The sequence below is a fragment of the Castor canadensis genome, chromosome 5 (genome assembly GCF_047511655.1).
Source record: "Castor canadensis chromosome 5, mCasCan1.hap1v2, whole genome shotgun sequence".
NCBI classification, from domain to species: domain Eukaryota; kingdom Metazoa; phylum Chordata; class Mammalia; order Rodentia; family Castoridae; genus Castor; species Castor canadensis.
This window is the reverse complement of record NC_133390.1, coordinates 128,118,533-128,262,711: the sequence shown is the minus strand read 5'-3', so window position 1 is coordinate 128,262,711 and position 144,179 is coordinate 128,118,533. Positions and strand designations below refer to the sequence as shown.

At 38.9% G+C, this 144,179-nt stretch overlaps 1 protein-coding gene across 2 annotated transcripts; it reads right to left on the bottom strand.

The window, feature by feature from the left end:
• Window positions 1-58,118: 58,118 nt before the first annotated feature.
• On the bottom strand, window positions 58,119-128,343 carry Pdcd6ip (programmed cell death 6 interacting protein). Of its 2 annotated transcripts, none has more exons than XM_020167181.2 (18): window positions 128,015-128,343; window positions 119,318-119,372; window positions 117,510-117,579; window positions 107,845-107,972; window positions 105,619-105,772; window positions 103,975-104,075; window positions 101,313-101,444; window positions 95,447-95,669; window positions 93,756-93,879; window positions 91,542-91,719; window positions 75,781-75,892; window positions 74,790-74,959; window positions 72,325-72,573; window positions 71,354-71,488; window positions 70,424-70,518; window positions 64,492-64,618; window positions 63,085-63,272; window positions 58,119-61,642 (listed from the first exon to the last, which is right to left on the bottom strand). In XM_020167181.2, exons 1-18 carry the CDS (start codon window positions 128,221-128,223, stop codon window positions 61,468-61,470), a joined length of 2,625 nt encoding a protein of 874 aa, XP_020022770.1. In that variant the 5' UTR covers window positions 128,224-128,343; the 3' UTR covers window positions 58,119-61,467. The 2 variants fall into 2 exon arrangements, with proteins under 2 accessions (XP_020022770.1, XP_020022771.1); XM_020167182.2 differs by having other exon boundaries at window positions 101,313-101,429.
• Between the last annotated feature and the right edge of the window lie 15,836 nt (window positions 128,344-144,179).

The window sequence follows — 144,179 nt, the reverse complement described above, 5'->3', positions numbered from 1 at the left end:
TTTTGATTGTCAACCTTATTGACTTGAGAAACACCTAAGAGATTAGTACAGAACACCTTTGGTTGTGTCTGTGAGGGTTTCAAGAGATTGTTGCAGGAGGGTTCAGACAGAGACTGAGAGGGCACCAAAGCTTTTGGGAAGCAAATTTATTAAGCAAGCCAGCAGCAACTCAGCAGACTCGAGTCCAAAGGCTGAGCCCCGAGAAAAAAAGGGGCTTTCCTTATATGCCATTTAGAGCAGGTTACAGAAATAGGAGGTGCAGTTTGTCCTATACATAATCACAGGTCATTTCATTGGTCATGTAACCTCTGAGGCGAGGTGACCCTTGGTCTCCAGGTAACATTCCCCAACTCCGGTTTTTCTTTGTATCACTGTAGGACTCACTAATCTCTCTTCCCCCTCCCTGCCTTCCTGTCACAAGATGAAAATTCTGGTTTAATACAAGGAGGATTCAAAATTTGAATAGACTGTTGAGAGGAAATGAAACCAGGGGAGCTTGGAGGAAGCAAGTTCCTGAGGGCATGTCTGTGGGTCTACGGGCCTTGTCCTTTCCTATTAATGCTCCTCTCCTCTTCCTAGCCATCAGGGGGTAAACAGCCTCCTCCACCCCCACCCCCACCATGATGTTCTGCCTTACTGAAGGCTCGAAATCAATGGAGCCAAATGACCATGGACTGAACTCTCTGAAACCACGAACCAAAATAAATCGTTTCTCTTTTTAGGTTGTTTCTGCCAAGTATTTTGTCACAGCAATGATAAAACTGGTTAACACAGAAAATTGGTACCAGAGAAGCTGTGACTAACCTGATAATGTGGTTCCTAAGCCCTAAACTAGTTTGTAGGAGGAATTTGGAAGAGTTTTGAGAAGTGGGCTAGAAAAAGCCTAGGATGCTGTAAGCAGAGCCGGATGGGTGATTGTGGTGGGAGCCCAGAAGTCAGAATGCCAATAGAAATACAAAGTAAATACTGGCCTCATAAGGTTTCAGTGGAAATAAAGACTTCATTGAGAGTTGGGCTAGAGACCATTCATGTTACATTCTGGCAAAGAATTTATCTACATTTTGCCCATGTCCTAAGACTTTGAATGAGGCTGAATTTAAGAATAATGGACTAATTAATTTGGTGGAGGAAATTTTAACACAGTGTAAAGGGGACCAGCTTTCCAATAACATATACACTGAGGATTCCAAATCCAGAAAGAAAGCCAGCTACCTGGTGCCCAGGGCTTGCTCAGTTTGTCTTCTCCAGCTCTGTTCATTGTGAGCTGAGCCTGTCATGCAGCAGTATGGGCTCTGCATTTCTTTGGGTTTAGAATCCTGGACAAGTTGTCTTCATCAAGCAATAGTTGCTCGTTTCATCTGTTTCCTGTTCCCTGGTTGATAGTCACACCTGCATTCATCTGTTATTTTGCACATTTGTTCATTTCTCTCACACACCTAAAATAAAACTCGGAGTTCTCATTATAGCTTATAAGGATGCTGGCCACTTTTCCGGTTCATTTCTCAGCATTCTCTTCTCAGCTCATGCTTGGCCTCCTGACTGCTCCTTATGCACATCAATGTCCTTAGTCTTCACGGCCTTGTCATTTGCTAAGATGATTTGTCTGCTCCACATGGTCTCTCATCCTCCAGCAACCCAAGCCTGGGCATGCTTGCCTGGCAGGTAGCTCAGCAAGTTTCAGAGGGAAAGAAAGGAAACACACCACACCTAACCTAACCTGACGCTGGAACTTGGCCATAGCTGCTACGTCATTGACCGCAGCCAGTCACCTAGGACCAATGTAGGTATAAGAAATAGGTAAACGCTCTCCAGCTCTTGATGGGGGACCTTGAAAGCCACACAGCAAAGAAGTGACTACAAGGAAGGAGAGGAACTGTGACCATTTTTTAAATCTGTCATATTGGCATAGGCCTAAAAGGAAGGCCATGAGAAATCTCCCAGGGGTGGGAAATGCCCTCTTTTCTTTATAGTCCTTCTTACCTTTTTTGGAATTTGAACCCATAAAACAGCAAGTAAATAAATAATTTTAACTAAATATTTAGACCTTTTTTTTAATTTTTTTTTAATATCTAGTAAGGAAGGAGATAGAAACTTCTAGCTAAAGAACACACAGGGCATCTGAACATGGTAGTGCACACTGCAATCTCAACACTTGAGAGTCTGAGGCAGAAGGATTGAGTTTGTGGCCAGCCTAGTGAGACCCTGTCTCAAAAACAAAATCCAAAAAGAAAAGAAATAGAGAAATAAAGAAGTAATAAAAGAAGGTAAAGGGAAGGAAGGAAGGAAGGAAGGAAGGAAGGGGAGGAAGACAAGGGGATTCATAATCTCTGTACAAGTTAAGATAGATAACCACATGTCAGGTGGGTCTGCATATCTAACTAATTTGTTAGCTTCTTTGTATTTTGGTTCTTTCTAAAATCCTGTCTTTAAAGTATGGAAAATTCAGTGTGACATGTTATAGACATGAACTCCTCAGTCATACCTACCTATGTGAGTTTGAGTCCTAGTTAGGCTGTTTCCTGTCTATAATTTCAGGCAACCCATTTTCCCTATTTAGGTCTCAGTTTCCTCCTCTGTAAAATACAGATGACAAATAGAAACTTGCATTTTCTTTCCATAAGCCATTGCCTACATTACTATAAAAATAAACTCTTTCAGATCAGATAACTTACTCGTGCTCTCACAGGAAACCCTGCTAGTCAACCCTTGAAAAGTCATGAAAATCTCCTTATTGCTTATGGTTTTCAAAACCCAGATCTACTTACAATAAACAATGCCAAAGCTAATCACTATCGCTCAGAAAGCAAACCTACCCCCTGATCCCTTCAAAGCCCCGTCAAAAGATACTGGGCATTTCTCACACATATAAACGAATCTGGCCTCCAGGAGCCCAGAGGCTGGCACCAGTCCCAAGAGAAGTAACCTCTTTCCAAATAAAGTACGGGGTTTGGAGAAAATTAGACTCTGATTCAGAATTTAGATGGCTAATGAGAAAATGATATGGTGCTGTCTGCTCCAGGAGGTGCTCCTGTGGACCCCAAAGAAATGAAGCTCAGGTCTAGAATATGCCTTCTGGGATTTGGACAGATAAGTGGGATGGATCAAGTGGATTATCAAGGCTTTAGCTAGGCTGATTGCATCCTTTCCAGCTTAATCACAAAGGCACTTCACTGGAAGGGTAGGACTCTACCCTGGCTGGGAGCTTCGAGACAAAAAGCTTATGGCTTCCAACTGATGGAGTCAATACAGCCCAGGAAGCTGAGATGTGGGGAGGCTGCTTTAGAGACCACTGGGTGGCTAAAGACTAAAGACATTTGCTTTCCAAAGACAAGCTCACACTGTCTCACACATACAGATTTATTACCCAAACACTGTCTGAAAAACAAAATTTTATGTCCAACAAAGAAAGAGCATTTTAGATTAAGGATTTACAAGAACCAAAAAACAACAGAGAGACACAGTGCTTTGCAGCAGAGCAGTGCAGAATCTGACAAATGATTATTGCTTCCTTCCTTGAGGGCAGTCATCAGAGCCAGGAGAACTGGAAGCCTCCCCTAGGGAAGGTACAGGATTGGCATGTGTCTGAGGAAGGTGGAAGTGCTCTTGCAGACTTCCAGCTGTTCTGTTTCCCTAGCTAGCTTGCTCCTGACTTGCCTCATACCTGTACCCAGCATCAAAAGCTAATGCTGGAGAATGATCTCGTCAATCTAAGGGCCAGACAGTAAATATGCTAGGCTTCACAGGCTGTACGGTCTCAACTCTTCCTCTGCAGCCATAGACAAGATGTAAATTTGTAAGTGTAGCTGGGTTTTGATAAAACTTTATTCATGGTCACAGAATTTGAATTTCATTTCAAATAATATTTCATGTTTTATGAAATATTCTTCTTCTTCTGATTTCTGCCCAAACATTTAAAAAATAAAGCCAATTCTTAGTTGCCATGCCACACAAAACAAGGATGGCAGGCAGAATTTGGCCCCAACATTATAGTTTGCCAACTCCTCGATTCATACATTGTGAAAAGCAAATGACCGACACTAAGGTTGAAATACTTACCTTTCCTGGGATAACTTGCATGCAGAGGCATGGAGGGCATCCACCTGAGCAGTTTTCTAGAGCCCAGCACTATACTAGGCACTGGAGTCACACCACATAGCAGAAAAGACCTGGCCCTTGGACTCCTGGAGCTGAGGGCTTAGAAGGGAACTCCTCTGACTACATCATGTGCAGGCATCTGAGGAGAAAAGGCTATCTCAGAAGGACCAGGAGACACCCCCAATGAGCCCACAGGGGACTTTTGACAAGCCCCAAGGCTAAGCCAGCCACAGCACTGCCCTGCCTTGCCACGCAGGGTCCTCTGACTCCAAAATTCTCTGAGGAAGCCCTGACTGCCTTGTTCCTGAATTGCCAGGCTTGAACTCAGGATACAAAGGAAAGATGGAGGTTTTCTCTTTTGTTTGTAGGTTGCAGTACAGGGGTGAGAGGACAAACCAAGGGAAATAATTGACTGATATCAAAGCTCAAATCACAGAGTTGTGATGGGATTAACATCTGTTCCCAGGCTAATTTACCGATAACAGTTCAGAACTTTACATTTTCTGGGCAACAAGACTCATTTACATGGAGCATTGAAAAATTCCGTTGTTCTGTCTCCCCAGCCTGTGAAGGGCGCAGAACACAATCTGCACTTGCTTATTTTGTATCTAAGCAACTGTCAGATTCCATATCTACTAATAAGAAAGGGTATAATTATACCCTGATACTTTAATTAGTAGCAGATGTCTGTGTTTGTGAATAAAATGTAAGAAGCTCAATCATATGCAAACTTCAGGTGCCTGATGTTCAGGCCTCTAATTCTTCCTGTTGGTCAGCACAGACACAGAGGCCTAGTCTGCAGCCTTGGCGGCAGTGAGGCAGCAAGCCCAGGGGGCCAAATGTGCATGGAATTTTCATATCTTTGCATAGCACTGTGTCGTATGTGCATGCACTCTCTAACAATGTTCCAGGAAAGATGGGAACATCCTTATTTTTAATTCACTTAATTTTTAATTCACCTTCTACCCACAAAATCTACTCAAGCAATTTACCCTAACAGAGAAGGGAGAAGGGAGAACCTGAAGAATTAGGGCAGCCCACCATAAACTGTGGTTTGACGGCAATGTGGACCAGAATCTTCCTGGCAGTGTTTTTGAGCTTATCTATTGCAGAAAGTGTATTTCCTCAGGCAAAAAAAGAAAGAAAAGAAAAAGAAAGCTTCAAGTTAACTAGCTTGGTTTCTTTTCTCCTCTCCGAATACCAGGCAGGTTCCTATAAATAAATAAAAAATAAAATTTCTTATCACATCTGAAAGCACTACATCTGGTATTGAAGCCTTTAGGGGAAGGACAAACATGATCAAACATGTCTTTGGAATCCCTAATACTGCTGCTTACTCATTGCCACCTGGTAAAATATAAGAGACCCTAGGGGCTTAACATATCATCGGAATTCAAAAAAAGGGAGGGAGAATAAGGGAAGGAGGAAAAGAAGAAGGAAGGGAGGAAGAGAGGGAGGAAAGAGGAGGAAGGGAGGGGGAGAAAGAAGGAAGGAGATGCTTCTGTCATCCTTCTATGTCTATAGTCACCACTCACAACTAGGCTGGTGGTCTGGCCCATAAACTGGCCCATAAGCTAGATGAGTAAGCTGGTAACTGATCAACATACTGATAGAAATTATGTCCCCTACTCCTCCTGTGGAGACAGAAATCATCTCCATCTCCACCACAGTGCCTGGTACAGAATGGGCACTCTTGTAAGGGTCACTGAAATAAACCAAATGAATCTCTCTGGGCCTTCAACAAGAGAGGAACACGACATTCTCTGACTCCCATTCTGTAGTTCTACCACCCTATTACCAGTAGGCGTGCAGATTTCCACAGGGTTTAGCTATCCAGTCAAATCTAAATTTTGGTTAAAAGAGAATAGCCTGAACAAGCCCAGAGTCCAAACTTAAACACTGAAATCTCTAAGACTACTGTGTCTTCACCGACCTGTCATGACTCCAAGTTATTTCAGAGAGTACCCCCACCAAATACTCAGGAAACAGTACATTTTCTTGAATGAATGTCCACAAAATTCCCCAACTTTTAGCTCCACTGACCAAATGAGAGGATTTCCCTGGAACAAAACACCATGATATAAAAGAGGTAGGCTCTATAAGGTGACCTCACAATTTGGGAAATTTCACAAAAACTTCTTTAGCCTTTTCTTAGAAGCCAATTCCCTCCAGTCCACAAATGGACTCCAGCCTCTTCAATGTGGCTATCCTGGGGCTCAACCCCAGAAGGTAGTCCCAGGGAGCTTATGGAAGATGCAGAAGAGAGTACCTTAGGAGCCAAAATAATCCTGCTCGTTCGTTTCCTGGTCTGAATGCAGCCTAACAGCTGTATACAGGATGAGTGCACACCGGACATGTGTCCTCAAGTCTTTCAGAGATAAGAGGTGCTACCAGTGAGCCTCTGAGCAGCATATGTGCTCTCATTCCCGCAGGCCTCTTTGACTAACGGTGCTGCAGACTGGCTGCACCACCTCCCCTGACCACAGGGAGCAGGACAAAGTGGACTGGGAACTTTTTACCCACACTAAATTCCCCCCAGCTTCACCATTTCCAGCTGCTGTCATCCCTCCCCTGTGGGGAGCTTATGTGTGTTTAACATAGCCAGAGGCAAAAAAAGGAAGCAATTACAACTACCCAAATTTCTCCTTCCACAAAGCATCTTTCTCATACTGTCTTCTTCGGTTTCTTAACTATCATTCCAACAATCTACTTTCACGATCCTACTGGGCTCCGCCACCTCCCACCCCACGCCTTTATCATTTTGTCTTGCCCCTCAACAGTGGCAGAGACTTGGGTGCTTTCTGCTGATACCTGTCCAGCCACTGCCATCTAGCGTTTTCACGCTGTCACATCTGCCTGACTCTCAGGCAGAGAGGCTGAGAGGCTGTCTTTGAGCTGTTTTATTCATTGCCCTGGATATTAATACTAGGAATGGGTTTGGCCCTGCCCACCCTTGCGGGGAAACAGACATTTCTGTTTCTTATCCTGGGGACACAAACCATGGATCTTCTTGCTGCTATATCTGTCCCAGGCCTCTTTCTCAAATGAGCCCCTGTCAGCTAGTTTCTTGAGCTTTTTCTTTAGGAAAGAACCTTGTAGAGCAGTGCTTCTCAAATTCTCACATGCACTGTAATCACGAGAGAGTTGTGTCAAAATGGAGATTTAGATGCAGCAGTCTAGGGTGCCCAGAGTCTGCATTTCTAACAAGTTCAGACCACACTGAGCAAAACTGCCTAGGACTCATCAGGCATTAGTGAGCAGCTCAGATCTAACCAGCACTAGGGTCCCCACCTAGTCCACAGGACACGCCTGTCACTGCCCACTGAAGTTCAGCAAGCCTGCCCAGAGATGGCTAAATGCTTGAGATTGGGGCTTAAAATATGACTCTACCACTTAGAGGATGACCCTGGGAAAGAGTCTGAGCCTCTCTGTCCTCAGTTTTCTCCTATTTGCAATGGAGACAAAAATACGACCCAAGGAAATAAAACAAATTAGTTGACTGGCTGGTACTGGGTCGCTCACTGCTATCATTCCCTGATAGGAAAGGACTAAGTCTCTCTGGTCACTGCCCTGTCCTGTGACTTTATTCTATGAGTGATGATAAATATTAAGACAGTAAGGGGCTTCCCAAGGCCAAAAGAGCAGACCCTTATGCTAAGAAGAGCTGGGAGGTGACAAGGAGGAGGAGAGGGACAGGCATGGGACCCAGTACAACCTCCTCCCATCCAAGTATTAACCAGGCCCAACCCTGCTTAGCTTCCGAGATCAGATGAGATCAGGCACGTTCAGGGTGGTATGGCATAGACCAGCACAGCTCCCTAAGAACTGCACAGTCTCTGGGACCTGTGTATTTGCTGTCAGGGACTTTCAAGAGAACCTGACCACAGGCTTCCCTGGTCAGCTGTCATCGGGCTGTACACATGCACAGGCAAACCCATGTGATGCCAATGGCTTTTGTTTCTTTGTCACCACCCTTGCTCCCACCCGTGGACGGAAGCAGCAGGTCATCGGTCCTGGCTCTGGGGCCTTTGCCCCTCTACACAGCACAATGTCCTGTCTTCTAGGACAGAGGTGGGCAGAGGGCAATCCTGTCCAAAAAGCTGACACAGTGAGAACTGGAAGGACAAAGTTACTTTGTTTATTCAAGATGATGATCTTACCACATAAAGTCCCACATAAAGGAGTAAAAATTGTAAATTTTTTCAAAGTTTAGTCCTAATTCCAATTTTCTCCATCTGATAGCTAACAAGTGTTTTCTGCCTGCTAAATCCCTTTGTTATCTGGGAAGCAGCCAGAAGTTAAAGCTTTAGAAGCACTGAGAGGCAAATTGTTCAAACCAACCCTTCCCAAGGCCTTTTCTAGTCTGTTTTCCTACATCTGAATGGCAGTTTTAGAAATAGTGACTTTATTTTTTAAAAATTTAAAGGCAAAATAAACTTTGAAGGACCAGGAGCCTTTTACAACAAATCTCCAGAAAAGCCTTAAAAGGAAATGGCTTTGGGGTTTCAGAGGGAAACTGAGGGCAGTCTCTGTTAGAACAGGTATCAGAATTTCAGCTGAGGTGAGCTCAGAAAAGGCTGACCTTGCCTCACTTCAGGAAAATGACAGGGGGACAGTCAGTCTCCTGCTGAAGAGGAGGAGGAGGTCCATATAGCTGGTGTGGAAAGAACAAGTACAGGTAATGAAAAGAGATGAGGTCCTAGAGGCCAGATCATTCAGCTGGGGGGCCAGCTGCCTCAGGACCTTTGCACTTGCTATGTTCCCTGATCCAAAAGTTCTCCCTCAGAAATCCATACAGCTCATTCCTTCATTTTCTTAGTCTTCACTCAGAAGTCTTCTCAAGTGAGATATTCTCTGACCACCCACCAACATTTCACATTTTTCTTCTAGGATGTCCTACTTTCTATACATTTCATTGGTTTAATTTATTTATTGTCTCTTTCCCCTACTTGAATAAAAGTCCATGAGGATAAGGACTATCACAAAAGACATTGTGGACATAATGTATGCCAACAATGTATGTAATTTATTGTATATGCACAATAAGTTTGTATGGCTTGAATGAATGAGTGAGCCCAGGTTTATGATAACGCCTAAACCCTCAAATTATATCAAGTAGTCATGGAGCTACTGATTGTGCTGGGTGCCGTGAGGAATTCAAAGAGTGTCAAACAATGTATGCCCCTGTTCCAAAATGCACACAGTCCTATTTGGAAAACAAATCAAAATGGAAAGGTAAAGAATAACAAAGGATTTAAGCCTGTATCAGTCCATCAGGATCCTTTGGTATTTCTAAGACAAAATCCTTCTGGTGCAGGAAATTGGGCTTCCTGGTTGATGGCTTTAGTAATTTGGTACTTATTAGAGTCCTCTACTCAGAGGAAATGGCAGACACCTTCCAATGGGTACCCAAGGTGGTCAGTCTCACATCTGAGGCAGGACTGCCACATAGACCACATGGTCAGAATGGAGGAAGCTCAGTGGATGACCAGTTGGAGAAGAATTCTAGATCTTTACAAAGAAAGACCATAAGTAAGTATGCCTAACTCTACCATATGGACCCTAGAGAATATTATTACCAAGGGAGTCAATAGCAGCAGAGGTCATCAGGGTTACCTAAAGCAGGACAGGTCAGAGAGGAAGCCAGTCTGAGACAGCAGCTCAACTTACCAGACCCACATGAACACTGCCAGGGAGAGGCCTAGAGGGGTTTCCCAGAGAGGTCCGCTGAGGACATCACTAAACTCCAGGACACCTTGCTCTGAAAACCCCCTTCAAAGATACCCTAGCCCAGAGTGTCTTGAGGAAGCATCTGGAGAATTCCAGCCCACTGGGAACACCAAGGTCAGGCTCACTTCCATGTCCCAGGAAGCATCACTGGCCTTGGCCTTGCTGGTAAAGCCGACCTGACTTTTCACCACAGCCTCCCTCTAGTACCATCTGTGGTCCTCAGGCAACTTGCCCTCACCAGCAGGCTGGGGGAACAGGGGAGGCAGTACTGGGCGTGGCTCTGTCTACCCAGTTGGAAGTCTCCAGATGTGAGCAGGTGTGGTTCAGGGGAGAGGGGAAGACACCTATCTATAGAAATGTACAATCACTAAAATAGCAAAGTGGTGAATCACTGACAAATGCCAACCACAGGATAGTGACAGCGATATCCTCACATGCAAAGAGTAGAAAATGCGGGGGAAGGAAAATACTCTCAAATTCATCTCCTTCAACAAAACAGAGTTGGAAGACAAAGGGCGTGTAAGAGCAAGAAACTGTCTGAGCAGTGATGTTAACTTGAGCACCATGTCAGCCTCCTCATTTCCCAGCAGCCTTTCAACACCCCCTCCTGGAACAAGGGGTCCTGCTGTCCGAGCGGGGGATTCCTGAGATGCATTCAGCAGGCATTTTGGAGCACTACAAGGTGCTAGGCTTGGTGTTACAAGGAATCAAGAAAGCATCTGACACCCAGGAGTTCAGTCTTTGCAAGGGACTCTGAGGGCTGATTTCCAAACTACTGCTCTCAATGTCATTCCAGGACCATTTTCATTTTAAACCTAAGAAGAACTGCCATGTAAAAAACAATCCTGCTAATTCAGTGACCAAGGACAGCAGCCTCTCTGGCCCCTTGTGACAGTCTGTATGTCCTGCACACAACAGCACAACAGTGAGGAAAGAAGAGTGTCTCTCTAAACTCTGACGACAGAGAAGCTCCTGCACCCTGCAGGCTGCAACTCCCACCTCCACTGCCCCTCCCCCGGGACCGAGGCCAACAAAGGCACAGCAGTGGCCACACTAGACCTGACAGAGCAGAGGGATCTCCTCTCAAGAGACAGGTCTTGAGGTCACCACTCTTCTTGGGGACTGCTTTGCCATCCTACTGACTCTCATTACTTGATAAGTTAAATAAATCTGTAGCCCATCATCCTACATTTGTCTGGGAATGATATTTTTAACGATTTAAAAATTACATTTGATGCATTGACATTGATGATTATTATTTCCTTTTGGTCTATTTCCCCTTTTATTAGTATGGAATGTCCTTCTTTATCTCATTTGATCAATGTAGGTTTGAAGTCTACTTTGTCAGAGATAAGTATTGCTACTCCTGCTTGTTTTCGGGGGCCATTGGCTTGGTAAATCTTCTTCCAGCCTTTCATCCTAAGCATAGGCTTATTTCTGTCGGTGAGATGAGTCTCCTGTAAGCAACAAATTGTTGGATCTTCTTTTTTAATCCATTTTGTCAAACGGTGTCTTTTGATGGGTGAATTAAGTCCATTAACATTAAGTGTTAGTACTGATAGGTATGTGGTGATTCCTGCCATTTAGTTATCTTAGTTGTTTGAAGGTTTGATTGTGTGTACCTAACTTGATGTTACTCTCTACTGTCTTGCTTTTTCTTATCCTGTGGTTTGGTGCTGCCTGCCTGAGTGAGGTTAGCCTGGCCCAAAAGACCAAAAATCGTATGTTCTCCCTCATATGTGGACATTAGATCAAGGGCAAACACAACAAGGGGATTGGACTATGAGCACATGATAAAAGCGAGAGCACACAAGGGAGGGGTGAGGATAGGTAAGACACCTAAAAAACTAGCTAGCATTTGCTGCCCTTAATGCAGAGAAACTAAAGCAGATACCTTAAAGCAACTGAGGCCAATAGGAAAAGGGGAACAGGTACTAGAGTAAAGGTTAGATCAAAAAGAATTAACCTAGAAGGTAACACCCATGCACAGGAAATCAATGTGAGTCAATGCTCTGTATAGCTATCCTTATCTCAACCAGCAAAACCCCTTGTTCCTTCCTATTATTGCTTATACTCTCTCTACAACAAAATTAGAGATAAGGGCAAAATAGTTTCTGCTGGGTATTGAGGGGGGGGAGCGGGAGGGGGTGGAGTGGGTGGTAAGGGAGGGGGTGGGGGCAGGGGGGAGAAATGAACCAAGCCTTGTATGCACATATGAATAATAAAAGAAAAATGAAAAAAAAAATTACATTTGACAAACCTAATAGCATCAACCGCAGTTTGGGTTTTAAATCCTTTTACTCAAAGGTATGCAGCTGAGATGTCTGGATGGGTCTTGGGAAGAGTCACTTGGTTGCAGCCCTTAGTATAGTTTGGAAGTCAGTCTGCAGACACTACCACACTCCTGTTTATGGTCCTTTTTTTATTCCTTCAAACCCTGCAAACATCTCAATTCATCCTCTTTGACAAAGGAAAATTATTGTTAAGGTCCTGCCCTCTTTTCACTGAAGAGAAAAGAAAAATAATATTGTTTCCTGCTTGGAGATTTATCAGGAAAGCCTAGGAGACAAAATTAAATCTGAGAGCAATCAAAACTTTGAACAAAGAGATGAGCCAGATTGCAGGGCTTGGGCCCCAAGAGCCCTGATGGATCTGTGAGGAGAAATGATGGATGTGGAAGACTTCAGACCCATGGGACCTGCCCAGTCACCCAGCTTTCAGGAGGGGTGCCCAACTGCCTCCCCTCCCAAGGCTTTCTCTGCCGATTCCTTGATCCTGGGGTGCTTTTCTGGTGGAGCCTCCACAGTTATGTCAGTGACGAGAACTAAAGAACTGTGAACGTGTGTCTGTTTTAAATAAGCTGAGGATGGTCTTCATGTTGAGAAGAAGAGCAATTAGCAGCTAAGTATTGTGCCCGTCCCCTGTCATTTTCCTTAACTCTGTAAGGAATAAGTGAGGCAGATTTGGGATATTATTTTTTTTCATTTTAAATCTCAAGTAGCTGAAGCCCAAAATGTCACAAATACAAAAATAACATCTCTTTACAGTTTGCAGCTTAAAAGCACTTCCCGGGGAGAGCTATACGTTCTGTTTCTCTACATTTGCTTGACTCATGTCATTCTTTCCCCTCCAGGTCCTGTTGATTAAGTCACTGATTTCTTTCTTAGCCCTCTGTTTTTGCCAGCAACCTGGTCTTCTGCAGTACTTTTCCTTTCTCGGCTTCCCTCTTGCCTCCTCCACCCTGCCCATCAGAGTCTCCAGCAGCCCCATCTCAGGCATAGCCTCTAGCCCAGGACTGCCTAGCCTCTTATATACTTGATGCAGTCTCCCTAAATGATATGGGATCTTCCTTTCTGCTTTCAGACCTGCCTCATCAATCCCTGTGTTCATGCTCCGTGTTTCAATAGTTGGAGCTGGGACTCAGGAGGCTGAAGACCTGGGCCCAGCTACAATGCCATGATTTATCAAGCTAGTGAATAGGAGCAAAGCACTGGCTGCCTCCTCTTGGGAACGGGAGAGAAGGCAGCGACAGCATGGAGGGCAATTGTGGGACCAATGCATGGCTGATGGTAAACACATCAAAGGGGCCACAGAGCACTAAACAGACGCTAACTCCTGTTTCTTCATTCAAGTGCCTGGCCATGATGTCTCCCACTCCGTCAACAGGACAGATGTACCCAGAGTAAGGAAAAGGGCCCTGGCCTGGCACAGAGAGCCTAAGGCCTGGCCTCTTAGCAATTATGTGGCTTTGATCTAGGGTTGAGTCTCCCAGGAACATGGTGTCCTCATCCATGAAGTACAAGTTGACAGGAGGAGAAAATAAATGTTTTGGGTAGCAATAAATTTTATAAAGGCAGTATTGTTTCTTAATTTGGAGAAAAGGCGCTGTCCTTGGCTTGTGTTCAAAACTTTTCCCATGACCTCCTGTTCTTCCTTACAGGAAAATTTGACTCTCAATTTCACCTAAGAAAGCTCATTTATTCATCCAATCATTCAATCCATTAAAAAAGAAAAAAACTCTGACTGCCTGCAGTATGTCAAGACCCTCTGCCAGGAAGTGGGCATCAAAATTAAGTAAGACGGAACTGGCAGAGTGGCTCAAGTGGAAGAGTGCCTGCCTAGGAAGTGTGAGGTACTGAGTTCAAACCCCAGTGCCGCCGATAAAAAAGTTCAGTAGGACGGTCCTTGCTGTTTAGATCACAAGTTAGCAAGAAAGACAAACATCGGGAGAGATGTGCTACGATGAAGCAAAACAAGGAGCTTCAATAACACAGAAGGGCAGCCACATCTCAGGGGAGACCAGGGCTCCCTGAGCCCACTCCCTTGGCAGCTGGAGGCAGGAAGGCATGGTCTTGGACCACTTACCTTCTCTCTCACAGGGCCCCTCACATGAAAAATGAGGTTCGTGAGTCTACCATGTCCTGTTCCCCAAAATCCTGTGATTACCAAATAATAAGAATTAAAGTGGGTCTAAACTTGAGGAGATCTAAAGGCTCCAGTCAAACTGAGAAACTACACAGAATTTCCTCTCTCCCCTCTCTTCTCAGAGAGAGAGAGAGAGAGAGAGAGAGAGATTGAGAGAGAACCCCCTCAGCACTCACTGTAAGGGGAGATGACACATAATTCATAACCAGGCAGCCTTTCATCTACCCCCACCTCCCACTCATTGGTCATAGCTAAAAGATACTGCAGGGGTCTTCTGGATGCAGCTAGAATAAATTCGAGTTGTAGCTAAGCCTGGCTCGAAGCTGCTGGAGTTAATATGGAGAATATCACAGTTTCTGGAGGCAGTTGAGGACATTGAGCTATTTATAGACTTTTCAATATGCAGAGCTGTTGCTTTCTGATTTCCATTAGCCCCTCAGAAGTTTGCCCCATCAGATTAATTTCCCAGTTCTCTGAGGAACGCTGACCTTTATTAACCCCCTTAGGCCATTTTCTTTTGGGGTTCAATTTTCTGTATGTGAAAAATTCTCAACACTCTCATGGGCCTGTTCAATTTACCTGTACTTCTTAAGCCAGAAAAGTAAGGGGCAAAAATTTCCAAGTTCTAAGAATACCAAACACCTGTCAGAGAAAAGAAAACTCACCGTGAAGTGGGGGTACAATTAAAAGAAACAATCCCTGGCTCATGTATAAGCATGGTATCTTACACACATACAAAAATGGTAATATGCATAACCCTGTAAGAGTTTACTTAAAGTGTAAAAAAAGACTTCATAGACTTTGTAGATGACCTGAGTTCTAGTCCCGGCTCTGCCACCAGCTATCTGCCTGACCTTGGGCACAGCTTTCTATCTCTTTGGACATAAGTTGCCTCTTGTACAAAATAAGAGAGTCGAACCAAGTTGTTTTCAGAAATTTGAGTACCAAAATTCTTTCTTCAACTAATATTGCAGAAGAGATGCTCCACATAGAAAAGAGACGTTCCAGCAGTGGCACTGTGCCCAGGTAAGACCCTCGGGACTCGGGAGATTCCTTAGTCCCAGCAGAGTCCCTACAGCCTCACAGCTCTGGTTAGGAAACCTATTTGAAAATGTATCTATGGGCTCCTTCATCCCTTCCGCCAGACAGATAACTTCCCAGTGGACTTGAGGAGAGATAGCAATTTATCCCTTCCTGAAACAGATATGAAAGATCGACCACATGCTCTAAACTGCACCAGGAATTAACCAGTAAGCAAGACAAAGCCAGTAAATCCAAAAGCTACTCATCAGCCTCTAGCTTACACAAGTTTCCCACACTGAACACGATTGACAGCCCTCTTCTTGGGTCACAATCCATTGTTCCTCCTACCTCTTGGACCTCTCTACTGCCCTGTTGCAACCGTATCTTCCTCTTGTTGATCTAAGACCCCATCCTAGTATAGCAAGTGCTCTCTTCCTTTTCCTCTGTACTAAAGGTCTTAACTCAGGCTTTCCAGGACCCTAGAGAAAGGGCTTCATTGAACTGAGTGTGAGAAAAGCTACATCCAAATTTTCATTTACCCCTTTCATGAAATTTAGCAATTTCTTCAATTATGAATGCAAGCAGCAAACGATAGCAGTATTAGCAGGATCTGTGGATTTGTCCCCAATAAAAATCCCTAGTGTCTTCATCCCACACACAATAGTGATTACAGAAGTCTCAAAATATACTTTCACCACTACTTTGAAAGTAGTCATTATTAGAATTGCCACTGGATATTGTTTAATGAACTAAGAAAGAAGTGTATATGTTTTTATATCACAAAAATACTTCTAATGTTTGGTAACCTTATTTTATGCATTTGGTTTCCACTGCTATCTTATGCATTTTATTTTACACATTTAAAACCATTGGTATCCCTAGTCTGTCAAAGGATCCAAGGCAGAAAGAGGCAGGGGAGGAAGGGAGGGAGGGAAGAAGGGAGGCAGGGAAGAAGGGAGGGAGGGAAGAAGGGAGGGAGGGAGGAAGGGAGGGAGGGAAGAAGGGAGGGAGGAAGGGAGGGAGGGAGGAAGCTTAGACCTCTCTTCTGAACTTCAAGCCTGTATTCCAACTGCTTACTCAGGAGCAATCTTTGAATAGCCCAAAGTTACCCCAAAATCAACATGTACAAGGTCATGATAGCTCCTCTGTAAACTCCTCAACCTGCCAGAGAGTGTCTTGTATGATCCAGCACTGCCTACCTCCCCTGGCTTGTGCTACACAGGCCCTGTAGCCTCTTCTTTCAGCCTTTTGTGCCCTAAATTCTCCCTTCCTCTTGGGGATGGTCACAGCTACCTCATTGCTCTCTCCCCTCACCTTCTGTCTTCGCCTTTAATATTCACTCTGCCTATCTCAGCTCTCAGCAAAACCTTTGCTAGCTTCCTGTGTCAAATTGCCCATTACAGAGACTCATGGTGTCAAGGATCCCTTCTTTATAGAACTTACCTTTGATGCAATTTTACTTTTGTTTTGGTAATTATTTCATAATGTTGGACTCCCTGCTTGACTATAAATTCCCTGAGGGCAGGAACTAGGTCTATTTTTATCACCATTATATTCCCAGCTTCTCAACACAATGCCTAGCACACAACTGGCATTCACTAAACATTTGTTAGATTACTTAATTAACTAATTGAAAGTCCTTGGAATCTTCAGTCTATAGAAAAATATCTATTAAGCCAACATTCAAAACAACAATCATTTCCTTCCAACTATTATAGGTGCTATCAAGAAAAGAATAGTGTGCCCTAAGAATTTATGACCAACAACCTCATCTAGTCAGTCAGGTAAGTCAACCAAGGTTTTGAAGATGAGAAGCGAATGTCCAGTGAATGAAGGAAGCACATTTTAGGCAGAGGGATCAGCATGTGTGTAGTCTGTGCTTTAGGAGAAGTTTGGTGTAGCCAAGGAGCTGAAGGAAGCCCTTTAGGGCTGGGAATGCTGACATCAGGCAGGCAGGTTGCACACAGGATGCTAGAGAGGAAGTCAGGATCAAATCAACAGAACTTCAGAACCCAAGATAAGGGTTTGAGACTCTGATAGATTGGACAGATAGCTGAAATTCTTCTCCTCCCTGTGCAACGTGACTTTGTGGTTTCTCCTATCAACATGGAGTCCACTTCCCCATCCTTGGAATATAAGTTGGCCTTGTCTCTCTCTTGGGCCAAATAATGCAGAGGATGTGGCATGCTTATTCTGAACCTGAGCCTCAATGTAGCTTATAGACTCTACTGTCTCTTATTCTTGCCCAGACAAAATCCTGGCACATGAGAGACCACAATGGAGCAAAGCCCAGTCACCCACACTAAATCCCTCCTCCCAAAGAGGACTAGTGGAGGAGTCTCCCAATACAGCCATGAGGGCCTGTCATTGGGCAACTTCAACTCCATGACTGCCCTGCTTAATACCTCACAGTCCCATATGTGGCATACTAGGCTCATCCAATCCTCCTGTTACTCCAGACTCACTTATCCTGACTCTGTCCTTCCACCTGCTGCCACACCAGGAAAGGACCATGTCTATGAACATGGGAAACATCTTAAGAGTGCCTGGGAGCAAATATTAGCCTTTCCACTTGGGAGCCTATCTCCCTGGGAAAGTCACTTACCATTCCCTGGTTTCCTCATTCCTAAAGTTTGCTCATTCCTGGGGACAAAGGACAATAGACTTGAATGCCATGAGAATTAACTGAAATTTTAGCACTCGTGCTTAGCACTTAGTGTGTTAACCACTCATTAGATTATTGCTAAGATTATTGTTTCCTTTACTATGGAGGTCAAAGCCCAACAAACCTCATCTACTCATGAAAATTGGATAAGTCACTCACCATCCCTGAACCTCAGTTTCTGAACTGTGAAATGGGACAATAATGGTCCTCAACTCTGATCTATTGTGAGAACTCAAAGAGACAAGGCAGAGAAAACAGAATATTTCCTGGCAGATGGTAAATGAGTAATACATTTTAGCCAAGAGTGGTGTAGTGATGCAGTAATTGTCAAAATATGCCATGCTATTTAGCATTTCTCTGGCTTTTTTGTCTGAGATGCCCATGTCCATCTGCCCATCCCCATTCGTGTTAGGAAGTCTGCTCATGGCCTCTTCCCTAGAAGCATCCCTGCTATCCACATCAGCCCAACCACCCTCTTGAATTCACCTGCCATCAAGGATATGTCTCTATCTTTCTGTCACTGCCCATGGTGATGGTTAATCTTGATTGTCAACTTGTTTGGAATGAGAGACGCTTAGGAGATTAGACACACTTCCAGGTGTGTCTGTCAGGGCATTTCCAGAGACAAACTGGCATAGCCGCTGAGGGAGAAAGATCCACTCTGAATGTGGTAGGGGCACCACTCAGTAGGCTGGGGGCCCAGAAGGAGTAAAAGTGGAAGAAGAGGAAGCCAGCAAGGGTGTGCAAGCTCTATTCTTCCTGCACAAATGCATTTATTGCCATTGTCACTGCCCATGGGCAGCCGGCTCCAGCTTCTTCAGTCTTTCGACAGAGACATACCAGCAACTCTCCAAGAAGTTTCCAAGCCTTCAGCCTAGGACTAGGGCCACACTATTGGTCCCCTTCCCCTGAGGCTTCCAGCTTTTGGCCTGAGCAACTACCACATTCTCTGTCTCTCCAGTGTGCAGATGGCCATTGCTGGACTACCCAACACTCAACCGTGCAAACCAATTCAATAACTTCCTTTTACAATTGATTGTATGTACCCTATCAGTTCTGCCCCCTGGAGAACCCTCACTAATGCACCCATGTCTTTCATATTGACAGTAACTACTTACATGTCTGATGGCTACAAGTATCCTGGGCACCTCTGAGCCCCCAGCACCTAAGACAGGTCTAGGACACAGCCAGGCTAGGTAAATGTAATGTTGAACCAACCCAGCAAGTGAACATTCTTGATTCATAGTGAGACTACAGCTGCAGGGTACACAGCTCTTCAGACACATGTGTCCCTGAGAAAGGCGGGGAACCCTGTGCCCTCATCTTCTCCCCTCTGACCCACCTACCCTCCTTCCTCCAGCCTGTGTCTTCACCCAAAGATCAAGGAAAGAACTCTGAAGAAGGAGAGGATCTAAGATGAGACAATTCCTCCAGACCTTTTCTGCTAAGTGGCCTGTGTTCACAGATGTCCTGAGGCTCTAGCCTAGTCCTTAATGAGTTGGCAAGAAAAGATTTCTCATCTCAGTTTACTGCTCCAGCCTGAATTAAAAAACGCTAAATGGCATCTCTCTGCTCCTAGAGGAAGTGAGGGTCACGCTGGGCCTGCCTTGTGAAATAGCTGGCCAGAAGGCTGGGTCTCGTGTAGACCTGCATGTGCCTTCCTCTCACTTGCTCTCATGGTCACAGACCAAGTCTCTCCAAACAGGCCCTGTCCCTGTTCTAATGGGCTCCAGCCCAGCACCACAACCATCTTTTTGCACCTTACCCAAAGTTGCCTGCAAATGCTCACAGGGCTCTCCTCAGCCATTAACACAAAGTTGTTCATGGCCACACAGACCACAGGAGGCAGGCCAGAGGTGACTGTCTCAGACACAACTGCTGTGTGACTGCTGTATGAGGGAGGGAGAGACAGGCCAGGCAAGAGAGGCAGAGAGACATTCTCTATTTCCCTTAAAAAAAAAAAAAAAAACCCACAAAATGGGAACCGCTCACTTGCTCGGTAGTTTGTTTTGTTTTTCTTTAAGGTACTGAGTACCTACTAGGTGCCAAGGGCTATACAAGGTGCTTGGTTCACAGTGGTGCAGTCCCTGTTGTCTCTTATGGAATTTACAAGCTAGTTTTACTGCCAAATTTGAATCTAGGAACAGCAGACATGAAAACTTAATTAGGCTCTACAATAGCTGCTACAAACTAGGACTGGGGATGGTAGTTTTGTTTTATGTTGTTTTTTGTTTTACTTATTTTTGAATAAGCATGCATTAATAATAGTAAAGGATTTCATTGTGATAATTCTATTCATGTGCGCAGTGCACTCTGAACAAGTTTATCTCTCCATTATATTCCTATCCCCCTTCCTCCTACCATTTTCACTGTGATGGGTTTCACTATGCTGTCCTCATATGCATGTGTGCAGCATACTTCCATCTTCTTCACCCCTCAGTATTTTTCCTTCCCCCCCCACTGATCCCCATACTAGACAGTCCCCCTCTCCCGTTCATGTTCCATCATCATCATCGTCATTTTAGGTCTAGGTTCCACAAATGAGCAAAAACATGATATTTGGTTTTTTGTACTCCAGAGCTGGTGGAGTGGCTCAAATGATAGAGTGCCTCCTTAGCAAGTGTGAGGCCCTGCGTTCAAACCCCAGTACTGCAAAAAAAAAAAAGAAAGAAAGAAAATGGAAACTATGTTATTTGCAGGAAAGTGGATGGAACTTGAGATCATCATGTTTTGGCAGTACTGGGGTTTGAACTCAAGGTCTCATGTTTGCTAGGCAGCACTCTATCGCCTGAACCACTCCACCAGCCCTGTTTTGTGTTAGGAATTTTGAGATAGGGTCTCACAAACTATTTGCCCTGACTGGCTTCAAACTGTGATCCTCCTGATCTCCACCTCCTGAGCAGCTAGGATTACAGGCGTGAGCCACCAGCACCCAGCATAATCTCATTTTCCTTTATAGCATATTCTATGGCATACCATTTATCATTATATATATTATATACCACATTTTCTTCATTCATTCATTAGCTGTTGGGCACCTCAGCTGATTTCACAGTGTGGCTACTGTGAGCAGAGCAACAATAAACATTGGCATGTGGAGTGTTTGACTTACACAAGGCCCAGGCTAGCCTAGAACTAGGGGTCTATGGAGAACTTCCTCCTTGTGAATTCAACAATAGAATGTATCTGATACAGAAATACCTAGCAAAGAGGGCGAAAGGGAAAAGGAGAGATAGGGTTAAGGGCATCTCCCAGTGTATAGCATATGCAAGGTCCTTGTATTGAGAGACAGCAGAGCCTAACATTCTGAGACTGGACAGGTAGAAAAGGCCAGATAGTTCCTGGAGAGCAGCTCTCAATGCATGATGACAACAAATATGAAGGTGGATACAGGATGTCAGTCACTGCCATCATTGCCATGGCACCTCTGCATTCCAGCATGGGCCTCTGACACTGTCCCACACAGGCTGAGGGATATGACTTCAGGCAAGGTCAGCAGGGCCTTGATGTGAGTCCCAGCACATTTTCCTGGCACCTCTGTGAACCAGCACTTACCAGCTGGCCCTCCAAGCATAAGGAGCGGGTCATCTGAATGCAGGGGTGCACCAAAACGCACCTGATGACAACTCCAGGGGAGCAGAGCCCTGGATTCAGGACCAAGCTGAAGGACCAGGAGAGGATGCCAGGTGACCTAAAAATCTTAAGTCTGCTGGATGAGCCAGGTGCTGTACACCGGGTAGCATCTCCATAAATTTCGTCTTTGCAAGTAGCAGCAGTATGAGCAAAAAAATCCCAAAAATTTGAAAAAAAAAAATCAACCATGAATATGAATGAAGTCTCATCCCCTTTAAGAAGGGATGATAGAAGACTTTATTCATTCATTCACTCATTCTTTCAACTAATATTTATTGGATATTTACAATATTGGAGTCAGTAGCTTATCAGCATCATAGAATCAAAATTAAACCATACAAGAAAATGTGCAACTACTAACACATAGAACAACAGGGATGAATTTCGCATACATTGTGAGTGAAAAAAGGCAGATATAAAGGAGGACATACTGTCTGATTCCATTTATAAGAAAGTCAGGCAGCAGACGTGCATAGTCCATGGAAATGGAGGGCAGAGGTGGAGGGAGTCATGAATTATAGGGAGACTGCCAGGGGATGGAAATGTTCTGTATCTCTGATATGGGTGGTGATTCCACAGGTGTATCTGGGGTAAAACTGAACTAAGATTAGCACACTTCATATATATTTTGTTACTCAATAAAAAAGAAAAAATAACTTTATTCTATTTTCTAGCTGATGTATAAAATTATACATATTTATGGAATACCCTGTGATTTTTTTGATGCATGGACATATTTTGAATGTTCAAACTAGGGTAAGCATAACTACCTCCTCAAACATTTATCATTTCTTTAATCATACTCAAAATCCTTTCTTCTAGCTTTTTTTTTTTTTTGGTGGGATTTGGGTTTGAACTTAGGGCTTCACACATGCAAAGCAGGTGCTCTAGTGCTTGAGCCACATCTCAGTTCATTTTACTCTTGTTATTTGGAGATGAGGTCTCACAAACTTTTTGCTGGCACTGGCCTCAAACAACATCCTCCTGATATCAGCCTCCCAAGTAGCTAGGATTATAAGCATGAGCCCAGCAGCTCAGTAGATTATCAAGATCTATCATCACCCTACTGTGCAATAGAGCACCAGAACTTTTCTCCTAACTAACTTACTACCCAATAATCAACCTTTCCCCATCCTTCTCTCCCCTCTCCTCTTCCTCACCTCAAGACCACCATTCTACTCTGAGCTTCTATGATATCAACTTTGAAAAAAATAGCTTTAAGTTGAACTCAGATTTACACCTCAAATCTGATCACATCCTGCCCATCTTGAAGACATCTGGTCATTCCTTGTCTTCAGACTGAAACCCACCCTCATACCCACAGTCTTTGACTCTTCAGCTTCATTCTCCTCCATTCCACTCCTTGTGCTTCAACCACCCCAACTACCTACCTCAAAGCAAAGATCACACAATATTAGAAAATCTATTATCATAATTACAAAAATTATCTCCACAAATGTTTAAAAAGCAGTTAGTGAAACTACATATATTCTCGGCGATAATTTCATTGAATAAACACAAGACAATTTTATAGACCTTAACAAATATTAGTTATCTCCAGGATGCCTCCTTTCCTTCCATACTAATTGAATGCCTGAATACTAGGAAGGTTCTTGGCTGCCTAGGATAAAAACTGTATGGTCAGCCAGGAGTCAGCTGTATTGTCATGGCATCACGTGTCTGTAATCTCAGCTACTTGGGAGGTGAAGCAGGAGGATCACTAGTTTGAGACCATCCTGTGTTACACAGCAAGATACCATGCCAAAAAAAAAAAATCTACATTCTCCCAGCTAAGTTCTAGACAGTGGGATATAAGCAGAGCTACTATGTGTAACTCCTGATGTGCACTTCAAGGAAGGGAGAATGTCCATCTTACCCCTTCCCTCCTTCCTGCTAACAGGAAAGTGGTCACAGCTCCCAGTGCTGGAACATCCAGCATGGACCACAAGTGGAAACAGCATTGAGGCACAAAAATCAACTCTAACTTAAGCAGAATTTGACCCCCCACAGATAGGAAGCTCAGGGAACAGAGCCTAAAATGTGACATAGTCTGAGTGGAACTGAGAAGGCAACAGGTGGCAGAGAGGCAGATGCAGTGCTTTATCTCATCTAAGCTCACATCTTTAAACATTCTAACATCTCTGAAATGAGTTTGCATCTTACAATTGCCATGGGCCATTGTTTTTATTTTAACATTTTGGGGTAAGATGTATGTAAAGAATACTGACATCTTACAAAAAATAAGGTATTGAGGGCTGGTAATCTGGTGACTTGCTATACCATACAAAACTTTTCTTTCTTTGTTTTGTTTTGCAGCACTGGGGTTTGAACACAGGGCCTATACCTTCAGCTACTCCACCAGCCCTTTTTTGTGATGGGTTTTTTCAAGATAGGGTATCGCAAACTATTTGCCCAGGCTGGCTTCCAACCATGCTCCTCCTGATCTGTGCTTCCTGAGTAGCTAGTATTACAGGCATGAGCCACCAGTGCTCAGCCTCTATTCCATACAAAACTCTTGGTTAAACCATCACTGGTGTTATCTTGAAGACAAACAATCTGCTAAGGGAGGCTGATGAATTAGGGGAAATTCCAAATTATGTTGGGCATCAGCTCCTCTTTTTATTTTCTTTTCACACAATACTACAAGATAGATACACTCATCCTAAGGTCAACCAGTCAGAAAGAGAGATGGTGCACACCTGCAATCCACAGCACTTGGAAGGTTGAGGCAGGAGGACAACAAATTTGAGGCCAGCCTAGGATACCTAGTGAGAGGGAGAAAAAGGGAGAAAGAGAGAAAAAAGAAAGAGAGAGAGAGAGAGAGAAGGAATCTACATAGAAAAGAGAGAAAAAAAAGGCAGAAATTGACAGAGGAAAAAGAATTCTTTTAAGAAAGGTATCTTCTAATGCTCACCATCTCTGGCCATAAAGGAAATGCAAATCAAAACCACACTAAGATTCCACGCCTGTTAGAATAGCCATCATCCAAAACACCACTAACAACAAGTGCTGGCGAGGATGTGGGAAAAAAGGAACCCTAATCCACTGCTGGTGGGAATGCAAGCTGGTGAAACCACTCTGGAAAAAAAATTTGGAGGCTTCTTAAAAATCTAAACATAGACCTGCCATATGATCCAGCAATACCACTCTTGGGGATATACCCAAAGGAATGCAACACAGGTTACTCCAGAGGCACCTGCACACCCATGTTTATTGCAGCACTATTCACAATAGCTAAGTTATGGAAACAGCCAAGATGCCCCACTATTGATGCATGGATCAAGAAAATGTGGTACTTGTACACAATGGAATTTTACTCAGCCATGAAGAAAAATGAAATCTTATCATTTGCAGGTAAATGGATGGAACTGGAGAACATCATTCTGAGCTAGGTTAGCCAGGCTCAGAAGACCAAAAATCGTATGTTCTCCCTCATATGTGGACTTTAGATCTAGGGCAAATGCAGCAATGTGGTTGGACTGGGATCACATGACAAGGGGAGAGCACATACAGGAGATAAAGGAATAGGTAGAAAACCCAAAGCATGAAAGCGTTTGACGTCCCCACTCCAGAGGAACAATTCAGAAACCTTAAAACAACAGGTTATCACTAGCAGGGGATCAGAAACCAATGTAAAGATCAGTTAGAGTTGAATCAACATGGGTTGTAACACACGGGTACATGAGAGCAATAGTAGGAATCTTTCTGTACAGCTATCCTTAACTAGCAAAAATGCTTTGTCTTTCTTATTACGCTTATGTCTTTTCTTCAACAAAATCAGTCACAGGGGCAGAACGGGACCTGCCTGAAACTGAGGAGGGGAAGGGGGAAGGGTGAGGGAGGGGGGCAGGGTGGAGAAATGACCCAATGTATGCACATGTGAATAAATGAACAAAAATAAATAAATAAATAAATAAATAAATTTTATGGGAAGAAAAACTAAATCAAAATAAGTATTTTTGTGGATTATATAAGCAAAGCAATCAGATAAAGAAAATAATTTTTTATGAAAAAAAAAGATTTCTTCTGCCTGTGGCCAACAATCTAATCTGATGAAGAGTCCAATACTTTTATGGTCATGAAGAGGAAAAGATGAGGAAGAAAGTTCCCATGGAGTCATCCAAGGACTTTGTAGAAACGAAAAATGCATTTCTTCCAGAGATCAGAAACAGGAGATCCAAAGGGCTAACAATGAAATGTGTTCTAGAGCCAGAAAGGGGGATCTTTGCCATGATCACCCAGTGTCATCCCAGTGTCCACAGAATTTACTACTTTCTTTCCTCAACATGGAGTTTCAGTTGTACTTACCCATTGTGAATCACTGTACATTGACCATGTTGTAACTAAACAACTTTCCTTTAAAGATTATCAGTCCAAGAAAAGTTTATCTTGACCTGAAAGAGAGAATTGGCCTTCAGCCAGGACCCAAATGGAAAGGTTAATGGTGGGTACTTCCTTAACATCATAGATATATTGATCTTAATTTTTTAAACCAGCTTCATATTTAATAGGAAAGCACAAGAAATACTCTAATTAAAGTCAAGAACACGCTTAACATGATTCTGGAAATACTAACCAGGGCAGTCAACAATACACAGATAGCTAAAGCACAAAAAAATTAAAACTATTGACAAAGTCATCAGTATTTGTGGTTGATATGGTTGTTAGCCAAAAAAAGTACAAGAGAATCAAATAAAACTCTACTGTAAACAATAAAAAAATTTTATAGGTTGGATGAGTATAAATCAATATACAGAATTTAATAGACAATTAAAAGATAACATGAAAGAAAAGTGTCTTATTTTTAATAACCAAAAATGATAAAAATAAATACAAGTAAACCGAAGACATTTGTAAAGTCTATGTAATGAAAACTTTAATTACCCCCTGAAAATTCATTCCAAAAAAACCCTTTATGAATGGTACCATGCTCTGAAACAGGAAAATCCTTCGTATGGAAAAATAAACAAAGTTTTTCAAGAAACATCTCAGTTTAAAAAGCAATTTGATATTTAGGACAATTATACAGCTCAAAATGGAGACCAGAATTCTGAGCTTTCTGGAAGACAGAAACACACACACACACACACAGGTTGATGGAGTTCATACACATACATGAAATAGAATGATGAAACTTCTTGCAGTTACTTTAAGTGGGGCAGGGAGGGGCTTGTGGGGGGAGGGGAGGAGATGGTGGGGGTGATCTAACCAATGTACAATGTAAGGCTATTCAGAATTGTCACAATGAATCCCCTCTATACAATAAATATATCCCAATAAAAATGGAAAAAAATATGACTTGTGTCTCAATAAAACTGTTATTTAAAAAAAAAAAAAGCAGCAGAAGGGACAATAAAAAGGTTTTGAGCCCAGACCTCAAAAATCGTTTTCATGTTTTCATTTGTTTGCTTTGACCTATGTCCCACCATATGAAAAGCCCAAGCTAGCCTTCTGGAGGATGGGACACACATGACCGAGTCACCCCCACACTCCAGTCGACACTGAAAGACCCAGAAACAGATTGCCTAGCTGAGCAACAGCAAACCACAAATCCATGAGCATTTCCTAGTCAAGCAAACTCCAGCACAGGTTACATGTATTGGTTTCAGTTTTGGCTTTTTGCAAGTCACTAAGTTTTCGAATGTTTTGTCTTAGAGCAAAAACAAATTGGAATAACTACTTATTAATCATTACAGTGCCTCCACATTGGTGAGCAAATATTCCCTACCCAACCCTCCATCACCAGCAATTCACGCCATAATCCAGCAACAAAAATGTTACTGCCAGATCCAACAGGACATACTCTGCTTATAGCCTAGTCTGCTCAGATTGATCAATGTCTATGACATACCAGTTATGAAACTTTTAATCACCTCTGATCAAAGGGAAACGGCTGAGCCTATTACAGTGAATCAAAATATCATATGGTTATTAAAGTAACTGTATGACTTGTCAGTCCATAAAATCATGCCTACAAAATAATATTAAAAGGAAAATAATGGATTACTAATAATTGATAATCACTTATTTTAATAATATTAAATGCCTAATGTGCCCACTGACAAAGATGAGAAATGAAACTATAATACCAAAAGCTTGGTGGAGTTTTTTTCTCGGTAACTTTATTGTATTTCATTGTATAATAAGAGAAAAACAACTGTAATGTTTCCATGTAGAATTTTTCTTCTTGAAATTGAAAAAGCTCACTATAAAACTGATGTTGAGTATAGTACATTACAAGAAAAAATGTTCAGTTTCCTGTAGATAATATGTCCTAAATGCCTTGTTGGTCACTTTTCTGTTGCTTTGACAAAATGCCTGAGAAAGTCAACTGAGGAAGGAAAGATTTATTTGGCTCACAGTTTCAGAGGTTTTGGTCCATTGTCACATGGTCCCATTGATGTGAACTTGTGTTGAGGCAGAGCACAATGGCAGGGAGGGTATGACGGAACAAAGAGGCTCACCTCATGGCCAGCCAGGAAGCAGAGAGAGAGATAGAAAAGAAGAATCTAGGGATGAGATAGACCCTTCAAAGGCATGCCGCTAGTGACCACCTCCTCTAACCAGGCCCCACCTCTCAATCCTTTATTCAGCTATGAACTCATCTATGGATTAATCTATTGGTGAATTTAGTGCCCTCATGATGCAATCACCTCTTTATTACTCTCTCTTTCTTTTTCTTTCTTCAGCACTCGAGCTTGAACTCAGGGTCTCACACTTGCTAGGCAGGTGCTCTTACTGCTTGAGCTACTCTGCCAGCCCACTATCATCTCTCAAAAGCCCATCAGCTAGCAACCAAGCCCTTAACACATGAGTCTTCAGAGAACATTTCAGATTCAAACCATAACATGTCTACTTACCCAACTTAAATTTTTATTTTTAAAGGCTAAAAGATTGCAACATAAAAACAAAATCAGTTCTAGAATTGGTCATTCTCATTTAAGCTAATATATATTCACTTGAAAATAATTTTGCCTCATCATCTTCACTCCCTTTCCCCAACATGGAAAGAAACTCTGTATTTTTGCCAGATCAGCTATAAAATTTTTGTGATGCAAAATCTAACAAATGAGAACTGGAGGTATGGCTCAAGCAGTAGAGTGCTTTGTGAGCACCTGCTTTGCAAGCACAAAGCCCCAAGACCCACCAAAGGAAAAAAAATCTAACAGATGTATGGCAAACAGTCATAGCTTCTTTCCCAAAAACTGATCTTCCCTTCTCTATTAAGAGAACTGTGATTTTTTTCTCAGGATTGCATGGAGAGGAATTATGCTTTCCTCCCAGAATTCCTTGCCAGCTAGCAGTGGTCCTATGAGCATTTTTGGCCAATAACATTTGTGGAAATCTACTAGATGAGGCTCCCAGGAAAGCAATTGGTTTTTTGATACAAAGAGACCATTCAGCAGCCACATGACTTCTGCATCCCCTATTTTGGCATGGAATGAAAGCAAGATGTTTGGAGGTCCAGCAGCCATCCATAGGAATAAGAGGGCTATCCACCATAAAGAGAGAGCAGAAAAGCAGAAGACATCACTGGACCAGTCATGGAGCACCTTCTTATGGACATGGCCCCCACTGCTGTGAACAATGGGGAGAAAAAATAAACTTCTTCCTGTAGGGGAGAAAAAATAAACCTCTTCCTCATACTAGCCAGCATGGTTTCTGAAACTTGCAATCAAACACCACCCTGGTTGACATAAGGGGCAGATGGGAAAAGGTGGCAAGGGTAGGGGCAGAGTCCAGGTCAATCTACTTCATAAGGAACTAGAGAAGAGAAAGGAAAGAACAAGAGAAAATTCAGCCCCAGATTGTGCTTAAAGAAACAGCTTGGGTATTGGCAAAAGAGAATATTTGGAGAATCTGAGAGAGTGGAGGAAAGGGCCTTTGAAAATGTCACTGTAGCTTATGAATCATCTCCTTAAAGTTCAACAATCACATAACAAATGGAATTCACAATGACCTCTGGTTACTGGACAGAGGTCTGAGTCTTTGCAGAGTCTCTCAATTTGCTAGATTGTTTAAGAATTAATTTGGGAAGGTTCTGAATGATGCAGACAAGGGTTGATCTAGTAAAAGAGCAGAGACAAGGAAGCAGGAGATGTGAGGTAATGGGCCCAGTCTTTCAAGATGCACCATGAAACCTTAGGCAGGTCCTTAGCTTCAAGGTCCTCTTTGGAAAAGGAGGGAGGCAAATCAAATGTGCCACAGGAGCCCTACAGAATTCCAAGAGCTTCTGTAAGGGAAGGAAATCAGGGATCTTAGAAAGACATCACTCCCTGAGGGCAATAATGGGGTAGAAGAGGGAGACCTGATTCAATAATCAATATTCCAATGCTGCAGACATCTGTCGATTAGTCATTCTGAATTAGCATTCAGATAAATGTGGTCAAGAGGTTCAGCCTAAGCTCCTTAGTCAGACCCACAAGCCTTCCATCTAGCTCTTGGCCCCCACACCCTCTGCTCCCCCCACACCCTCACTTCAGCATGCTGAGCTACTCACCATGTCCAAAGCCTCCTGAGAAACTTGAAGCCTCCCTCAATCTACTCCAGCTAAACCCTCTTCCTTCCAATTGATCTGGGAAATGCCTACTTACCTTTCAGTACTCAGACCAGGCATTTTTGGGGGGTGGGAATCTTTCCTAAGACCTGTCATTTGGTAGTCAGCCTGGTTGCTCCCATAATATTCCCCCGATAAACATAAACAATTTCGCAGAATATCAACATCAGTTGAGACCTCAAGTAAGACAAGACCAAGGCCATACCATAATCTCACCTGAACAGAAAGAGAAATGAAGACACTGAGACCATGAGAATCACAGTGAGCCCCCCACACTGACATAAGTTGTTATTGCTTCTTTCCCACTGATATCTCCAAGGCCACTCCACCTCCTAGCCTACAGTGTTAAATCAAGGACTAGGACTAGTATGAGATGCCCCCACTTTCTGAAGTACCAACACAGACAGAGCCCTGTTCCATTGTACTCTCCCCAAAAACCACCACACACCCAAATCCTCTAGTAAGCCCCTCCCAAACACTTCATGGGTCTCCTTTGGTGCAGCGAATTACAAACCCAACACTGACTACAGGCGTAGCCCTGGTGGCCTTTGGTGGGTCATTGACATTCTCTTTGTTTCTCCAACCCAGCAGACAACGCTTACCTGTCCTGCCTCTCTCTGGCACCTGTGCAAACTTGCAGCTTCCCCAGTTCCTTTTTGGAGCCACACTGACTGCAGAGCTTCCTGCTGAGAGCTGACCTTCTTGGGAATTCAGGACTCCCCACCTCTCTCCCTATGACTGTTCTTTCCCTGGTGGCCAGGCTATGTCCTCCTTATGGCTATAGCTCCAGCATCTAGCCCAAAGTGCAGGTCCCCAGGAGGCCTTTGCTAAATAAAGACAAAGCAGCACGGACAGGCCTCTGAGGGTCTCATAGGAAACATCACGTGGTTCCTGACTCTCCCCACTTTGTAGCTGTGCCTCATGTGGAACAACAGGAAGAGAATATTAGAAAGTTGCTCTTCCTCAACACTTCATATGGCTTCTCGTTTTTGCCTTATGTGCTGTTCTTAAATTTGCAAAGTTGCAATTGCCATTGATCAACCACTGAGGCCACCTCTGTGACTTGGACATCCCCTGATAGTGCTCTGCCCCTTTATTGAAAGCAGAGGACTGCAACTATAGGCAAATAATGGGAACAAGAGTTAATGAGTTGATAACACCAAGATCTTCACCAGAGAGAAGGAAGAGTCCTAGGGTTTAAATCACCTCCATAAAACATCTGCAAATAGGACTCAGACAAGGCTGTTCTGTCTAATGTGCGCAATTAGCATTTTTAGGAAGCAGCCTTTTAAAGATCAGTATTGTCCTGAAGCGCACCCTTTTATTCATTTCTCGGTTTGAACACATGGCCTCAAAGGCACGCTGCCTTTGCCTGGGCTCGGGCACCCAACAATACCATCTCCAGTGGAAGGGTGGCCACTCTTCAAAGGCATTCTGGAAGGAACTGCAGCTCCTTTCACCCAGGAAAATGTGATTTTTCTCATTTCTACCAAATGTGGAGCAAATATTTTCTTTTGAACAATCAAAAACAAAAGTTTTAAGGTTTTTTTTTTCCCCTTTCCAAGATGGTTCCCAGGGATGACAAGGACAGTGTGGACAGCACTCACTCACCAAAGCCTCACAGAAAATGACGTACCCCACTGCACCCTACATTCTGCAGCTTGGCCCCCCCACCCCAATACTTTGCTGTCAGCACGGAAATGGGGTCACAGACAAATGTACCAGGAAGAAAGCACCCAACCTAGCTCTCTGAAAAGAGAAAAGAAACAGCTTTTCTTGTCATCACCCTTCCATAGTGGGAGGGAGGTTGAAAAATAACAAAATGGTCTTTTTCCTCCAACAAAAATTAATTCTGCCAGTCTCAGGACGGGTTGTAAACCAGATGCAACTTCTCAATGGTTTAAGAAACGTGTGGCCAGCAGCATCAGCTCAATTTTGTCATCTGTAAAGTGAGCTCCTTTTCACCTGACCCCAACATTAAAGGAACATTATTAGGAATGTTTGTATAATATCTTTATAATGCATGCAGCTTCTCAGAGAAAAAAATGGAGTATGAAGTGAGACTATGGAATCAAGTGTGCACATATCCATACATGAGTGAAACAAGTTCTGTGACCGCAAGCAGAAATTGATCTCACTGCTTAGAATTCCAGCACACCCAGGATCCACCTTGGCTAAGGGGGTACCAGGGCCACTGGGAAGAATAGTCAGGAGTCCTGCAGAGCTGCCATCAGGGGCACACCCAGCTCCTGAAATTGGCCTGTGATGACAGTCACAGCAAGGATGGCCTCCAAGAAGTAGAAAGAAGGGCCATCCTCCTAGCTCACCACCACTGCAGTGCCCCACCTTCCACTGGTGCCAACACAGCTCTACCCCTCACCACCAACTATCCCATTATCATTCACCCACCTGCATCCCATCAGGAGCAACCCACTGCCACCCCATCAATCACTCCAAGCCACCTGCCACTCTCACCATCACAAATGACAGTCATCCACCACCCCACATCATCTGTTATGATTTGAATATGAAGTGTCTGCCAAAAAAGGCTCTTGTGTTGAATGCTTGGTGCCCAGCAGATGGCACTATTTTGAGAGCTTCTGAACACTAGTTGAAGGAAGTAGATTCCTGGATGCATGTACTTGGGGCTCTATCTTGCCCTGGCCTATTCCTTTCCCTCAGTCTCTGCTTCCTGTCCTCCATGACATGGACAGATCCCTCCTTCACACACTCCCGCCACAATGATAGACTGCCTCACACAGACCCAGAAACACAAAGCCAAGTGACCATCAACAGAACCCTCTAGACCCGGGAGCAAAATAAATATTTCCAACCTTTAAGTTGTTCTCTCAGATATTTTGGTCGCAGCTATGCAAAAGTAACTAATACATCACCCTTATCAACCTCAAAAACAATGGTCTGCCACCACCCCACCCCATTCCATCAACAACAACACCCCACACCAACATTACTACCCAGTACCTACACACACCATTGCAACACCATCATCCCCCAAAACAACCACATCACACCAACAACTCCACCACCACTCTGCCATCATCACTCCATCACCCCACTCCAGCCCCGCTGTCTACTAGACTCACAATACTTAACAAGTTGCCCAGGACAATAACAGTAATAATCACAGTTCACAATTTTGAGTCATTGCCATGTACAAGGGACAATTCTGAGTACTTTTCATGCACTAACTAACTTGAAGACACTTTTTGCAGGAAGTGCCATTATTACCCTTATTTTAAAGGTTGGAGACTGAGGCACAGAGAACCCAAGTAACTGGCTTGAAGTCTGACAGCTAATAATTGTCCAACCTAGAACTTAACACAGGCCATCAAACTCCAAAGCCCATGCTCTTAACCAATCTGCCACACTGTCACTCACAAACTCAGTCTTGGGCACTGTACTACCCCTGGGTTGGGGTACCAGTGCCCTAAAGTGAAGCAGGGTGCAGCAGCAGCAGCTCATACTCCTAACATTTGCTTGGCAGATGTACACCACAAGGTCAAAGGACAAAGCTTCGCTCCTAACAGTAGCCAGGCACCATGCTGATTGTGTGCACGGTCTGCAGAATCTCATGAGGTAATATAATTAGAAATAATATTATTCCCTTTTTGCATAAGAGAAAATTGAGGCTCAGAGAAGACCAGTAACTTGCCTACTAGGTATACCTAAAAGGACTCACATCTACCCACTATGTGCCACGCATTCTGAGAGGCACCACAGACCTGCAGGACTTGCAATTGGTTCTGTCCCAGGGCCTCTACATCCAAGATGAGCCTGGAAAGGGCAGCTTTCAACAATAATTTATCGAGTGAATGAATGAATGAATGAATGAAACAATGTGACCATAATTAAAACAGGTGGTGGGATGAACAGCCAACAATCCTTAAAAGTTGGAGAAGCAGGCTGCGTAAGGACTGCTAGTTTTCTGTGCTGCTGGGTCTGAACACAGACTCCACCCACACAGACATCCTGCCGCATTTCCTCTGGCCTGACCTACTTCAGGGCAAACCAAGGTTTGCAGGGCTGTTCCTCCCAACAAACGATGCTGACTTGCAAAAGTGGCTGCTGCCCTTTGCAATTAGACACTCTAAGACCTCTATTCTGTGCCTAAATTATCTACAGTGACCTAAGTGCTGATGCAGCCAAAGGACAAGGGACCAGTGAAATTGTTCCCATTAAAATCAGCCCTAGGGGCAACTGCTGCACAACCAAGTGGAAGGCCTGGCTAGGTCCTCCAGTTCTTATTCCAGGATCATAGCCTCCACCTAGAAAGTTCTTCCCACACCACCTCGGCCTCTGTCCTTTCCCCACCCAACCCCACACAGCACAACATTCTTCTAACAACCACTGTATTAATGGAAAACCTTTAGCTACATTTCTTTCTTGATAAGGGGTCTTCTCCTACCAGAATAACAAAGCAAGCATCCTCTCTGCTCTACAAGGTTTGAGATGGGAGGAAAAGGAAAAAAAGCCAGCAACAAGCTGCGGACTAACCCTCATGCTCTCACCAATGCCTGGGAGACCCGCTTTTTCACATCATGCCTTCCTGGACTCTCAAGGCAAAAGTGCTTCAAATCTTGGCAGGGTATCAGCTCTAGAGCCTCATCACAGGGCCACAAATTCACTGCTAACAATAAAGAAAACTTGAACCAATTTTAGAACAAGAACTAGGGGGAATTAGAAAAAAAAAAAAAAAGTGCTCTTTTAAAACATAAATTGTGAAATAGTTCCCTCTTGTGGCTAAACTTGGAATTGCCACTCTTAGCCAGCAACCTTTCCAATGTCCAGAGAGAGGAATAAACCACTCTGGGTCAAGAACCAAATTGGCAATCAGGTAAAGCCTGTGGATCTCTCCCCAAATTCATGTGGCGGGAAAACACAGAACTATAAACCCAATTATATTTTAATTTATGTATACAATTATTAAACAAGTGGGGGGCTATACAAATATAATACATGCTTCTTTAACATAGGAAATAACAAGACCTAAGTAGCAGGTCTAATTACCATAAATTCAAAGTAGTGATGAGCACTAATGATGTTTTGAGAAATCAGTGGAAATTGTAAGGTAATGTATGAATAGTTGGGATTTCTAGAAGTGATGAAGTCACAGGTCAGGTAATACCACAAAGGTTTTTGTTGCCATTTATAATTGGTTGGAAATTCTAAGTTTCAATTACAAATTAAACTCTAGTCTTTCCTCATTGATCTGAATTTTATCAATTGACCCTTTGCGGCTGGTGGAACCCTGCTATTCTAATCTAGCTTAATCTATGAACTGAGCAGTTTCTCCTCATGAGGCACGGTTATCAATTTTGTGGTGTTTCCAGGGAAAGGGGGCTATTGTTTTCTCCATGGTGCATGGAAATTGGGTAATCTAAATTAAAATGGCCATCCCACTACACTGAATGTAGTTAAACAACATTGGTCTAAAAATCAGGAGTGCCAGCTTCAGTCCTGTCCAGGTGGAAGAGCCCAAATAGAGATAAGCGTGAAGGCACAGAGGGCCCAGTAAGCCCACCCAAGCCTCCCCAAGGGGTTGGGGGAGTGGGCCTCAGTGCAAGGAGCCTAGCCCCGCAAACCAACTGAGCCCTGTGCAGGGTGACAAGTGGAGGGGAAGCTAGTCCAAGAACAGACTCTGTCCTCTTGGTGTCCTGGGAAGTAGAAGTGAGCAAGACAGACAGCAGAGGCCCGGGAGGCCAAACAGCCATGGACAGTGTGCCACACAGCATGGCTACCAAGAGTCCCCACCAGTGTGCTGGACCCCTGTCCACAGCCCAGTGTCTACCAGGCAAGCACACAGCAAGCCCTGAGAGTCCATTTCTGCTAAATTACCCATACCCGCCCACCACATTGCTCCCCTGCTGACCACACTCCTGGGGCTTCCTGTTGCCAACATCAGTCTCCTGTCTTCCCTCTCACCTCTGGAATGCCTGTGTGCTGCCCTTAGTCTAAACCCCCTGCCCAACCAGCACCTGCGCTACCTGCCCCACATTGAGCACCTGCATGCATGCATGGGAGTGAGGGCCAGTACCTCACTGTGGAGTCCTGCTAGGACAAAGTCCTGGCAGTCCACCCTGGGTCCTGGTCCCCACCCCAAGCCCTTTGCCATCATCACCAAAGACAAATTTTACTTAGGGTTGAAATCCTGCTATGGAGGCCTCCTTAGACTACCTCCTCTCAGAAGGCCACACTTGTTTCACAGCTACCCCTCCCCAGCAGGCCACCCCACCAAGGGCAGCTGACTGTGGCCCCACATTCTTGGGATCCAGGTTCCACAAGCCACTGCCCAGGAGTGTGGGAGAGTCCTTCAGGACATTCAGGTCCAGACATCCTTGACCTGTACAGCAAAGCCTGGACTAGAGCCACCAAAATTGACCTTTCTCTTCCCTCCTCCCCTTCTGCCAAGCCTTTACAGTACTGCAGTTAGGAGAGGGTGGAAGGGTAGGGACCTGTCAAGTGGGGTGGGGCAAGCCACTCGGGTTGTCAGCACCTATCCTGGGTGCCCAAACCTTGCCCAAAGTCCAGAACTCTGAGAAAGAGCTCTCTGTTCCCCTGCTCCTTGCAAGTTTATTACACAATCCTCTCACTGCTCTGCAGCTCTGAGGAGTAAGCCTCAGTTTCACCTAGACTCTGAGGCCTAGAGTCTCAAGAGCCTCACCCCTGGGATGTCACTCAGAGCTGCAATGTGTCAGCTACCAACTTGCTACATCCCAGGAAGGAGACACAAGACTCAAATGTTCTTCTCCAGGAGCCAGATAGGAACCTCATCGCCCACTCCCAACCTCCCACTCCCCCAACCCAAATACCCACTGCTTCCATGTTTTCAATATGGCAAAATAACTACTGTTTGAATACATCCCCCAAAAGTTCATGTGCTGGAAACTTAATTCCCAAATTCATGTATTTGTAAGTGAGGCTTTCAGGGTAATTAGGATTGGATGAGGTCGTGAGGGTGGGAGCTCCCTTGATGGTATTATAAGAGGAAAAGAGACCTGCTTCCTCTTCCTCCACCATGCTAGGGCTGATGCAACAAGAAGCCCTCACTAGATGTCAGTGCCACTTGGACTTCCCAGCCTCCAGAACCCTGGGCTAAATAATCCTCTATTCTTTATAAATTACCCTGTCTATTGTATGCAACAATAGTAACAGAAAATGGGCTAAGACAACAGCCTTCCCCACAATTGGGGCAATGCCTTATGTCCATGACCAGGCTGGGGTCATTGTAGAAATCTTTTAGCAGAGTGCTGTGGCTCATACCTGTTAATCCCAGCTACTCAGGAGGTGGAGATTGGGTGGACTGCAGTTTGAGGCCAGCCCAGGCAAAAAGCTAGTGAAACCCCATCTCAATAAAATAAGCTGTGTGGTGGCACGTGCCTGTCGTTCCAACTACATGACAGGCTGTGGGTAGGAGGATCGCAGTCTGAGGCCCATCTGGACAAAAACACAAGACCCTACCTGAAAAATAACTAAAAGCAAGAAAGGTCTGGGAGTGTGGCTCAGGTGCTAGAGCATCTGCCTAGCAAGGACAGGTTCCTGAGTTCAAAACCCAGCACCATTAAAAAATAAAAAAGGTTGGGCACTTGTGGCTCATGCCTGTAATCCTACCTACTCAGAAAGCAAAGATCAGGAGGACTGAGGTTCAAAGCCAGCCCAGGGAAATAGTTTGAGAGACCCATCTCAAAAAAACCTATCACCAAAAAAAAAAAAAAAAAAGAGCTGGAGGAGTGGCTCAACGTATAGCCCCTGAGTTCAAGCCCCAGTACCGCAAAAAAAAAAAAGGTTTGTTATTTTTTGTTTTGGTGCTAGGGGTGGAACTGAGGATGTTGAGCATGCTAGGCAGGCACTCTACCACTGAACTACATCCCAGCCCCCACTATAAACATAGCCTTAAATGCAGGCACCTCTCTCCCAGATCCAGTACACTTCATTTCTACGATGATGAAAATGAAGAATATGAATCTCCTAGCACTGTGGGGTGACTCACCTCCTTTCCATTTTCTGGCCAGTGGGGGGAAGACTCTTTTAATTCCATTTCACTCCACAACCAACAGAAGATTCTAACCTCCTGCTACTTCTGCCTACCCAGTCTGCAGCAGGGTCTGGGGTCTCAGCCAATCCATCAAAATGAACACAGCAGCAGCAGTCCACAGGTACAGGTACAGATCCACAAGACAGAATTATCTCTGCCATCCCAGGGATGGCCCACATGCCGTGGATGACCACGAATTGATGTCCACCAACTCAGGGACAATTTGTTTCTGACTCAGAAGTCTATCCTGCAGGGTGATAAGAAACTGTCCCAGTAATTACTAGCTCACCACAGGAACAGCCAAGTTGATGCCACCTGGCTGCTGCAGATATGGAGCATATCCACCTCATTTGAAGCATGACACTTCTGGGAATGCTGCAGTCCCCCTGTACCAAAAAGCCATCTCTTCTGAAATTTTACTACCTCTTAGACTTCTGGGCCCAGAGCTCCCACTCCCACCAAGCCCCATACCTAGCAAACAACCCCAGGGGCAGGAGTGGGAACCAGAAAAGCAAGAAGCACTTTCATCCACAAATTCACATTTTATTACAGGATTCACTTCAAACCTTTCAGTGCTCCTAGTTCAACCTCACTGACTCCCAAAAATATCAACTCCAGAACACTATTCTATTCCTAGCACCTAGAATGGTAGTCTTCCAACATTTAATTTTGAATAATTGGAGAGGGGAAAAACGAATAGATGAATGTGAGGAATAAGAACAAAAGCCCTCCTATAAAAGAAAACTCCAAGAAATGAAGAAACTTTGAAAACTTTAGCATTTAATCTCAGTAAGGTCCCAGCTCCAATCCATGCCAGTCTCAAATATCGCCCGTCTGGCTTTGCTTCCTCCACTCCTGTAAAACAGGGTGAAGTAATGGCCACTTCAGAAGTGGCTGCTCAACTAAAGTTAATGGATTTTAAATGCTCAGAGAGGACCTGGCACATGAGCACTGAGGCTCACTACCTATAGCAGCACAACAGCACACAAGAGGAAGCTACTGTCATACATTAGTTCCCATCAGAGGCAACAAGTGAAAAAACCCAAGCCCCATCTCAGCTACTCAGCAGCCATGTGACCTTGGGCAAATTAATCAACTTCTCATCTAGGTTGAATCCCCTGTTTAAAATGTGTATGATTGTAAGTGATAACAATTTCATAGAGTTCATATGAAACTTAGTGAATTATTATTCAAAGACTCACCATAGTGCATACAACTAATAAGTGAACAGTTGTCATTGAGCAAGACACTATTAGAAGAAATACAGTGTCTACCATGATATCACTGAAATAGAGTAGCTATTGACCGCAGGAGCAATGTGAGATCAGTAAAGATTGCCTCAACTCAAAAACTATGTATCCATATTTTAAAATGCCTTGGAGACTTGTGTAGCACACTGAACACTGAAGGAAAATGAATTCTAAATTAGCTCATTTCAAGAAACTCAGAATCAAAAAATTTTCAAAGACTAAATGTGTGAAAAATAATAGCCAACATTAATGAACACTTGTTATGTGCTAGATAAATACAAAATATGGGGTAGGACTAGGGCATGGCTTAATGGTAGAATGCTTGCCTTGCAAGTGTGAGGCCCTGAGTTCAATACCATGGAAAGGGAAGCAGGGAGGGAGGGAGGGAGGGAGGGAGGGAGGAAGGAAAGAAGGAAGGAGAAAATGTGGGAAGATCTAGTGTTCATAACAAAAGAGATTCCAGAATCAAGAGCACATGGAAAAGAAGTGATAAATTCTCTAAGCTTAATACAAGTATTATTAAAAGTTCATCCAGACTTCTAGGCTCTGCCCTGAGATGTTCAAAGCTTGAAAACTATCACTCCATTCTCACAAGCCAAGCAAACTGAAAATTGACAACTCTTTTTAGATACATAAGAGAATTGGGGTCATAGGGCAACAGATACCCCAAAACTGGAGGAACAGATGAATACAGAACCATTGCTACTGGGAGCAAAAGCCGCTGGAGCTGGGATCTGGAAGGAAAACAAAATATAGTGGACAAACCTCTGAAGCTCAATGTGAACTGGCTCGAATGAAAACCTCCTGCAGCTCAATCTTAGCCCATCCAGCCCCCCCAACACACCCACACTTTCACGAGATTTCCCTCCAGGAGTCCACCAGGTTGTCCTAGTGAAGATTTGAGAAAAATCTTATTCTTCCAGCATAGGGAGAGGAAAGTGGCCATATGAGCATTCTGTTCTGTCTGCCATTGAGGAAACCTGGCTTACAGAGCCTGTCCACTGAGGAGGACAGGCGCACCGAACTCCAGTTCCTTCTAGTCTTGCCTCTCACCTAAGGGATAAACAAAAGTTGGGAAGCACTTGTAAAAGTCACAACCCAGAGCCACAGTCTCCTTAAAACTAAGACCTAGTCCTACTATTATAAAACACTTCTCCCATGCCATACTTTACACCACAGCAACAGGACTCCTGAAACAGGATCGCAGCTGAAATAATTCCAAGTATCTAGTGTCTATTTAAGAAGTTTCTAGTACTCGTGTATGAAAATGAAACAATGAGACCTGTTGAAACTATTCTAAAAAAGGATAGTGGGGTGATAAAGGAGAATGATGGAAGGGGTAAATATAACTAAGATATTTTGTAAGCACTTTTTTAAAATGTCACAATATACCCTCAGTACAATAATATGATAATAAAAATAAAGAAGAACTTTCCAGGGAAAACAAAGACTAAAGAAAACTGAAGTCTCTGACCCTACAGCTACATTAACAGTAAATAAACAAAGCTGACTATAGCCAGGCAAACATAAATCCTAATCCTAAAGGTCTATTTAACTCAGTTCCTTTTTTCTAATATATCATGTTTGCCTTTCCAAGAACAAAAAAAGAAATTACAAAAAAAAAAGAAAAAGAAAAAAAGAAATTACAAGGCATGCTAAAAGACAGGGGAAAAAATCTGAAAAGACAAAGCAAGCAACAGAATCACTCATGTAAGGCAGAGATTTGGGAAATACTTGACTAAAATTTTAAATAACTGTAATTAATATGCTAAGAGTTCAAACAGAAAAGTGGACATCATACAAGAATGGATGTATAATTATAAGCAGATAGATTAAGAGTCTTAGAAAGGATCAAAAGGAAATAGTAGAAACCAAAAGCCCTATAACAGAAATGAACAATGCTTTTGATGGGCTCATTATTAGACTGAAAACAGATGAAAAAAAAACTCCATGAGACTGAAGATATGGCCATAGAAATTTCCAAAACCAAATGGAAAGAGGAAAAAAGAATGAAAACTTGGAACATTGCAAGCACAGTGTCCTGAGTCCAATCCCCAATACCATCAAAACAAAACAACTTGGAACAGAATATCTAGATACTGTGAAACAACAACATAGCAAGTAATATATGCATAATTGAGGCAGGCTAGATTAGGGACTCATAGAAAAATATTGCACATTAGATTAACCATGCTTTGGCTCAGGAACCACCCTTACCTGGATGAGAACTGCCCCTGCTCCTCCCCAGTCATTGATTATAAGGTGGGACTCTCCTTGTTCTCCCCTTCTCATAGGTTGTCATAGGTTTTCAAAGCACCTGAAGAGCAGAAACATGCTTTCTTGGCTTCCAGCTTCCACCTGGGCCTCACCATGCTTCCCTTTGTATTTCCCTTCCCTAACTTTTAATAAATTCTATTTATACCCACATATCATGCCATGGATTCTTCCACGCAGGACACAAACTTGGAAATCTGATCACAGACTAAACCAGTGCCGTTAACATGATGGGAATAAAAGATTTTTAAAAAAAGAAAAGGAGCAGAAGAAATATTTGATGTAATAATGTATTAGAACTTTTCAAAATTAATGACAGACATAAAACCACAGATCCAGGAAGCTCAGCAAATACTAATCAAAATAAATCCAGAAAAATCTATTCTTCAGTAAGTCATAATAAAACTGCAGAAAGTCAAACACGAGAAAATCTTGAAAGAAGCCAGAGAAAACCCCAGTTTACCTACAGATGAGCAAAAATGAGAATTACATGGAAATTCTTTTCACAAATCATACAATCAAGAAGAGGGTGAAGGAAAATATTTAAGGTATTGAAAGAAATCAAACTCCAACCTAGAATTCTGCATTGGTGAAATTACCCTTCAAAAAGAAATGAAAGGATCATAGACCTGAAGATAAAATATAAACTATAAAGCTTTTAGAGAATAATATAGAAAACCTGGCAACCTTGAAACCTTGAGGTAGACAGCACACTTTTGGATATAACAACAAAAGCACAGAGCTGTAGCAAGGTGTCATCTCGAGAGAAGTCCTCCTGATCAAGACCAAGGTACTAAGGGGGTCTTGAAAATAAGGAATAATCACAGCCCAGGGTGTCTTGAGACACCTGGTCTCAGTGTATGAGAGGGGAAGTCTCAAGAGGCTCATGGAAAGAGAAAGGCTTTGATTTGGGGCAAGCTGAGAAGTTAAAAAGAGTGTGGGAAAGTAAAGGCATAATGTTTCCTATCTGCCTATGGAAAATAAAATTTAAAAAAGCACCTAGCTAGCAGAGAGCTCAGGATAAAGAAGCAGCATGCAAACCAGCTGCAGGCAGGTGAGCTTTGAGACTGAGCAATTCCAGGGATTTGAAAAATCACAGCCCAGGAAGTTCTGGGACTGCCAGCCACATTGACCATGTGGGAGATTCCCACCAGAGGTGGAGATAGAGAGAGAGAGGTTTTGATTGGGGTGAGCTGATGGCTCCAGGCAGGAGCCTAAGAAACAGCAAAAGGCCCAGAGGTTGACGGCCCCACCCCATCCAGTTACAGCAGTTCCATTGACTAAGGTCAGTTTCAATAACAAAGCAACTGGCCTTCACAGGCAGAGAGCTCAGATTACAGGAGCTCCCCCAATTTACTGGTGACCAGGCAGGCTTTGAGACTGAGCCAGCCCAGGGACTCAGGAAATTAAGGAACAATCACATTTCATAATCACATTGTTGAGAGAGACACAACCATAAGAAGTGGTCAAGGAGAGGGAGTGGCTTTGACATGGATGAGCTTAGAAATGAAAGCAACACCAGCAGCTCAGGCAGTGAATGTTCTGGTGGTTAGTGGTACTGCCATCATTGGCTAGAGCAAGCCCCAGTTTCAGGGGATCACTAGAAATAGCATCAAGCCCATGGCTGGCACACTGCTTAGCATCCAGGAGCTATCTGGTGGCTTTGGGGGCTTGCTGCCAAGGGTGGCTGAGAGCTCTGAGCATTGGACCCAGGGTTCACATGATATTCCCTAGCCTTATTCCTTCTAGCAGGTCAGTAAACTGCTGGGTAAGGTCTAAAAGAACTGAGACCTGAAGGCAGAGCATCTGAGTCCCTCAGTTCTCCACCACTGGTGCAGAGCTCAGTGTGCTATTTGTTCCCATCATTAGCAGGCACATTTGGGGGAACATCCCATGGGTTGCAACATGTATTGCCTCAGGGTGCGCAAACAGGGAGGACCTGTGTAACAAGTGGGAACTTACCTGGCCTATCAGCTAAGAAGCACCATGCAGCCAACAGTGGCTCCTAGTAGACAAATGAGGGAAATCTCTAAGATGGAAACATAGAAGTGGACAACTGACTCTTGACCAACACCACCCTAAATGCACATATAACACCAACCCATACACAAGGAAACACAAGAGAATCCAGATATTTCTCCTCTATCCAGGTGGTGCTGTGGACCAGGCCTAGTGCCTTGGATGTGCAGGCAAAAGCTTGCCAATGTAGCTATCCCCGAGGCTAGTGCTGAGAAATTACACTGCAATTCCACTATGTAGTCTTGCTTGACCACTGAGAATATTGCAGCTGTAAGACCGCTGGTGATTAAAAGTTCCAACCAATAAATCTGTCCTCGGATGCATAAATCTCAATGTAGAAACAAAAGAAATATGAAAAAATAATGTAACATGACACCCTCTAAAATCAACCCCACAGTAACAAAAACTGAGAACAGTGAAGAAGAAAGCCCAAAACAAGAAACTCAAAAGTATGATTATAAGAATAATCAACTAAATGAAAGAGGATATGTATAAAAAGATGAATGAATTAAATTAAGATACTAATAAACTGCTCAAAATTAGGAAAACAGTGCAGGATATGAAAGAATTTTAAAAAGATACAGAAATCCTGAAAAAGAATCAGACTGAAATTCTGGAAATGAAAAGCTCAGTAAGTCACATACAAACCTCATTGGAAAGTCTCTCCAGTAGGGTAGATCAAATTGAAGACAGAAAATCAGAGCTTCAAGACACAGTAGAGGAATTAAAACAATCAGACAAAAAAAAAAGAAAATTTTAAAAAGTACAAATGGAAGATGCAAAAACTCTGTAACACCATTAAAAGACCAAACCTACAAATCATGGCATTAAAGAAGAGATGCATGCTAAAGGTATAGGAAACATAATCAAAAAAATAATAGAAAACTTCCCAAATCTCAAGAAACAGTTGCCCATCTAGGTTCAAGAGTCCTCTAGGACTCTAAACAGACTTAACCAAAGTAGAACTTCTCCATGCCATACTACAGTTAAAACATTAAGTATAGAGAAGGAGAGATTATTGAAAGCTGCAAAGGAGAAGTCACTTACGGTGACTTCAGAAGAACATCAGAGTAACAGCAGATTTCTCAACAGAAACCTTAAAAGCAAGGAAGACACTGAATGAGGTATTTTGAGCAATGAAAGAAAGTAACTCCAACCTAGATTACTCTACTCAGGAAAGCTATTGTTCATAATTGAAGGATAAATAAAAACCTTCCATAAGAAGCAAAACCCAAAGCAATCTATGACAACTAAGCAAGCACTGCATTAGATACTCAATAGAATCCTATACCCAGAAGAACAAGATAAATGTAACCCAGAAAAATATGGGAAAAATAAATCGCACCAAATGAGTATATAAGCAAATGAAGAATAGAAAAGAATCACCACAAAAACAACAAAATGGCAGGAATCACTACATACCTTTCAATATTAACACTGCATGTTAATGGTCTCAATTCTCCAATCAAAAGACCTAGAGCAAAACCCAATCATTTGCTGCCTACAAGAAACTCATCTCACTGGCAAAAATAAACACTGGCTTATGGCAAAAAGGTGTAAAACAATCTTTCAAGAAATGGACCCCAAAAGCAGGCAGGAGTAGCTATACTTACATAACATAAAGTAGACTTTGAGTCAAAATTATTCAGAAAAGGCATAGAATATAATTTCATATTAATAAAGGGAACAATCAAGAGGAAATAACACTTGTTAACATTTTTGTGCCAAATGCTGGTGCACTCAACTTCATTAAACAAACACTATTGGACTTAAAAGCACAGAAAGGCCCTGACACAATAGCAAAGGCATACTTCAATACCCTACTCTCACCAAGATAGATCAAAAATCAAAATCAAAATTAAATGACATCATGAATGTAACAGACATCTACAGAACATTTCATCTGGAAGCAGTACAATACACATTTTTCTCAGCAGTCCATGGAACTTTCTCCAAAATAGATCATATCTTAGTACACAAAGCAAGTCTTAGCAAACATATAAAAATTGAAATAACCTGTATCCTGTCTTCCCACAATGGAATAAAATTAGAACTCAACAACAAAAGAAAAATATTTGAACACATGCAGACTGAAAAACACACTGGTGCTCACCAGCACATTGAAGAAATAAGGAAGGAAATCAAAAAGTTCCTGGAATCTAATGAAAATGAAAACACAACCTTCCAGAACCTATGGAATATAACAAAGGCAGGACTAAGGGGAAAGTTTATAGCTATGAGTGCCTACATTAAAAACATAGATCTCAAATAAATGACCTAATGCTGCATCTTAAACTCCTAGAAAACCAAGAACCAGCTGAACCCATTAGCAAACAGAAAGAAATACTAAAGATTATGGCCAAAATCAGTGAAATAGAAACCAAATACAGAGAATCAACAAAACACAAGGTTGGTTCTTCAAAAAAGACAAATAAGATTGATCAACCCTTAATCAATCTGACTAAAAGGAAGAGGGAAGACCCAAATAAATAAAACTAGAGATGAAAAATGGGATCTTACAACAAGTATCAATGAAATCCAGAGGATGAGGGAATACTTTGAAAATCTATACTATAAATTGGAAAATCTAGAAGAAACAGGAAAATTTCAAGATGTATTTGACCTACCAAAACTGAACAAAAAAGATATAAACCACTTAAATAGAACTATTTTTTAAAAATGAGATTGAAGAAGTAATAGAGTCTATGAACAAAGGAAAACTCAAGACCTAATAGATTTGGGGGCAAATTCGACCAGATCTTTAAAGAACTAATACCTATACTCCTCAAACTATTCCATGAAATAGAAAGGGAAGTAACACTACCAATCTCATTCCATGAAGCCAGTATTACACTTATCCCAAAGCCAGACAAAGAACACAAGAGAGAGAGAGAGAATTATAGACCAATGTCTTTAATGAACACAGATGCAAAAATTCTCATTAAAATACTGGCAAACAAAGAACATATCAAGAAGATCATACACCATGATCAAGATGGTTTCATTCCAGGGATGCAGGGATGAGCAACATATGTAAATCAATAAATGTACTACAGCATATAAACAGAATCAAGGTCAAAACTACATGATCATCTCAAAAGATGCAGAAAATCCTTTGACAAAATTTGACATCCTTTCATGATAAAAAGCTCTGATGAAACTAGGGATAGAAGGAATGCACCTCAACATAATAAAGGCCATATATGACAAACTGACAGCCAACGTCATACTAAATGTGGGAGAACTGAAACCATTTCCTCTTAAGTCAGGAACAAAACAACAGTGTCCACTCTCTCCACTCTTATTTAACATAGTTTTGGAATTCCTAGCAAGAGCAATAAATAATACAGGAAGAAGAAATAAAAGGGATTAGACCAAATTACCCCTCTTTACAGATGACATGATCTTATACCTAAAAAAAGACTATTAAAAACTCTACCAAAGGACTCCTAGACATCATAAATACTGTCAGCAAAATAATAGGATATAAAATACAATATACAAAATTCAGTAATTTTTCTATATACCAACAATGAGCTGAGCTGGTGGAGTAGCTCAAGTGGTAGACAGCCTGCCTAAGAAGGATGAGGGAGATTCCAAGATGGCAGCTAGAGGGAGGAAGCAGAAAGCGAGCCTCCTATAGTGAAATCTTGGAGAGACGCTGGAGACACACTTTGCAGGCATAATCACTGAGAAGAGGCATAACTTTGACCCCTCCACATCTCCAGCCGGCGCAGAGAATCTCTACTTACGTTAAATGGAGAAACCAGGAGGGCCCCCGGGCCACCAGTCACCCGCACCCAGATGGTTTAGGAAGACATGGACCAGGTGAGCTTCATGGTACCGCGGTACTCTGCCTGGGCCAGAGCAGCATAGCCCCCTGGACAGACTGACCTCCACCCGGGGACAAAAGAGAAACTAATAAGCAATAAAAACAATAAAGACATGTGGGGGAAAAGGGTGGGGCGCACTGAGTGCCGAAGATTGGGAGAAGGGAATCCTTCCCGGGAATATAAATAAACAAGCCGGGTGGCCCAGAGAGGCACTGGCAGGAGCGAGGGTGCGCGCCCAGCAACCAGGAGCGGGAAAGCTTGTGAGAGTGGCAGAGGGAGGAAAACTCCCCTGGAGAGGGGGGAAGACCCACCTCCCACATGAACTGTAAATAAATACGCAGGCCTGAGAACGCGGGTGCAGTGTCACCTTTCCCAGTGTGCTTGGAAAGGGGAAAGCTTGTAGCAGAGGCTCCCGCACAGGAGAACTCTGAGCAAACAAAGCCTGAGGGGCCAGGTGAGTGCTAAGCTCACCCCAGAGATCTGCATAAATAACACCACCAGCAACAGCAAGCTGACAGCAGCGGGCAGGCAAGCCACAGCCGTAGATACCATTCTCAAAACTGTCTCCAGACTTTTTTTTTTTCTTCTTCTCCCTACCTTTGATGAGAGAACAACCAAATTCTACCTTCATGTTGAAAAACTTACTGAAACTGTATTGCATTTGAACTTGGAACACTTGGTGGGGTTTGTGTGTGTGTGTGTGTGTGTGTGTGTGTGTGTGTGTGTGTGTGTAGTTTTGTTCGACTTTATGGGTCCCCTTTGATGAGACAACTACAGAACAACATCTGAGGCACCATCTCCAGGATTGGAGACTGAGACGGACACCCAAATTATTAAGACTGAAACTTCATTGCATTTGAACTTCGAGGTTGTTTGGTTTTTTGTTTTGGGTTTTTTTTTAATTTTCTATTTTTCATTTTATTTTAATTCATTTTTATATATAGATATTTCTTTCATTTACTTATTTATTTTTATTATTTTTTTTTATTTTTGATTTTCAATCCTGTCTCTCTCTAATGACCGTTCAGCTTACTGTCAATTAGTACACTAACGCTCCCTGTTTATACGTTTGAAACTTTCTTGACTGATACCTTGTTCTGTTTTCTCCTTCTTGTCTGTGTATTTGTTTTTCCCTTTTCTTTAACTTCTTGCTTTCCATCTAAGCTCACCTTTCCATTCTAAATATTACCATTGTTATTATTACAAGCTAGAAAATACTTAATTGCACACAGTACAGGGACAGTAACAACACCAAAGACAATGACGGGAAGACAGAAAAACAGGGAAACCAGTATCCCCATAGCAAAAAATTAGTATAGGAACCAGAGGGGAAGGAAGAAAACAGAAACTCAGATCCAGACTCCAACAAAATGAAGATAAACTATGCCAAAGGACCCAATGAAGCCCACAAGAATAATTTAAAAGAAGACATACTAGAGGTACTCAATGAGAATTTTATAGAGATGATACTGGATAGGGTCAACCAAAATTACAGGAGACACTCAATAAATTCCAAGACAACAAAAACAGAGAATTTGAACAAGCAAAAGAAGAAATAAAGGAAACCATAGAAGCACTGTATAAACACCAAAGTGAAACAAAGACACAATGAATAAACAGATAAATGAACTCAGGACAAAAATAGACAACATTAAAGAGGAAACCACCCAGGATATGGAAAACCTCAGAAAAAAGAATGAAACAGAACTGCAAAACAAAACAGAAGGCCAATCCAGCACAATAGAACAAACAGAAGACAGAATCTCAGAACTTGAAGATGAAATGGTAATTAAAGGAAAAACCGAAGAACTATTAATTAAACAACTCAAGACCTGTGAAAAGAAAATGCAAGAACTCACTGACTCCATCAAAAGACCGAACTTAAGAATCATGGGCATCAAAGAAGGAGAAGAGGTGCATAATGCGTAATATACTCAACAAAATAATAACGGAAAATTTCCCAAATCTAGAGAAAGATATTCCCATACAGATGCAAGAGGCCTCCAGGACACCAAACAGACCAGATCAAAATAGAACTACCCCACGACATATCATCATTAAAACAACAAGTTCAGAAACTAAGGAAAGAATAATGAAGGCTGTAAGAGAGAAAAAACAAGTAACATACAAAGGTAAACCCATCAACATGACAGCAGACTTCTCAACAGAAACATTAAAAGCAAGAAGAGCATGGGGTGACATCTTCTGGGCACTGAATGAAAATAACTTCAACCCCAGGATACTCTACCCAGCAAAACTATCACTCAAAATAGATGGAGCAATAAAAGTCTTCCATTATAAGCAGAAACTAAAACAATATGTGACCACAAAGCCACCACTACAAAAGATTCTGCAAGGGATCCTGCACACAGAAAGTGAAACCCAACTTAACCATGAAAAGACAGGCAACACCAAACCACAGGAAAAGAAAAAGCAAGACAGTAGAGAGTAACCTCAACTTAGGTACACACAATCAAACCTTCAAACAACTAAGACAACTCAATGACAGAATCACCACATACCTATCAGTACTAACGCTTAATGTTAACAGACTTAATTCACCCATCAAAAGGCACTGCTTGATGAAATGGATTAAAAAGGAAGATCCAACAATTTGTTGCTTACAGGAGACTCATCTCACCGACAGAAATAAGCATAGGCTTAGGATGAAAGGCTGGAAGAAGATTTACCAAGCCAACAGGCAGGAGTAGCAATACTTATCTCTGACAAAGTAGACTTCAAACCTACATTGATCAAATGAGATAAAGAAGGACATTCCATACTAATAAAAGGGGAAATAGACCAAAAGGAAATAATAATTATCAACCTTTATGCACCCAATGTCAATGCACCCAATTTCATCAAACATACCCTGAAAGACCTAAAAGCATATATAAACACCGACACAGTGGTTGTGGGAGACTTTAACACCCCATTATCATCAATAGATAGGTCATCCAAACAAAAACTCAATAAAGAAATCAAAGATCTGAAATATGCAATAGATCAAATGGACCTAGTTGATGTCTACAGAACATTTCATCCAATTTCTACACAATGTACATTCTTCTCAGCAGCCCATGGAACCTTCTCCAAAACAGATCATATCCTACAGCACAAAGCAAGTCTCAGCAAATATAAGAAAATAGAAATTATACCGTGCATACTATCTGATCACAATGCAGTAAAAGTAGAACTCAGTAACAAAAGTAAAAACAAAAAACATGCAAACAGCTGGAAACTAAATAACTCATTACTTAATGAAGAATGGATCATTGATGCAATAAAAGAGAATTAAAAAGTTCCTGGAAGTCAATGAAAATGAAAACACAACCCTCCGGAACCTATGGGACACAGCTAAAGCAGTCCTGAGAGGAAAGTTTATAGCCATGAGTACATATATTAAAAAGACTGAAAGATTCCAAATCAATGACCTAATGATACATCTCAAACTCCTAGAAAAACAAGAACAAGCAAATCCCAAAACAAATAGAAAGAGAGAAATAATAAAAATAAGACCTGAAACAATGAAATAAAAACCAAAAAAACCATACAAAGAATTAATGAAACAAAAAGTTGGTTCTTTGAAAAAATAAACAAGATCAACAGATCCCTGGCAAACCTGACTAAAATGAGGAGAGAAAAAACCCAAATTAGTAGAATCAGCAATGCAAAAGGGGAGATAACAACAAAAACCATGGAAGTCCAGGAAATCATCAGAGACTACTTTGAGAACCTATATTCAAATAAATTTGAAAATCTTAAAGAAATGGACAGATTTCTAGATACATATGACCATCCAAAACTGAACCAAGAGGAAATTAATCACCTGAATAGATCTATAACACAAAATGAAATTGAAGCAGCAATCAAGAGTCTCCCCAAAAAGAAAAGTCCAGGACCTGATGGATTCTCTGCTGAATTCTATCAGACCTTTAAAGAAGAACTGATACCAACCCTCCTTAAACTGTTCCATGAAATAGAAAGGGAAGGAAAACTGCCAAACACATTTTATGAAGCCAATATTACACTTATCCCAAAAACAGGCAAAGACACTTCCAGAAAGGAGAACTACAGGACAATCTCCTTAATGAACATTGACGCAAAAATCCTCAACAAAATAATGGCAAACCGAATTCAACAACACATCAAAAAGATTACTCACCACGACCAAGTAGGCTTCATCCCAGGGATGCAGGGGTGGCTTAACATACAAAAATCAAGAAATGTAATAAACCACATTAACAGAAGCAAAGACAAAAACCACTTGATCATCTCAATAGATGCAGAAAAAGCCTTTGATAAGATCCAACACCATTTCACGATAAAAACTCTAAGAAAACTAGGAATAGAAGGAAAGTACCTCAACATTATAAAAGCTATAGATGACAAACCTACAGCCAGCATTATACTTAACGGAGAAAAACTGAAACCATTCCCTCTAAAATCAGGAACCACACAAGGATGCCCACTATCTCCACTCCTATTCAACACAGTACTGGAATTCCTAGCCAGAGCAATTAGGCAAGAAGAAGGAATAAAAGGAATACAAATAGGTAAAGAAACTGTCAAAATATCCCTATTTGCAGATGACATGATCCTATACCTTAAAGACCCAAAAAACTCTACTCAGAAGCTTCTAGACATCATCAATAGCTATAGCAAGGTAGCAGGATATAAAATCAACATAGAAAAATCATTGGTATTTCTACACACTAACAATGAGCAAACTGAAAAAGAATGTATGAAAACAATTCCATTTACAATAGCCTCAAAAAAAATCAAATACCTAGGTGTAAACCTAACAAAAGATGTGAAAGACCTCTACAAGGAAAACTATACACTTCTGAAGAAAGAGATTGAGGAATACTATAGAAAGTGGAGAGATCTCCCATGCTCATGGATTGGTAGAATCAACATAGTAAAAATGTCTAGACTCCCAAAAGTAGTCTACATGTTTAATGCAATTCCCATCAAAATTCCAATGACATTCATTAAAAAGATCAAAAAATCTACCGTGAAATTTATATGGAAACACAAGAGGCCACGAATAGCCAAGGCAATACTCAGTCAAAAGAACAATGCAGGAGGTATCACAATACCTGACTTCAAACTATATTACAAAGCAATAACAATAAAAACAGCATGGTACTGGCACAAAAACAGACACGAAGACCAGTGGAACAGAATAGAGGACCCAGATATGAAGCCACACAACTATAACCAACTTGTCTTTGACAAAGGAGCTAAAAATATAAGATGGAGAAATAGCAGCCTCTTCAACAAAAACTGCTGGGAAAACAGGTTTGCAGTCTGCAAAAAACTGAAACTAGATCCATGTATATCACCCTATACCAAGATTAACTCAAAATGGATCAAGGATCTTAATATCAGACCCCAAACTCTAAAGTTGATACAGGAAAGAGTAGGAAATGCTCTGGAGTTAGTAGGTATAGGGAAGAACTTTCTCAACGAAACCCCAGCAGCACAGCAACTAAGAGATAGCATAGATAAATGGGACCTCATAAAACTAAAAAGCTTCTGTTCATCAAAAGAAATGGTCTCTAAACTGAAGAGAACACCCACAGAGTGGGAGAAAATATTTGCCAACTATACATCAGACAAAGGACTGATAACCAGAATATATAGGGAACTTAAAAAACTAAATTCTCCCAAAACTAATGAACTAATAAAGAAATGGGCAAGTGAACTAAACAGAACTTTCTCAAAAGAAGAAATTCAAATGGCCAAAAAACATGTGAAAAAATGCTCACCATCTCTAGCAATAAAGGAAATGCAAATTAAAACCACCCTAAGATTTCACCTCACCCCTGTTAGAATAGCCATCATCAGCAAAACCACCAACAGGTGTTGGCAAGGATGCAGGGAAAAAGGAACTGTTGGTGGGAATGTAAACTAGTACAACCATTCTGGAAAAAAATTTGGAGGCTACTTAAAAAGCTAGACATTGATCTACCATTTGATCCAGCAATACCACTCTTGGGGATATGCCCAAAAGACTGTGACACAGGTTACTCCAGAGGCACCTGCACACCCATGTTTATTGCAGCACTATTCACAATAGCCAAGTTTGGAAACAGCCAAGATGCCCAACCATCAACGAATGGATTAAGAAAATGTGGTATCTATACACAATGGAATTTTATGCAGCCATGAAGAAGAACGAAATGTTATCATTCGCTGGTAAATGGATGGAATTGGAGAACATCATTCTGAGTGAGGTTAGCCTGGCCCAAAAGACCAAAAATCATATGTTCTCCCTCATATGTGGACATTAGATCAAGGGCAAACACAACAAGGGGATTGGACTTTGAGCACATGATAAAAGCGAAAGCACACAAGGGAGGGGTGAGGATAGGTAAGACACCTAAAAAACTAGCTAGCATTTGTTGCCCTTAACGCAGAGCAACTAAAGCAGATACCTTAAAAGCAACTGAGGCCAACAGTAAAAGGGGGCCAGGACCTAGAGAAAAGGTTAGATCAAAAAGAATTAACCTAGAAGGTAACACCCACGCACAGGAAATTAATGTGAGTCAACTCCCTGTATAGCTATCCTTATCTCAACCAGCAAAAACCCTTGTTCCTTCCTATTATGGCTTATACTCTCTCTACAACAAAATTAGAAATAAGGGCAAAATAGTTTCTGCTGGGTATTGAGGGGGCAGGGGGAGAGGGAGGGGACACAGTGGGTGGTAAGGGAGGGGGTGGGGGCAGGGGGGAGAAATGACCCAAGCCTTGTATGCACATATGAATAATAAAATAAAATAAAAAGAAATTTGCACAGTAAAATGAACATTGATCTTTGATAGAAAAGACATCAAATTAAAACAAAGCTCACTGAATATTTCTACAAGGAGTTGAGCTAATGTACTTTTGGTATGGTGTTTTCTGGGAGCTCACTGGCTGTAGGAATTAAGTGTATAGAAACTGGAAAGTTTGACTCCAGAAAGGGTTTTAATTGGCTACAAACTGACTGCCAGTGGCTGAATTCAGCACACAGAGTATTATGTAAAAATTTTAATTCATTGCCAATATTTAAAAAATCAGATTTCACATTTATAAATCCAGCTTTCATGCTTGATTTAAAAGACTATAGTATTTGGCAAATTGAAGACAGTTTCTTTACAGCTATTGGCTAGACTAGAGCAGCCACTGACCCCTGAGGAGGGATATTTGTGCATCACAGTCACTGTCAGAAAGTTTCCTCAAAATCCCATTTTAACCTGGCCCGCGGAGACTTTTGCATGTGTGAACCTAGATCTAGATGAATGAGCAGATATCATTGTTTTTGGATTATACCTTTTGACCAATTCTAGCTAGCAGTCAGCTTAACATGAGTTTTCAGATTGTACATTAAAAAGCCAATAATTGATTTCATGAAGCAGAAAAAGTCCATAAAATGGCATGCTTGGCAACTGAGGCCAATAGAAGAAAGGGACCAGAAACTAGAGAAAAGGTTAGTTCGAGAAGAATTAACTTAGAAGGTATCACACATGTACAGGAAATCAATGCATGTCAACTCCCTGTATAGCTATCCTTATCTCAACTAGCAAAAACCCTTGGTCCTTCCTATTATTGCTTATACTCTCTCTTCAACAAAAGTGGAGATAAGGGCAGAATAGTTTTTGCCCGGTAGCGAGGGGTAAGAGGGGGTAAGGAAGGGGGTGGGTAAGGGAGAGGGCGGGGGGAAGGGGGGAGAAATGACCCAAACATTGTATGCACATATGAATAAAATAAAAATTAAAAAAAAAAGAAGGATGAGGACCTGAGTTCAAACTCCAGTACCACCAAAAAAAGAAAAATGAACTGAGAAAGAATTTAGGAAAACAATGCTATTCACAATAGCAACAAAAAAATGAAAATACCTAGAAATGAATTTAACAAGGATGTGAAAGTCCTATACAATGAAAACTATTAAGCACTGAAGAAATCAAAGAAGACATTAAAAGATGGAAAGATCTCCCATGCTCATGATTCAGCAAAATCAATATTGTAAAAATGGCTATGCTACCAAAAAGAATCTGCATGTTCAGCAATCCCCATAAAAAATTCCAGTGACTTTCTTCATACAGACAGGAAAAAAAAATCAACCCCCTGAAGTGCATATGGAAGCACAAAAGACTTCGAATAGCCAAAGCAATCCTGAGCAAAAAGACTGGTGCTAGAGGTATCACAATACCTGACTTCAAACTCTTCTCCAGAGCCACAGTAACAAACACAGCATGGTACTGGCACAAAAACAGACATGAGGACTAATGGAACAGAACAGAAGATGTAGATACAAACCCACACAGCTATAATCATTTGATTTTTCACAAAGGAGTCCAAAACATACATTAGAGAAAAGATAGTCTCTCAAACAAATGGTGCTGGGAAACTGGATATTCACATGTAGAACATTAAAACTAGATTCCAGTCTCTCACCTGTATTAGCATCAACTCAAACTACATCAAAGATCTTAGCGTAACACATAAAACTGTGAAACCACTACAGAAACAGGGAATACATATAATAACTTTATGAATAGAACTCCTATAGCTGAGCAATTAAGAGAAAGTATTGACAAATGGAACTGCATCAAACTAAAAAGCTTTTGCACAACAAAGGAAACAATCACCAGACTGAAGAAAGCCTATGGAATGGCAGAAAATCTTTACAACTATCCATCTGACAAGGGATTTATAACCAGAATTTATAGCGAGCTCCAAAAACTAAACCCACAAAGAATCAACAACCCAATGAAGAAACAGGCAAATGAATTGGACAATACTCAAAGTGCGCATGGCCAATAAACAAATGATGAAATGCTCACCATCCTTGGCCGTAAAGAAAATGCAAATCAAAATGACACTGAGGTTTCACTTCACCCTACTCAGAATGACTATCATTGCTAATACAAACAACAAATGCTGGTGAGGATAAGGGTAAGACGGGAAAAAGGAACCCTTGTCCACTATTGGTGGGAATGCAAATTAGTGTAACCACTATGGAAAGCAATATAAAGGTTATTCAAAAAATTAAAACTAGACGTATGATAAGATCCCAGCAATACCATTCCTCCATTATAACCAAAGGAATGTAAGCCAGGATGCAAGAGAGTCACTTGCACACCGTGTTTATTGCAATACCATTCACAATAACTAAGCTTTGGAAACAGTCTAGATGTCCTACAACTGATAAACAGATTAAGAAAATGTGGTATATTTACACAATGAAGTATTATTCAGCCATAAGAAGAATGAAATTATGTTTTATGCAGGTAAATGGAACTGGAGATGATGTTAAGCTAAGCCAGGCTCAGAAAGGCAAAGGTCACTTTTTTCCCTCACATGTGAAAGATAAATCTAAAAGATAAACGTATGATTATACACACACACACACACACACACACACACACACGAGAGAGAGAAAACATGACTGTAACAGTGGATCTGTCTGAGGGGACTAGGTGGAGGCAGGAGAGGAAAAGATAGAGCAAATAGTATCAAAATACATCTGTATGAAGATGGTATAACAGTGTTCTGAAAGCTGTTGAATAAAAAAGGAGTAAGGTAATAGAAAAAAGAAAACAGAGGGAATTATTCTAATTAAAATACATGTATGTGTGACACACCACAGCAAAACCCCCTTGAACAATCAATATATACTTTAAAAAATGAAGGATGGGAAGGTAAAACAGGTCCTGTACTGGGGTGGATAACAGTTGCAAGGAGGGGGATAAAAGGAGAAAGTGAAGGAGGGCAAATATCAATGTGCTTTATGTGCATGAAAATGGAGAGTAAAACCTGTTAAAATTGGTTTAAGAAGTGGAGAGAGGGGGATAAAGGAGAATGATGGAGGGGGTGAAGCTAATCAAGATACATTGTAAGCACAAACATAAATGTCACAATAAATCCCCCTGTACAACTAATACATGCTAATAAGAATGTTAAAAAGAACACTGGAGAAGCAGAAAAAAACTGTATTTTAAAAGGTGAGCATATTTTGCTACCTCCCTCCTCTGACCAACTGATTATGGTAATCTTCCTGATCATTTACAAAAATTAGCCCAAACAATACCTCTTAAAAACAATACATATCTCCAAGAACTGAGGTAGATCAGTTAATGAAAAACATGGTTCCCATGGCAATTAAATCAACTGACAGCTATTTTGAAAAGAAAAAATTAAAGTCTTCCTTTTGTAGTCTCACGCGTTTAATCAAAATGGGTATGTTTTTTGTAATTTTGTAATTTTGTTAAGCAAAATTACAGAAACTAGCAGGTACAGGTGGCTCACACCTGTAATCCAAACTACTCAAGAGGCAGAGATTAGGAGGACTGAGGTTCAAAGCCAGCCCAGGCAAATAGTTCATGAGACCCTATCTTGAAAATACCCAACATAAAAAAAGGGCAGGCAGAGTAGCCCAAGTGGTAGAGCACCTATCTAGCAAGCATGAGTCCCTGAGTTCAAACCCCAGTATCACAAAAAAAAAAAAAAAATTACAGAAACTATTGAGCTGAAAGAAACACTTTAAATAAGAATTCATACTCCAAGGAAGTAAGAATCTTTCAACTTTTATTTCTAGGATACATTCATCTGGAATCTTTTTGTTTCTTTACAATTTTCCCCCTAAGAGAAATGAATACAATAAAAATATAATCCAACTACCAGCAATGTTTGCAACCAGAAAAGAATCTAAAATCTCTGGTGTGATAATATAGGATTTTTTTAAAAATATAAACTTCATACCAGAAATAAAGCCTGAATATTCTCTTTCTTTAAAAATATAATTTTTCCTTCTTTGCTTTCATGTAAATCTTATAATCAACCATTTAGTTCTAAAATCTAATTTAAACCAGCAATTATAACACTACGACAGGCTTTTTCTCCTGCTTTGTATCCTGTCCTATACTGTGAATCAACTAGTAATTGCAGAAGTCTTTTAAAAATGAGATGCCACTGGGTTGTAGCAACTCTTCAAGATACACTAATCATAAAAAGAAAAAAAATCCCCATTAGCAAATTGAAACCTACAGAATAAATTATATTTTATCCTGCTTATGAAATTAGAAAATGCATACAAAGCACTTTGCAAACTGTAAAGCTCTAATGGAAAACATTTTAAAATCTGTTTTGACTGAACAGGCTGCTGACTGGGACAGAGCACTGGGGACAAAGACTGTAAAGCATGTTCATTTTTCTGTAACTCATTACATTTGGGGGGCATTAAAAACTTCAAAAAAGATGGGGTCTGGGTACAGAGATAGCTAACAAAGACTTTGCAGTGAAATATGACTACTTTTCTCAACTGATAATAAAGACCAAGAAGCATGGGAATAGCTCTGCTTAGACCAATGCTTTGCACCAGACTGAGAAGTCAGACCATCTGCCTCTAACCAAGAACAAGAAATAGAAGTTAAACAACTTTTCTTCCAGTTCTAGCTAGGTCCTCTTTGCAGAGCTTCGTTATTTGAAGTACAGTCCATTTTGTAACAATATTTCAAAGCCCAACATCAATAGCTTGAGGTCAGTTCCCAAAATCTGATGGGGGTGAGGGGAAGCTTAACTGTAAACTTGGGAACAACATACCAGAACCACAGAGTAAAACCCTCCTATCTCCAAATAAATAGAATTACCCATAAATTTTTAGAATATTTTGTGGAACATAGGAAGCTAAGCAAAAGATTAAAAAGTTTGGTAACAAAAACAACCCCAAAGGGGACTTCCTTGTTGTTGCTAGAATGTAAAATAAACCTAAGAGAAGGCTCTTTTCCATGTCTCCTTCTGAAACTAGGCAGGCCAGTGAAGACTGCAGAAACGGTCAACAGAACCTAAACAGGTGATCAAAGGAAAATATCTTTAACATTGTAAAGAGTAAGTGAACTGACAAGAGAGGACAGATCTGGGCTGCTACATAAAAGGCTTTGCTAATAGTTGAGGAATCAGGTGTGCTGGGAGAAAACTGCCACAGGGAGCTGTGAGGCTCCTTTCCTAGGGTTTCTGAGCCATCCTCCTGCCAGATTTCTGGAAGTAAACCCGGCTTGGCACAGGGAATGGACTAACTGGCCTTACACTGCTCTTTTGGCCCTCTGATGCATTTAACCCCTTCCTTTAGTGCCCTCTTTCCCCAAGAGAATATTCAGGCCAATTTTTTGTTTTTCCTTGTTTCTGATTAGTAAGAAGTATAAACTAGCAATTTGGGATATCTCTAACTCTCACTGGTTGTTTTATGCTAATATATCTCTACTGGTGAGAATGTAGAACTTAAATGGCATTTACAGAGGAGTCAAACAATCCCATCTCAGACTTTTGATGAATCCAAAATAGTAAAACTTATCAATGATATATTTTTTTTAAAAAAAGCTATTTTTGCCAAGGTTTAACGACTGGACTTTAAACCAATTTCAATATTCCAGGTAATCAGCCATGTATATTGAATCAACATGTCTTTGTGTTTCCCACATACAACAAAGTAAGATTCTTTAAAGTATACATATATTTTTAAATCAATTTACTCCCTTTTACAATCATATCTTCAGTCTTAACATTTAAAATATAAATCTAAATTATCAATGAAAACAGTGGACCAAGAGACATCATTTAAATGAAACAATAATGCAAAAAAAGGTCAACATTAAAAACTCAGAAATAAACATAAATTGATTCATTAAAAATCTGCTCATATACCTCAGGTGTTCAGAAACAAACCTCACACAGAACAGACCCCACTGTAACTCTGGACAGCTTGCGTCTTTCTCATTTCTCATTCCGTATGCTTCTTTTTACTAAGGTTTATACAGTGACTACATACCCTCATAGCAGAGACTAATATCAAGTACACGGTCTATTTCAAAATTGGTATATGTTCCCAACAGTTATCTGCATGCTCCCTAAATTATAAAATAGCGTAATTTTTTAGGAGCCCAAAAAAAGGGGGGGTAAGATCTATGAAAACACATTGTATATTAAATGTTACTAGACAGTAAATTGGAATAAAGAAATAGAAGGGTGCAGTAAATTTCTGCCCAACAATTGTATTGTATTAGACAGTACTGTCAATGACATATATTTTAAGCAGATTATGAAAAAAATTGAAAGAATTATTACCAGAATTTGCATGAATCCCAGAGAAGCTAGCAATAAAATATTAAATACACATACTTATTTGTATATTTATTTGAAGAATCTTTGGTAACAATTGCATGTTTCTTCTACTTTATAGGACTTTTTAAAATAAATGCCAAAATTAACTTATTAATCAGCATATGAAAGGTAAATTATAGTACTATCCCTTTTGGTTTTCCTATGTCTTGAACCTGACTATTAACTTGCACTGTCTGTGCACTTAAACACAGTATGTTTAACTTGTGAACATACAAAATGAGAGACTAGTACCAGAAAGAAATTAGACAATAATGAGAATCAATGACAAAACATAACAATGACAACTGTTCTTAAGCAATTTATTTTTAAATTATAAGATTTACAATGCACTGATTATGCAAAATATCATAAAGGAAATTAAACCAAATCAATAAACCAAAAGAGAAAGAAAACTTGAACCATCAGTATCTGATCTCCCCAATGCATCTTATGTAGAAAGTAGGCTAGTTTCAAACTTTTCACTTGCAGGTTTAATTTCTCATCTTCAACTTTTATGAACTATAATGTAATTTATTTCAAATCTTATTATACCTAGTATTTATACTGCAATAGCAGCAAAATCTCATATATGCAATCAATTGTGGAACTGGGGCACAGCTTTTAGCCGCAGACAGAAATTACACACTGCATTCAGTACAGTAAAGTACATTATATTAACCAGAGCGTAGAGTTTAGTACACTTATTGCAGGGTCGGTATTTCTTTCCCTCTGAACTGAACCAGCTGAGCTTCTGAGCAGAACTACTACTGCTGTGGATAGTAAGACTGCTGTGGGGGCTGAGGGAAGGGGTATGAAGGCTGCTGGGGTCCTGGGTATGGAGCCTGTCCGGGGCTCTGGTGATAAACAGGTGGATATGGCATATTGTACTGGCCGTACGCGTAGGGATTGTAGCCCATGGGCATGGGCATTTGGCAATACCTGATGGGAAAAGAAAACAAAAACACTGGGTTGGTAAATCAAATACTAGGAAATGAAACAAACAACTACTATTCTAAAGCCAATTTTAAGAAAGCCATTTTTCTCTGTTTTTCAGTCTATTAGAGAACAGTAGTAAGAAAAGGTAACAATTTCAAGGTACTTGTTAGAGAAAAATATTCCTTTCCTGTCACTAATTAAAATCAAACAATATCAAGCCAAGTGCAGTGGCTCACATCTGTAATCTCAACTACTTGGGAAGCAGCAATCAAGAGGATAGCAGTTTGAGACCAGTGAACAAAAAGTTAGCAAGACCCCATCTCAACAAAAAACTGGGCATGGTAGAGCATGCCTCTCATCTCAGCTATGCAGGAAGCATAGGCACTCCAGGCCTGCCCAAACAGAAAACCATCAGACCCTACCTAAAATAACAAAAGCAAGAAGGCTAGGGTTGTAGCTCAGGCAGAAGAATGTCTGCTGAGCAAGCACAAGACTCAGTTCAAATCAAGTACCACCAAAAAAATTTTTTAAAAGAATATCAAATGTTTAATACTATCCAAAAAGTAACACTTTGAGAGAAATAAGATTAAATATTCAACTATTAAAGAAAGAATAAAAAGGATCCTCCTTTTTCTTCCCTTTGCTGTACTTGGTATTGAACTCATGCTAGGCAAGTATTCTACCACTTGAGAGACATCCAGCCCAAGATTTTCATTTTAATGTGGCAAAATGAATGCTCTAAATACATTCCTGTTCTTCAACAATCAGTATTCACTGAAATGCACATGAACTTACTGCTCATGAAGTTCTGATATTTGTAAGACAAAGTATACTTTCTAAGTAAAATTTAGAGCATATCTTAACAAAAGGCAGCCAAGTGTCTGGATTTTTAAAATTAAGAAATTACTATGAAGAAAGCTTGCTGGAGATGTAGCTCAGTGGTAAAGCACTTGCCTAAAATGTGCAAAGCCTTGGGTTCAATCCTTGGCACCCCAAAAAAATACAAAAACAAGAAAGAAAGAAGTTGCCACAAAGAAAGCTAACCTTTAAGAAGAACATTCTGTAACTAGGTAAATTTCTATTCAACAGTTTATTAAATACCGAGATTTCAAAGGTATGTTAACAAGGCCCTATCAAGCTTGCTAAGAAAAGGCACCTGTTTATCACCAAGAGAAGTCATACTGAATTCCACACAGAAAAAATGTGTTTAACATAAAAGTATAAAAGTAACATGCAAAAAATAAAAATATACATTTAAAAAGCCTAGGAAATGGTATTCAACTACTCAAATAAGTGACTGTCACATTATTTTAATTCCTAATAAGATGATAATGTAGCTTATTCATTTATAACACTTCCATCTAGGGCAAGGGTGAACTTGTCTTTAAAAAGTTAACCAGAGCTAGAAAATAACATTATTGGGATATATGATATTGCTGTCTTACCCGGGATATCCTGGATAGGTAGGGTAGGGTGGTCCCTGGGCCTGTGGAGGGGGAGCTGAGCCAGGGGTCTGTGATGGAGCTGGTGCAGTAGTCCCTGTCCCCACTGGAGCTGGAACAGTAGCAGAAGGAGCTCGATTTGCTGAAAGCACAGGAGGTGGAGGCCGGGCTGGGGGCTGGGGCTTAGCAGGCTGTAAGAAAAAAGAAGCACTTACTACAAAATATTTCATATGTCTATCAAACTGCTATTAATTAAAATAAAATAAATGATAATTTATTTTACAAATTATAATTAAAATAAATGATAATTCCCATTCTTAAATATTGACTTATTACACTAAAAATGTACCACAGGAGAAGAATAATCCTCCAATTTATGATAGCCACTAGTCTTTTCCGACGCCTAATAATCTAACCATTTACTGCTTCCAACAGTGGTAAGACACTTAAGGTGGAAAAAAGTATCAAGGTAAGGCTTATTACTGTGATTTCATCCTCCCAGGTCTCAAACTCTTTCTATAAAGATCTTCAAACATCTGCAAACTTAAAAAAATAACAAAACAACCACACACCTACCAATGAAATTCAGTTAACTATTAACATTACTGTATCTACTTCATCTACAGCTATATCCACATATTTATCTACATATTTGCAGAGCCACTGGAAAATAAGTTGCAAACTTTTGAACACCAGCCCTCCAGACATCAGCCCTCAAGTCCTGATAAAGACAGTCTACAAAATCACGGTAGCGTTTTCACCCTAAGAAAATTAACAATTATTCCCCAGTATCATTGAATATCTACTCCAGATTCAACCTTCTTTTTTTGTGTGTATGTGGGTTTTTTGTGTGTGTGTGTGTGTGGTACTGGGGATTGAACTCAGGGCCTCATGAATGCGAGGCAAACACTAAACCACTGAGCTATATCCCCAGCCCTCAACCTTCCCTTTCTTTCACAAAAAAGCTCTTGTAGCTGTTTTAATGAATCAAATTCAAATCAATGTACATGTACTGCATTTAATTATAATGAACCTTTTGGTTATTTTAATCCAGAACGCCACCTCCTCCCTTTTTTTCCTATGTATTTTAGAAAACACCAATCCAAGTATCTCATACTTCTCATGTTCTAGATTTGTCCAATTGTTTCCTAAAGGCACTGCTTAACTTTTTAATCACAGTATTTGCTATAAATAGAAAGCTCTAACTTCTTGATTAGACTCAGCTTAAACATTTTTTGCAAGAATTTACGAGCGATGCTGAGTCCTACATATTGCAAAACATCAGAAGGTTGAACACTGACACAAGTGACCACTAGATCCCTCCAATGTAAAGTCTGCTTATTCCTTCACAACAGGCAAGCAGTCCCTAATGTCACCTTTCATCCTGAAAAATGCACATGGCTTACTAACCGGCATGGTTCTTGGAGCTGGTGTTGGAGGAGCTGTTGCATGTCCCCCGCCTGCTGGAGAAGACTGATATGCAGGGGTAGGAATTGAAGGAGCGCTAGGTTCTCTGGCAATGCTTTGCTGCAAATCCCTAAAGACAGAGCATTATAATTTCACACAATGAAAAAAAAAAAAAAATATATATATATATATATATATATGTGTATGTATATATAATATATACATAAAATGCCAGACCTTTTTCATTTTTCTTTTCTTCATATATGAAACAGTGCCCCCCCCAACCCCTCAAATAATAATGGCATTTTAGAATATACATTTCTTTTTTTTTTTTTTGGTGGCATTGGGGTTTGAACTCAGGGCCTCACACTTGCTAGGCAGATACTCTACCACTTAAGCCACTCTGCCAGCCCTTTTTTGTGTTGGGTGTTTTCAAGATAAGGTCTCACAAATAATTTGCCTGGGCTGGCTTCAAACCACAATCCTCCTGATCTCTGCCTCCCAAGTAGCTAAGATTACAGGTTTGAGCCACCTGCACCCAGAAACCTTTCTACTCTTCACTAGAATATAAATCTTCTTCCTTCCTAGAGTTTAACAAAATGAAGTTTTATCTTATTCTATTTTTGAAGACCAAGAAAGAAGATAAATTTATTTCAGAAATCATAGCCACAGCTCAGGTAAGGAACTTGTTAAAATGGGCAAATAGCCCTAAAAGACTGCCTATACAATATTAAGAATTAGTCACAAGATGAAAAAGTCCTAACATAGACTATTCAAAAGTTAACAGAAGGATCAAGCACAGTGGCTCATGCCTGTAATTCCAACTACTTGGAAGGTGAGATTAGAGGGGCCATAGTTCAAGACCAGGACAGGCAGAAAACTCAAGACTATCTAAAACATAACTAAAAGCAAACAGGGCTAGGGGCATGGCTCAAGTGGTACAGCTTATTTAGCAAGCATAAGGCTAAGCATCGAGTTCAAACCCGACTACCAAAAAAAAAAAAAAAAGTTAACAGAAAACTATAACCTCAATTACCTAGTTAATATTTTCATCAGCATATGATATCAATGTTTAAAACAACATAGCTAAGCATGGTGGTACACACCTGTAATCCCAGAACTCAGTAGACTAAGATAGGAAGCTCTCAAGTTTGAAGCCAGCCTGGGCTACAGTGAGACTCTATTTCAACAACAAATAAGTAACATAAAACAAGGGCTGGAAGAGTTGCTCAAGTGGTAGAGTACCTGCCTAGCAAGCATGATGCCCTGAGTTCAAACCCCAGTACCACCAGAAAAAAAGAAAGAAAAGAAATAAAACAATAGTTTAGGGCTTGAGGCATAGCTCACATGCTTGCCTAGCACGTACAAAGCCCTGGACTCAATTAGGAGGGACTGTCACAGATGAAAAAGTTTATTGAGCAAACCAGTACGCAAATTTCTAGATATATAATTTTTGAAGATGTTAAAGAAATGCTGCATAGATATTTTATGTTAAAAGCTAACTCAATCTGTCACTAAGGTAAACTCACAAAAGATACATTGAAAAGACCTTTAAAACTTAGCATTAAATATGAGGAGGAAATTTTAAAGTCTGCTCAAACAATAAATTGGAATTATCCCCAAATCCCATCAGGTATTGATATACCTAAGGTAAAATGTACTCCGCTAATACATGGTGCTTACCAACTTTTCACTACACTGATGATTAACATAAACAAACAAGTAAACAACATATGTCCCTAAATGTCTGCCGTGCTACCCAGAACCTGATATAACAGCTATAGCAACCACTCACATCTGCATTCTCAAAAAGGGCCCAAGTCCCAGAAGTGGGGGGGGATATGAGTACATGTAAAAACGATAAAATAAAATAGAGGGGAGGAAAAAAAAACCATTCTGTCCCACTAGAAAGAAAAAAAAAAGGGCCCCAGTTAGTCACTCAGATACAAAGAAAACTAATGTATTGTCATCCAAAAAAACTACTTAACGCAACTAAATAACCACTTAAAAATAAATTGGAACTGTTTCTTTAAAAATTGTTTATACAACCTAATAAACCACATTAACAGAAGCAAAGACAAAAAACCACTTGATCATCTCAATAGATGCAGAAAAAGCCTTTGATAAGATCCAACACCATTTCATGATAAATGCTCTAAGAAAACTAGGAACAGAAGGAAAGTTCCTCAACATTATAAAAGCTATATATGACAAACCTACAGCCAGCATTATGCTTAATGGAGAAAAACTGAAACCATTCCCTCTAAAATCAGGAACCAGACAAGGATGCCCACTATCTCCACTCCTATTCAACATAGTCCTGGAATTCCTAGCCAGAGCAATTAGGCAAGAAGAAGGAATAAAAGGAATACAAATAGGTAAAGAAACTGTCAAAATATCTCTATTTGCAGACGACATGATCCTATACCTTAAAGACCCAAAAAACTCTACTCAGAAGCTTCTAGACATCAATAGCTATAGCAAGGTAGCTGTTCTGCCTTCTTCTCCAATTTTATTGAAGAGAAAACGTAAGAGATAATAAGAAAGACATAGCATTTTTTCTAGATTGAGATAAGGATAGCTATACAGAGAGATTCCTAGAATTGCTTCCAAGCACATATGTATTACAACCCAAACTGGTTCATGTCTACCAGACCTCTTCAGTACTTCCCAGTTACCTTCCCATAGTGTGGCCTCTGCCATAAACTGGAACTTTTTAGTCAATATAAAAATTCTGAAAGATCAGATTTTGAAATATCTAGGAAATATATGTATATAACAAAGCCTTAACATACCTTTCTTTTACTTTGGTAAACTGCAGGGATGGTTGCAGTAAATAACACATATGTAGGGCAAATGAGAATCTCCTAGCCACTTGCTAATGACAGAAATCAAAGCTATTTTTAAATCATAAGACCAACAATGTAAAAAAGCAAAAGTAAGTTGCCACTAGTATTCCTATGCCCAACAACCACCACTAGTGACATTAGTGTTTTGAATCATTTGTGAAAGAAAAGGTCTTGCTACATAGCCCAGGCTGGCCTTGAACTCACAATTCTGCTGCTGCAACTCTCCCAGCCTCCTGAGTACTGGGATTAATGGTGTACACTAGCATACCCAGCTAGAATGATTATGTTTTACAACATTCATACCAGCAACATTTATAATAACCCAAAACTAGAAACTAATGATAATAGAATAACTTACAGTTTATTCACACAGTGAAATATACACAGAAATAAGAATAAAAGGTCTACAAATGCACACAACTAAATGGATGAATATCTCAAACAATGTTGAGTGAAAGCCACTAACAAAAGTTGGTGATTCTCAAAAGAAAAAACTCCTAGATACCATAAACAGTTTCAGCAAAATAGCAAGATACAAAATCAATTTGCAAAACTCAGTACCCTTTTTATACACCAACAATGAACTGATTGAAAAAGAATATAGAAAAATAATTCCCACTTACAATAGCCTCAAAAAAAAATCAAATACCTAGGAATAAACTTAACAAAGGATGTAAATGACCTCTATAAGAAAAACTACAAACCACTGAAGAAAGAAATCAAAGATTACAGAAGATGGAAAGGTCTCCCATGCTATGGGTTGGCAGAATCAACATAATAAAAATGGCTATACTACCAAAAGCAATCTACATGTTCAAAGCCATTCCCATCAAAAATCCTAATGTCTCTGTGACATTCATCACAGAGATTGAAAAATAAACCCTAAAGTTCATTTGGAAGCACAAAAGACCCTAAATAGCCAAGGCAACACCGAGCAAAAAGAACAATGCTGGAGGTATCATAATACCTAACTTCAAACTATACTACAGAGCTACAGCAATAAAAACAGCATGATATAGGCACAAAAACAGATATAAAGACCAGTGGAACAGAGTAGAAGATCCAGATATGAATCCACCCATCTACACCCACCTAATTTTTGACAAAGGTGCCAAAAATACACGATGGAGAAACGACAGCCTTTTCAACAAACGTTACTGGGAAAACTGGATAGCTGCCTGCAGAAAACTAAAAGTAGATCTATGTTTATCACCCTGGACAAATGTCAACACAAAGTGGATTAAGGACCTTAATATAAGTCCTGAAACCTTGAAGTTAGTACAGGAAAGAGCACTGAAAGCAATAGTCATAGGCAATGACTTCCTCAGCAGAACTCAACTGCCTCAGCAACTAAGAGAAAGGATCAACAAATGGGACTACATGAAATGAAAAAGCTTCTGTACAATAAAAGAAATGGTCTCTAAATTGAAGAGGCCACTTACAGAATGGGAGAAAATCTTTGCCAGCTATACATGAGACAAAGGATTGATAACCAGAAGATACAGGGAGCTCAAAAAACTAAACTCCCAAAAAATCAATGACCCAATGAAGAAATGGGCAAATGAACTGAACAGAGCCTTTTCAAAGGAAGAAGCCCAAATGGCTAAAAAGCACATGGAAAATTGCTCACTATCCCTGGCCATAAAAGAAATACAAATCTAAATCACATTAAGATTCCACCTCACTCCTGTCAGAATGGTTACCATCAAGAACACAAACAACAACAAATGTTGGTGAAGGTGTGGGGAAAAAGAAACCCTCATACACTGCTGGTGGGAATGTAAATTAGTACAACCACTATGGAAAATAGTATTTTGGATGCTCCCTGAAAAAACTAAAACTAGATTTGCCGTATGACCCAGCCATACCTAGGATATACCCAAAGAAATATGAGTCACCTTACAACAAAGACACCTGCACACCCATGTTTACTGCAGCACTATTCAAAATAGCTAAGCTATGGAAACAGCCAAGATGCCCCACTAGTGACGAATGGATTAAGAAAATGTGATGTTTATGTACAATGGAATTTTACTCAGCCACAGCGAAGAATAAAATTTTTTCATTCTCAGATAAATGGCTGGAACTGGAGAAAATCATCTTAAGTGAAGTTAGCCAGGCTCAGAAGGCCAAAAGCTGCATGTTCTCTCTCACATGTGGAATATAGAGCTTAATACAAATACAGCAATAGTATGAAACACTGGTCACACTAAACGGAGGCCACCCACTGGAAGGGTAGGGTAAAAGAAGGAAATTAAGAACTTGTATTCGCCGTATAAGAATGAATACAGTAATCTTAAAGTGGCTGAAACTTCCGTAAGAAAGGGACTAAGGTAGAAAGTAGATAATTAGAGGAGATGAACCACTTGGGGGTATAACACATATATACATGGAAATATCACAAGGAAATTTCCTATATAGCTACCTTTATTTCAAACAAGCAAAAATGTCATGTTTTTCTTTTTATCTTTTCTACCAAATTGGAGAACAAGAGGGCAGAAAAGGTGCTGCCCAGGAAGGGAGGGCTGGCACCAACAGGAGGGAAATGGTGGCGGGAAAAGGGATAGGAGGGTGAATACGGTGCAAAAAATGTGTACATATGCATATAAATACAAAAATGATACCTGTTGAAACTATTCTAGGAATCAGGGTGGGGGGACAAAGGGGAGTGGTAGAGGGGGTGGATTCAAGTCTGATATAGTTGATACATTGTAAGAACCTTTGTAAATGCCCCCCACCCAGCACAACAATAAAGGAACCATATCACTGCTTTAAATAAATAAATAAAACCCAATAAAAGTAAGAGCACTGAGAATGCAGGGGAAAAAAAAAAAGAGTTGGTGACTCTTAACTCTTCTAACAAAAAGCAGGCACTCTATCACTTGAGCCATACCTCCAGTCCACTTTGCTCTGAGTTTTTTTGGAGATAGGGTCTCACGAACTATTTACCCAGGCTGGCATAACTGCCATCCTCCCCATCTCAGAACTAGCTAGGGTTATAGGCATGAGCCACCTTGCCAGCTCTACAGTGATTTTTTTTTAAAGAAAATACTTATAAGTATAATTTGATACACAAATGAACTTACTTTAAGAGTTCATCTCTTTCTGTCTTCCGTGCAAATACTATATCACTACATTTGTTCTGGAACCTAACCAGGATTTCAGTCAATTCATTGTAAAACTGTAAGCAAAGAACAAATTGAAGCAATAAACAAAAACAATTTTTAATCTAGGTTTGAGAAATGCCATCTAAACTAACAATTATACTAACACTAAATCTATTTAGGATGAAGGGTTAAGTTTGCACATTCATTATGGAAATACAGGCATCGCTGCAGACAACCTTAAGAGATTTTCCATTCTCTGGAGTTTTCTTAGTTTATGTATTTGAACAACACACTTCATTCAGATTGAAACAGTTTATTATCTCCTCTATTCAGAAGCATTTGCAGAGTTTTTACCCTCTCTTCAGGACTGTACATTATACAGTCCTGTATTTTTATTTGGTGATCATTACAGAGTTAAGTACTCAAATGAATTGTACATCTGAAAACTTTAAAATCACTTGCTCTCCCAAAAGCATTTTAAATAATCAGTAAAAACAAACAAGCATTTCTCTAATCTTTGTAAAGGATGAGGCAAAAAAAAAAGAACACATATTTAGTATGTGTAGCCTTGACTACTTCCCTGGTTCCTCAGAATTCATTTAAATGGGTCAACTTCCTAATCCTTAAAAAGGTGTCATTGGCTTCTAACATCTCTAATTCCCACTGTCTGAAATTCTTACATCCCTTTTCTGCCAGTTGAAATATACAATATATTCTTCAAAGTTCCAAGAAAACATCAGCACCTTCATTAAGTTTTCTCCGTCTACAACAAACTCACAGAAGCAAAAGGCGTTAAAGCTAACAAATTCTACACAAAGAATAATTTGGTCCAACTAGAAATACCAACTAACTTCCCAGACTGTACTTTCATATCTATATAGTTATCTATTGTTTGTATGTACTCCATACCTTTGTGCCCTCCTTCAAATTAGCTACAAGTTCAACAAAGTTGTCATATGCAGTAGCTAAATTCTTCAAAACTTCTTCTCTTAAGTTAGCTTCATTGTTAGATTGTTTCATTTTTGAAAATTCCTGGTGTGAGACCTTATTAAAAGAAAGATCTATGTAAGGTATATTTACTTATAAAATTAATATAGCTCATAACATTTTATTGATCTCTTTTGTAACTATGAAATCATATATGGTTACAGATATATGTAGAATTATTAGAAACACCTAGTATTTCTTTTTGGTAGTACAATGCTTTGAACTTTTCCTTAAGTAAAACTATCACAAATCCAATGAGTGTCAAAACATAACCAGGAATGATTATAGATTTCTATTAATACATGACACAAAAAAAAATCAAGGTGAAAACTCTTTTGCTTTTTAGAATACTTTATATATAAATATCTAATATGTAATATAGTATTCAAACATAGAAATACACAATATTTCATCCTGTACATGAACTACTAAAAGGGTAAATTTTCAAGTCTTGTTAGTCTAAACACAAGTGTTCTTATTTGTAAATACAAATACTAACTTCAAACATCTAAGCAGATTTAGTTTTGCATTATTTTCAAAACCTGACTAAAGTCTGTATGTATTTGCCTTATAATTGCCAGAATCAATGATTCCAACTAATTTTGATCTTTCCCCAAACATGGCCAAAAATAAGTCTTTTAAAGACTTGAAAAAATCCTACATCAAACACTTCTAAGTAGCATACAAAATTTTAACCACAGATAAGTGGCTTTGGTTCACAGATTTTAAATATCAATGTACCAAGTTAAATTGTGCAAAATATAGATATACCATTTTCCACTCTGAACTATAGATTCTCCAATTTCATGTTCCTAAATGGACATAAGTTTAGTGCAGCCATATCCTTTCTGTAATTTTTTAAACATACATCTTATTAAATATATAAATTTTACCTGAATATTTTTTAGAAGTCCCTCCTGTTTCTTTAGAGATTCTTGGACTTTATTTGTAAGACTGCCATAGATTCGATCCAGTTCAGTAACAGAAAGAGCTTCTTCATTGATCACACCATCTTGAGCAAGAGCTGTCAGAAACTTGCTTGTCATGTCAAAATTCACTGATTTTAGGTCATTCTCAAGACCCTCTCTTTCCTTCTTTACTTCATCAAGATTTGTCAACAAGGATTTTAAGACATTTACAACCTAAACAATAAAAAAACACTTAGTTTAACTACCAGAAAAGGAAGTCAATTTGAATAAGGAAATAACATAAAAAATATCAATTCTATTTTTCTTTTCTATTGACAGTAGGTGACTCAAAGGTTAAAAGCTGTATAAATTCTGAGTGACATACACAAGACACCAAAAGAGTAAGAAAGGAATACTGCATAGAGATCTAAAGTAAAAAAAAGGAATTGCCACCAAGCTAGCTCTTTGTCAAAATGTGCTCTACAGCTGATACTTTCTTCAGCTTGTTGTACTCCTGACTGCCTTGTGTCCCAAGTTGGGAGTTCCCTACTGCATCATCAAAGGCAAGGCCTACTAGGATGGCTAGTTCACAATGAAGGCATGGACTACTGTTGCCTTCATACAGGTTAACACAGAAGACAAAGGAACTCTAGGAAAGCTGTCAAGACCATTACAATGACATATACGATGAGAACTGCCATCGGTGGGAAGGCAAAATCCTGGAACCAAAATCTGTGGTTTGCATTGCCAAACTGGAAACAGCAAAAGCTAAAGAGCACACCATGAAACTGAGTTAAATGTACAATGTTGAGTTAATGTTGAGTCTGTACATGAAGATAATAAAAACTGTTCTTCCTCCAAAATAAATAAATAAAATTTAAAAAATAAAATAAAACAGGACTCCAGAATATCTTACTATTCCCTGGGTCTACAGTGTTTTTGGTGAGTTCTTTGTTCTTCACAAATCTTCTGACCACATCAATTTTTCTCCTTTATGTTATCCAAGCACCCAGGTCCCTAACATTCAAGTACACAGCCTTCTCTTCCCCTTCCATTCTCTTCCTCTCTTCTCTTCTGGAGCTACCCAGCACCTGTAGCTGGTTTCCACTGAACCTCTACTAGCTTCTCAGGACACACCCACTAACCCAAGCCTGCATGGATCTTGTATATGTTCACTTTTTCTCCCTATCTACTCTGTTCTCATAATGTGCCAACTTTTTCTTTTTTCTGCAATGGAAATTTTTTTAAATCTTTTTAAAATTTTTATTGTTGTGCTAGGTGGGAGTACATTGTAGCATTTACAAAAGAACTTACAATATATCAAATATATCACATTGATATATCATATGTCACCACTGTGCCAACTTCTTAAGAAGCATCCTAAGAGACAACTCCAAATTGCTGAAATCTAAGTACTTGATCCAAATCCTAATAATATACTTTCTATACTTTCCCTGCTGCATTTTGAAACATCTACCTTTTGTTATAATTATCTTTGCACATGACTAATTTTTCACACTGGACCATAAATTGAGGAGAAGGGTTGTGTATGATTCATTTGTTAATTTTTCAAAGCACTTAGCATAGTGTTTTATGTAGTTGATTCATGGTTAAATATATGAGATTATTCTATAGAAGGACAAATAAGGAACAATGTTGATACCTTTCAAAACCTACTATCCTGGAATATTCATCTGTTTCAAGATGCTTTCAGGAGCTTCTTGCCCTTGGCTTATTTGAAGCCTCTATCCTATCCTACAATCATCCCAGCACATAGTCATCAGCAACTAAATTATACTTGTACATTTTCCTCTCTTTAGGGCTTTCCAAATCAGATGCTCTTAATATTGATTTTCAAATTCTTGCCATCATTAAAAATAACATGATGATGTTATTCATTTACTAGCAACTTTCCCTTCAGAAGTAGTCCTAATAGAATACGGTAGAAAGCAGTATAGAATCATAAAAAACAAAGAATTTATAGTCACAAGAGTATTAAGCCAAAACTAGTGTTTTTCACTTCAAGGAAGTTTCTATACTTTCAATCCTCTCTTTTATAAAACCTGAATTAAATACTGTGAACATATGAAGCATCTAGAAGTTAGTACCTAGCTCATGAAAGACACTCAGTGAGTGAAAATTATTAAAATTATTATTACAGGACAGTATAAATACCTATCACACCATATATATAATACTACTAATTTTAAATATAACCCCAATTTACTTGTGTATATGTCTTTGGGTGGGGCAGGGTGGGGAGGTTACTGGAGATCAAACCCAGTGGCTTATGTAATGCTAGGCAAGTGCTATACCACGAAGTTACACCCCTAGCCAACTTTTGCATTTTTTAGAACAGGACAATAACACATTGGCAATTACTGTACACAAGCCTCAAACACAGTTTTCATACGCAGATGACCACCCATATCACATTCCCACTCTCTCACCTCGCTGCCCTGCATGGTCTTCGCTGGATTAGCAGAGGGGATGGCAGCATTCAACTCAGGCTCTGGCTTACACAGGAGTGCAATGGTGTCCCGATGAGACTGGTAACGTTCTTTCACTTGTCCATCAGCTTGCACAGCTTTATCCAAAACTGTTCTGAAGTTGGTTCCCTCTGGGGAAAAAGGTTTCCAGAGCACAGGAGTAATTCTAACAGCAAAGTTTTGGGGCTATCTGCACATAAGTTCTAGTTCTCAACTTTACTCTTCTCCCTCTATAGAAGACCCTAAAATTCACTGCATAATAAAAACTCAGCTACTGTCAATATTTTCATGCTTGTTTTTGGGAAAATGACAAAATCATTAATAAAATCAAGAGCACAGCTATGTATTAAACTGGTTTAACTTAATGTCTGTCAAAAGCAAACTGACATTAGTCTAATCTTTTCCCACAACTCAGAAATAAATCACTTAGTCCAAAAATTGGCACAACTTATTTTAAAAGTATTCTCTCAAAGGATAACTTTACTTTAAAAACAGCAAATATATTTTTAGAAAAATAATTTTATAGAGATAAATAAAACATGTCTTTAGCCATGATGAAGATACCACTTAAACATAAAATCTTAATCAAATCCTTAAAAAGCATAGTTTGACCATAAAGTAACTGTTATACCTAGTTTATTAACCATACAGAATTCACTATTAAGTCAAAAAAGAAATTACAAAATCATACATATGATTTCGTGTTGTTTTTAAAATATACACAGGCCTTGGGAAAGAAAATGAAAATCTTTTTAATCTTCACTTCTTACAATGAACATAAATCACTTGTTACTACTTTTTTGTGTTTTCGTAATAAATTGAGGAAAAAAACGGGGTTTTTGTAACTGTACACACTTAAGTAATAAATTTAGAACTGAGTCTAACTTAAGCAAAAACATGAACCAAAATTGGGAATTTATTCTAGTGAAAAATCATTTATACAAATTTTTACCTGCTCTTAAAGGCTTGTAGAGATCATTCGATGGTGTCCTTTGCCAGCGTTCCTTGAATTTTGCTCTTAAATCATTATCAGTTGCTTCTTCTTCATCCAACATTCTTAGTGACTTAAAAAAAGGAAATAATAAACACTAAAGTACCATTTCTAGCATAAAAAACTTAAAGCACTTTTTAAATAACATACCCAATGTAGGTGAGCATAGCGAAATGGAAATACTTCTACACTCCTGATTAGTACATAAATTGGTACGTTTTGTTGTAGAAATCTAAGTTATACTATATTTAACAAAAAGGCATAAAATTGGGATGAGGGGTTAATTTAGTGGTTGAGCACTTGCTTAGCATGTGCAAAGCCCTGAGTTCAGTAACTGGCACAAAAAAAAAAAAAAAGAGCACCATAAAATTTAAGGTTAAGTTAGCAACATTATCTTTCTCAGTAAAATAAAAGAGAATATTTGCATCTATGTCAAGATTCCTTTAAAGGAAATTTTAAGATTAAATTAACGAAAGAGAAGACAGAAGCAAAACCTTTCAACCTCAGAAGCCATAAAACAAAAGGGAAAATTGATTACATAATAAAAAAAACTATGCAATAAGAGACTTAGACTTCCAGTACAACTAAAAATTGTATGTTGCATATAAAAAAAATGCCTTTTTATGCACAGATGAAAAGAAACACAAGAAAGTGCTAATCTAGCCATGGACCCAGGTTTAGTGCCAAGGGTGTCTAACAATAATGACAGCTAGAGCAGAAAACAGCACTTTTGTGTCACATATCAGAGTAAATATTTCAGGCTTTGTGGGCTACACATAATCTCTGTCATGTATTCATTTTACTACAACCTCTATAAATGGTATATATACATACATAAATAAATAAAACCCTCTCAGCTAGTCAATCTATACAAAAATAGACCAAAAACCAGAACTGGCCCACCACCCATACTTAGCCACCTATGAAGTTTGTCATTGACTTAAACTGTGGATTTAACACACAAGGAGATAAGAAACTTAGGCAGAGCCAGTAAGAGTGAGAGGTCAGATTGGAGGCACCTTCCATGTCCAATTAGGACACTATCAAATCAGTGATTCTCAATTAATGTATTTTTGTGGGGAGGGGATTGGTGGATGGTACTAGAGTTTGGACTCAGTCCTCAAGCTTGTTAGACAGTCACTCTACAACTTGAGCCATACCCACTGCCCAGCCCTTTTGTTCTTTATTTTTCTAATAGGATCTCACATCTTTTGCCTATAACCTACCTCAGACCACCACCCTTCTACCTGTGCCTCTCATTAGCTGGGATTACAGACATGAACCACCACACCTAGCTTGTGGTTAACAAAAGGTCTCACTAACTTTTTGCCTGGGCAGCCTGGAACCATGATCCTCCCAAGTTCCACCTCCCAAGTAGTTGGGATTACAGATGTCAGTCACCAAAGATGACCATATTTTTAAAGAAGGAAAATTGTCCTACAAAAGGAAACTTGCCTGTTTGGACTTTGGCTGACATTCCTACTCAAAAGTCTGAATTTGGGATTAGAAATGACACAGTGTGACACAAAGTCTAAGATGAACTTCCAATTAAAAGATTAACTTTAAAAAGGGAGAAAAAACTCTTTAAGTTCAAGGAGCTATCAGGTATATAATGCCTGTCTAGTGGCTGAAACAAACATAAATTCTATCTAGAAGAATTCATTCTAAATCCAGACTTCAAAGAATTCCCACAAGTAAAATTCCAGGAAATGTGAATTCAGAATCAAAAATCACTCATGTAATATTCTAAACTGGATTTTGGACACTAGTAGAATAACTGGTAAAACTGCCCAGGAGTGCTACTTGCCAATGTTTAATTTCTTAGCTTTAATAACTCCATATAATCTTAACTTTAGGGAAAGCTGGGTGATGAACACATAGGAACTTTTTGCACTAAATTTACAACTTTTCTATTAAGTATAAACTTACCCAACTTTTTTAAATCTCTAATTAAAAAGAAAAAACTAAACTCAAGAAATAAAAAGCCACTATAAAAAATAAAAAAGCAGAGTCAAATTCACAAGGACTAGGGATACAAAAATTATAACATGAAGAATACAAAATAAATACGTTTAATATATTTGAAGAAATAAAGGTATGACATAGGAGAAAGAGAATGGGAATAAGTGAGAAAACACAGAATTTCTAGAAATAAGAACAAATTAGGAAGTTAATGAGCACTTAAAAGTTGTGAAAGCATAACTGAAGTGAACTGGGAACAGGTCAGAATAAACTACCCACAATGAAGCACAGAATCAACACAAAATGAGAGGTTAAGAGACACAGAAGCCAGGCAGGATCAGGCACACATGTACTAGCAAAGCCTTGGCTACAATGAAAGACCCTGTCTCAAAACCTGAAAGAAAAAAGAAAGAAAGAAAAATATTTTTAAAAAAAGAAAGAACAAAGAGACAGACAGAAAGACATAGAAGTCCAGCACCAGTGCCTTACACCTGTAATCCTAGCTATTAGGGAGGCTGAGATCAGGAGGATTGCAGTTCCAGGTCTGCTTAGACAAATAGTTCCTGAGGCTCCACCTCCAAATTAACGAGAGCAAAATGGACTGGAGGCGTGTTTTAAGCCACAGAGCAACTCCTTTGCAAGTGCAAAGCCCCGAGTTCAAACCACAACCACACCCCACCAAAAAAGACACAGAAAGTAAAATAAAAAAATTCAGCGTACACATAACCAGAGATATAAGGATAGGGGAAAAGCAATATTCAAGGAAGTGAAAACTTGAGGATCCAAGATGGCAACTAGGGCGCAGAAGCAGACAGCGTGAGCTCTGTGAATCAAAAATCTTGCTCAGACTCTGGAGCCACATTTGGAGGAAATAAAAACACCTAGGAGAATCAAAACTTCAACACCCTGAACCTCTAGCCCTTAGAAAGCTTCTCCAAGCCACATTACACTGAGAAAACAGGAGGGCTCCCACTGACACCAGACGCCAGCTCCAAACCTCCTTGGGAGACATTCAGCAGACCAAACAGATGACAGCCAAGTGTCACACGGTATTCCCCCAGCCACCCCCAGGATAAACCAGCATAGCACCCTGGGCAGACTGCCCCCACCCCGCAAAAAAGTAAAAAACTGAATAAACAACAAACTGAAAACTAGCATACAGCAGAGGGGGTGGGGTGCTAGAAGCACAATGGAGAAGGGGTGGTGAGCAAGGAGCTGATCTCCACACTAACTTTCAATAAACAAAGCCTGGAAAGGCAGAAAAGCCAACAGCAGGCAGATGATAAGCCACTGCCTGAAGCAGGGCAGGAAGCAATCCACAAACCTCATCTCCTGAGCCAGTGAGCAACATCCAAAGTCAAACAATACTGCAAAATTAAAAAACAATCAGCAAACCATCACAACACGCTGACAGCAAGGGGCCAACTGACAGATCACTAATCTTGCCCCAGCAAAGCAGGGGAGGCAAAGAAAAAACCCCCAGTAAACCAGCACACTGAAAACCCAACTCCAAAGGAGGATAGCTGGTGAGCTACAGAGCTGTTCTCCAGAACCTGAGAACAACATACAAACTTGAACTGCCACACCCCACTGAGGGAGGAGCTGACTAAGCAGCTGCCGCTGAAACACAGAAGAAAAAAAAAAAACTACCCTACCACCTGGCAAGACTATGACAGAGCTTCTGCTTAGGACTGGATGCTGGAAGAGTAACACCAGAACTTAAACAAACACTGAAATTCTATTGTTCCCTAACCTGGAGGGATTTTTTTCTGTGTGTTTGTGTGTTTATTTGTTTTGTTTCTTGTTTGTTTTTATTCATCTCTCCCCACTGATTTCTTTGGGATTTTTTTTGTTTGTTTGTTTTGTTAGTTTTACTACTGTGAGTTAGTTAATATTAAATTACACCCAGACCAGGAACAGAATTAGCACACACACACTAGCTAAAAACCCAATGCAGTCACAAAGCAAAATTAAACCAAGGGAAAGAAAACAGGTGACTAAAATCACCAATTAGCCTATCAAGAACATAGTTTGCACAGTACCAAGTGGAGCCACGGGAAGATGAAAAAGGGATGGAAACCATTCTCCCTCAAAAAATAATTTAATACAGGATTCACAGGGAAATGAAGAAAACAGATACCCAGTTTCAGACTCCAACAAAACAAAGATAAATGACACCAAGGAACCCAATAATGCCACAAGAACACACTTCAAAGAAGAAATCCTGCACGTAATCACTGAGAATTTCATGGAGATGTTATTAGACATAGTTAACCAAAAACGTACAAAAGGTACTCAATAAAGTTCAAGACACCAAACATAAAGAACATGAGAAGACACAGAAACAAATAAATGAACTCATAGGAACCCTAAATAAACACCAAAGTAAAACAAAAAACACTATAAATACAGAGGAAGTGACAGCATGATATGGAAAACCTCAGAGAAAAGAATGAAACAGAAACACAAAACACAATGGAAGGCCACTCCAGCAGACTAGAACAAGCAGAACACAGAATCTCAGAACTTGAAAATAAAATGGAAATTAAAGGAAAAACTAAGGAGCTATTAGTCAAACAACTCAAGACCTGAGAAAGGAATATGCAAGAACTCACTGACTCCATCAAAAGACTAAACCTGAGAATCATGGGCATTGAAGAAGAGGTCCAAGCAAAAGGGATTTGTAATATATTCAACAAAATAATAACAGAAAATTTCCCAAATCTAGAGAAAGCTATGACCATCTAGGTACAGGAAGCCTCCAGGACACCAAACAGACTTGACCAAAACTACACTACTCCATGACATATTATCATTAAAACAACAACCAAAGAGAATAGAGAAAGAAAAGGGAAGCTGTAAGAGAGAAAAAACAAATAACATGCAAAGGTAAACCCATCAAAAACACAACAGATTTATCAATGGAAACCTTAAAACCAAGAATGTCATGGCATGAGGTATTCCAGGCACTGAATGAAAATAACTTCAACCCTAGGATACTCAACCCAGCAAAACTATCATTCAAAACAAAGGAGCAATAAAAGTCTTCCACAATAAGCAGAAACTAAAACAATTTATGACCACCAAGCCACCACTACAAAAGATTCTCTAAGAAATTCTGCACACAGAAAATGAAAACAAACAAAAACATGTGAGGACCAAACCACAGGAGAAAAAAGACAAGGAATCAGAGAGTAACACTGATTCAGCGGCATACAATCAAACCATTAAGCCACAAAAACAACTAAATGACAAGAATCACCACATACCTATCAATACTAACACTGAATGTTAATGGACTTAACTCCTCCATCAAAAGACACCATTTGGCAAACTGGATTAAAAAAGAAGATAAAACAATCTGTTGTTTACAGGAGACAGAAATAAGCACTGGCTTAGGGTGAAAGGCTGGAAGATCTACCAAGCCAATGGCCCCTGAAAACAGGCAGGAGTAGCAATACTTATCTCGGACAAAGTAGACTTTAAATTTACATTGATCAAATGAGATAAAGAAGGATAGTTCATACTAATAAAGGGAGAAATACATCAAAAGGAAATAACAATTATCAACCTATGTGCACACAAGGTCAGTGCATCCAATTTCATCAAATACTCAGAAGGACCTAAGAGCATATACACACTTCAACACAGTGGTAGTGGGAGACTTTAACATCCCCCTATCACCAATCAATAGGTCATCCAAACAAAAAAATCAATAAAGAAATTCTAGAACTAAATCATACCAAAGATCCAATGGACCTAGTTGATGTCTACAGAATATTTCATCCAACTTCTACACAATATACATTCTTCTCAGGAGCCCATGGAACTTTCTCCAAAATTGATCATGTCTTAAGATACAAAGCAAGCCTCAGCAAATATAAGAAAATAGAAACAATACCATGCATTCTATCTGATCACAATGCATTAAAACTAGAACTCAACAACAAAAACAACAGTAGAAAACATGCAAGCAATTGGAAGCTAAACACCACACTGCTCAATGATCAGTGGGTCATTAATGAAATAAAAGAGGAAATTAAAAGGTTCCTGGAAGTTAATGAAAATGAAAACACAACCTACCAGAACCTATGGGACACAGCAAAGACAGTCCTAAGAGGAGAGTTTATAGCCATGAGTGCATATATTAAAAGGACAGAAAGATTTCAAATCAATGACCTAATGCTACATCTCAAACGCCTAGAAAAACAAGAACAAGCAAATCCCAAAACAAGCAGAAGGAGAGAAATAATAAAAATAAGGACCAAAATTAATGAAATAGAAACAAAAGCATACAAAGAATCAACGAAACAAAAGGCTGGTTCTTTTAAAAAGAAATAAACAAGATTGACAGATCCCTGGCAAACCTAACTAAAATGAGGAGAGAAAAAACCCAAATTAGTAAAATCAGAAATGCAAAAGGGGAGATAACAAACACTACAGAAATTCAGGGAATCATCAGAGACTACTTTGAGGACCTATATTCAAATAAATTTGAAAATCTTGAAGAAATGGACAAATTTCTAGATACTTCTGACCATCCAAAATTGAACAAAGAGGATATTAATCACCTGAATAGATCCGCAACACAAAATGAAGTTGAAACAGCAATAAAGAGTCTCCCAAAACAGAAAAGTCCAGTACCTGATGGATTCTCTGCTGAATTCTATCAGACCTTTGGTAAAGAACTAAAACCAACTCTCCTTAAACATTTCCATGAAATAGAAAGGGAAGGAACACTGCCTAATTCATTTTATGAAGCCAGTATTACACTCATCCTAAAACCAAAGACATCTCCAAAAACGAGAACTACAGGCCAATCTCCTTAATGAACACCTATGCAAAAATCCTCAATAAAATAATGGCAAACCGAATCCAACAACATATCAGAAAGATTATTTACCATGAACAAGTTGGCTTCATCCCAGGGTTGCAGGAGTGTTTTAACATACGCAAATCTATAAATGTAATATAGCACATTAATAGAAGCAAAGACAAAAACCACTTGATCATGTCAATAGACACAGAAAAAGCCTTTAATAAGATTCAACACCACTTCATGATAAAAGCTCTAAGAAAACTAGGAATAGAAAGAAAGTACCTCAACATTATAAAGGCTATATATGACAAACCTATAGCCAACATCATACTTAACAGAGAAAAACTGAAACCATTTCCCCTAAAATAAGGAACAAGACAAGGGTATCTACTAACCCCACTCCTATTCAACATAGTCCTGGAATTCCTAGCCAGAGCAATAAGGCAAGAAGAAGAAATAAAAAGGAATACAAATAGGTAAAAAACTGTCAAAATACCCGTTTGCAGATGACATGATCTTATACCTCAAAGACCCAAAAAACTCTACCCAAAAATTCCTAGACACCATAAACACCTTCAGCAACGTGGCAGGGTATAAAATCAACTTACAAAAATCATTACCTTTTCTATACACCAACAATGACAAACTGAGAAAAAATATATGAAAACAATCCCATTTACAATAGCCTCAAAAAAAAAAATCAAATACCTAGGAGTAAACTTAACAAAAGATGTGAATGACCTCTACAATAACTACAAACCCCTGAAGAAAGAGATCGAGGAAGACCACAGAAGGTGGAAAGATCTTCCGTGCTCATGGATCAGTAGAATCAACATAATAAAAATGGCTATACTACCAAAAGCAATCTACATGTTCAACATAATTCCCATCAAAATCCCAATGACATTCATCACAGAGATTGAAAAATCTACCCAAAAGTTCATTTGGAAACACAAGAGACCACAAATAGCCAAGGCAACACTCAGCAAAAAGAGCAATGCTGGAGGTATCACAATACCTGACTTCAAACTATATTACAAAGCAATAGTAATAAAAACAGCATGGTACTGGCACAAAAACAGACATGAAGACCAGTGGAACAGAACAGAGGACCCATTTATGAATCCACACAGCTATACCCAACTTAATTTTGACAAAGGCACCAAAAACATATGATGGAGAAAAGACAGTCTCTTCAACAAATGTTGCTGGGAAAAGTGGTTATCTGCCTGCAAAAAACTGAAACTAGATCCATGTCTATCACCCTGTACTCATATCAACTCAAAATGGATCAAGGACCTTAATAAAAGACCCAAAACTCTGAAGTTAGTATAGGAAAGAGCAGGGAATACTCTGGAAAGAATAGGTATAGGCAAGGACTTCCTCAACAGAACCACAGCAGCTCAGCAACTAAGAGAAAGGATGGACAAATGGGACTACATTAAATTAAAAAGCTTCTACACAACAAAAGAAATGGTCTCTAAACTGAAGAAAACACCCACAAAGTGGGAGAAAATATTTGCCAGCTATACATCACACAAAGGACTGATAACCAGAATATACAGGGGACTCAAAAAACTAAACTCTCCCAAAATCAATGAACCAATAAAGAAATGGGCAACTGAACTGAACAGAACTTTCTCAAAAGAAGAAATTCAAATGGCCAAAAAACACATGAAAAAAATGCTCATTTCTGGCCATAAAGGAAATGCAAATCAAAACCACACTAAGATTCCACCTTACTCCTGTTAGAATAGTTATCATCAAAAATACCACCAACAACAGGTGTTGCCAAGGATGTGGGGAAAAAGGAACCCTCGGACACTGCAGGTGGGAATACAAGCTATTGCAACCACTCTGGAAAACAATATGGAGGCTTCTTAAAAAACTAAACATAGATCTGCCATATGATCAAGCAATCTCACTCCTGGGGATATACCTAAAGGAATGCAACTCAGCTTACTCCAGAGACACCTGCACACCCATGTTTACTGAAACACTATTCACAATTGCCAAGTTATAGAAACAGCGAAGATGCCCCACTACTGACTAATGAATTAAGAAAATGTGGTTTTTATACACAATGCAGTTTTACTCAGCCACGAAGAAGAATGAACTCTTATCACTCGCAAGTAGTGGATGGAACTGGAGAACATCATTCTGAGCGATGTTAGCCAGGCTCGGAAGACTGAAAATCGTATGTTCTCCTTCACATGAGGACTTTAGATCTAGGGCAAATGCAGTAATGTGGTTGGACATGGGTCACATGCTAAGGGAAGAGAACATACAGGAGGAATGGGGATAGGTAGGAAACCCAGAACTGGGAACGTGTTTGATGTCCCCACTGCAGAAGAGCTAATACAATAACCTTAAAATGACAGAAGTCAATATGGGAAGGTGACCAGGAAGTAGTGAAGAGGTCAGTTAGAGATGAATCAATTCGGGTTGCAATACACTTGTGCATGGAAGCAATGCTAGGAATCTCTCTGTATAACTATCCTTATCTCAACTAGCAAAAACGCTATGACTTTCTTACTATTGCTTATGTCTTCTCTTCAACAAAATCAAAGAAAAGGGCAGAACAAGTTCTGGGAGCAAGAGGATTGGGGGGTGAGATGCAGCAGGGAGAAATGGCCCAAATAATGTATGCACATAGGAATAAATGAATTTTTAAAAAGTGAAAACTAACCACTTTGTAGGATAGATGAGAGATACAATTCCTCAGATTCAGTGAATTCAATGAAATATTAAAGAAAGGAAATCTATACTCGAGGCACATTATAATGAACCCTAAAAAAGAGAAATAAGGGAAGGAAGGAAAGAAGGGAGAAAGGGAAGAAAGGAACAGGAAAGTAGGGAGAGAAAAGGGACAGGAGGAAGGAGTGAAACAAGTAACTCAGTAAAGACAGAAAACTACAGAAATCAAAATCAAAAGTGACACAAATGTAAAATACAAAATTCAGTAGGAAATGATTCTGAATATATGAATATAAACAGTTCATATAAATGGATTTAACCCTCCAGGTACAGGCAAAGACTTTCAAAACAAATTTAAAAGAAAAATATTGCTATGTACTATTTACAAAAGACACAACCACAGGTTGAGTAACCCTAATTCAAAAATGTGAAATCTAAAATCCAAATCTGAGCATCAGCTGAAACCACAAATGGAAAACCCCAGTGCTGACCTCATGTGACCAGTCAAAATCAAAATACAGAAACATGATAAATACTGTATAAAATTTCCATCAGGGGAGCCAAGTGTGGCCTGTAATCCCAGCCCTCAGGATGTTGAGATGGGAGGTTTATGACTTGAAGGCCAGCCTGGGCTACATAACAAGACCCTGTTTTAAATTAAAAAAAAAAGCCTTCAGAATATGTGTATAAGGTAAATATGGAACATAAATAAATTTCATGCTTAAATTTGGGTCCAATCACTGAAATATCTCATTATGTATATACAAAATGTGCCAAAATTCTAAGAAACAAAACTAAACAAAAAAAACTAAACCCCAAAATACTTCTGGTCCCACGCATTTCAGTAAGGGATATTCAATCTATTTAAGAACACACAGGTTGAAAGTCAAACAAAGACACCACAAGAAAACTTCAGACCAACATCCCTTATGAATATAGAGGCAAAATCTTCAACAAAATACTAACAAACCAAAAACAGCAGCACATTAAAAAGATTATATACCATGACCAAGTAGAGCATGCCAAGAATACAAGACTGCCTCACAAGTAAAAATCAATTACTATAATACCTTATTAGTAAAGCGAAGGAAAAAAAAACCTCATGTTCATTTCAAGAGATCCAGGAAAGAAATCTGATAAAATCCAACACTCTATCATGATTTAAAAAAAAAAAAAACAAGGAATAGGAAAAATATCCTCAAGTACACATGTAGCTCAGTATTAAAGCTCTTCCTAGCATGCATGAGACCCTGGGTTTGATCCTGAACACTGCCAAAAAAAAAAAAAAAAAAAAGCAGAGAGACAGACAGAGACACAGAGGAAAAAAAGAGAGAATCTCAAACATGATGAAGGCCATCCATGGAAAACCCACAGCTAAAATCATACAATCTTGTGGCACACAGCCATGTTTTGGTCAATGACAGAGTACATATATGCTAGCTGTCCCCTAAGGTACATATTGCCTAATTATGCTGTTGCCATTTTAAGTTTGTGTCAGTACACATATGATGTTTGCACAATGACAAAATCGCCTAACACGTGTTTCCTAGAACATTACGCAACGCTTTAAGCAACATATAACTGTGCTTGCTAGTGAAACACTGAAAGCTTTCCCCAGAAGATCAGACAAAAGACAAGAATGTCCACTGTCACCATTTCTACACTGTACTCGCCAAGAAAATTAGGCAAGAAAAATAAGAGGCATTCAAACTGGTAAGGAAGAAGTAAAACTATTTGTAATTGTATTTGATGTGACTATAGATAGATAAATATTCTACATAGAGATAAATGAATTCAGTAAAACTGCAAAAGATAAAATCTACTTACAAAAATCAGTTTATTTCTATACTAGCAATAAACAGTCCAAAAAGGAAATTTTTTAAAAATTTATAACATCAAAAAAAAAAACCTAGAAATAACGTTAACCAAAGAGGTGTAAGATCTGTACAATAAAACCTATAAAACATTATTTTAAAAAATTAAGATTAAAAAAAAAAAGAAAGACATCTATGCTCTTGGATTCAATGATTTAACATTGTTATGATTAGTAATACTTTCCAAACTGATTTAAAAACTGAATGCAGACGAGATTCCAAGATGGCGGCTAGAGAGAGGAAGCAGAAAGCGTACCTCCTATAGCGAAATCTTGGGAGAAATGCTGGAGACACACTTTGCAGGCAAAACCACCGAGAAGAGGCAAAACTTTGACCCCTCCACACCTCCAGCAGGCACAGAGCATCTCCACTTCACGTTTAATGGAGAAACCAGGAGGGCCCCCGGGCCGCCAGTTGCCCGTGCACAGATGGCTTGGGAAGATGTGGACAAGTTTTGTTCTACTTTATGCGTCCCCTTTGATGAGACAATTACAGAACAACATCTGAGGCACCATCTCCAGGATTGGAGACTGAGACAGACACCAAAATTATTAAGACTGAAACTTCATTGCACTTGAACTTGGAGGTTTTTTTTTTTTCTATTTTTCATTTTATTTTATTTATATATATATATATTTCATTCATTTACTTATTTTTATTTTTATTCTTACCTTTATTCTTTTTATTTTTTATTTTCAATACTCTGTCTCTCTAATGCCTGTTCAGCTTACTGTCGAATAGTACACTAACGCTCCCTGTTTATACCTTTGAAACTGTTTTGTTTGATTCCTTGTTTTGTTTTTTCCTAATGTTTATTTATTTGTTTTTCCCTTTAACTTCTTGCTTTCCATCTCCTCTCACCCTTCCATTCTAAATATCACCACTGTTATTATTACAAGCGAGAACATACTTAATTGCACACAGTACAGGGACAGTAACCACACCAAGGACAATGACAGGAAGACAGAAAAAACAGGAAAACCAGTTTCCCCACAACAAAAAATTAGTACAGGAACCAGAGGGAAATGAAGAAAACAGATACTCAGATCCAGACTCCAACAAAATGAAGATAAACTATGCCAAAGGACCCAATGAAGCCCACAAGAATAATTTAAAAGAAGACATACTACAGGTACTCAATGAGAATTTTATAGAGATGATACAGGAGAGGGTCAACCAAAATGTACAGGAGACACTCAAGAAATTCCAAGACAACAAAAATAGAGAATTTGAAAAAGCAAAAGAAGAAATAAAGGAAACCATAGAAGCACTGTATAAACACCAAAGTGAAACAGAGAACACAATGAATAAACAGATAAATGAACTCAGGACAAAAATAGACAATATTAAAGAGGAAACCACCTAGGATATGAAAACCTCAGAAAAAAGAACAAAACAGAATTGCAAAACAAAACGGAAGGCCAATCCAGCAGAATAGAACAAACAGAAGACAGAATCTCAGAACTTGAAGATGAAATGGTAATTAAAGGAAAAACCGAAGAACTATTAATTAAACAACTCAAGACCTGTGAAAAGAAAATGCAAAAACTCACCGACTCCACCAAAAGACCAAACTTGAGAATCATGGGCATCGAAGAAGGAGAAGAGGTGCAAGCGAAGGGAATGCACAATATATTCAACAAAATAATAACAGAAAATTTCCCAAATCTAGAGAAAGATATTCCCATACACATGCAAGAGGCCTCCAGGACACCAAACAGATCAGATGAAAACAGAACTACCCCACGACATATCATCATTAAAACAACAAATTCAGAAACTAGGGAAAGAATATTGAAGGCTGTAAGAGAGAAAAAACAAATAACATACAAAGGTAAACCCATCAAAATCACAGCAGACTTCTCAACAGAAAAATTAAAAGCAAGAAGAGCGTGGGGTGAGATCTTCCGGGCACTGAATGAAGACAACTTCAACCCCAGGATACTCTACCCAGCAAAACTATCCTTCAAAATAGATGGAGCAATAAAGTCTTCCATAATAAACAGAAACTAAAACAATATGTGACCACAAGGCTACCACTACAAAAGATTCTTCAAAGGATTCTGCACACAGAAAGTGAAACCCACCTTAACCATGAAAAGACAGGCAGCACCAAACCACAGGAAAAGAAAAAGCAAGAAAGCAGAGAGTAACCTCAACTTAGGTACACACAATCAAACCTTCAAACAACTAAGACAACTAAATGACAGGAATCACCACATACCTATTAGTACTAACGCTTAATGTTAACGGACTTAATTCACCCATCAAAAGGCACCGCTTGACGAAATGGATTAAAAAGGAAGATCCAACAATTTGCTGCTTACAGGAGACCCATCTCTCTTCATGGCTGCATAAAATTCCATTGTGTATAGATACCACATTTTCTTAATCCATTCGTCAGTAGTGGGGATCTTGGCTGTTTCCATAACTTGGCTATTGTGAATAATGCTGCAATAAACATGGGTGTGCAGGTGCCTCTGGAGTAACATATGTCACAGTCTTTTGGGTATACCCCCAAGAGTGGGATTGCTGGATCATATGGTAGATCAATGTTTAGCTTTTTAAGTAGCCTCCAAATTTTTTTCCAGAGTGGTTGTACTAGTTTACATTCCCACCAGCAGTGTAAAAGGGTTCCTTTTTCCACGCATCCTCGCCAACACCTGTTGTTGGTGGTGTTGCTAATGATGGCTGTTCTAACAGGGGTGAGGTGGAATCTTTGTGTGGTTTTAATTTGCATTTCCTTCATTGCTAGACATGGTGAGCATTTTTTCATGTGTTTTTTGGCCATTTGAATTTCTTCTTTTGAGAAAGTTCTGTTTAGTTCACTTGCCCATTTCTTTATTGGTTCATTAGTTTTGGGAGAATTTAGTTTTTTAAGTTCCCTATATATTCTGGTTATCAGTTCTTTGTCTGATATGTAGCTGGCAAAGATTTTCTACCACTCTGTGGGTGTTCTCTTCAGTTTAGAGACCATTTCTTTTGTTGAGTAGAAGCTTTTTAGTTTTATGAAGTCCCATTTATCTATGCTATCTCTTAGTTGCTGTGCTGCTGGGGCTCCATTGAGAAAGTTCTTACCTATACCTACTAACTCCAGAGTATGTCCTACTCTTTCCTGTACCAACTTTAGAGTTTGGTGTCTGATATTAAGATCCTTGATCTATTTTGAGTTGATACAGATTTCAAAGAACTAAACAATATTCTTATGACTATAAAGTCTATGACCTCAAGAACAGAGTTTGTCATCTGGAAATCAGCTCAAAATACAGAATTTGATTCAATCTGGTATAAGGCCTGAGAGTCTGGATTTCTAACAAGCTCAATGTTCTTGAGCAAAGATTTCATACTGAGCTACATAGTACCACCTCTGTTTCCCTTAGTTTTTCTGATAAATGACTACATCCACACAGATAAGGCTGGTGAATGCTGATTGTACAACTATTGTAGAACCCCTCATAAACAGCTTTCCCAAGTCAATAATGCAATAAGTTTTCACCTTAACCTTTTTCAAGCTGATTTTCATTGAAAGATGAATAATCATCACTATCATTATCATCAAAATGCTAATAGTTATAACAGTTATAATTTACTAAGAACATCCTACGTGTCACAAAGGCTAGGCAGCTCACTGTCTTAGCTTAATTAATTTTTACAATAACCCAAGGAAATAGATATTCTCATCCACAAGCTTCATAATGTCATAAGTACTTTAAAAATGTGCCTTTCCTCCATGGTACTCAGAAATAAGTAAATACAATATCCTCCAGATTTTAAATGAAAAAATCAAAATATTACTGATAAAAGGTATCATCTAGAAGAGAATGTGTGACTCCTAAGCTGGCAAGAGCCTTGTAACCAGTTTGAATGCATCCATTGCTAAAGAAAGAATCCTACCAATTAAAAGGAGAATTAATAGAAAAACAGTTGCCTCTAGCCAAAACTTTTAACAGTGTTTCATGCTGTGGATAAAGCCCCATCTCTTATTGGCAAGTAAATGCAGTCACCTGATAAAATACCTGATGACCTAACTTTTGTCTGATTCCATGTTCTCCTAGAAACCTGATGCCTATATATGTACAAAAGAGATCATTACATTATGAAGACTTTGGACTGTTCGTGCAATAGTAATTTCTTATAGTATACTAATATTATAGAACAGTCATATGAATTTCAACAACATGAATTTTATTTCCTAAAAAATAAACTCATTCTAACTTAAAAGTCCTCATGAGGCTGAAGAGCAAGCTAAAGCCACAGTGAATTCATCCAGATGATAGATATTCCCCCACAAGAAACCTCCAGTCCTAATCCCTACTAGGTACCAAAGGATCATAGTTTTTACTTAAAAAAACAAATCTTTTAAAACATACCTCATCTAGGATCTCTCTATTTCTTTGTAGTAGTTCAGGTAATTCTTTGATCAACTGATCAACAGTCTGGATGCCTCCCTGTTCAATGACAGATGTGGACTTGGTCAATATGGACTGAGGTACAGTATCTCCAGACACATCTTCAATTGCTGCTGGAAGATTGAGGGAAGCTAACACGCTGATTTTGTTTGTTTTTTTTTTTAAAAAAAAAAAAAAGGAAAAAGAGAAATATTGTGTTTATAAGTCTAAACCACATTTAAAATACTATAAAAATGTTAATCACCTAAACCCATTAAAATCAATAGCAAAGGAATTAACTCCCCCACCACCAAAAAAAATAAATAAACCCTATTAATTGAAAATAAAGCAAAAGAAAGAAAACCAGAAAGTCAGTGATTGACAAAATTAAAACAAAATCATTAAAGAATTAAGATATTTAAGTTCACAGTTCAGAATTAAAAGCCAAAAGGTAAGAAAAACTGACATTAAAATATACTAGAAATCTTTGACTTATAAAGCTCAAATTTAACTTCCTTTAGTCCAAGTAATCAAAAAGTCTATCATTTAAAAAAGTGGTCTTTTATCATATTCAATTGTTATACTCTTCTAACAAATCACAATGTACAAAAGTTATAATTTCATATCATCTAAGCATAATACCAATCAAACATAAGTGATTTAAGTATTAATTATAGAATCTTCAACTTTTCTTATTTTTATGGTTTAGTAACAACCCTTCAGTTATTTCATTTACATGATGGGGTAGGGGACTTATCCTTAGATATAATATAATGAACTGCTCGGAAAATAAGTTCTGTATAAATTCAGACTGCCTCTTAATCATATGCAAGAACAAACTCATGTTGCTTTCTTGCTAGATAAAGAAAAATACAGTAGACACAGTGGTACATGCCTGGAATCCCAGCACTCAGAAGACTGAGAAACACACACACACACACACACACACACACACACATATGCAAACACGTATTTGTAATCCATGCATTTGCTAAAATTAAAAACATGAAAAGCAAAGTCAAAACAGGAGAAAACATTCTCCATCACATATATCTAACGAAAGACTTATCTCCAAAATATGTAAAGAACTCTTTAAAGACAATTAATAAAAATTCAACTTTTAAAAAAAGGAGCCAAATGGCTGGGAGTATGGCCCAGTAATAGAGCATGTGCCTACATGCATGAGGCACTAGGTTTAATACCAAGCGCACACTCACCAAACAAAAGGGATGGAGGGGTATTTCAATCAACACTTCACAAAAGCACAATCCTATTATGCTTCCCACATAGCTGACAGGCAAGAAAACTGGCTTTTTTACTGACTGAGATGGGGTCTTGTGAACTTTTTATCCTGGCTGACTTTGCACCATAATCCTCCCAATCTCCACCTCCAGAGAAGCTAAGAGTACAGGTGTGAGCCACAGCACTGGCTACTAAATTATTATTTTCATATAATAAGTTCATGAAAAGTTATTCAGTGTCATTGATAATTAAGGAGTACAAATTAAATCACAAAGAGATACTGCTACACATGCACTAGCATGGTTAAAATTCAAAAGACTAAGAGCTGGTAAGGATGTATAACAATTATATTTCTTACACAGTGCAAGTAGGAACTTAAAAATGGAACACCCATTTTGGAAAAGAATCTGGCAAACTTGTGTAAAGTTTAGCATACACTAACTTAGCATACACATAACTCAAAAATTCTCTCTTGAATAAAATACTGACTCTTTGAAGAGTGCTAAAACATGTCCACACAAAGATTTATACATGAACGTTCATGGCAACTGAAATGTTATATCAACAGATGAACAAAGTCAAGAAACTGCTGCTTAACCATAAAATGAAACGCCACTATGCAAAGGATCAAACTGACATACACGACAAAAGACAAACCTTAAAAAACATTATGCTAAGTGAAAGAAGGCAAATACACTTGTGTGTTGTTATGTTTTGGAGGTGAAGTATCCCACAAAAAAAGCTCATGTGTTAAAGGCTTGGTCCCCAGCTGGTGAAGCTATTAAGACGTGCTCAGGACCTGAGGGTGCTAACTTCATCATACATCATATATCCTTGACATTTGGCTCCACGTTCAGAAAACTAAAATGCTCATAAACTACTTAGTTGCACAATGACTCAACAGAAAATTTTTTAACTTGAGAGACAAATTTATGTAAATTAAGCTCTACCTACCCATTTGCCAAGGTGGTAGCTTCTCTCATTTGAGCAATTGATCTGTTAACCAAATCAGCTTTCCTCTGATTAAACACAGCAAGAGACTGCTGCACTGACACAGGGACCATCTTCTCAAACAGATCTAAAATTGAAAAGAAAGTTTCAATAAAATTGTAAGACAAAAACTCAAACGGTACAACTGACTATTCATATTTTCTTTCTAAAATTCATGTAAAGTCAACAAATACGTAAAGATCAAAACTAACTTTTTTTTTTTTTTTTGGCCATGCTGGGGTTTGAACTCAGGGCCTTGTGCTTGCCAGAAATGTACTCTACCATTTAAGCCATGCCACAACCCTTTTTGCTTTATGTGTTTTTCAAACAGGGTCTTGGATTTATGCCCAGGTTAGCCTAGACCACAATCCTATTATGCTTTCCACATAGCTGACAGGCAAGAAAACTGGCTTTTTTACTGACTGAAATGGGGTCTTGTGAACTTTTTATCCTGGCTGACTTTGCACCATAATCCTCCCAATCTCCACCTCCAGAGAAGCTAAGAGTACAGGTGTGAACCACAGCACCAGCTACTAAATCATTATTGAAAGCACAACTAAAGAAAAAGTTTAGAGGACTAAATTCATGGGTAATAGCATAATGAAAACTTTTTTGAGCTTTATATTAACTTTTTAAGATGTGCTTCTCATTATGTAAGAAGGATCTTTGATGACACTGCTCATTTGTTTAAATTGACTGAGTGGGCCACAGTGCCAGATTCAATTTCTAGCTCTCCCACTATTAGATGTAACCTTGGGGAAATAATCAGTCTATGTATCAGTATCGTCAGTAAAATAGAATATTAACAATATCTATCTCATGGTGATGGTGTAACAAATGAGCTACGCATTTGTAAATTGCTTAAAAGAGTCACTGGCACAATTTGTTTGCTAAATAAACTAAGCAAAATAATCACTCTTCCGAAGTGCTTAGAATGTTATCCCCAGGATCTCAATTAGAGGATACCAAATATTGCATATATCTGTGATATCCAAGTATATAATAACATTTACTTATACAAATGACCCCGTACTTATATACTTATGCATGTTTATTTTTAATGCCAGTATCTTAAATATAACAAACATATTAAAAATGGTAAGTGCTTGTTCCAGCATTGTTCAGTTTCCAGTTTTCTGCCTCTGCTGTATACTTTATGTTTTATTATTTACATTCCATCTTAAAACTTCACTAAAGATATACCTTTAGTGAAATATACCAATTTTTAGTGTAATTTTAGTAATAAGCTTAATTTTTATTTACATTTGTCTTCAACATGAATGCAAATTATATCCAAAGTATTCACAAACAATTGTGTGATATTAGCTATAAAAAATACATACTAAAGTAGAGAATAGATGAATAGATTAAACTGCATCCGAAGAACAGACATATCAGAAAAAAGGCCTTTCCAGGGGTGGGAACCAGTGGAAGGGGCATGGGCATAAGGAAAGGATGAATGAGGGTGAATATAGTGGTTGTATTTTGTATTCATATAAGAATGAAACACTGAAATTGTTCTAAGAAGGGAGGAAGAAGGAGAAAGACTGGAGGGAGTAAGTCTAAGATATATTTTAAGTACACAGGTAAAAATTACAACATATCCCCCTTCAAAACTATTATATGCTAATAAAATTTTTTAAAAATAGACATACCAGTAAACTTCTGACTGATGGGTACATTGACTGGGGTAGATTTCACAAGTGTGGCTTTGCCAATAGGATCTAGATCCTTAAGGTCTGGAACTCGATCATGATAAATGAAGTCATTGTCCTTTTTTGCTGCAGTAAGGGCACGGTTGATTTTGTCAGAAAAATCCTTCACATTAACATATTCATCATAGCGAGATGCCACTGTCTTGATCAATTCTGCTGCATGCTAAAAAGAAAAATGTCAAAAAGAAAGAAAGAAAACAAAAATGTTTTCTTTCTCTTTACCACTAAGCATTGGTTTTGCAGGAAATCTTAAGGAATGTCATTTCCAACACAATGGCTGACAGGACAACCTGGAAACTGTTCCATCACAAACCACCCAAAAGTTGAAGGGTAAAATGGACAGCAGACTTCCCTTTAAACATACAAGTGAACTGGCAAAACAGAAATGAAATTCATGGGCCAATCAGTACAAATTGATATTAAGGAAGTCTGGCTGTAGAGTTATTTCTGTAAGCCAAAGAACGAGCAATTTTAAAGTAGTAAAAGCCTTCATGGAGACCTGAGTCAAGAGCCATGAAACCACACACGTAAGAGGACTGAATGGCACTTCCTTTACCCATTTCACCAAATGACAGCAGGGGCCTAAGAAGCTGCACTCAATGAAAGGGTGGGTCAGAAAAAAATGACTTAGATATACAGAAGGTCCACAGAGTAACATCTTATTTCAGTGTCAATAAGAACTTTTCTCTTTTTTTGGTGGTACTGGGAGGTTTGAACCTAGAGCACTTAAGCTCATACCCCCAAGTCTTTTTCTCGGTTTAGTAATTTTTATTTTATTTTTTGTGGTACTGGGGTTTGAATTCAGTCTCATGCTTGCTAAGAAGGTACTCTATCACTTAAGCCATTCTGCCAGCCTGCTTTAGTTATTTTTCCATAGGACCTCACTTTTGGCTCAGGGCCAACCTCGGACTGCAATCCCCTTCCTACCTATGCTTCCCCTGTGACTGAGATTACAGACAGGTGGGAGTCACAACGTCCAGCTCCAAGAAAAAAAAAATTTTTTTAAGTTTGGCCTTATAATAACAACGTAAGGCTGAAAATTATATAATTTAGGTGGTGGGGGAACAATAGTATCAAATAAAATAGATAGTGATGCCAAAAGAATTGTTAGGGATAAATTCAGTACATAATGTTTTAACAATTGCCAATTTGCAGGAAGATACAAGACTTCCTAAATTTTAAATTTAATAGCCTCTAATTGCATAAGCAATTATATTAAGGAACTGGTAACTCTAATTATATCCATGAAGTGGAAGACCAAATACACAAGAAGTTTTAGGACTCAGAAGATTTGAGCAACACATAAGGCATGGAGGACTTCAGATTCAACAATAGAATATATAATATTTTAATGCATATAGAGTACAGCTATCTAAAATGACCAGATTAAGAGATAAGGCAAACCTACCACCAAAATCACAAGACTACAAAATAAATACTGGAAAATCCATTCACATGATCCTCTAAAATAATAAATTTAGGTTAAAAATCAAGTATCTCCGTAAGATGTTGAAAAACCATTTGAGGGAGGAAGAGAGAGCAAGAAAGAGAGAAAGAACAAGAAAAAATAAAGAATATTCTACATGGTGGTTGGGAGAAACAGGCTGCTACAAATTAAAGACTTATGGAACATATCAAATAAATGCAATGTAAGGACTGTATATGGATTCTGAATTGAATAAATCAAGACCCCTAAGAAAAACAATCAAAGAAAACTAGATTTGGCTAATGCTGAATTATGAATACTAATTCATATTAATATTATTTTTCTAGATAGGATAATGCACTGTACTATATGGCTTTTTTTAATCTTTAGCTATTAGAGATACATACTAAAATATTTAAGGATGAGATAGATATATAATACTCCAAAAAATAAGACAGGAAGAAGAAATAGATGAAACATAAAATGTTTCATTAATTTTATTTCATAAAATGAAAATACTTATCACATGCCTTAATCCCAGCACTTGGAATGCTAAGATAGGAGGATCAAAGTTCAAGACTACTCTGAGCTAGATAGCAAGAGCCTGTCGCTGAAAAAAACAGAAGAAGAAAAAGTCTAAAGCACAAATAAAAAAATGGTTTGGAACTGGACCATGAGCAGATAATCAATGAAAGAGAACAAAAGCTTCAGAAAAAGACCCAAGGAGATATAGTGAATTTAATATGTAAAAAAACCAGAATTTCAAGTCAGTAAGTACCATTGTAAGAAATGGTTTGGAGACAACAGGGAAAAAGACAAAAATTGGACGCACACCTTATACATCAGAATAAACTCTGATTCAAGATCCAAATACGTAACAAATTACAAATGTATTTATACTTTGGTATCAGCAATCTGCCCCCCCCATCCCCTGCCTTTTTGGGGATGGGTACTGAGGTTTGAAGTCAGGTCTTGTGCTTAGGCAAGCTCCCTACCATTTGAGCCACAACCCCAGCCCTTTTTGGTTTTAGGTATTTTTTGAGTACCATGTTTATGCTGAGGCTGACCTGGTACTTGATCCTCCTATTTACAGGCCTCCATGATAGCTGGGATGACAGACACATGCCATCATGCCCAGCTTTTACTGGCTGAGACAGGAGTCTAGCTTTTTATGCCCAGGTTGGCTCAACCTGCCACCTTCCCAATCTTAGCCTCCCAAGTAGACAGGATTATAGGTATGAGCCATGGCACCTGGCTAGTAGTCCCACTTATACAAATTTATCATAAATTTGTTGCTATAGACTGAACCATGTTCCCTAAAATTCATTATGTTGAATCCCCAACCTCTAATGTGACAGTATTTGGAGATGGGGCCTTTGGGAGATAATTAAACATGGTCGTGAGGTTGGAGCCCTCGCATGGGATTAGTGCCCATGAGATAGCAAAGATCTTTCTCTCTTTCTTTACCACATTAAAAAATAGCAAGAAGGCCATTTTTGACTTCCAATCACCAGAACTGAGTAAATAAATTTCTATTGTTTAAGTCACCCATTCTATGGTATTTTGTTATTGGCAGCCCAAACTAGGATACCTGCTCAAGTACAAAATACCTAGGTACATGATTATTTGCTGCAGTACTGTTTGTAATGTGAATCTTGGAAATATGTGTATCCAGCAATAGGAAACAGAAATAACCTGTGGTTTATACAATGAAGTACAATACAGCTCTGAAGAAAAAATAGCAATGTGTTGCCTCTGCTCTATTAAAATAGAGATCTGAGATACACTTTTACATGTGAAAAGCAACATGTACATAACTCTAGTATACTGACTCAAGTAAGAATGAAGAGAGCTAAGAATGTATATTATGTTTGCATATGTATGTTTATATATTTGCTTCTACGTCAAAGAAAGACAGGGCAAAGATCAAACAAGAAACTAATAGAAATTACCCACTGCACAGTGGGAAAAAAGAACAGAGAACAGGACAGAGGAAAAACACAGACGACACCAGGGGTTGAAAGAGAGAGAGAGAGAGAGAGAGAGAGAGAGAGAGAGAGAGAGAATTTATTCCCCAATTCTAAATAATTGGAAATGAAGAAATCTTATTTATTTACTTAGGCGGCACTGGGGTGTGAACTGAGGACCTCACATTTACTAGGCAGGTACTCTGCCACTTGAGCCACTCCACTAGCCCTCCCCAATTCTTATCTCAAAAAATTTCACGCTCATAAACTGAAAAAACATGACAATGAATAATCCAGGTTCAACATCTGTTAACATTTTGCTATATTTGCTTTCTCTCAATTTCCCATACATACAAGTATGGATGTACTTTTTTTTCTTTTCATACAGAACCATTTGAAACTAAAGTTCAGATATCATGACCCCCATCCTTATAAGGACAAGTTTCTTAATATCTACAAATTTTTTTTTTCTTTTGAGACAGGGCTACCTTATATAGCCCAGGCTACCATCAAACTGCAATCCTCCAATCCTCCTGCTTCAATCCTCCTGCTTCAGCCTCCTGAAGGCAGAGATTACAGTTGTGTACTACCACATCCAGCCCCACTACCTTAATTAATAAAATGAACAATACTTTCATGAAATCAGATTTATCACCTAGCAAGGACTATCACTACGAGTTAAATAAATCTCTGACATGTACTGCTCTTAATGAATCCAGTTTTTACATCTTTAATATAAAAACTGTACCTTGGCTGTTTTGGAAATTCTCCAGAGCCTTCAGGAACTAGACAAAGGACACTGTTAAAGAAGTGCAACTCATGGGCTATATTAAGCCCAGGTACAAATGCTCTTGGTTTCAGAAGTGATTCCAAGAAGCAATTTTACCTTTGATCTCATCTTACCTTTGTTCTGATTTTCCTGTTTCTGGTTTGTACACAACCAGTAAGTTACTTCCCTTTGCCAAAAGCAATGATTAGAACACTGGTTTAATGAGCTGACTATCCAGTGATCTCTGTCAAGATCACAGAGTACTCTGAGTAAGAAGGTACAGAGAATATAACCATAATTCCTGGTCATCTTTTCTTGTCTGTTTGTTCTGTTTGCCTATCTGTAGGCCCAAATCAATTTTTAAAATATTTCATGCCTACTAGAAAGAGAAACTGTCCTTTGAGATATGGATCAGTAAATGTTTTTATTCTGTGTTAATTTTTGACGTAAGACTGAAGCTATAAATTCTGTCTCTATATCCAACAACTTGCTAGTCATTGTGTGACTAGCAAGTATTTAAAAATTAGATGAACATTTCAAAACGAGTTCTTCTCTGACTGGTTTGTAGGAATTAAACAAATCACTTAAATCTAACAATCAGCACTAGAATTCCTAAAAAATATAGAATATAAACTTCAAAAGTATTAAATGTGCTAGCCTTAAAAAAATCTTCCCCACAGAAATTCCTTGCTCAGAAGCATTTTTATATGAGAATGTAATTTTTGCTGGGTGCCAGATTACACACCTGTAATCCTAGCAGCAATCAGGAGGACTGTGGTTCAAAGACATCCTGGGCAAACAGTTGGAGAGACCCTATCTCATAAATACCCAACACAAAACAGGGCTGGTGGAGCGGCTCAAGAGGTAGAGCACCTGCCTAGAAACTATGAGGCCCTAAGTTAAAACCTCAGTCCCATGAAAAAAAAAAAATATGTAATTTTTATATGCACAGTGAATTACTGGAAAAATCAAAAATCATTATATATGTGAAAATCTGGATTTTATAAATAAAAAAAAAAGTCTCCGATTTTTATCACTATGGGCATTATTGGGTATGTTTTCTTGTGAAAAAAAGACTAATCTCAACTTCCTACATAACAGTTCCATGTTATCTTCCAGTATCCAATCCTTTTTATAATTTTTGTAATTTTCCAGTCCTCTTCCTATCCTTGCCTTATCAATTCTCAAAACGAGTAATTCATATAAATAGATCTGGCCCCTGTTGAATGTCGCACCAGATATCAGTCAGTTTCTGACAACCCCAATGCCAGTGCTGGACACAAGTTGGGGATGGGAGGTGTTGTTTCTTTGTGTGTGTGTGTGTGTGTGTGTGAGAGAGAGAGAGAGAGAGAGAGAGAGAGAGAGAGAGAGAGAGAGACTACTGTCCTCAAGCCATGGGAATTATTATAAACTCCAGTTTAAACTAAGGCAATAAGAGAACTGAATGCAAATTTTGCATGAAATCTTTAGATAAAATATAAGACTTCAAAAACCATGCGGCAGGTAAAGCATAAAAGATGAAAACAATTATCTTTGTTGAGATGGGCAAAGAATAGTAAAATTTTTTATGAGTAATCCTGAGAATCTCACTAGGAAAAAAATGGAGAACCAAGTTACCCAACTATTTATCGCCAAGAGACTCACCTGCAACCTTGCAATCTCTTCCCCAAATTTCTTCTGCTGCTTTGCCAGGATAGACTGGTGATACTCCGCGTTGGCCTGCATGATACAGTGCTTTGCAGCCAAGACAGGGAACACCTCCTGGAAATAAAAATACTGACCAGGGGAGAGTCCAACCAAACAAACCATAACAGACAACAGGGATGCAGGAAGAAAAAGGAAATGGAAATTAGAATCACCCCATGAATGGTTTAGAGACAGGTTAGTCACTAGGTGTAAACAGAAAAGGCTACATTATGTTGCAAGGACTGAATTTCACGAATTCATATTTTTTCTTCCAATTAAAACTAAGGGTTTTCTTTTAACTGTTAACTGAAGCCAATTTAGCTTTTTACAATTATTTTAAGTTGAGCCATGAAGTCAGCATTTTGTTTGCAAGGAAGAAAGAAAAGCATGCATTAGAAAGAGAAGTAGAATGGTCATTCAGAGGAATACCAAGCACAGGGCTCTAGAAGCTTCTTATGAGCCCTTACCCAGCCCTCAGAGTTACCTAAACCACCATTACTCACATATACTAATGAAATTGCTCTATAGCTGACTGTATCATCATGTTAAAAAGACAAAAGACAACAAAGTAAGTTCTCAAATTCATATGCTGAGATTCTTAATAAAGATTATTTTTAGTCACATAAGAATGATTTAGTATTGTGTAAACACTAACATTGCAGTACCATATACATAAACACAGCACAGACACACAAAAGCACTAAGTTAATGAATAATGATACAGTGTTTTAATTCCAGTCAAAATTACTTTTTTTTTCCTCTGACAGTACTGGGATTTGAAATTAAGGTCTTGCGCTTGCTAGGTAGGAGCTCTACCACTTGAGCTGCGCCCCCAGTCCATCAAAATTACTTTTAACACATCCAATTTCATGAACCAGAAAAGCCACTGTCTTGGTGGAGACTCTTCCAAAATGTCAAATCCTGGCCTTTCACCTCATTGTTTTCAGGAAGCACATGATATTTAAGAAAAAAAAAAAAAATCCAAGAAATATACTAGACAATCACTGTCTAGACAAAAAATACAAGAGAATCAAAAACTGAATTACTACCTTGAGTGTTTTCCTGTCTCCCAGTGAATAATTTCCTAGCTTCCTGGATCACTACGTGCAGATATTCCAGTTTTATAACTAGAATATGAAAATACCTTATGAGCTTTATTAGTAAAAAAGGAAGAAATAAAAGACATCTAAATCTCAAACTGCATTCATGCCAGTACTCAAGGTAAGGCTGGAGCAACTTGGTACATCAACAGGTGTTCAAGAATACCAGGAATGCTGCAGAGGTAGTTTCCAGGCCTCTGAGGTGACATTCTTCTCTCCGTGACAGGACTGAACTAATGGCCCAACCAGATGTAACGGTACACTGTGCGGCTGAACATGAGTCTTTCACATGAAAAAAAAGGTGAGGAGATCCCATGTCTCTTTGTAAGAGGAATGCTACTGTCGTTCTCATTCTCTCTCTAGAGATGACCCACTTTCAGTCTATTGAAAGTACTTCTTTCCTAATAAACTTTAATATTACTTTCACTACAAAAAAAAAGAAGAAGAGTAATGCTATTGGTACTCAAGAGTCCTGGGCAAATTTCTATTAGATTCTTGGTAAGCTTTGATGGGGATTTTTTGTTGTTTTATTGGGTGCTAGAGATGGAACCCAGGGTGTGGCAACTGCTACACTAGTGTTCCACCACTGAGTTACATCCCAGCCCTCTTGGTATAAATTAAGTCCCCAGGAATCTTCACAGTAATTCCTCACTGTTCACTTTCTGATTAATGTATACCATTGATGCACTTATGTGCATTTTTACTTTACCCCTGAGCTCTTTGCAATTTCAGAACTTATAATGATTCCTAAATACAACCGATAAGCTCATAAATTCTCCTTTAAAAAAGTCATGTGACAAATATCATATGGTATCACACAGATGAAACTAATTCCTTGAATATTTCTGAGAAAGTAACTGAAATGTATTTCACTCCATCATTACAGTTTCATTTGTTAAACTAGTCATCTGCCTTGTCATTTACAATCATCTCTGAAGTCTTTTCAACTGCCATTCAGAAAAGCTCACATTGAAACAATAGTTCCTGTGACCTGAAGTTTAAGATGGTTGCTTTTCCTTAGCTGTCCATTAGCAGCCCAACTGTCTATCCCTGTTGGCAAATTTAATTCTAATCAAGGTATCGGATGCATTTAAGTTTTCTTTTCCTTTTTTTTTCTTTATGTCTGTTTTTGCGCTTTGAGACTCATCTTTAAGAAAACAGGACAATAATTAAAAATGTAAATAATCAACATGCTCAAGTATTCATGCTTATACTAAATCACCAACAATTCAGAATGACACAATGCCTCGATTTGATAAAATTACTGAAGACAAATGGTCAAAATTTTCCAGAGTTTTACCTTAGGAAAACAAGTTTAGCAAAGAATAAAGACAGACGTATCCCCTAAATATAAAAGAACTGTACATGCATCTTAAATTTTTAAAAATTTCTACAAATATATTATTTAAATGCTTCTATTAAATTTCAGTTCCCTTATAATACATAATTTTCAACTTGCTTCTTGTATGTAAAAATATTTCCTCATGCAAAATAACCAACTTTATAAAACAGTAACTGACCTTTGGGAGAGTATCTTTGTACTGACACTGCTTGAAAGCATCACCAAAATAATCTGCAGCTTGATTAGCCAATTTAGCTATGATGGCATCTTTCATTTTATCTAGAATAAAATATTTTAAATGACCATTATAATTAAAATAATATGATATATGACTCAGTATAGACACTGCAATCAAGTTTGTATGGTTGTCTAAAAAAAAATCCCTATTGATGAAATTAAGTATTCTGCATAAAACGTAATTATTCCATAGGCCAATCCAAAGACACAGAAAACAGACTCATGGTTTTCAGCAGGGCAGAAGAAGTAAAGAGTGATCACTAATGCCTGGTTAGAGTTTCTTCATGGGGTGACGATAATATTCTAAAATAAGATGGTGGTGACAGTTGCAAAACTCTGTGTATACACTAACAAACACTGACTTATACAGCTTAAAAAGGTGACTTTTGGTATAAGTGAATTCTACCTCAACAAAAGCTGGAATTTGTTTGTTTTGGTTTGTTTTTTTGTTTTTGTTTGCGATACTGGGGTTTGAACTCAGGGTCTCAGGTTTGCTAGGCAGGGGCTCCACCACTTGAGCCACTCCACCAGCCCATTATGCTTTATTTTTCAGGTAGAGTCTCCCATTTTTGCCTAACTGGGCTGGACTGCAATCCTCCTATTTATGCTTCCCACACAGCTAGGATGACAGACACACATTACCACGCCTGGCTTTTTGTTGAGATGAGGGTCTTATAACTTTTTTGGCCACAGCTGGCTTCAAACCCCCATCCTTCCCATCTCTATCTCCCAAGTAGCTGGGATTACAGATATGAGCCACCATGGCTGGCATGCTATTTTTTTTTTTTTGGCATGCTATTTTAAACAAATAGATTAAAAAAAAAAAACTGTTCCAGTTCATATCTCTTCCACACAATTGCAGCTCTCTTTAGTCTCAATTTCTGTGCACTTAAGTAGCCAGCTTATATTCCACTCTCTTATACTAACTTACATGCCTTACAAGAAGTGCTCTTGCTCCCTCATTTGCCAGGGACTTTGCTGGCTGGCTTCTTTTTGTCATTTAAGTCTATTTTAAACATGATCTCCTTTAAAAAAAAAAAAAAAAAAAAAACCTTACTGACTAATGAGTCTAAAAAGTTCCACGATCACAGTACACTCCTGTTCCACAGCCACTCCCACATAATCCATTCCTACTTTCCTCATAGCAATTACCTCTCTCTGAAATGACCTTGGCTACTTAGTATCTTCCTTATCATCTATTCCACACTAAAACATAAGCTTCCTAAAACCAGAAGCCTTGTTTGTCTGCTGTTTTATCTAGATACTATAACAACACCTGGCACACAAAAGGTATTCAATAAATATGTGCTAGATAAATCAGCATGTGCAATATTACAAGTAGATATGAATACTACTACAGCATTCAGTGTTTGAAGACAATGGTTATCCACTCCACAAGCCTTCAAACATCACTTACACTCTTGCAGTACAAGTTCAAAAACACTTATTTTCAAAACTTCATGTATCAACTTCAAAAAGGAAATCTATATAGAAAAATTATATTCTAATCATATTTTAATCACTTTCTTAGTTAAAAGCCTGTTCTTTTTTTCACAGACAACAAAGTGGAAGAATAATTAGTTACCTCTTGTGGCTTTTAAAAAAAATACTTCTTGGGCCTGTGCCAACATAATAAGACTGAGGGTCCCAACAGTATCTGGTGATAAGTCCACGGTGGGCTCTCGATTTAAGGCAGATAAAACTGTTTCTTTAATATGTAAAAAGGCACCACTAGCAAACTAGAGAAGGAGGAAAAAAAATATTCTGTAAAATCTACAGGAACGCTGCAAGATAATTTCCTACTGTTACATTCAAAAATAATTTTAAATGTTACCTCAGTGAATAGTTACTATGCTTAAATTTTTATATTCTGCAATACCAATCTAAATCATTTTAATTACATAAAAGTATTTTCCCAAGACTCTAAAGTAAAAGGAAACTTAACAAAGATTAAAAACAAATTACAGGGGAAAATAAAGTAAATTAATGGCAATAACTGATTAAGCCTATTTTTAGATATACCTCTTCAAAACTTACCTAAGAATAGAGGAAGGGATAAAATATCGTTACAATGTTTTTAGTACTGAAATGCTCTTGTCTTGGTCCCAAACAAATTCATCTTTCAAAAAAGCATGCTGTGCTTGGGGGAAACCCCATATAGTACATTCACCTAGTCCTCTGGGGACAGCATTACTATCCATTGTTAATCATTTCTGTTTGGCCTTCGGAGCTCCCTAGTAAAATGTTCCCCATGAAATTTTTCATCCCAATTATACTGTGTTGCAATTACTATTAAAATGACTTTGCTTTATGAAAAATTACACTAAGAAAAAGGAAGAAGTTGGTCTAGAATTAAAAGGTAGATTAGATAGGTAAGGTACACAGAGGTAACTTAACTACATTAAAAGGAACAGCACATTTTATACAGTCAAAAAATATTGCAAAACTAGGATATCTGCAAGGATTAATCAGCTGGCTTGTTTGAAAGCTAACAGAATGATAGACTAGAAGATTGAGGAATCGAGGTCCTCATGCACAGATGAGGAACTGGGAATTTCTCTGGTTAAAGAACTTGCCCATGGGCACATAATGGCCTCTGGATGGCAAGCAGCCCAGACCAGGAGCCATGTCTAAGACAACAGCTCTCTTTACATCATAACATATAACCTGCTGTGAACACAAAGAGCAGAGGGTTTCCTCAACAATGCCAAATGAGCTCTAAGATCTCACATGCCAATTAAATAAGTTACAGTAACAAAAAACTAAATAAAATTTTACTTCATTTGAATATTTTTAAATATTTGCCATTTATAGCCTCAAAATGGAAGAGTACATGCATTACATGTGACATCTATGCCCACTCAAAATAGATGGGCAAGCCACAAGTTGATGCATGTGCTTTACTTACAGTGTGTTTTCCTTTCACTTTCCCAAACCAGCATTCCTCACTTTTCTCCCCTGAACTTAAACAAAAGGAAAAGAGCTCCTCCAACACAAGCAAATTCCATGGAGAGACAGTGGAAAGACCAGCTGGAAGACCATGAAATTTAGAACATCCGAAACCCAAATGAACTGCTTTATTAACACTTCTGACTTTAGTCTCCTCATATGTAAAATGGGAATGACATTACATGACATGCATCACAGGTTTACGTGAGAATCTGATGATATATATGAAAATACTTTTTAAATTATAATGTCACAAAATATGAAAACTTAACATATGGTATCACTTAATAATGTTATTCTTCTTTCACCTGAAACAAAAAAAAAAACCTGAGTAAATAATAAACAGCATCCCACATTAGTCAATTTTAGTACCTAAAATACAGATTTAACCATCTTAAAAACATTACATCTGACATTTAAATATAACCTCTCCACAAGTCTCAGAATTAAACTTTTATTTTTTTGCCAGAAGTTCTTAATTTTTGTGACACCAGTAAAATTTTAGTTGTGTCCACTCCAAGAAAACATACAAAACTAATATTTACATGTTATAAGTGAGGTCATTTTTTTACAAGAGATTTACCATAAATATATGAGATTTCGTCTCATGAGTAATCATTTTTGTTCAATCAACATTTACTGAGCCTCAGTTATGTGCCAGGCACTGTGCTAGGTGCTGGGTATACAATGCTGAGGAAAAACAGACCTGATCTATAAGTAGTTTATCTCAAGCTTCAACAGTAAGGATCAATTCATTAAAAAGAACATTACTTTCCAATAAAACATCTATTGTGTTAAAAACAATTATAAATCTAAATGCAAATTATTTTCAATTTAATCCAACTTTTGTTGATCTGCATACCTGGTAATGCTTAGCAGCGATTTTCAATCCTTCATCATTATCCAGGTTCTGTTCTGCTGCAATCTGGCTAGCTAAGGCTGCACAATTGAACAAGACACAGCTCTTTTCATATCCTAAGCTTGCAAGAGCTGCAAAAAATTGAGAAGGAAACATTTATCAGATTATTTTTTCTAAAGAAAACAAATGTTTCAAAGAGAAATACTATGATCCTTATTCCACTGGCTCTCACAAGTGCTTCCAAGACCTGCTTTCTCGCTATTTCAGGCTGTCCTACAAGGCATTCATTTCCACAATATTCCCATCATCAGAAACTCAAAAGATCAACAAATTATTCTTTCTCTCCTTCCTTTTACTTCCACGTTTTTATTCTACTCAGGTTCAAAATGTGAAAGTCATTCTCATGTCATTTCTCATTTAATCTCTTAAATTCAAATAAATTCTTTCCATTTTTCCATTACCTCTCAAACATTTACCTTCCCCCCATTTTTAAGCCAATTTTCCATTACTACAATCCTGAGTCAATACAAGATCCTCCTAACTGGCCTTCCATACCTTACACCTTCATGCCCACACGTTTCTCAGAGTCTAGCAGAGTAGTGTGGAAGAAATGCAACTGTGATCAAGAGACTATACACCTCACTTCCATTAGCATGGCTGCTACTTTTTAAAAAACAGAAAAGTGTTGATAAGGATGTAGAGAAACTGGAATCTCTGCACACTTGGTAGGAATGCAAAATGCTACAGCTACTGCGGAAAACAGTATGTGAGTCCTCAAAACTTCAAAAACAGAATTACTATATAATCTAGATTCCACTTCTGGGAACTGAAACAGACTCTCAAAGAGGTATTTGTACACTCATGTTCAGAGCAGCATTATTCACAATAGCCAAAAAGCAAAAGCAACCCAAGTGTCCATCAACTGATGGCTGGATAAACAAAATGTGGTACATCTACACAATGAAATATTATTCAACCCTAAAAAGAAAGGAAATCACGTATTACAACATAGATGAACCTTGAGGACATATGCTAAGTGAAATAAGCCAGTCACAAAAAGATAAATACTATATGACTCCACTTACATGAGGTAATTAGAGTAGTTGAATCCATGGAAAGAGAAAGTAGATGGCAGGAGCGGGGGATTGTTTAATGAATACAGCATTTTAGATTTGCAAGAAAAAAAACAGTTCTGGAGGTCCGTTTTACAATAATACCTAACACTACTAAACTATACACTTTAAAATAGTTAAGATGGTAGATTTTGTTATGTGTGTTTTCCAACATTTTTTAAGACAAACACTGTATGAGTCTACTTATATGAATTATCTAGACAGGAGGAAGAATAGTGGGTGTCAGCGGCTGGCAGCAAGGGAAGAATGGGAAATTATAGTTCAATGGGTATAGATTTTCAGTTTTGTAAAATGAAGGAGTTCTAGAAACAGATAGTGATGAAGGCTCAATACAGCAAATACCACTCAACTGTACATTTCAAATGGGTATGTGTATTTTATCATGTTAAAACAAAAGAACTGACAATAGCTCCCAAATACTTACAAAATTCAATTACGGCATAATTCAACATCTTGCATAGTATACCAGACACTGACCACCAAGCAAAATAATCAGAAGGTTCCTTGTAAAAAACACAGTATAAGCTATCTACGAGAACTAGAACAACACTCAGTTATGTGTCTATGCCTCAGAGTAGTGCCATAAAGCCCTTCTTGCTACAGCACTTGGTAGCCTCTTTTAATACCAGTTTTCAGAAGTGACTTGCTTCGAAATCACTTCTACCCTCCTCACTCTAAAGTTTAGCAGAATACATACCAGCTACTCTCACCTACTGTCCTAAGTTCATGAAAAACTAGAATAACATGAGAATATTGTGAAGAAAATCTGCACAAAAATAAGATATTAAGGTAACTGAAAAGCTGAGCCCAGAGTGAACAAAAACAATTCCAGCAATTCAAAAATCATAATTAGTACCTTAAGGAGACCCAAAGATGGTACATCCATCAAATTAGAACAGGATATTATTTTTTTAAGTTAATGAATAAGAAAAGGTGCCTAGAAATTAAAAACTTAATTACTAACATTTTCTCAAAAGAAGTGTTAAAAAATATATAAGTAGCTTCCCAAAAGTAGAATATAAACTCAAAGAACTTTAAAATGTAAGAATTGTGAATAACTCAGAACAACCACCATCTGATTAATAACAAATTCCAAAGAGAAAAGGGGGGTGGAAAAAGAGAGAGAGAGAGACAAGAAACTTATCAAAGAAATTTAAGAAAAATTCCCAGGTCTGAAAAGAGATAAAAGTGTTCAAACTAAATGGGTCAGCAATAAATCACACACACACACACACACACACACACACACACACACACACGCGCAAACTAAAGATAAGCCAGGCATCATGGCACATATCTATACCCCCAGCTATGTGGGAGGCAGAGGTAGGAGAATTACACGTCGAGGTCAACCCAGACAAAAGCACAAAAGCTACCAAAAGCAAACTAAAGCAAAAAAGGCTGAAGCATGGCTCAAGTGGTAGAGCCTAGCAAGTATAAGCCCCTGGGTTCAAAAAATAAAAATTTAAATATTAAAAGTAAACAAAATAAATGCCACACACACAAGATCTGATTAGATCTTCTGAGATTTCTAAACACAAAGGATATAAAGATTTTTAAAATCTTCCCAAGAGAAAAGAATCAAGTCACTTAAAAGAACAAACTTTTCATCAGTAACACTAGATACTAAAAGGCAAGAAATAATGCCTTTAAATTCTAAAGAAATGTAATTTTATTTAATGTGACAAATAATTAATAGGACCTATACATCTGAAAAAGAGAGGGCAAAGAACAAAATGGCAAGCAAAAAGATAAAAAGATGAAAAGGAGAAATACTCTTTTTCTATAAAGCCTTTAGCTCTTGCTCTGAGTGAGGTGGGAAGTCAATAGTTTCCAACAGAGAAACCGCTCAGCCCACACTGTATAAAACAATCTAGAGGGAAGCAAGAGTCTAGTGCAACAGTATAGATAGCTGCTTCAGTAAGGTACTGAGAAGTAATGACAACTCGCCAGAATGGAAACAGGAGAAGTGCTAACAAGTCACTGCATTTTGAATATGTTTTAAAGGAAAATCTGGTATGGTTTGCCGATGAATTGTTTGAATGTGGAGAATGAAGTGAAACAGAGCCAGAGATAACTCATGTTTACCTAAGCACCGATGTGTCAGAATTTCAAGCCACATCCTAGGTGAAGATAAACTATAGACATTTTCAGAAAGAAGAGATTCACAAAGCTTACCACTTCTTAGAAAGTTACTTAATAATACATTCTACAAAGACACAATATGCATAAAACAATGGCTTTAACCTAGGGAACTAGTGACAGTACAGGAAAATGGCTGTACAGCAACTTTAGAGAGCAATCAGTCTAGATTAAAGCAAGGAAAGACAAAAAACCATGGAGTCTCTAAAGAAAAAGGGACTCCTGGGGCAGGGTCCCAGTGGTAGAGGGACTCCCTATCAAGTACAAGGCTGAGCTCAAACTCCAGTACTGCAAAAAAAAAAAAAAAAGGAGGAGGAGGAGGCGGCGAAAAGGGGACTCCAGTCAGGTGTAGTGCTACCCGCCTGTGATCTCAGCTAATAGGGAGGCTAAGACAAGAGGACCACAAATTTGAGGCCAATCTAGACAACTTAGGGAAATGTCATCTCAAAATGAAACAAAAAAGTCTAGAGATGTAGTTCAGTGCTTAACATGAGCAACTGGGATCAGTTCCCAGTACCACTCTAAAAGGGAAAAGAGGAGGGAAGGGGAGCCTCTAGAGAAACAGATCATTTTGGAAAATCTTAAGAACATGATAAAAAAACATAGAATGTGTGCAGTGGCAGAATAATTAAAGTATCTGAAAGAAAAAATAAGTAAAGCAGTACAAGAAAATCATGATTTAAGTAAGCAGCAGTTGGCCCTTTATATGACAATAAATCAATGGGCTTCAAGAAGAATGAACTAGGATACAACTCGAAGACATCATGTTAAGTGAAGTAAGCCAGGTTCAGAAAGACAAAGGCCATATGTTTTCTCCCACAAGTAGAAGATAGATCCAAAAGATAAACACATACACAAAACCAAACATGACCATATACAAACTCATATGTAGAACATGTAGAGTGGATCTACTCTATGGGACTCAGGGAAGGGAAGAGAATGATAAAGCATCAACAATTTCATAAAACATAACATCTGTGAAGGTAGAGGATATATAAGGATATGTATTGAAAGCCACTGAAAAATGGGGGTTATGAGGGAAGGGATAAGGGAGAGTTATGGAAAGGGCTGAATGGGCCACAGTAAAATATACTCACTGCAAAGATACATCAAGAAACCCTTTTGAACAATGACTTAGACATGAATAACAAAAGACAGGACTGTAAAAATGGTACAATGGAGGGGCATAACTTGTAGGAGGGGGAAGGGTGAAAGGAGGCTGAGGTGGGGGAATATAGTTGATGGACTCTTTTTTATTTGTTTATTCATACATGCATACATTGTTTGGGTCATTTCTCCCCCCTGCCCCCTCTGCCCCCTCCCTCTTGCTCCCACCCCACCCCCCTCACTTCCAGGCAGAATCTATTCTGCCCTTATCTCTAATTTTGTTGAAGAAAGACTATAAACAATAATAAGACAAAGTGTTTATGTTAGTTAAGGATAGCTATACAAAGAGATTCCTAGCATTGCTTCCATGTACAAATGTGTTACATCCCAAGTTGATTCATCTCTAACTGACCTTTCCACTAGTTCCTGATCCCCTTCTCATATTGACTTCTGTCACTATAAAGTTTCTGTTTTAGTTCCTCTACAGTGGGGACATCAAATACTATCATGTTTTGGTTTTTTACCTATCCCCAGACCTCCCATGTGTGCTTTCCCCTTATCATGTGCCCCAAGTCCAACAACACTGCTGTATTTGCCCTAGATCTATGAGAGAGAACCTACGATTTTTGGTCTTCTGAGCCTGGCTAACCTTGCTCAGAATGATGTTCTCCCAGTCCCATCCATTTACTTGCAAATGATAACAATTCATTCTTCTTCATGGCTGAGTAAAATTCCATTGTGTATAAATACCACATTTTCTTAAACCATTCGTCAGTAGTAGGGCATCTTGGCTGTTTCCGTAACTTGGCTATTGTAAATAGTGCTGCAATAAACATGGGTGTACAAGTGCCTCTGGAGTAACCTGTGTCGCATTCCTTTGGGTATATCCCCAGAAGTGGGACTGCTGGATCATATGGCAGATGTGTTTAGATTTTTAAGAACCCTCCATATTATTTTCCAGAGTGGTTGCACTAGTTTGCATTCCCACCAGCGGTGTACGAGGGTTCCTTTTTCCTCACATCCTTGCCAACACTTGTTAATAGTGGTGTTTTTAATGATGGCTATTCTAACAGGGGTGAGGTGGAATCTTAGTGTGGTTTTGATTTGCATTTCCTTTATGGCTAGAAATGGTGAGCATTTTTTCATGTGTTTTTTGGCCATTTGAATTTCTTCTTTTGAGAAAGTTCTGTTTAGTTCAGTTGCTCATTTCTTTATTGGTTCATTAACTTGGGGAGAGTTTAGTTTTTTGAGTTCCCTGGATATCCTGGTTATCAGTCCTTTGTCTGATGCATAGCTGACAAATATTTTCTCCCACTCTGTGGGTAGTCTGTTCAATTTAGAGACCATTTCTTTTGTTCTGCAGAAGCTTTTTAGTTTTATTAAGTCCCATTTGTCTATACTTTCTCTTAGTTGCTAAGCTGCTGGGGCTCTATTGAGGAAGTCCTTGCCTATACCTATTACTCCCAGAGTATTTCCTACTCTTTCCTGTACAAACTTTAGAGTTTTGGGTCTGATATTAAGGTCCTCGATCCATTTTGAGTTGATACTAGTACAGGGTGATAAACATGGATCTACTTTCAGTTTTTTGCAGATGGTTAACCACTTTCCCCAACATTTGTTGAAGAGGCTGTCTTTTCTCCATCTTATATTTTTAGCACCTTTGTCAAAAATGAGGTGGGCATAGTTGTGTGGATTCATATCTGGGTCCTCTATTCTGTTCCACTGGTCTTCATGTCTGTTTTTGTGCCAGTACCATGCTGTTTTTATTGCTATTGCTTTGTAATATAGTTTGAAGTCGGGTATAATGGACTTCTTATACCTATACAAAATAGAACAATGAAACCTCCTGCAATTCCTTAAAGTGGGGCGGGTAGGAGGATGAGGGGGAGATGGTGGAGGTGATCTAACCAGTGTACAAATAAGCCTATTTGAAATTGTCACAATGAATCCCCTTCTGTACAATGAATATATACTAATAAAAAAATTAAAACTAAAAAAAAGAATGAACTATTGGCCTAGAGAGCTCACTCAGTGGAAGCACACTTTCCTATGATGTATAAGGCCCTGGGTTCCATCCTCAGCACCACAGAGAGAAACAATTACAATTTTTAAAATGAGTGAAATATACTCCAAGCAGCAGATAACACTGTATGTGTATAGATATAAATACATATATTTATTATTTCTCATAAATACTATCCCAGGCTATAGTTTGTCATTTTATTTTTGTTCTTATAATTAAACTTTATCTTTTTTTATTTCTTATATCATACCTAAATTTAAAGTATGTTTTCTTAAACAAATATTCTGTTCTCTTCTCTTCAAAAATCACTTTTTTCCTTAATATTTAATTCTATTCTTGGTTGTCACATGATCTCTTTTTTTCACTACGTTTTTCAAAATAAGTAACTTGGTTAGAAATGAAAAGGTTTTTTTTAATTCAACAGTTGTAAAACACAAAACTGTAAAAGAAAATAAATTTATAATCATCTAATATCCCACCCCTAAAAATAACATTAATTTTTTGATGTTTTCACAAATAACTACATATATATTCATACACAATTTTTCACAAGTTATGGATACCACACCATATTCAGGTTGCCTGTGGTATATAAATCCAGGAAGAAGGAATCACACTAGATTTTATATGAACAGTCTGCCAAGAGCCCAATTTAAGGGGACCCTAAAAGTTGTACAACACAGCTACTGATCTTTTTTGGGGGGAAGTACTGGGATTTGAACTCAGGGCCTTTACTTGCTAGGCAGGTACTCTACCACTTCAGCCACACCTCCAGCCCTACTTTGATCTTTAATTCAATATTCCATGGATATAGCTTTACATGAGAAAAAATACATAGTTGCATTATCACTTGATCTTATAAAACTGTACAGTATTCTAACAAATATATATCTCCTGCCACCTACTCCTTATTCTCAGCCTACCAATTTGTTTAAGTCACAGCAGCACTAAAAGTCCTTTTGTTGGAGGACCTCAGTTTAAGTCCCAATATGGCCAAAAAAAAATCCTTTTCATCATCATGTCTCCCTCTAGACATAATGCTGATCCCTTTCTCCCTAAATTTTTACTGCAAATTTTCCAAAACAAGCAACCCACATCTGCTATTTACATTTCCTCACTTCCTATCTATCCCTCAATTTCATGCAATGTCTTCTTCAGCATGCTCTAGAAAAACTCTCTCTTCCATGTCCAGTGACTTCTCCAATCTCGCTTACCTCTTACAATTTCTTTCTATCACATCTGGAACTCTGTGTCCATCTTTTTAGAGATACATTGGTATCTTTAACTTTTTTTCCCCAAGTTTCCATGCATCCAGGCATGGAAACCCCTGGATTACATCACCTTTAAAATTTTTCCGGTATTCACTTTCATGTCTCTATTTTTTCCTGGATCCTCCAAGAGCTAAAAGCTTTTTCTCAATTTCATTCTTAGAAATCTTCCTCTATTTCCCCTAGCTCTGGCTTTCACACTTTTCTATTATCTGCCAGAGGGGATAAATTTACTATCCCTAATGACAGTAATTTCCAAATCCATTACTTCCAAATGCCAGAGAAATTTTTAACCAAAATTATCACAGGAAAGTCAAACCCAACCTGTCTATCAACAAAATATTCAATGGGTCAAACCAAGTTACAAATCTCAGTCAACCCTGAACTCCTCCTCTTCCCTCCAATGGCAGCAAAATCAATTTCACCTCTGAAATGCCTCCCAAGCCCATCCCGTCTTCTCTAATTGTACACACTACCTTGTCTAGCCTCACTATCTCTCATCTGTCTCCCAACTAGTCTGTTTCTCTATAGTCCCTGGAGTTCTAGATTCACATATCAACCTCATTAAACCATAGCCATATGACCTTCGACAGTCAATCTTCCTAAGCCAGTTTGCTCATATGGCAACAAGAGTGTCTTTACTCATTGGGCTATTGGGGAATTCAGTAAGATAATATATGTAAAACCTCTTCCATATCATCTGGGTAGTCAGTACTCAATAAACATTAGTTATTAATACATAAGAGGGGAAAGTACAAATTCACGAGTTTATTATCTGTAACTGTTCACAGTCTGTTTTCCAGTATTATCACCCTCCAAAATCCCCAATTCAACCAACTGCTTTAAGCCCTACCAGTAACTATTTTTACACCAATATGTAAAAATTACATTACATATTTGATCTCTGAATTACATAATAGTTCCATTTTCTCGCATATATAGAAAAGTTTGTACCTTATTATTTGATGTAGTTAGTATACCTTATGGTTAGATACTTAAGTACATATGAATCATACAGATTATATATATATATATCATGCAACGTATTTAGTATATACTATATAAGTGTACATATAAGGTATACGTAAGTATATAATGTGTACATAAGCATATATAATTAAATGTCATACATTATCATTTTATATCACTCTTTAAATCCACACAATAAGTCCATGGGATAAGTATCATTATCCTCACTTCACAGATAAAGAAAAGAAGGCACAGAGACCATATCTTGATTGAGTGGGTAGAATAAAAAGTCTTTCCATTCTGATCTTTGGTTATGATATTGTACCTGTAATATCACTTTCTATCTGGAAAAATAAACTCTTCCTTTAAGACCTAACTCAAATTTTGCTTCCTTATAACAGGTAGCATTAATTTCTTCCTCATCTAGGCTTCCATAACTTTGTAGATAGGTAGCCGTACAGTAATGCCTAACTTAACAAGTGAGATACACTCTCATAAGTGAGCTGTTAGGTGATTTCATTGTTGTGCAAACATCACAGCATACTTACACAAATTAAGGTGGCTATAACATCACTAGGCTACACAATCTTAAGGACAACTAAAACAAATGTGGTCCATCATTGACCAAAAGTTTATTTTGTAGTGCATATTATACATTATGTAGTACACACTGCATTGTAGAATGATTAACTATTTTCCCAACCAGACTTAATGTAAGTGTCTTACTCATTTTTATAACTAGGACAGTGCCTGGCAAGGCATAGGCTCCTACGAACATTTTTAAATTGCATTAGAAACTGAAGTTAAAGGCTGGTGGAATGGTTCAAGCAGTAGAGCGCCTGCCTAGCAAGCATGAGGTCCTGAGTTCAAAAAAAAAAAGAAGTTGAAGTTAAAATAAAAGAGATATGTAAAAAAATTTAATATTTACAAAGATTTATTAGGAAAGTAATTTTAATTTTAAAAAACTTAAAACAATACAAAATGTTTAAGTCAAATTTCCTGTCATTTCTATTAAAAATTACATACCTAATTTTACAGAACCTCCAAAAAGTGAACCTTTATCAAAAGCATCCTTCCAGGTAAATGTCAAGCAGATCTGGATAGAATGGAAGAAAACAGAAAATTATTTTATCATCTTGAATCTCATTAAATATTAAGTCTCTTTTGAGGAAAATTCCTCAAAGAGGAAAGGACAAAAGCTCAACACATATAAAATACCTCCTCTAAGCAACCAACTCCTTTCACTTCTTATGGATCACAATTTTAAAAAAAAGCAAAATACTGGTACTAGGATATTCCAAAATGTCATTCTGTGTCAGTAATCATAACCACTGTATTATTCATCTTTACAAACACACAATGGCTTCACAGAACAAACACTTGTCAAATAGGCAAAGGGAATAGAGTAAGCACTACCAAGTTTTCTAGGAGATAAAACTGAAAACTACTACTACAAAAGTAGGACAATGGTTTCTTTAGGGGAATGGAAAGATGTATTTTATTTCTTGATCTGAGTGATAGTTAAACAAACATATTCACTTTGTGAAGATTAAAGCTATACACACGATTTATTCATCTTTCTATTTGTATGTCATACATGAATAAAAATTTTACTTAATGAAAAACTATATTCTCCCTGCTTCTAAAGTAAGTATACCACATATGTAGGTTAAGTAGAATTTAGCTTCATTTAAATTATTTATTACAATCCAATTTTTAACTCTAGGTTAGGAAAGCTTTCAAATATACACAAAACAAGTAGCAATAACACAATGAACTCCTCTAAACCCATCAGTTTTAGCCTTTTGCTCTTCTTTGTTCATCTACTCCCCAACTTATTCTCATACCACCACCACCATCCACAAACATTTTTTTTCTAGAATATTTTAACACAAATCTCAACAGTTATTTCACCAGTAAAATTTTAATGTAAGAATGTTTAAAGTTCAGGGCTGGAACCATACCTCAAGTATAGAGCTCTTGCCTAGCAAGTGCAAGGCTGTGAGTCCAAAACTCCGAAAAAAATCACCAAATCACAAAAAAAAAACAGGTGATTAAAGTACTTTTCCTATACTACTTTTAAAATCTAGAAGTACCACACACTTAGAAAACTTCTATCAAGTCTCCCAAACTAAACCATAAGAAATTATCTCATTTTCAACTAGTTTTCAAGAGAAAATTATCATTCTTTTAACATAACATCAATCATAATATACTTGCAACTTTTTATGCAAATGTAATCTATACTAGTAATTTTTTTTTTAGTGGTACTGGGGTTTGAACTTGAGGCATCACACTTGCTAGACAAATGCTCTACCACTTAAGTCACTCCATCATCCCTTTTTTTCTGTTGGATATTTTCCAGATAGGGTCTCTCAAATATTTGTCCAGGCTAACCTCGAACCTCAATCCTCCTGATCTCTGCCTCCTGAGTAGCTAGGATTACAGGTGTGTACCAATACTTTTTAAAGCACTAAACTGAGAGTATTACTTCCTGAACCATGCAATTTCCTTCTTAATTCTGTAAAAGTCAAAGGAAAGACACAGATTAATCAATCAATATAATAGATCCTTTTGATATAAAATGCATTTCAATGCTCTACATGGCCCCAAAAGTGACTGAGGAATTACATGAATAATTCCAGGATTCCTTTCCAAAAGGACATAGATTCACATCAGACAAACCTAAAAACTTCTAACTTATCTAAAACTATCCCATAGGCATAAAGATAGTAAAGTAGCATCAACTAATTTTAATAAAATGATAACATGGATAAAAGGAAATGGGCCATTTGCCATTACCATACAACTTTAAAACAAAATTAGTGACTTACCTGATTTTCAGAAAATGGGAATTTGGGTTCAATGGAACAAATCTGATCATAATATCTAAAAAATAGAGCAAAAATAATAATTAGCTAAATATCACATGCATTTATGTAAAATAAGAGTATACCAAAACTATTTATCTTACTTGGAGTGGCCCCACAAATCCAATTTAATCAGCTGTTGTAAGACTAATGAACATAGTCTTTTAATGTGTAAACCTGGAGCTAAAATGTATGCAATTAAAAAAAACTGAGCAAAATATTTACCCACCGTCATAGAAAAATATTACTATTACTAACATCTGCTCAAGAGACCATCTATTTCTTAAAATACTTTCCAAGATAACTATGTTTATATTCACTGGACGAATTAGTTACATTAGTAAATTGATGATAAAATAGGTATACCAACTTTCAAATATATTTTTGGTATGTTCAGTACTTTTGGTATGGTCATTACTGCCATACAGGCTCATCAAAGCTCACACAGATAATTTCTTTCTGGGAGACTAATCCAAGGTTTCCTAGTCAATCTCTCTGTCTTTCTCATTCCTTCCAATATATGTGTAACCAAAATGATATAAACATAAAGCAATTGTTCTCCCCCACGCCCCAATCTAGGTGAGCTTTCAGTCAGCAACTCTAGGGGAAAAGAAAGGGAAGGGAAGGGGATGAGTGGGGTAGGGGAAGGGTGGGGAAGAAGGGAGGGAGAGTGGAAGGGGAAGGGGAGGGACAGGGCCAAGCATTCTAACTGGCCTCTAAGATTTCTTCTTTCACTTCTACCCGTACTTGTACTATCTTTCCAATGGTTATTTTCTGGAACCAAGTTATCAGGGCGGGTAAGCAAGTGAGGAAGGCAAGCAATATGTCTGAGACCAAGCTTTTGGTTACAAACTGGAAGAACTAGGCAATTAAGTAAATACATTGAAAATAATGAGAGCCAGGTTTTTTACTGTCATAGAAAACAATTATAAATATAGGAAGGGATAAGGTTAGAATACACTCTATGATTTGAGACGAGATTGAAAGTATCAATGTGAACTCACTTTTTAATATTGTGGAGAGAAACAAAAACAGGCACAAATGTTTGTATGTGTTTCCTAAATATACATGCTATAGGGTATAGAAGCAATTACACCACACAATAGCAATAAGCACACCAAGTGCCCAGATAAATAAACTCCTGATTAAAAGAAGTCAATGATCCTAGCTACTTGGGAGGCAGTATCAGGAGGATTAAGATTTAAGGCAAGTCCAGCAAAGTTCCTGAAACCCCATCTCAACCAATAGCTGGGAGGGTTGTACACACCTGTCATCCCATCTACTCAGGGAAGCAAAAATAGAGGATCACAGTCCAAGCTGGCCCAGGCATAAAGTGACACTCTATCTCAAAAATAACCAATACAAAAAGTGGTTAGCAGAATGGCTCAAGCAGTAGAGGGCTTGCCTAACAAGTCCAAGGCCCCAAGTTCAAACCCAGTACCACAAAAAAAAAAAAAAAAAAAAAGCCAGTGATTCTTAGAGAAGTAGTTAGTTACAGGGCTGAGACTGAGCAAATTCAAGACTCAAAATATCCTAATATCTTGCTACACCAAAAGGTGATGAAGTACTCAAAAAAACGTTAAGGACAAATTTTTAAAAATAACTAGTTTTAAGGGGCTCCTGGTAGTCAAGTATAGCATCATTTAAATAAAAGAACAGTGACAAACCATAATCCATTGAAGAAAAGAAGAACACTATTCTGAGATAAGTGAATAAAGAAAGCTTTACTCTACTGTACAATGCCAACAAATAAATCCAGAAGAAATGACAGAATAAGATCACCATCTGGCACCTTTCAGAACCATATAGTACCTGGTAATATTTGTCAGTGGATACTGAAAATAATGAAAATTTGATAAGAAATAGGCTACCACACAGCCTCAAAGCATCTCTGTGCAAAATACTTATTAATGAGTACAACATCCTCATTAACTTGTAAGGTCAAGAAATGTGGCAAACACCATCTTAACCAAGTGATAAAAATTATTACCACTAATAGAATACATGCCATCCTGCTCTTCCTGATATACACTAAAAAGAATATACCATCAATTTAACCCTAACCCAAAATACATAAACCAAAAGTAAATGTAAGACAAAACCTTATTGAAGGATGTGCTACAAACTAGCTTGCAGTTTTCAAGAAATGTAAAGGGCATGAGATTGAATGGGATGACTCACACCAATAATCTCAGCTACTAGAAGTCAGCAATCAGGAGGATCAAAGTTGGAGGACAGCCAAGACAAAAAGTTAGCAAGAGGATAGGAGATAGGGCTCAAGTGGTAGAGTGCCTGCTTTGCAAGTTCAAAGCCCTAGTTCAAATCCAAGACCCACCCAAAAAAAAAAAAAAAAAAAAAAGTTAGCAAGAACCCATCTTAACCAATAAACTGGACCTAATGGTGTGCCTGTTATCCCAGCAACAGAGGAGAAATAAGTAGGAGAATCGAGGTCTAGGCCAGCCCCAGCAAAAATGCAAGACCCTATTGGAAAAATAACTAAAGTAAAAAGGGCTTGAGACCTGTGGTACAATGCCTGACTAGCATGCACAAGGTCATGTGTGAGGACCTGGGAATTCTCCCCAAGACCACAGAAAGAAAAAGGAAAAAAAAAAAATCAAGGTCATGAAAGACAAAACTGAGGAACTGTTCGACTGAAGGAGACTAAAGAGACATAATTAAATGCAATGTGTGAACCTAGACTAGACCTGTAAACAACATTACTGGGGAAATCAGCAAATTTTGAACTTTATAGATTAAACAGTAACATCGAATTAATGCTATTTCTGAATAATGAAAGCTGTAAAAGAGTTATTATTATGTAGAAGAGTAATTCTTACACTTTGGAAATACCATTTATAATACTAAGTACTGAAATCCTTTAATGGATTCTCATTATACTTAAAATCACATCCAAAAATTTTGGTAAGGTCTTACATTATCTGGCCATCATCCAACTCTCTGACCCTATTTCAGGACATTCACACTATACATTTAAGTCAATAAATTATATGCTCTCCTGGCAGTCATTTGACTACATAACTTTTTCTTAATTTTAAAACAACATGCATAGAGAAAGTCTGAAGGCGGTAAGAGAGTGAACCAAGCATATATTTGAGGGCAGAATGTCAAGTCCCTGAAACCAAAGTGGGTCTGAGAATGTACCTGGCATGGCAGGAAGGCCAATATGGTCACACAGTGAGCATGGGAGAAAATGTCTTGAGTAATAATGACACCTTGAGTACAATTGTAACACTTCTGGCTTTTACTGTATGGAGTGACAATTTGGACAAAAGAATAAGATGATCTAATGCACAGAGTCACCATGGGTACTATGAAGAAAACTGAGTGCAGGTAGCAATAGCAGAAGTAAAGAAATCAGATAAGGAGCTACTTCAGTAATCCAGTCAAGAGATTATGCTAATGTCTTTCCTCTCAAAGAACTCTAAATTCCATGTGCACAGATACTGGGTCTGTTTGGTTTTGTTGCTAGCCCCAAGGAAGTCAGTAAAAGATCATTTTTAAAAAGCAACCTTTTTTGACTTTGAAAAGTAAAGCCTAAGATTCTGTTTGAAAATGAACAGGAGCTACCAAAGAATGAGCCCATAACAAGGGTGTTCCAAAAGCTGAGGCAAATGAAGAAGAATGAAATGTTATCATTCACTGGTAAGTGGATGGAATTGGAGAACATCATTCTGAGTGAGGTTAGCCTGGCCCAAAAGACCAAAAATCGTATGTTCTCCCCCATATGCAGACATTAGATCAAGGGCAAACATAACAAGGTGACTGAACTTTGATCACAAGATAAAAGCGAGAGCACACAAGGGAGATATGAGGATAGGTAAGACACCTAAAAAATTAGTTAGCATCTGTTGCCCTCAATGCAGAGAAACTAAAGCAGATACCTTAAAAGCAACTGAGGCCAATAAGAGAAGGGGACCAGGAACTAGAGAAAAGGTTAGATCAAGAAGAATTAACTTAGAAGGTAACACACATGCACAGTAAATTAATGTGAGTCAACTCCCTGTATAGCTATCCTTATCTCAACCAGCAAAAACCCTTGTTCCTTCCTATTATTGCTTATACTCTCTCTTCAACAAAACTAGAGATAAGGGCAAAATAGTTTCTGCCAGGTATCGAGGGGGTGGAGGGGAGAGGGAGGGGGTGTGGTGGGTGGTAAGGGAGGGGGTGGGGGCAGGGGGGAGAAATGACCCAAGCATTGTATGTACATATGAATAATAAAAAAAAAAAAAAGCTGAGGCAATAGAGCAGCTAAAAATATGCCTGGCTAAGCAAGGCCAAGATTGCTGTAGAGTAAGGATTGATGAACTTTTTTCTGAAAAGGGACATTTAGACTTTGCTCAGGAAAAGGAAAAATAAAGGATAGAAGGTGAGTATTCATATAACCGCCCTTACCTGCCCCAAAAAAAAAGTACCAGTCTACTGGAGGGGAAGAGTGGTCAACATGAACATGGGCAGTTTCACACTCTACCCCCAATGATACCTGTTGTGGTTTCGGCTTGGGCCCCAGCTGGTGGTGCTACTGAAAATTGACTGGATCATGAGGACACTAGTGTCATCAATGGGTTAGCCCAATGTTGAGTTCATTGCTGAATCAGCTATTAGGAGGTAGGGCCTAGTTGGAAGAAGTGGGCCACTGGGAACATGCCTTTGAAGCATCTATCTTATCCCTGGTCCCTTTCTGTCTTCCTGCTTCCCCAACACCATGAGAGGAAAGTGTCACAGGCTCCTTCTTCCATGAAGTTCTGCCTTTTCTCAGACTCAAAGGAATGAAACCAGCTGACCATGACTGAAACATGTGAAACCATGAGCCAAAATAAACCTCTCTTCATTTTTTTTATTCTTTTTGTTGTTTTTCTTTTTTTTAACCTTTCCTCATTTAAGTTGTTTTTCTCAGGTATTATGTCACAGCAATGAAATTCCAAGTAACACAGCATTCAAATTCCAAAATAACTTTCTCTCCTTCAGAGAGCCTATACATTTCAACTTGGGCACCTAGCACAGCTGACTAGGATCAAGGTAATTTGCGAGGTTGTCAATTTATATGTGCTCATCTATTTGTTAAAATTCAACCACCTTAAAGCAAATATACAATAGCTTAATTTCAAAAATCTCATGAAAAGGGCTGTGAGTATAGCTCAGTAGTATTACTATGAATAAGGCCCTGAGTTTAATCCAAAGCACCATAAAAACAAAATCAAATGTCTTGGGGGGAAAAAAACTAGAAAATGAAAACATTTCTTTAAAAACACCAAAAACAAGTGCAGGATAAATCCCTATCAGAAATTCTAGGAGTTTTTTGAGGTTTTTTGTTTATTTCAGTACTAGGGTTTGAACTCAGGGCCTCACTGTTGCTAGGCAGGTACTCTAACATTTGAGCCATGCCCCCAGCAGAAATTCTAGTTTTAAAAAGTTTTTAAGAGACAGGTGTGAAGATTAGACAAAGTAATACTGCAATTCACACTTCTGTAACTCTTTATCACTCAAATCTATACTTAGGGCTCTGTACTTCAGACCACCACCTAGAGGGAGAAAGGAATTAAAAATGAGGACCTGAGCCAAAGTTACAGATCCTTCCTGAGCCTGACTTTCTGGCTCTTTCTTCACCCAACTCATCCCATGAGAAATCACTGATAAAACACTGCTGGCAGCAGAGTATAACAGAAAGCAACCAGTTCAGGGAGATGGGATCTCAACCAAGTTGTGCCAAAAAGTTAGCTATGTGAGCTTAAACCTTTTGTGAAAAAACCCAAGACCACCTTTTTATGGTTATGTAAAATGATAATCCCGACAAGTTCTTTTATAAATAAGACATCAAAAACATCAAAACACAGAAACACACATAAGATTTTAAATCTTTCTTTAAATTTTTGTATTTACACATCTATGCAGAAAAAATTACTGAACCAAATTAAGGTCTGATGACTACACATATTCCTTGAGGCCAGAAACCAATTACAATACATCTTTATATTCTCCACACTTTCTCCCATAATGTGGTTCACACAGCCCTCCATTAGTACTTATTAAAATACCTTAATAATGTCTGTATGCACATGTGAATAAAAGAAACTTAAAAAAGATACCTCAACTATGTCATTAGTGCAATACTGTTTCAGTATCTCCATCCCTAAACCAACAATCAGAATGCAAGCACCATTTGTAAAGTAAAATGAAACAGCAATATTTTCTTCCCTGAACAATAAAATATTAGTGCTTACAAAATATTTCAGAAATTACTAGTCCATCAACTTCATTTTATAAATGAAAAGAATGAGAGATAACTCTGATTAGAAATTTTACAAAATCTATATAAATTATTCTTCCATTAATAAAAACAAAACTGAAGCAGGCATGGCAGCACAAGCCTATAATCCCAGCATGCAGGAGGATCTCCAGTGAGTTTGAAGCCAATCTGTGCTACAGAGCAACACCCAGTGTCAAAACACCAAAGGCACACCTGTAATACCAGCTCGCTGGAGGGGGAGGTAGGAGGATTATGAGTTTGAAGCCAGCCTGTGCCACACAGCAGGTTCCTATCCTGAGCTATATAGTAAGATCCTATTTCAAAAAAAAAAGAAAGAAAGAAAAAAATGGCTGGGGATATAGCTCAGTAGTAGAGTGTTTGCTTAGCATAGACAAGGCCCTGGGTTCCAACTCTACCACGACAAAACCTACAAACTATTAAATGACTATATGTTTCAAAAAGGTGTTCTGCTGGATTTGAACATCTCACTATTTGATTAACAAGTATCCAATTTTACAGTATATAGACCCAAGGAATTCTTGTACACACCTCCACTGCAAAATTTAATAAGCTCAGTAAGTTTATTAGCTTACCCTAACCCCCAAAAAAGTGAAAAAAATCTTAGTACTTGCTGAATGACTGTGCTAAGTAAGAAAAGATTACACAGAAGTGACAAAGAAACATACTTTTAGCTGTACTACCTAGGAATAAGTCCCACATTAATGCCTGGTGAAAGAAAAAGGGCATGAATGAAGTTTTACAGTTTCCAGCAGCATGCCACCTGATCCATTACCCACTATCCCCCCATATCCCCTTGTCTATTACTCTAAAACCATTAGCCAACTGCCTCCGAAGAACCGAAGCTCCTTCAGTGTTGGAATCAAACCTAATCTCCTCAATAAGGTTTCCAATCACAGGTTCATCATACTACAAGCATGTTTTATTGAATGTTCATTGAATGTTACTCATGTCAACATAAAAACTGCTTTGAAGGACTAGAGGTGTGACTCAAGAGCGAGAGTGTCTACTTTCCAAATGCAAAGCCCTGAGTTCAAAACCCCAATCCCACCAAGCTGGAAGTGTGGCTCAAGTAAAAGGTTCAATCCCCAGTACTGCCTAAATAAACAAACTACCCTGAAGATGTTTTAAAATGTTAATTCTAAAGTATCCCCGATTAACATAAAAAATGTTTATGCTAAATAATGACCCAACAGTCTAAGCTCTAAAATTGGCACCAAGGCATCATAATCTCTAGCAAGCTATTCAATATCTCTTCCTTTGGCAAACCAATCTGTCCAAACTAATCTTGCTTTGATGCATGAAGGATGGAGAAATTAAGCCAAATGGTAACCCAGACATATTAAAATTGGCCTACTTCCCACCAACATAAATGTGTGCAACCCAATCAAATTAGAGGCCTCCATGGACTTTTGACAGAGTGAAGGAGAAGGACCATTACAATTAGCCCAGGAGCTGCCAGTGGCCATCTTTCTCAATACATGAGCAAAGGTCTAAGAAGGATGCACCATGGAGGCAAGAAGATTTCCAGGGATGATGCCCAAACCTAAGGAAGGAATATCCCCAGACGTTCAGCTTACCAGAACAAGTACTTCTAGTTTAGCCTGGATTTCTGCTACTTGCACCCTAATACAACTGTGCTTCTCCTATGAAACCAGAATATATTACATAGGAAATGAGAAAATAAAGTGCCACAAAAACGATGTCACCGTTAAGTTCCGCAAAAAGAACCTTCATCAAATATTGAATGAGGTTAGTAAGCACTTGCTAAAGTAACAAAATTATTCCACTTATGTGCACCCCTGTTTATAAACAACTGATTTTAAGCAACCTACTCTGAACGGGCTATTTTGTCACTCAACTTTCAAATAACTGTAGCTCTTAAGTTAGAATCCTTCGTCTGTCGTTTTGAACTTAAGATGATCTACTTCAAGTGAACAATGTAATGAGTATAAATAAATATTTGATCCAGTGTCCCAATTCCCCCCCTTCCCTCAAACAACTACTCTTGGGAAATCTAAACCTGGCCCAAGAAAAGTCATAAAACAGAGTCTGGAAAAAGGGGCGGGGGGGGCACAGAGGGAAGTCTTCAGCCAGAGGCCCCCAAAGTGAAAACTAGCTGAGTAAATGTGAGCAGAGTTCCTCCCAGGTAGGACCCAGGCGACTGCAGGTTGGGTGGGGCCCGGCCAAGAGAGCAGGGTGACGTCCAGCCAACAGGCCGGGCGCGCTCACCAGGAAGGAATGCAGACCACACCTACGCTACCGGCCAGTTGGCCGGGCAGGGCCGGGCCGGGCCGGGCCGGGCGGGGCGGGACGGCCACCGAGGGAAACCAGGGGACCGGGAGGAGCAGGGCGACCCCAGCCCGTCCCGCGCCCACCTCAGCAGCGTCTCGAGCGCGCCCTCGTGCTTGTCCAGCGGGCGTCCGAGCGCGGCGCGGCGCAGCTTGCTGAGCTCCTCGGCCGCGCGGCAGTACTGGGCCTGCTCCTCGCCGCCACTCGGGTACGTCTGCTGGATGAACTTCACCAGTGGCTTGGCCAGGTCCACCTCCGAGGTCTTCTTCAGCTGCACCGATATGAACGTCGCCATGATGACCGCCCGGCCGCTGCTCGGGTCGCAAAGACGACGAGGCACCGGCGGCGGACGAGCGGACCCACGGGCCGACGGACGTACGGCCGTCTGCGCTCCGGTCCGGCCACTTCCGGGAACTTCCGCGCAGGCGCAGTCGGAGGGAGCGCGCCGTGCGATCACGTGGGGGCGCCGCGTCGGCGAAGCTCACCTGGTGCCAGCGCGGCGACAACTGCGCGGTGAGACCCCTGCCGCGTCCGCATCTGGTCGCTTCCTCTGCCCCCTCACTGCGGCAATGGCGAGAATGAGCACTTTCATCCTCCGCCCGAGCAAGTCCACGGAGAAGCACTCTTTGTTACCTGCGAGCGCGGACGGCCACCTGCCCAAGACCTGCGGCCCCAGAGCCATTATGACCTACGACACCAGGGCCATTACGACCTACGATTCTGCTGCTGTTGATGGTCTTCTGGGTACAGGTTTGAATGAGTGCACAAAAAAATCTAGTACAAGGGCCCTGCCTTTGTGCAGTTTGCAGCAGGTAAGGACACAGACGGTATCACAAAAACTGTATCATAAGGGGAAAGAAGCAGGTGCTTGGACTTTCACTTGGAAGAACCTAACTTAAAGTAATTAAAGAGGCTTTCTCCAACAAGATGAACTTAAAATGACACTTTTGACATTAGAGGAAGGAAAGAGTAAAGAGAGGTTGAGTGGCAAACCCAACCAAAAGCACTTCCCATGTCCAAGGCGTAGAAACAAGTTGGGCAGAACTTAAAAACCAAACCGCATGTGGTGGTACTCGTCTGTAATCCTAGCACTCAGGAAACTGAGGCAGGAGGATCCACTGTTGGAGGCCAGCCCGAGCTACATTGCAAGAGCCTGTCTCAAACAGACCAAAAAAAAAAAAAAATGCAAGTAGAAAATGAAAGGAATCGTTTCTCAGCCTTTTGGTCAAAATCAAGTAGAGAATAGAATGAAATAAATTGGAACAATAAGCAGGCATCAGTCATTCAGAACCTTGTATTGTACAATTAGTGAAAAAAGTACAGATAATGGACAAACTAAATAAAACCATAGAAGTAGCCAAAAAAATCTAGAAAGTGGAATAGGATATTATTCTGTAAGATAACTGGCTCATCTTTCAACAATTTATTGTCTTAAAAAAGACAACTACTTTTTGAAAAGAAATGTAAGGGACATTACAGTCTGAACCTTTAAAATGCACTTCCAGGACAATTGAAGAAATCTGAGTGTAGTCAAACTGAATATTAGATAAGATGAAACCATTGCCCTAGAAAGGTGGAGATTATTGAAAAGAGCAAGTCACTAGATAGTATGTACATTATAGTAGTTTATTTTGGTTGAAAAATATACTGGTGTGTGTGTATATGATAAAAAATGGTGCCCTACAAGTGTATATTTTTATTTTCTTTATCATCTTTGTGTAATTTTTTGTAGTATACAGTATATACACCTTTTATTACAATAAAAGTTTATTTTACCACAATTTATGAGTTTCTTTATTTTAACTGAACTCTTCTTGGTTATGCTAAATAAAGTAGCCACCCTGCCTGGTGAGAAGAGAATACATAAAACCGAGAATGGAAGCAAAGAGACAAATCATGAGATTATTTCAGAAATCCAAACAGGAGAGACTGAAAGGTAACATAAGCAGGGGTAAGCAAAATTGATAGTTTTGGACTGCAGGTGTGCCTTAAGTGGTAGAGCACTTTGCAAGTGTGAAGTGTGGCATTCAAACCCCAGTCCCACCAAAAAATGAAAAGAAAAGGCAGCCAAAATTGATAACATTTTTGAGTTTAGAATTGAAGAATTTGCCAATGAATTGGATAGGAAAGAAAGGGGAAGGATCAAGGATAGCACCTTATGCACTGATGAGGATGGTCAAGTCAGGCACCAGTGGCTCATGCCCATAATCCCTGGCTACTCAAGAGGCACAAAAAAGGACTGGCAGAGTGGCTCCTAAAGCAGTTAGAGCATCTGCCTAGCAAGTGGGAAGCCCTGAGTTCAAACCCCAATACAACCAAAAAAATCAGATAAGACCAGTGGATAACACACTGATGAGAGGGGGGAATAAGCTGTACTTACATCCAAGCATTAGAATCACTGTATTAAAGATAAGGTACATGAGATTAGATCTCCACAAAGAGATCTTGTTTGAAAGTCAGTAGTCAGCATACAAATTACTTTTAAACCCTTGGGACTCTAAAAGAACACATAATATGTCAAAAGCTGTCTGTAAATATAGTACCAAATTAAGGGTTTTACTGTGTAGCCCAGCTGACCTTAAATTCAAGGGTTTCCTTTCTATGCCTCTCAAATTCTAGGATTATATATGTTCATCACCACACCTGACCAAATTGTGTATTTAAAGATAGAAGAGTCTATAATGTAGATTAGTTGACAAAACTGATTTATTAGGAAAGAATGAATATTCAGAGTAGATGCAAACACAAAGAAGCAGAGTACATGCAAAGAAGAAAGGAAAGGAAACCAGAGAAGTAAGTACACAAGGAAAGTGATAAGCCATCAGAAAGCTAAGTCATTTGTTGGTAAATGGAAGGGGAAAGAAAATGAACATAGATGCGATTAATTTTGTGGCATTCATCAAAGGAAGATTCAGATGACCCTATATGATGGAACTTAGAATAAAATCCAAAGTCTTTACTATAGCATGATCTGTCTCTTCAAGTTCATATTTTGCTACTTGCTCATTTACTCTTGCCAAGTCATACTGGTCTTACTCAGTTTCTCAAACTCACCGAGATCTTTGTTTAAAAAAAAAAAAAAACATGGATTGCTTATTAGAATCAAAAAGAAAAAAATTTCTCCACAAAAATAGAGTGCTGCCTCCTCTTGGTATCTATCAAGAGCAAGACAACATTTGAAAATAGTATTCCTCAGGAGCAAAAAAGTTACCAGTTTGCAAACATAACAGGTGATTTGTGTGTGTGTGTGTGTGTGTGTGTGTGTGTGTGTGTGGTATTAGGGTCTGAATTCAGGGCTACACCTTGAGCCACTCCAGCCCTTTTTTGTGATAGGTTTTTTAGAAATAGGGTTTCACGAACTATTTTGCTGGGGTGGCTTCAAACTGAAATCCTCCTGATCTCTGCCTCCTGAGTAGCTAGGATTATAGGCGTGAGCCACCGGCATAACAGGTGATTTAAACAAAAGATTGAAAAAAAAACGGGCAAAAAAGTTATTGTAACCCCCATCTCAACCAGTAACGGGCAAGGTGGTACGTACCTGTGATCCCAACTTTATCTATGTGGGAGGCTGTAGGTGGATCTTGGTCCAGTCAGCCTGGGCAAAAATGTGAGACCCATCAGAAAAATAAAAGCAAAAAGAGCTGGAGGCACAACTCAGGTGGCAGAACCCTTGCCTAACAAGTGCAAAGCCCTGATTTCAAATTTCAGTACTGCTCCCCCCCAAAAAAATGGAATCTATCCATTTACCTTTTAAAACTGGATAGGTGATATGAGCTTCTTTGGCCAGCAGGGTGTTAGCAGTCGTGATACAAGCTGACACTTCAGTCTTCATTTTGGTCCTCTCACTGCACTTGAAGTCCTGTGGCTTCCATGTAGTCACCCAGTCACTATCCTAGCTCAATAGTCTGCTAATTGTCAAAAGTCTGAATGAAGCTATCTTAAATTACCCAGCCCCCAGCCAACCCCCCCAAGTGACACAGACATAATAAGCAAGCCTACCAGTGGTCAGCAAATCCAGCCTAGACCAGAAATTACCAACCAATCTACAGAATCACATGCCAAATGAGTCACCTGCTGCATAGTGACGTTTTCATCAGTGATGGGCTGCAGATATCTTGTTTCCATAAGATTGTGACAGAGCTAAAAAATTACCATCACCTAACAACACAGTTCCTTTATATAATACTTAATAAATGATTGTTTTACTGGCTTGTGTATTTGCTATATTTTGTATCATTATTTTAGAGTATACTAGTTCTACTTATAAAACAAACAAAAAAAGTTTAACTGTAAAACAGCCTCTGGCTGAACCTTCAGGAGCTTTTTCAGAAAAGGTGTTACAGGAGATGACAGCTCCAGCATGTTGTTGCCCCTAAAGATCTTCCAGTGGAACAAGATTTAGAGGTGGGGGCTGGCAGTGTGGCTCAAGTGGCAGAGCACCTACCTAGCAAGCATGAGGCCATGAGTTCAAGCCCTAGTGCCTCCAAATAAAAAGTTGTAGAGATGGAACAGAGTGCTATTCATGGTCCTGACCCTGTGTGGCCTTAGCTAGTATGTGTGCTTGTGTTTTAGTTTTTAACAAAAGCTTTGAAAAGTTTAAAAAAATAATAAAATTTTAAACAAAAGCTTATACAGGTTAAGGATACAAGGAAGAAAATATTTCTGTACAGCTATACAACATATTTGTACACATTTGTATAATGTTACTACAAAAGAGTCAAAAATTTCAAAAAATTTAAAAGGTACACACCTGTAATCCCAGTACTTAGAAGCCTGCAGAAGAAGGCGTGCAAGTTAGAGACCAACCAGGGTACATATTGAGACTCTCAAAAAGACAAAAACAACAAAATTTTTAAGTTGTAGCTGCATGCTGGTGGCTCATGCCTGTAACCCTAGCTACTCAGGGGCAGAGATCAGGAGAATCAAGGTTCAAAGCTAGCCTGGGCAAATAGTGCTCAAGACCCTTTCTCAAAAAAAAAAAAAAAAAAACCATCACAAAAAAGGGGAAACTGGTGGAATAGCTCAAAGTGGAGGCCCTGAGTACCTTAAAAAAAAAAGTTATGAAGTTTAAAAAAAAAGTTACCATAAGCTAAGATAAAGTTATTATTGTTTGGTGTTTGTAAAGTCTACCATAGTGCACAGTCATGTGAATGAGGACTTCACATTCCCCCACCACTCACTCCAGTCCTATGAGCTCCATTCATATATTTTAGATACTTTTAGAATCACAAATACCATTGTGTTACAATTGACTACAGTATTCCATACAGTAAAATACTGACAGATCTATAGCCTCAGAGCAATAGACTGTAACACACAGCCGAGGTGTGTGGTAGGCTAGCCCATCTAGGTTTATGTATGTACACTCCATGATGTTCTCACAATGAAGTCAGCTAATGATACATTGCTCAGAATCTGTCCCCACCATCACGCATTACATGATGAAGTCTTGATAAGGCTTGTCATGCAGACACACTGCTACATGATCATTGTAGTGCACACAAACAACACATCTAAAACAAATACCTCAGAAAGGGTAAATTGGAAGCCTAGACAAAAGAAAAACAAAAGAAAGAAAAAAGAAGGCTAGGCAAAGATACACCGAGTCTGTATATTAAATCTTTGTATGCCCCAAAAATCCATATATTGAAGCCTAGTCCCAAATGTGATGGTATTTGGAGGTAGACTTTTGGGAGGTAATTAGGTCATGAGGGTAAAGCCCTCATCAACAGGATTAGTACCCTTATAAAAAAATGGTGACCAATGATGAAGATCTTGCTTCCTCTCACTTCACCAAGTGAGGAAGCATCAAGCCAGCATCTGTCTGTCCTCACCAGAACCTAGCCATGCTGGCACCCTGACCTCAGATTTCCCAGCCTCCAGGACTGAGAAATAAATGTTATTTAAGCCATCCAATCTATAGTAATTTGTTGAGGCAGCTTGAACTGACAAAAACAACAAGCAAATGGAAGCAAGCAAAGGTTAGAGTTGGAGATGTGATTCAAGCAATAGAATGCCTGCCTAGCAAGTGTAAAGCCCAAAGTTCAAACCCAAGCCCCAATATCAAAAAAAAAAAAAAAGGAGTTATAGGTTGTTATCTTGATGTCAGAGAAGACAAAAAGACATGAATGTGATTATTAATGATACAATGCTAAAGGTTAAATTTGTCTAGAAAAGTTGGAATTAAGCCACAATAAAGATTAAAGTTTGGTCTGGGTGCCATTACTGGCTCATGCCTAGCTTTTTGGGAGACTGATCTGGAGAACTGCAGTTCAAAACTAGCCCAGGCAAATAGTTTGAGAGACCCCATCTCCAAAATAACTAGAGCAAAATGGGCTGGAAGTGTGACTCAATTGATAGAGCGCCTGCTTTGCAAGCACGAAGATCTGAGCTCTAACCCCAGTCCCACCAAAACTAAAAAGTAAAGTTTAAAATATCTGTACATTAGATAATATAAAACAAGACTAGGGCATGGCTTAAGTGGTAAGAGTGTCTGCCTAGAAAGCTGAAGGCCCTGAGTTCAAACTCCAGTACTCCAAAAAAAGGAACAAAATAGAAGAAATTATCTGCACAAATTCTAAGGAAAGCTACACTTGAATACAACTAGATAATACAAAACATCTATGTACCAAATAGCATAGCAAACATCCTAAAAAACTACAGATTGAGTTTTCAAGTACTAATTTCAAATCTTTGACCAACTCTATGGGAATTAAAAAAGAATATTGCTCTGAGATCATCCAAAGAAGATACATTTAGAAGCAAGATAGGTGGATCAAGTCTTCTTGGAATAATTAACCATATTAAGACAGGTGTGAGGACTGGGGCTGTAGTTCAGTGGTAGAGCACTTGCCTAGCATGCATAAAGCCTTGTTCATCCCCAGCTCTGCAAGGTTGTGAATGGGGGTATCTTTAAATTACAGGGCAGTTGAAAAAGTGTATGTATTCCACTGGTGGTTAGACTGTACTCTGTGAGAATTACTGTTTGTCCTTGGGAGATGGCAATTCCATAGTCACAATTACTAGAACAAATAAGCTTATCCACAACTCACAGTAAACATGAGTTCCTTCACCTATCCTGTACTTTTCTTTGGAACCAGATAGTCAAAAGTTCCCCATCCTAACTTGGGATATGAAAAAACTCCACTATCCTCACCCAACACACCCTCCCCAGGATGTTAGCTGTTCTCAGAGAGGTAACTTTACATTCCAGGAGACATTTATCACTGTCTGGAGACATTTTTGTTGCTACAACTTTGAGTTATGAACAAAATCAAAACTTTTTAAGTATTATTTTTTATTTCTTTTTCTGTTAGCTACTTGTTTTTATCCTTTGTCCATTTTCCCTGTTGGATTACTCATCTCTTTTCTTATTGACATATAAGTACTCCTATTTTGCATTACCATTTTGCCATTTGTTTTTAACATTCAAAAGGGGTGCACAATATATCATGTCTACTGAAGGCTTGTGTCCTTCCATGGTAGGTTCAGGAACAGATCCCAAAGGATCCATCCTACTTGTAATTGCCTTTTAGAAAGATGAAAAACTGCTAGAGTGGTTCTGCTGCATCTGCCCACAAGGTGTCACTGTTGAAACACAGAAGGTCAGCTATAACTCTAGTAGTCTGAGATTCTATAGTTTACTAACACAAAAAGCTCATTTTCCTAGGACACACCTGTGATGCTAGAGTAAAATTTGTAGGATCTAAGATAGAAATCTGTTTTAGCCAGCAATGTTAAGCCCACATAAGCAGTCCAAGCTTCCCTTCCTTCATGGTGAATTTCTCCTGAGCCAACCCTGGTGTCTTGCTGCCATCTCAGGTCAAGGCCACCTCATAGTAACTTGACACTAGTAAAGGAGCTTGAAGCTCCATATAACTTCCTTTTCAGAAGGTTCCTTCCTCCTTGGGAATTTTTTCTTTTTCTCAACAACCTTCATATTCTATACCAAAGTACATGATGAAAAGCTTTACTGTCAACCTCAAAAATGTCCAGCCGCATCCTTCCCCCACTGGTCTTACATCTACCTAATTAGAAGGAACTCTTCTGGGTGCCTTCCACTACCAGGCATGCAGCTGATAACTGTAAATAGTAGTGTCTCTGCTAAAAAAAAAAAAATTTAAGCTTCTACCTTGCTGAATAGCTTTTACATACAAGAATGGGATTTTAACACATTATCTTAAAATCTGTTTTTGGTTTTTTTTGTTTTGTTTTGTTTTTGTCTTTTGTTTTGTTTTGTTTGCTTATTTAAGGCAGTTCATTCCAGTAGGCAAGAACTCTAGAATCCCAGTACTGGGATTCAGCTTTGAATATTTATTCGCCATGTGACTCTGGCAATTTCCTCAATGTCTGTAAGCCTCCACTCTTCACATCTGAAGATGAAAAGTCATACAACCTACCCCAAAGAGCTACTATGACAATTAAAACATATTAAATACTGGGCAGGTTGCCTAATGTGTGTAAGTATTCAACGTTAGCCATTACTGCTGCTATCATAATTATTATTACCAATCACTACCATTAAAAGTCACTTTTTAGATCTCCTCAATGTCTAAAAGTAGAAACAGTTCATTTCTAAAAAGAAAACAATCTTTATATTGGGCTGAGGCTCAGCTCAAATAGTAAAGCACTTGCCTAGCAAAACCCTGAGTTCAATCCCCAGAACCTCCAAAAAAAAAGAACAAACAAAAAGAAGAAAAGAATCTTACTATTCACAAATCATAGAATTCAGAGAATCATTTGTTTCTTAATATTTGTTACCAAATCTCTCTTCAGTCCCCCATGAGTCAGCCTCTTAGCAATTCTGAGCAGTTTTTTTGCCATAACTTCAATACTATACTCTGCAGTGAAAAGGAGAATTTAGGCCCCACATGTTGGAGCACACCCATAATCTCACCACTGGGGGGCAGAGGTTCCCAAATTAGAGACCAGCCTGCGGTACATAACCAGACCCTGACTCAAAAATAAACACGAGACCAAACAAAACAACAAAAACAAAAAGAACTTAGATGAAATTAACAGTTTATTTGAACAAAAGAATGGCTCATGGATTGAGAAAACAAAGCAAAAGAAATATGGGCTTCAGTGTGAACAGTGAGCTTTAATAGGTTGAACACAGAAGCAAAGAAATTACCTAGGTGGCTACAGCTAAGTATTTGCCTTATTTGGGTACAGTCTGATAGGTTTCCCTAGTTATATAAACAACTAGCTGATTGGCTGAGGCTGGTTGGTTTGTTCATTCTTTTGTGTTAAATAGTTTCAATGGCTGAGCATGGAGGTATATATCTGTAATCTCAACTACTCCAGAGGGGGAGGCAGGAGCATCATGAATTGAAGGCCAGCCAAGAAAAGTTAGTGAGATCCTGTCTCAAAACAAAATACGAACCAGACTCAGTAATTCACATCTATAATTTCAGATACTCAGGAGGTAGAGATTGGGAGGATTTAGGATTTAGGTTCAAGGCCAGCCTTGGCAAAAAGTTAAACTCCCATCTCAATCAATAAGCCAGGTATGGTGGCCCATGTCTGTGGCATCAGCTATGAGGTAGGCCCTAGGTAGAAGGATAGAAGTCTGAGGCAAGCTCCAGGCAAAAACAGAGACCCTGCCTAAAAAATAAGTAAAGCAAAAAAGAGCTGAGGGTGTGGCTCAACTGGTAGAGCACCTGCCTAGCAAGTGTGAGGCCCTGAGTTCAAACCCCAGTACCACCAAAAAAAAAACAAAAAAGGAGTGGGAGGGCTAGAGGCGTGGCTCAAGAAGTACAGTTCTTACCTAGCATATTCAAGGTCCTGGGTTTAACTTCCACAGTACCACAAAAAAAAAGTGATTGTGTAAGTCATAAGAAAAGTCTCCCAGTTAAGTTTTGGTTTGCTTATGGAAGCACTCTGGATGCAAGGACAACATTAGGCTAGTAGCTTCCTTCTTATATGCCTTAACACGGCTAAGACATCCCATTGCCAGAGGAGTGATTTTAACATTTCCTGTTATTAAATATTTAGATTGTGTTCACTCTATTTATTTATTTATTCATTTGTTTATTTATTTAGGCAGTGCTGGGGATTGAACTCAAGGCCTCTTTGCTTTGCTGGTCAGGCAGTTGACCATTTAAGCCATGTCCCCAGCCCTTTTGCTTTGGTTATTTTTCAGGTAGGATCTCACACTTTTGTGCAACACCAGCCTCTGGACTGAGATCCTCTTAACTATACCTCACACATAGCTTTGATTACAGACATGTATCACCACACCCAACTTATTGATTGAGATGGTGATCTCACTAACTTTTTGCTGGGGCTGGCATTGAACCATGATTCTCCCAATCTCTACCTCCAAGGTAACTGGGATTATAGCCATAAGCCACCATGCCTGGCCCCTACTTTCATAATATTATAAACAAGATGGCACACATGTAGTTAACTCTTTATTCACGTTCATTATTATTTCATTAGAATAAATTCTTGTTTTGGCAGTACTAGTATTTGAACTCAGGGCCTTGCACATGCTAGGCAAGTGCTCTACCATTTGACCCATGCTCCTAGCCTTTAAAATAAATTCTAAGAAGTGCATTTGTTCAATCAATGGACATGAGCATTTCTTTCTTTCTTTTTTGCCATACTGGGGTTTGAACTCAGGACCTACACCTCAAGCCACTGTGCAAGCTTTTTTTTGTGATGGGATTTTTGGAGACAGGGTCTCACAAACTATTTGCCTAGAGCTGGCTTTGAACTGCCATCCTCCAGATTTCTGCCTCCTGAAGAGTTTGGATTACAGGCATGAGCCACTGGCACCCAGCAACATGAGCATTCATTTCTTAAAGCTATAAACTGGCTCACACAATTGTGTCTTGTCTAAAAGTGGCATGAATACATTTCTATCAACAGCATGTAAAAGTGCTGAAACCTGAACCATTAGCTGTTTTTATCTTTATCAATTTAAAAGGTGAAAAGTAGTATCTCATGGCTTTAATTTGCATTTAATTATTTCTAGTGAAGCATGCATTTGATTTTTTTCTTTTTTTCTTTTTTAGGTTTATTTATTCCTTTATGTATATAAGCATACATTATTTGGGCCATCTCTCCCCTGACCCTCCTCACTTCCAGGCAAAACTTGTTCTGCCCTTTTCTCCAATTTTGTTGAAGAGAAAACATAAGCAATAATAAGAAAGACATAGTGTTTTTGCTAGTTTGACATAAGGATAGCTATAGAGAGAGATTCCTAGCATTGCTTCCATGAACATGTGTATTATAACTCAAATTGGTTCATCTCTGCCAGACCTCTTCACTACTTCCTGGTCACCTTCCATAGTGACCTCTGTCAGTTTAAGGTTACTATATTAGCTCCTCTATAGTGGGCACATCAAACACTTTCAAGTTTTGGGTTTCCTCCCTTTCCCTATTCCTCCTGTATGTGCTCTCCCCTTAGTGTGTGACCCAAGTCCAATAGTATTATTGCATTTGTTTTAGGTCTAAAGTCCGAATATGAGGGAGAACATACGATTTTTGGTCTTCTGAGCCTGGCTAACTTTGCTTAAGATGATGTTCTCTGGTTCCATACATTTACTTGCAAATGACAAGATTTCATTCTTTTTCATGGCTGAGTAAAATTCCATTGTGTATAAATACAACATTTTCTTAATTCATTTGTCAGTAGTGGGGCATCTTGGCTGTTTTCATAATTTGGCTATTGTGAATAGTGCTGCAATAAACATGGGTGTGCAGGTGCCTCCGGAATAACCTGAGTCACATTCCTTTGGGTATCTCCCTAGGAGAGGTATTGCTAGATCAGATCTATATTTAGTTTTCTAAGAAGCCTCCATATTGTTTTCCAGAGTGGTTGTACTAGCTTACATTCCCACCAGCAGTGTATGAGGGCTGCTTTTTCCCCACATCCTCACTAACATTTGTTGGTATTGATGTTCTATTCTAACAGGGGTGAGGTGGAATCTTAGTGTGGTTTCGATTTGCATTTCCTTGATGGCCAGAGATGGTGAACATTTTTTCATGTGTTTTTTGGCCATTTGAATTTCTTCCTTTGAAAAAGTTCTGTTTAGTTCAGTTGCCCATATTTTTATTGGTTCATTGATTTGGGGGGAGTTTAGTTTTTGAGTTCCCTGTATATTCTGGTTATCAGTCCTTTGTCTGATGTATAGCTAGCAAATATTTTCTCCCATTCTAGGGGTGGTCTCTTCAGTTTAGAAACCATTTCTTTTGTTGTGCAGAAGATTTTATTTTTTTATTCCTTTAGGACTTCCTTTTTTTTTTGCTTTTTTTTATTGTTTTATTATTCATATGTGCATACACGGCTTGGATCATTTCTCCCTCCGCCCCCACCCCCTCCCATACCACCCACTCCACCCCTCCCTCTCCCCCCCAAACCCCTCAATACCCAGCAGAAACTATTTTGCCCTTATCTCTAATATTGTTGGAGAGAGAGTATAAGCAATAATAGGAAGGAACAAGTGTTTTTGCTGGTTGAGATAAGGATAGCTATACAGGGAGTTGACTCACATTAATTTCCTGTACGTGTGTGTTGCCTTCTAGGTTAATTCTTTTTGATCTCACCTTTTCTCTAGATCCTGGTCCCTTTTCCTATTGGCCTCCGTTGCTTTTAAGGTATCTGCTTTAGTTTCTCTGCGTTAAGGGCAACAAATGCTAGCTAATTTTTTAGGTGTCTTACCTATCCTCACCCCTCCTTTGTGTGCTCTCGCTTTTATCATGTGCTCAAAGTCCAATCCCCTTGTTGTGTTTGCCCTTGATCTAATGTCTGCATATGAGGGAGAACATACGATTTTTGGTCTTTTGGGCCAGGTTAACCTCACTCAGAATGATGTTCTCCAATTCCATCCATTTACCAGCGAATGATAACATTTCATTCTTTGTGCAGAAGATTTTAATTTCATGTACTCCCATTTTTCCATTCTTTCTCTTAGTTGCTGAGCTGCTAAGTTCTATTGAGGAAGTCCTTGTCTATACCTATTGTTTCCAGAGTATTCCCTGCTCTTTTGTGTACTAGTTTCAGAGTTTCAGGTCTGATATTAAGGTCCTTGATCCATTTTGAGTTGATACTAGTACAGGGTGTTAGACATGGATCTAGTTTTATTTTTCTGCAGGCAAATAACCACTTTTCCCAGCAACATGTGTTGAAGAGGCTGTCTATTTTCCATAGTATGTTTTTGGTGACTTTGTCAAAAATATAGTGGGCATAGCTGTGTGGATTCATATCCGGGTCCTCTATTCTGTTCCACTGGTCTTCATATCTGTTTTGTGCCAGTGCCATGCTGTTTTTATTGCTATTGCACTGTAATATTGTTTGAAGTCAGGTATTGTGATACCTCCAACATTGCTCTTTTTGCTGAGTATTACCTTGGCTATTCGTGGTCTCTTGTGTTTCCAAATGAACTTTAGGGTAGATTTTTTTAATCTCTGTGATGAATGTCACTGGGATTGTTATGGGAATTGCGTTAAACATGTAGATTGCTTTTGGCAGTATAGCCATTTTTACTATGTTGATTCTACCAATCCATGAGCATAGAAGATCTTTCCACCTCCTGCAGTCTTCAATCTCTTTCTTCAGAGGTTTGAGGCTATTGTAAATGGAATTGTTTTAGTATATTCTTTCTCAATTTGTTCATTGTTGGTATATAGAAAAGCTAATGATTTTTGTAAGTTGATTTTGTATCCTGCCACATTGCTGAAGCTGTTTATGCTGTCTAGGAGTTTTTGGGTAGAGTTTTTTGGGTCTTTGAGGTATAGGATCATGTCGTCTGCAAAGAGGGATATTTTGACAGTTGCTTTCCCTATTTGTATTCCTTTTATTTCTTCTTCTTGCCTTACTGCTCTGGCTAGGAATTCCAGGACTATATTGAATAGGAGTGGAGAGAGTGGGCCCCCTTGCCTGTTTCCTGATTTTAGGGGAAATGGTTTCAGTTTTTCTCCATTAAGTATGATGTTGGCTATAGGTTTTTCATATATAGCCTTTATAATGCTGGAGTACATTCCTTCTATTCCTAGTTTCTTAAACCTTTTATCATGAAGTGGTATTGAATCTTATCAAAGGTTTTTTCTGCATCTATTGAGATGATCAAGTAGTTTTTGTCTTTGCTTCTATTAATGTGCTGCATTACATTTATAGATTTGCACATGTTGAAATACCCCTGCATCCCTTGGAAGAAGCAGACTTGGTCATGGTGGATGATCTTTCTGATATGTTGTTAGATTCAGTTTGCCATTATTTTATTGAGGATTTTTGCACTGATGTTCATTAAGGAGATTAGCCTATACTTCTCCTTTTTGGATGTGTCTTTGTCTGGTTTTGGGATGAGTATAATACTGGCTTCATAGAATGAGTTAGGCAGTATTCCCTCCCTTTCTATTTCATGGAAAAGTGTAAGGAGAGTTGGTATTAGTTAAAGATTTGATAGAAATCAGCAGAGAATCCATCAGGTCCTGGACTTTTCTTTTTGGGGAGACTCTTTATTGCTGCTTCAATTTCATTTTGTGTTATAGATCTATTTAGGTGGTTAATATCCTCTTTGTTCAATTTTGGATGGTTAGAAGTATCTAGAAATTTGTCCATTTTGATTCCCAGGATTTCCATGGTGTTTGTTGTTATCTCCCCTTTTGCATTTCTGATTGTACTGATTTGGGTTTTTTTCTCTCCTCATTTAAGTCACATTTGCCAGGGGTCTGTCAGTCTTGTTTATTTTTTCAAAGAACCAGCTTTTTTTTCATTGATTCTTTGTATGCTTTTTTTTGTTTCTATTTTATTAATTTTGGTCCTTATTTTTATTATTTCTCTCCTTCTGCTTGTTTGGGGTTTTGCTTATTCTTGTTTTCTAGGAGTTTGAGATTTATCATTAGGTCATTGATTTGGGATCTGTCAGTCTTTTTAATATATGCACTCATGGCTATAAACTTTCCTCTCAGGACTGCCTTTGCTGTGTCCCATAGGTTCCGGTAAGTTGTTTTTTCATTTTCATTGACTTCCAGGAACTTTTTAATTTCCTCTTTTATTTCATCAATGACCCATTGTTCATTAAGCAATGAGTTATTCAGTTTCCAGCTGTTTGCATGTTTTTTGTTTTTATTTTTGTTGTTGAGTTCTAGTTTTAATGCATTGTGATCAGATAGAATGCAGGGGATTACTTCTATTTTCTTAAATTTCCTAAAGCTTGCTTTGTACCCTAAGATATGATCAGTTTTGGAGAAAGTTCCATGGGCTGCTGAGAAGAATATATATTGTGCAGATGTTAGATGAAATATTCTATAGACATCAGCTAGGTCCATTTGATCTACGGTGTGATTTAGTTCTTGAATTTCTTTATTGATTTTTTGTTTGGATGACCTATCTATTGGTGATGGAGGGTATTAAAGTCTAAGTCTCCCACTACCTTGGTATTGGAGTCTATATGTGCTTTTAAGTCCTTTAAAGTATGTTTGATGAAATTGGGTGCACTGAGGTTGGGTGCATGTAGGTTGATAACTGTTATTTCCTTTTGGAAATAACATTAGTATAAAGTGTCCTTCTTTATCTCATTTGATCAAGGTAAGTTTGAAGTCTACTTTGTCTGAGATAGGTATTGCTATTCCTGCCTGTTTTCAGGGGAAACTGGGTTGGTAAATCTTCTTCCAGCCTTTTACCCTAAGCCGGTGTTTGTTTCTGTCAATGAGATGGTTCTCCTGTAAACAACAGATTGTTGGATCTTCTTTTTTTTTTTTTTTCCTTTTCTTTTATTTATTTTTTTTTTTTCATTTTTCTTTTATTATTCATATGTGCATACAAGGCTTGGTTCATTTCTCCCCCCTGCCCCCACCCCCTCCCTTACCACCCACTCCACCCCCTCCCGCTCCGCCCCCCCAATGTTGGATCTTCTTTTAATTCAGTTTGCCAAACGGTGTCTTTTGATGGGGGAGTTGAGTCCATTGATATTCAGTGTTAGTATTGATAGATATGTGGTGATTCCTGTCATTTAGTTGTTTTTGTTGTTTAAGGATTTGATTGTGTGCAGTCGAATCAATATTACTCTCTGATTCCTCGTCTTTTCTTCTCCTGTAGTTTGATAATGCCTGTCCTCTCATCATTTTGTTTGCTTTCATTTTCTGTGTGCAGAATCCCTTGAAGAATCTTTTGTAGTGGTGACTTGGTGGTCATATATTGTTTTATTTTCTGTTTATTGTGGTAGACTTTTATTGCTCCATGTATTTTGAATGATAGTTTTGCTGGGTAGAGTATCCTAGGGTTGAAGTTATTTTCATTCA

Bases quoted from the DNA above. Each gene is read 5' to 3' on its own strand.
- Pdcd6ip (XM_020167181.2), bottom strand. From the start codon at position 128,223: ATGGCGACGTTCATATCGGTGCAGCTGAAGAAGACCTCGGAGGTGGAC. The intron at 75,893-91,541 runs GTATGTTTTAAA...CCTTTTTTTAAG, and splicing joins ATAGAGAGATCCTAGATGAG to TCACTAAGAATGTTGGATGA. The intron at 74,960-75,780 runs GTAAAAATTTGT...CTTTTTCCCCAG, and splicing joins CTACAAGCCTTTAAGAGCAG to AGGGAACCAACTTCAGAACA.